Here is a 125,358-nt window from a genome sequence, read left to right as displayed (position 1 = left end):
ATACGTGTGCCACATTCATTTTGCTATAGTTGTGTTAAGTCAGTCACTCCGTAGTTTCTTGCGAATTAAATGTCAACATTCTAACCTGAAGCTAGATAATGGTAATGTGGTGTTGTCCTTCCAGTCAGAATGTGTTTACCCACGTGAGATGGCCCATTCTGCTAACTTATCCACTGTCAATTACAGAGGTATGTTACATTATATAATCCTATGTAGCACACTGATTTTCAAGAAATGTGTTTGAGTTTTTACGATTAGTTAGGTCAGTCACATATTTAATTGTAACTTGGTTGAGTATTTCATATGTATAATGTAATGTGAAAAATATGTAAAGAGGTAAGAGTCTATTGTGGTAAGATATTTTCTTTTGAATAGATTTATTTATTTATTCTATTACGTTTTAGCAGAGAGCAGCTCTTAGCAGCTCTTTCAGCTCAAATTGTTCTGCAATTTTAGATGACATTGCTCCTTTGAAAAATACTACTGTTTTCAATGCTATTTCCAATCCTTGGATGAATGATGACATTCGCAGTTTCAGACGGAAATGTCGAAGGATAGAGCATCTGAGGAAATCCACTAAGCTCCAGGTACACCACATATAAAGATCCATTAACCAAATTCAGCTCCATGGTTGAAGATGCTGGGGCCTCTTATTTTGCTGATTTTATTGTCTCTGACAATAAATAAATTTTTGCTATTATAAATAGGCTTGTTTTCTCTCATATATCTATTCCAGTTTTTTGAGTTAATAATTGCAATGGCTTTTTTTCATTTTCATTGTCATTGACAAAATCCTAGTGTTAGGGCAAGCATAACGCTCTCATCCCTCACTTTCCCAACTGTTTCTAAACAGTAGCCAATTTTAGTTCATTTTATGCCCATTTCCTTGAATGCACTAACTAAATTGGTGAGCAGCCTGAAGATTTTAAACAAGCTGTTGTTCAGCCTCTCCTTAAAAAGCCCAACTTAGACCCCTCTATTCCAAACTATTTTAGACCTATTTCAAAACTTTTATTTCAACAAATGTTGAAAAATTTGTATCAACTTAGCTGGTCCCTGTTTTAAACAGACATAATATTTTTTAATAAATGTCAATCTCGTTACCATTAGAAGCACTCTACTAAAACTGCTCTCCTTAGAGTATCAAATGACACCCTGATAGCTTCTGACAGTCGTATATTCTCAATCCTGGTCCTGCTGGATCATAGCGCAGCTTTTAAAACAATTGACCACAACACTTTATTAGAGAGGCTTTGCAGCAATGTAGGCATCTAAGGTAGTGCCCTTGACTGGTTCACTTGAATTGAATTAAATATCAATTGAATATCAATTCAATTCAGTTCAATTTAATTTAATTTTATATATATAGTACCATTTCACAACAAAGTAATCTCAATGAACTTTACAGAATAAAGTCAAGACTATAAAGATGCATAGAGAAAACCTAACAAATCCCCCTTGAACAAGCCCTATGTAACATTGGAGAGGAAAAACTCGCTTTAATGGAAGGAACCTCCACCAGAACCAGGCTCAGGGGGGGCAGCCATTTCTCTTGACTGGTTGGGGTAAGTGGAAAGTGAAGAGAGAAAAGAAAAATAGCAACTAGACAACAAACAAAACATCAGGCAGGTTGGTAGGACCAGTAGCTTCACACTGGAAAACACACAGCTCCAAAGCCAGGGACATATGCAGAAAGGGACATAGAGGGAGACAGAGAAGGAGAAGCACAACTAAGGGAGAGAAAGATACAAAGATAATATCATGCACGAGTGGCATATAAATGCGGGTGAGAGAAGAGGAGAGAGTGATGGGAAAACGAGAGGAGCTCAGTGCATCGGGGGGTGGGTACCCCAGTAGTCTAAGCCTGTAGCAGCATGACTATAACTAACTATAAACCTTATTAAAGAAGAAGGTTTTAAGCCTAGACTTAAAAGTAGAGAGAGTGTCTGCTTCCTGAATCTGAACTGGGAGCTGGTTCCACAGGGGAGGCACTTGATAGCTAAAGGCTCTGCGTCCCCTTCTACCTTTGGAAATTCTGGGAACCACAAGTAGGCCTGCATTCTGAGATCGAAGTGGTCTACTGTGATATGGTACTCTGATGTCTTTTATATAGGATGGAGCCTGAACATTAAGAGCTTTATAGATCTTAAATTCTATTCTAAATTTAATGGGAAGCCAGTGGAGAGAAGCTAGTGAAGGTGAAATATGATCTCTTGCTAATTCCAGTCAGCACTCTTGCTGCCGCATTTTGGATTAATTGCAGGTTCTTTACGAGTTACTTGGGGCATCCTAAAAGTAGGGAATTATAGTAGGCTAACCTAGACGTAACAAATGCATGGACTAGTTTTGGGCATCACTTTGAGAGAGGATGATCCAAATTTGGGGAATGTTCCGTATGTCAAAGAAGGCTGTTCTAGAGTTGTGCCCATAGAGGATTCATCATTAACATGAACAAATTGAAGTCTATCAGGTAGATAAGATTTAAACCAACCTAGTGCAGTTCCTTTAATGCCAATTTCATGTTACAGTCTCTGTAATACAATGTTGTGATCAATGGTATTGACTGGAGCACTAAGATCTAACACAACAAGTATAGAGACTAGCCCATTATCTGATGCCATGAGAAGATCGTTGGTGACTTTTACCAGTGCTGTTTCTGTACTATGATGAACTCTAAATCCTGACTGAAAGCCTTCATACAAATTATTCCTGTAAAGGTGGTCACATAATTGTTTTGCGATTACTTTTTCAATGATTTTAGAAATAAAGGGGAGATGAGATATTGGTCTGTAATTGGCGGTACATAGTTAGTGGTACATAGCCTGTTTCTAAAGATAGATTGACGATATCTAATACGACAATATCTATTAAGGGAAAAGCTTCCTTGAGTAGTTTAGTTGGAATAGGGTCTAGCAGACAGGTTGTTGGTTTACATGAGGTAATAATTTACGTTAGCTCAGCGAGATCTATGGGTAAAAAGCAGTCTAAGAGGGATAGGGGCCTTCTAGCAATGTTGTACATAAAGATCTATCTGAAATATTTGGGGGGGAAGATCTGGTGAATTGTTTCTCTAATAGCTATAATTTTATTCATAAAGAAAGTCATGATGTCATTGCTGCTTAGAGTTAAGGGAATACTAGGCTCAACAGAACCATGTGTCTTAGTCAGCCTGGCTACAGTGCTAAATGTTTTTCCAGGATAAATGATATTCTTCTAAATTTCTGGAACACCACTTCCTTTTTAACTTTCGTGCTGCCTGTTTTAAGTTGCGTGTTTGCTTACTATACCATGGAGATCGCCTCTTCTGGTTTACTGCCTTCTTTTTTAGAGGGGCTACACTGTCTATAAGGCGTCCTGCTGTATTGGATCTCTAAGCTCAAACGTACATCCCTGAGAAATCTTGGTGTTGTTTTTGATCAGGATATGAATCTGGATAATCATATCAATGCCTTGACCTATACATGTTTCTTTCACCTAAAAGCTATTGTACAGGCGCTGGTCACATCTCGTCTTGATTACTGCAACGCTTTGTTGATGGGGTTACCGATATCCACAATCAAACCCTTGCAGATGATCCAAAATGCGGCAGCTCGCCTAATTTTTTTCAAGATGGCGGCGCGGCAGTAGCTCGCAGCGGCCTCTCCGGATCCAACAAATGGTGTTTTTGCCGTATTTAGCCAGACCCTTTACAGTACATGGACACCACAGTCAGCTGTGTTCATGTTTACGACCGCCAGACATTGCTGCGGCACAGGGTTCATACATACAATAATCTGCACGAGGAAGTAATTGGTAACCTTCGCGACCTCGGCTTACTACGACCCCAGCGACAAATACCAGGCCCCCAGCCCTCGGTGTCACCTGACGCCGGTGGCCAGGTGAGGGGACGTCGGAAGCGCTGCTCGAGGAAGCGGAAGCGCGGCAAGCGGGCGGTTGTCCGTGCTAGGCTAAATGCTAACCCTAGCCGGCCGGCTCTACCGTCCATTCTCGTCTCCAACGTCTGCTCCCTGGACAATAAACTAGACTACATCCGACTCCAGCGGACCACGCGGCGAGAATTCAGAGACTGCTGCATCTTTGTTTTCACGGAGACGTGGCTCAGTGACAGAGTTCCGGAAGACGCCATCCAGCTAGACGGGCTAACCGCTGCTCTGTGCGGTAAGACTCGCGGTGGTGGCGTGTGTGTTTACATCAACACGGAATGGTGCAAGAACTCTGTGCTTGTCTCACGTTTCTGCTCATCGCTAGTGGAGTTTGTGACTGTTAGATGCAGACCGTTCTATTTACCACGGGAATTCACCACTGTTTTCATTGTCGGAGTGTACATTCCCCCCAGCGCTAATGCTAAGGAGGCACTGTGTGAACTCTACGGTGCTATTAGCGACCTGCAGAACGCCCACCCCGACGGACTGTTTATTATTGCCGGAGATTTCAACCATGCGAATCTCAGGACTGTGCTCCCTAAACTCCATCAGCATGTGGACTTTGCAACGAGAGGAGGGAACACGCTGGATCTTGTTTACACAAACATCCCCGGCGCGTATCGTGCGGAGCCCCGCCCCCATCTCGGCTACTCAGACCACATCTCGGTTATGCTAATTCCAGCATACAGACCGCTCGTCAGACGCTCTAAACCGGTTCTGAAACAGGTGAAAACCTGGCCAGCAGGAGCTACTTCTGCTCTTCAAGACTGTTTTGAGTGCACTGACTGGGAGATGTTTATGGAGGCCGCAACCAACGGCAATTCCATCAACTTGGAGGAATACACGTCAACAGTAACCAGCTACATCAGCAAGTGCGTTGACGATGTGACCATCTCCAAGACCATCACTACACGCTCCAACAGGAAGCTGTGGATAAATGCCAATGTGTGTGCGCTGCTGAAACAAAGAGACGCTGCCTTCAGAACAGGGGACAAGACGGCCTTGAGAACAGCAAGGGCCAAACTGTCCCGTGCCATTAGAGAGGCAAAGCGCGCACACTCAAAGAAAATCCACGACCACTTCGAAGACAGCGGAGACACCCGGCGCATGTGGCAGGGCATCCAGGCGATCACGAACTACAAGACAACTTCACCTGATTGTGACCGCGACGCCTCCCTCCCAGATGCGCTGAACCACTTCTACGCCCGGTTTGAGGCACAGAACAACGTGAAGGCGAGGAAGTCCACTCCACCTCCCAGTGACCAGGTGCTCTGTCTAACCACAGCTGAAGTGAGGAAAACTCTATGCAGAGTTAACTCACGGAAGTCTGCTGGACCAGACAACATTCCTGTCAGAGTGCTCAGGGAGTGCGCAGAACAGCTAGCGGATGTCTTCACAGACATCTTCAACATCTCCCTGAGCAGCAACGTTGTTCCTACGTGCCTCAAGGCAACGACCATCGTGCCTGTGCCTAAGAAGTCTACTGTCTCCTGCCTCAATGACTACCGTCCCGTCGCGCTCACACCCATCGTGATGAAGTGCTTCGAGAGGCTCGTCATGAGGCACATTAAGACCCAACTCCCAACCTCCCTGGACCCCATGCAGTTTGCGTATCGTCCAAATCGTTCCACGGACGATGCCATCTCCACGACCCTCCATCTGGCCCTCACCCACCTGGACAGTAAGGACTCATACGTACGAATGCTGTTCATTGACTTCAGCTCAGCATTCAACACAATCATCCCTCAGCACCTGACCGAGAAATTGAGCATACTGGGCCTGAACACCTCCCTCTGCAACTGGATTCTGGACTTCCTGACTTTGAGACCCCAGTCAGTCCGGATCGGGAACAACATCTCCAGCACCACCACACTGAGCACTGGAGCCCCTCAGGGCTGTGTGCTCAGCCCTCTGCTGTTCACTCTGCTGACGCACGACTGTGTAGCAATGCACAGCTCAAACCACATAGTCAAGTTTGCTGATGACACGACCGTGGTGGGTCTAATCAGCAAGAACGACGAGTCAGCCTACAGAGAGGAGGTGCAACGATTAACAGCCTGGTGTGGAGCAAACAACCTGTCTCTGAACGTTGACAAAACTAAAGAGATGGTTGTGGACTTCAGGAGAGCACAGGGTGACCATTCTCCATTGATCATCGATGGATCCTCAGTGGAGATAGTCAAGAGCACCAAATTCCTTGGTGTTCATCTGGCGGACAACCTCACCTGGTCAGTCAACACCAGCTCCATCACCAAGAAGGCCCAGCAGCGTCTCTACTTCCTGAGAAGGCTGAGGAAAGCCCATCTCCCTCCCCCCATCCTGACCATGTTCTACAGAGGGACCATTGAGAGCATCCTGAGCAGCTGCATCACTGCCTGGTTTGGGAACTGCACCGTCGCGGATCGCAAGACCCTACAGAGGATAGTGAGGACAGCTGAGAAGATCATCGGAGTCTCTCTGCCCTCTATCATGCACATTTACACCACACGCTGCATCCGCAAAGCCAACAGCATTGTGGACGACCCCACACACCCATCACACACACTCTTCACACTCCTGCCATCAGGAAAGAGGTTCCGAAGCATTCGGGCCACCACATCCAGACTATGCAACAGTTTTTTCCCACAAGCCATCAGGCTCCTCAACACACAGAACTGAAATAGAACTTAAACACACTGCAAACTGAACTCAGCACATTCTCATCACTCACTACTCATCTCATTCCACCACCACTTATTTATTATTTATTTACTTTTATCATTCTACATTTACTGCACTACACTGTTTACCTGCTGTTTTTTTTTTGCACATTCCAATGCAATTGCACTTTTTTTACATGCTGGACATTTAAATGCACTATACCGTTTACATGCTGCTCTTTTTTTTAACACCCCTAGCACACTTAACTGAACTGTACTGTACTGTAAAATAGTATACAGTAGGTTTACTGGTCGGCACTTTCTTGGGTCTTGTGTCCTGTCCTGTGTTACTTGTGTTGTCTGTCTACACTGTCCGTCTGTACTATTTTTTTGTCTGCACTGTTTGCACTTGGTTGCACTCGATGCACTTTATTATAGCTTGTGTTGTTTGTAGCACCTTGGTTCTTGGAGGAACGTTATCTCGTTTCTACTGTGTACTGTGTACCACTGTGTATAGTAGAAATGACAATAAAAGCCACTTGACTTGACTTGACTTGATTTTTAATCAGCCAAAAAAGACCCATGTCACACCACTTTTCAGATCTCTACACTGGCTTCCTGTTGCTGCTCGCATCAGGTTCAAAGGTCTGTCTCTTGCTTACAGGGTTGTTAACTCGACAGCTCCCGCTTACCTCAACTCACTCGTTCAAGTCTACAATCCTTCTCGCCTGCTGCGGTCTGCCAACGAACGACGTCTGGTGGTCCCAGCACCGCATAGAAGACACCAAGCAAAACTGTTCAGCGCAATGATCCCACGATGGTGGAACGAGCTACCAAACGCGGCACGCTCAGCTGATTCTCTCCCAATATTCAAAAAACTACTGAAAACTCTTCCGCATCTTCCTATGCACTTAAATCTTTAATATAAAAAAAAATACATAAATAAAAAAAAAAAACCTTTCTGCTCTCTTGCACTTGTATCTCGTGAACTGTGAACACTTTTCTGATAGGACTTTGCTTTGATGTTTTCTCCTTGACTTAGGTTTTTGCTTGCCTTGTACCTCACTTGTAAGTCGCTTTGGATAAAAGCGTCTGCTAAATGACTAAATGTAAATGTAAATGTAAATTGCCAAATTTAGACCCATTGTGTCACACTCTGAAATTGAAATGATTATTCATGCTTTAGTATCTTGATTAATTCTCTTTTCGCATGTTTTAGGAAAACATCAATAGAACGTCTCTAGCTGGTGCAGAATACTGCTGCCAGGCTGCTGATAAAACCACACAAGCATTGTCACAATACTCTCATTTTATCTTCCTTACATTGCCTCCCTGTTAGTTTTAGAAATAACTTTAAGGTTCTGGTTATTACATATAGAGCCCTTCACCGTCAGGCACCTGAGTACCTGTCTGACTTGCTTCATGTTCGTTGGAGAGCACTCAGGTCTCCTAACCAGATTCTGTTGGCTGTGCCTCGCACCAGGCATAAAAGTAAGGGTGGCTGGGCTTTTGCTACTGTGGCACCAAGATTGTGGAATGCTCTTCCACAAGAGTTAAGGACTGCTGCTTCAATGGATATTTTTAAAAAACTTCTCAAAACATACCTGTATAGACAGGCTTTTCCCAACTCTGACCATAAATTGAACAAGAATGCCTGAAGTGTAGATAATCGGTTACTTTGACTGATGTTGTACATTCGTCTTTGTCTGTTTTCAATATTTGATGTGTTCTATTTCCTATTATGTCCTATGGTTTTCTATTTTTATTGTTTTCATGTGAGGCACTTTGTGAGCTCTTTTCTGTAAAAGTATATACAAATAATTACCTATTTATTAACTTACCTATAAAAAAAGACATATAAACCAACCTTGTTACCACTTACCACTTTCACATTGGTATACCTTCTGCAATGCATGACCTCACTGTGTCAGTTTATGGTTACAAAGTAACCATCCCTGTACTAGTTGTACCAGGCCAAACTGTCCAGATGATCCTGGTCAGTACTGCAATTAAGTGGCTCAAAGAGAATGTCAATAACCACAAAATTCAATTTCCTTGGACCAGTGCTGGAACTGATGACGTACCGCAATTGATGTCTCTGCTCTCAGACTGAGAATGTAAATATGGAGCACTCCCATACAGACTTGGCACAACCAAGCCTAAGAGATGTGTGATTCTCCAGCCCATGTCTGAACATTCAATGTGGGCTAAACTACCAGCACCTGATATCTCCTTTGCTGTGAGAACTGTTGTCATTAAACCCACCAAGTCCAAGTCCAGAACTGCACAGATTATTGTGGGAAGGTGTCACCTTTTTATGATGAGATGTTTGGGTTCTGGTCAAGATAAATAAAACTGAAAAACTACTCACCCTAAAAAGAAACGCAAAGGTTGCTGATGTGTCATCCTGCCTTGATGTGCATGACTTGAACCTGAACCTGATTTCATCCAGTCAAGTACACAGTACACATAAAGTTAATCACAAACACTTAAGGCAGAATAGGAGATCTCACATATTCTGAGTGGTATGGGCCAGCAGAATTTAGACCTCTCTTCTGGTAGTTTCTCCTTGGAGTGAAAGAACAAGCTCTTACAAATCATCCAACAATTTGAGTCAGTTTTTTCAAGGCACAAAATAGACTCTGGTGAGGTGAAAGACTTTATTCACAGAATTCAGAGCCATTCAGACTCCCATACAGGCAGGTCCCACCATGACACATGCTTACCTCCACATCTGCAATGATTTAAGTTGGTCAAATGCAAGAACGGTGAAAAATACACATCTGTTATCAAATCAGAATGCCCTCACAGCATATTTTGGCAATGCGTTCTCTCACCTGAAAAGTGCAGGCTCCTTCGCAGATCTGTGAAGTTTCTAGTACACATCATGTGTGAGGATGGTGTTAAGACAGATCCTAGTAAAGTGCAAACTATAAATGACATGCAGGACGCTGACTTGATGGAATTCGACTGGAAGATTCCATGTGTTAAAAAAAAAATCAGATCCTTCTTGGGAATGGTTTCTGTGGACCCATTCCATTTCTGGTTAGCCATATGCTAAAAGGGCAATATTTCACTGTCTTGACAGATAATAATTCATTGACATACATTTTGAAAAAGACCAGGTTGGATGCATGTGAACAGAGATGGGTTTCCAAACTGGCAGTTTTTAGCTTTGACCTAAACTGACTCAAAAAATGTAGTTGCAGATGCGCTGAGTAGAGAACCGTTTGTCAATTCATCCATTGGATACTGTGCTTTATGTCAAGCATCACAGTAGGCCCACAAAATGTGAGTGAACTAATGAGTCTTGCGGTGTGATGAAACTCTTAAAACATTGGCCCAAGGTTACTATCAAAGATGGTATGCTATACAAGCTTAAAAGAGACAAACAAATGAACATGACAATTAAACAGGTTCCTGTTCCAGACTCTCTAAAGAAGCAACTCCTCCAAGGCATAAATGACTCAGCTGGTCATTAGGGACAAGCATGCTCTCTTTCCCTAGCCAGGTAGATTTTCTTTTAGGTTGAGGGGGAGACATTATCAACCATGTGAGGAATTGTTTCCGTTGTGTAGTTGGAAAGACTCCAGAGCCCAGTTATCGTGTTCCCCTTGAAAGCATAAGCACCTCTGAACCTATGGAGCTGATCTGCATTGATTTTTTGACTGCTGAACAAAGTAAGAAAGAACAAAGAAAAGGTGCATTGATGTTTTGATTGTCACAGACCACATTTCTAAGACTGGCTCATGCATTCTCTTGGAAGTGGTCAGCAAAGGAGGTTGCCCGTTGCCTCTGGAATTACTTATTCTCCATCTGTGGATTCCCTAAACATATCCATTCATATGTCTGGGTAGAGTTGAAGATGCTGTGATTTTAATTTAGAGTTACAATGACGTCCACCCTGAGCCTGGTTCTGCTGGAGGTTTCTTCCGTTAAAGGGAGTTTTTCCTCTCCACTGTTGCCTATGGCTTGCTCCAGGGGGGAATTGTTGGGTTCTCTTTATATATCTTTATAATCTTGACTTTATTCTGTAAAGTGCCCTGAGATGACTTTGTTGTGAATTGGCGCTATATAAATAAAGTTGAATTGAATTGAATTGAATAAGATTAGAAATGAGTATAATAGACAGACAGTACAGTTTTGAGACAAAGAACAATTACATTTAGTCATTTAGCAGACGCCTTTATCCAAAGTGACTTACAGTGAGAAAAGTGAGACTTGATAGTTTGGACATATGCAGAGGAGGGAGGGTTGTATCAGATAGGAGAAGGAGGAGGCTCACAGACAATTTGAAAGGACATGCAGAGAGTTGGCATGACAGAGGACAGAATGAGATGGTACAGATGATCCACTGTGTTGACCTCTTAAGAGCAACCATAAAAAAAGGAAAACCTGGATCTGATGCGCTTTTAATTTGTCTTTAGTGTCAATTTCCCTGTAGACAATCTCTGACAGAAAGTGATCCCAATTCATTCACTGCAGGTCCTTAACATTATAGACCTCGACCATCATCTTCACTATTTGAATCAAATATAAATCAAAGCACACTGTGTATATTTAATATTGACGTGAAACTATAGCATTTACTGTTTGTCCACTTATTTTACATCACCAAGGCTAAAGTATACAATTACGAATCTGTAAGTAACAATAAAACTGATCATGAACATATAGAACATTTCAGACATTTGGAGGATAATTATTTAAAACAAAATGTAATATTTATCAAAACCTAGAAGAATAGTAAATATTTGTATTAAGAACAAAAACTATTATCCCTGTCTTCAGGCAGCTGCTGGTTCCACTGATTCCACATCAGTCTCCGAACTCTGCCTTTGCCACCTGGACTTTCTGTTAGTGTGTGTTTGTTTGTGTCTACTACAGTCTATTAAAAAGAACAACAGTCACAAAACATACTGTTGAGATATTTTCATAAATTTTATATTTAAAAACAAAGCCCCAAACTTTTCAAAAAAAGAAAAACAAATTCTTTGTTTTCTCTTTATTTTATCATCACACAAACATTAAACTGTGCAAATGAATCTGATTTATTCCGTCAACCGCAGAAACTCTCAGGAAACACAGGAACTCCTGCAGCTCTACTAAACGCTGTTGGCCTTTATTCTGGACTCTAGTACTCTGTAATCACCATAATTCTGCATCAGGTCTGCTTACTTTAAACTAATTTCTGAATTTATGCCATAATTCTAATTCAGATCAGGTCCAGAGGTTAGAAGCTTGTAATAAAAGATCCATGTCTGGTATCACCTGGTTCTGGTCCTGGATTGTGAACTTGCCGACTAACTGACTCAGATGTCAGTGAAAGAATGAGTTTTCACTAATTATCAATTTTAAACAAACGTAATCAGTGTTGTGATAAATTGGTAAGTTAACAATCATTAAATAAAATTGAACTCATATGAGCAATGACCAGGCTAGAAACAAACTGGAAAATCTAACATTAGATATGTTGACTGTGTTCAACCTTCGCCTTCAATTATTGTTCTCCCTCTGGTCTGTAATGATCTGATGTGTTTTTTGGAGCTCCTGTGTGGCAGACCTGGGTTTCCAACCATGCCTTGGTAAACGGGTAATAAACAGCAACTAAAGCTTGATGCATGGCATCAATAACAAGCAGCAACAACGTCCTGGCTGCGATGGCCAAGTTGGCTCTCAGTGATGTCACCATGTGATGTCATGGCAACACTGATCCACATTCACACTCGCGCACACACACACACACAGTTTTGTAGCCCATCACAGAAGGAACCACATTGCAGTCACTGATTGACATTTTTTCTTCTGTGGTGCTGTTAGCACAAACTTTCCCATCAAACTTTGCTCCACAGGGCATGGACAGGTGAGCCGATCTCAGACCAGCAAGGTCAAAGGTGACACGATGTCATGGGTCAGGGAGGTCAGAGGTATCCACCGTAACCTGCAGATAAATCAATCAAAATGTCTAATGTATTAATCAACTATTCTTCAGACCTCTTAAACTAGACCAACCAATCTGCAACTACTTTTAGACCTCTACGTCTAGTAATCAGCCTTGTACAACTAGCTCCCAGACCTCTGTAACTATTCCCCACCTTGATGAAGATGGTGTCTTCTTTGATGTAATTGCCCGTCTCCAAGACACTCTGAGACACAAACAAGGGACAACCAGAGGCGATGTTCATCTCTGCTGAAGGACGTTTGAAGCTACTGCTGTTGGGATCAGGTTTAAAGGCGTCACCCAGGTGTTTCCTGGATGGACCCTGGTCCATCAGCATGAGGGTCACCTGACATAAAGATAATCACAAAAAACAGGCAGACATGCAGTCAGATAGAGTCTTTTGACAGTTAACCATTTCCTTCTTGTTTGCAAACAAATTTTGAGAATGTTAACAAAATGTTTGTAACCTAAAATTTGGGTTCCTTTGGGAACAAAAGCCAAACAGTTGAAAACTGTGACAGCATCAGAATTAAAAAAAAAAAAACTCTAGACCAAAAAAGTAAAATCACGCACACTCCAATCCAGAAGGAGACAATAACCCCCCCCAAAGCACCTGTGTGTGTTTCTCTCTCTCTCTCTCTCTCTCTCTCTCTCTCTCTCTCTCTCTCTATATATATATATATATATATATATATATGGCTAATTCTCGTGCATTTACAGATATGTGAATTAATGTACATGTCCATGTCAAATAAACTGATCAAATAAAATACAAATAAATATAACACGCCATCTACCATTGTAGTTCTGCATTATGTCCAGTGAGACACAACAGACCTGCATTAGAAATAAGTTGGTTCATTTCAGGGTGTTTACCAACATGAAAGGAACCAGTTCAGTCAAAAAGACCTAAAAGGACAGGTCTGTTGCAACAAGAAGATTCAGCAACACAGAATCCTTCAGTTCCAGTGATTAATCAGTCAGTGAAAAAGTCACCCAGTAATAGTAAACCACTCAGTGTACCTTCTGTTTAAAGGGCCAGGGCAGCAGGGCATCGTACTCGCCCTTCATCACCACAAAGAAGAGCGACAGGTGTGTCCCCTTGCCCATGCCGTCTCCGTTCAGGTAAACTCTGGCGCACATCTTATATCCAAAGTATCCGGTGTAAAACGGCTGTGAATACAGTGACAGTGTCTTTCCCGCCACTGCTTCCTGTTTCCGTCTCTTGTAGTCACGGATTTTCCAGATCAAAGTCCCATTGTAGCTTGCTGTCTCCAGCACTTGAAAACGCAGGTCCATGTCAGCTAGTCGTATCTCATGGACACTCAGCATGTCGTCGTGTCGACTCAACTGAGTCTCCAGGGATGCTACAGAGAGGTGGACATTTATTATTGATCCAGTGTGCATGTCCCCAGACCCCAGCAACCAGTCCCTTTACCTCCCCTACATTTCTGCAGCTAGTTCCTAGACCAATGTATGTGTTCTAACCCAGTGTGTGTGTTGTGGATCCAGTTCCGCTGCGTCCCCCTTGTTCCAGAGCATTCAGCCTCGTCCGTACACTCTCCAGCGTTCCTCTCAGGCTCTCCACCTCGTCTCTGAGCACCCGGAGAGAACGAAGCTCCAGCTCCACCTCCAACAGTTTCTCTGAGTGAGAGCTCATTAGTTTCTACAGAAAGACAGACATGAGTAGGCCCAAGTTTAAACAAGGAACCACTGAGTCTAGCACTGTGTGTCTTTAGGTTCAATGATGTCATTAATTTGAAACATCACACCTTAATTTTTTATTGCCACCACCCACATTTAAATATAAGACTTGCTGTGCACTACATATAGTGTAGAAATGGCTACTGCACAGAAACAAAACTTTACTTGTCTTCCATAGTACATGAAAGGCATACCACAAATGAACAGCCTTGCCTTGGTTGAATGAGGTACAAGTACCTGCATTGCAGCCAGTTTCTGCTCCATCTGTCGGTTCTTCTCTCTAAGTTCGTCATTCTGGTTCTCCAGTTCTGACAGACGACTGCTAAGAGCAGGAAGCACTTTGTACCTCTCCAACAGTTCAGCTTTTACATCCTCTACCTAAAGATCATCAGGTAAAAAATTAACTACGTAGCTTTAATGTGTTGCCATGCCTACCTCAGTCTGTTTTCTATGGTTACCTTGTTCTCTAATGAGGAGTTCCTAGTGGCCATCATTCTCAGGTGTTCAGCTGCGAAGGTGGACTCATGCTGCCTCATGTCCTGGTTTAAACCCTGAAACCCAAACCACCCCAATATTTACATTATGTACTATAACCATTAAATACACACAGTACTCACACAGAGGGAAACAGGTGAGGAGGAGTTACCTTAAAGGTGCAGCCATAACGGTGGAACTGGCAGCTCACCTGAGCTTTGGGACAGTCGTGTTGGTGACTGGACAACTAAAACACAAGAAACCCCTATCAGCACCAATAATCAAGACTGGAGGGAGAAAAACCAACCTGAACTAAATAAACTGGGTCAGTACCTCACTTCGGGGCAGAGAGGAGAAGGAGCAGTGGTTCGGACATGACACAGGGAACGTTGGACACACTGTCTCTTTGTGTTTCTGAAAATAGACCAGCGGTTTATTGGTCAGGAGATCAGCAACTAGTCCCAGACCTCAGCAACTAGTCCTCATATCTTTGCAACTAGACCCCTCACCTCTGCATATAGTCCTCAGACGTCTGCAACTAGTCCCCCCACCTCTGCAATTAGTCCCCAAACATCTGCAACTCGGTCCCCAACCTCTGAAACAACTCCCCGTATTTCTGCAACTAGACCCCAGAACTCAGCAATTAGTCCCCAGACATTTGCAACAAGTTTCTAGAACTTGCAACTAGTCTAGTGGAACTGTTGTGACCTGTAGGTTGGTCAGGAGTCATGTCAGCGGTGATGTCATATGTTACCTGCAGGTCAGTCAGGGGCATCTTTGTCATGCAGAACTCGCAGGTGGTTTCTCTGTGTTTACATTTCCAGCTCAGGTGGTCTGGAATCTCTTTCCTCATCATTCGCTCTTTGCATTTACCCAAAGGGCACGGAACCTCAAAGAACGGACACACATTCAGGTGATCCTGCAGATGGACAGGTGAGAGTCAAACAAACAGACCTTGGTATCATAATTTCTAGACATCGTCATGGACCCTAATCAATATTTCAGGATGATGGCTGAGTGGTTTGTGAAGCAATGTGGGCTTTAAATAGGACACCCTGCATCAGTGAGTAGGTTTCTGTGTTGCCACAGTAACAGTGTATAAAAGTGTTTCTCACAGGTATCTGATGCAGACTTATCTGCTCCTGACAGCCATTAGCCTCACTGCGACAATAAACCTTCAGAGCCATGATCTCCCGATGGCAACACACGTCTCTGAAGATCTGAAACAAACCAAAGGAAGTTCAATAACTAATAAAAAAAAAAAATCAACCAATAATGTGCAATAATTATCCTCTGTTCCATGATGTCACTTCCTTCCTACCTTGTCTTTAAACAGAGGCTCCATGTCAGCTGGACAGACAGGGTTTGGACGACTGCAGGAGGACAAAGGACAATAAGTTCATGAGTTACACACACACACACACACTCACACACAGAGAAACAAAATATCCTCAGAATTATTATAAAGTAGGTAGGGTTTTTCATGTCCACAGTGCTGTGAGTGTTACCATGAGTGTTAATATGTAGAATGTATTATTTAGAATGTAGTATTTTATTGTTTCTATTATTTTATGATAGTTTTTATCTTTCTAAAATTTCATGCATTTATGCTTCCTCTAATTGCTTGCTCAGGATATTCTGTTTATCTGTTGTAAAGCACTTTGGTGCTTGCAATTCCTGGTTGTTTTTAAAGCACTATATAAGTAGATTTATATAGAAATAAGATTTAATTGTTACAGGAGTTATTGTATTATTATCGAATATAACTTTAAATTTTAAAACAACAGCTTTTCTAGTGATATTTTCCTTTACATTGAACACTTGGCCCTAGTTAATGGTGAACAGTATCTAGTTTTAATAATGTAAGTTTGAATGAGATTTATTATCAAATAGCAGTACAACAAAGCAGTAAAATTTAGGTTCAGTTTTGTTTTGAGTTCACGTGTACTCATGTTCATGATCGTCCAGACCACGGTGACATTTGGCTTATGGATGACAAACTTTTGCAGTCAATTACTGCCTGAAGCCTGGAACCAATGGATATCATCAAATGCAGAGCAGCTGCTGCTGGTTTGTGGGTCTCAGTCTTGTCTTCGGTGAGTAAAAAGCTGCTATGTTGGGTTGACATCAGGTGACTGATTTAGACAGTATTGAATATATCATTTAATTTACTTTACAAAGTCTTTGGTAGCTTCAAATGTATGTTTACTCTAGGTCATTATTTTTCTGGAATTTTTCTTTATCCTGCTACTTTTATCAGCAATCAGGTCATCAATAAACACCATAACACTGCCTCCACCCCATTTGACAGATGCTTCTGATGCTGAGCTGTTCTTTTCCTTCTCCATATCTTTCTCTTCCCATCATTCTGGTACAAATCAATCTTGATTTCATTAGTCCAAAGAATCTTATTCCAGAATAAGACCGGCTTGCATAGGTGTTTCCTTACAAAATCTAGTCCGGCCTTTCTGTTCTTGAGTGTTACCAGTTGTTTGCACCCTGCTGTGAAGCCTCTGCATTTTATTCACAAAGCCGTCTCTTGACTGCAGATTTTGACAGTCTATGAGTCAAGACAAACCTTCCTCTTGATGAGGAAGGTTTGTCTTGACTTCATGGACAGAACAGCATTTTGCTGTTGCTGAGCTGCCAAGTTAATTTCTTCTTTTTAAGAATGTTTCAAACTGTTGTTTTGGCCATTTACAATGTTTTTTCAACCTGATGATGGCCTACTTCACTTACTTAGACACCTCTTTGGACCCTATGTCCAGAGTTACAGTCGACATCTACCAAATTCAAATGTTACTCTCATGTTTTAGTTCAATTAACAGTTTCGATTGCGATCTTTCCTATAATATGTCAGTGTTTTTAATTAAGTGCATCTTTTCCACTGTATATGTTTACCAGCATGTCGGTTAGAAGTCCCGTGTAGCACGGCAACTCAGGGGTAAAGTTCCAAAAACTAGCTAGAATCTGTAGAGCAAACTGAGTAGAGAAGCTTAGTTTTAGCAAAAAAAAATGTTTGAGTTGAAAAGTGATTACGATCCATTTTGTGAATAATAACAATGAACCATGTGAAATTTCAGCAGCAGCGATCTGTTTAGGGGAATCACTGACATTATGTTCAGTGTTTATTAAGTAACATAATATGACTTAGTGACATGACTTGGTGTCATATGCAGGTGTTTTTATTCTGCAGCAGAAGCAGTTTCAGTTCAGCTCAGTCCAATGGACCCGGGACTGAGCTATCTTAAGTCTCTTTCACATATTCACTTGAATCCTGAAATTCTCATGATTTTTTCCAAAGGGGGTGTCTGTGAGAATGTAAATATTTAATGCTCCTGAGATTATCTGGGCTTTATCCTGCGAGGTCTCAAAGTCCAGATAATGTGCATGATTCTATGCGTGCAGCACATTGTCCTATCCCAAATAGTGAGGAGAATATAAAGTGAGCAAATGAGTGTGTTTTAATCAGCCAACTGTCATAGCATCTTTCTCCCATGAGACACGTCTGACTTTTATGCACTGTGTGAAACGCAACTCCAGGCAATGTCCGAGGCTGATCTCTTTGGCACTGTCTGGAGTTCATATGTGAAACAGGCTTGACTGATGTGATGGCTGCCCGTAGGCAGAGATGGCAAAGACTGGTTCAGGGTGGGTGTCTGAACCAGATCCAGCAAGAAGCGAGATTCAGAAATGAGGGAGCAGCAGTAGTATTCAGAATCAGCTGCAGTTCTACTTGATTGTCTGTACCAGTGAGTCTCACCTGAGGATACTGTTGATGCAGCTCTGACAGAAGCGGTGTCCACACTCTGTTTGCCGCGGCTGGCACAGGACCAGACCACATTCCTCACACCGATATTTGTTCTCTGGAGGCTCTACAAAGTGATCCCGGAACCCTCCGTGGATAGGCAGGAAACCTGCAGGGACACCTGAGGCAGACACAAACCTGAGGTTAGTCACACAGTCAGTGACTGAACTTGACAATTCTTTCACTGTTTACTCTGATACTGGCCTCCATTGTTGAGATTACCTTGGGAGGTTGAGGGGTCACTTGGAGGCCAGGGATTGGCTGGGCGCTGAGGGGGCTGGGCAATTGGAGGGGCAACAGATAGGGGTGCCACCTGCTGGAGGGGAATCTGCACCTCCCTGCCGTCAGCACTCCTCCCCGCTGACATGACCTGAGGAAGAGGAGGAGAATTAATCTGTTAGAGGCATTTGACCAACTAACGAATTATTTAATGAACTTGAATTAACTAATGAGCTGGTGGATAATTTTTTAGAGGAAATAATTTTTTTGTGGCAGTTTTAACGTTTTCTTTTTTACTCTATGGGCATTATGCAACACAAATCCTATGTACGTGTGCATTTGTTTTGGTGCTGTACGAATATAACTTTGAACCTTTCTGAACCTCGTTTTGACCCTATTCTGCAAATGGTCTTTTTGTTAAACCACAAAAAGTAAATGATCCAATAAATGTTTTAAATGAAAACAACTCCTTATATGTAGGGGAAAAAGTTCACTTTGTGAACACTGAAAGTGTACTAAAAGGAGTTCAAATGGTCAGTTGCTTCTTTCTTAGCACTTTCAATAATGCTTCAGTGCTTTAACATCAGCAAATCCAGTTGAAAGCACAATGCTGAAAGTAGCTGAGACATTAGAAAAAGGCTTGGTTTTCAAGAACATTTGCATTTTTATTTGTTAGTTTTAAGGTAGATTTATCTTTCTGTGTTAAATCTACATGCTGTTGTGAGCATTTACACTCATCCTCCTATGTTTCTGTGTAACTGCTCTGCAATAACATGGCCAAAGTACTTGTGGTGGGGTTTCAATGCTACTGTGTTGAGTTATCTTTGTCACTCTGGTGAGTTTTTTGGGTGTACCACAAGCAATGGTGACTTAAACTGAGTAAATCACGTTCAATTTAGAGCAACAGATGTTGAATAGCAATTACCTATAATTAAAATACTGCAACACACCAAAACATGCAGTTACAATTCTGGAGAGGATACAGATTCAATGCAAAAGCATTAGCTGAAGGACTGAAAATAGACGAAGTTAAGGGATATATTCAACACACTTTCAATACTACTTACAGTTTAACTCTTTTCAGTACTGTAAGAGCACATATTACTTATAAAAAGATGGGAAAAAAACTAAGTTTGATAAGAAAGTTTGATATAAGAGTTGGATTCATGAATATTACAAAAGGTCATATAAAGTACTTAAAATTTGATTTAAAAAAAACTTTCACACTTCATTCTCTCTCATTTTATATATTAAAGTATGTTGTTAAAACTTTTAATATCGATGAGCTTCTCTTGATAAAATAAAAGTTAAATACAAATTAAAACAACAACAATGTTGAAGCTGTTTGATGGGTTTGATTCTCATTTAAATAAATTTAGAATAGAAAAACTAATTTAAAAGACATTTAAAGACCAAAGGAGCAGAATCTGTTCTAAAAAGAGGGACATTTATAAGTAATATGAAAATTAAAATTGACAAAGAGACTGACGTGTAAATATTATTACACTGAGATGTGACCATTGACTTTCACCAAGACCACACAATCAGCTGTTTTACAGAAACACATCACTTCCTGTCAGGACTCAGCTGTTGGGAAGTTTGGGGCTTTTCCACTGTAACAGGCACATAAAAGTATTTCAAAATAAAAGCCCTAAATGCTTCACTGAACATCCACAGCATGTTCAAAGGTTTTTTCCAGGTGTTCAACAGGGCCGAGCTCGACATGCTTCAGTTCTGTTGTCAAATAAACAATAAGTCATCTACTGTCATCTATAAATACTGCACCTTAACTGTCAGTGTAATTGAACACTGTTTGGAACCAGTGATATTTGCCAGAGCAGCAGGAACACCTTTATTCTGGTCGGTCTGGTCATTCAGGACAGACTCTGTGTGTGTGTGTGTGTGTGTGTGTGTGTGTGTGTGTGTGTGTGTGTGTGTGTGTGTGTGTGTGTGTGTGTGTGTGTGTGTGTGTGGAGGGGTGGGGGGGTACTAAATGAAACAGAAAGTGGACTCTCGGCTGCAGATGGGGTTTTCCTCATGCGCAGCAGCTGACCCTGTTTTATAAACTCTGGAAAGTTTCTGATACAAACTGTTGGGTCAAACCCGAACAGGCAAACAAATAAGCAAACAGAGTCCAGGTGTCAGATACCGGAAAGAACAGGTGAAGTTAGGAAACTCAAACAGGTACTGGGAGAGAGTCAGGACCATGAGGATCTGTCCTGGGCAAAGTGACAAGGAACAGCGGAAAAGGCCAGAAGTCAGATGTGCAGGTAGGTGGGGCAGGACATCAAAACAAACATGAGCGTTGGATACATTTAACATCACATCATCACAGTAACATCCTACAACAGTATTTTTACTCAAAGACATTTCAAGAATAAAACGTGATCATTGAGAAAACATCAAGAGAGCTGGAAATAAGGTGAGGATGCTACAAAAATCTCTTATCAAAGACAGTGTAAAGTGTCTGTCGTCACACATGCCTTCAAACAGAGAAATGATTTATACAGTATAAAAAAAAAGTTGTCAGTAAATTAAATCAATGTACAAATGAACAGGGAGTTCTCAATGCAGAAACACCAGGAGCTGGTGTTGCTCTGCTTCATATCATTGTTCTGTCAGCTATAGACACAAGCAGAGGTAGGCAGAGCAGATTTTACAGTGAGAAAACATTTGGAGCTCTGGTCATATAAGCGCTCAGTAAATTTGTAGTCCCAGTGGTGTATACCGGTGTGTACCAGCCCTATCTGAACACTGATTCACAGCATTATTCAGAGGTTTGTCACAGAATCAGGAGGATTCAGTTCGGTGATCATAAATCAGACCCACAACTCAATAGTTAATCAATAGTTGCAGCAGAAGAAAAAGTTCAGTAACATTTGGTCACGTGTTCAATACAATCAGTCAAACAGAGTAAAGAACTCCTGCACAGACTCACTGGCAGAGCTCTGACTTGACAAAGCTTGATCTCAGACTCAAACTGTGACATGCAACATCTGAAAATGACTAAAGGACAAACCCATGATTTTCTCCACTTTCATCCCACATTTAATAAATACTGATTCTGCAGTCAGACACTGAGCAAATAGGGTTCTAGTTTTGGTCTCTTTCTTTAGCAGAAAAAATTTAAACGTCTTTTAAAAGGACAGTAATGATTTAATTCAATCACCATCAATCTAGACCTGCATCAGTAATTTAGCTTATTGCTGGTCAAAGAACTATAAGCCAAATGTCAGCCTAATTTTCTTTAAAAACAGAGAAAAACTCCTCACTCAGTTCTTCATGTATTGATTTACTTATTTTGTGAAAAAGACTGGGCAGATCTATAACCTGAATCAGCAACTGCAGTTTCATTCTCAGTTTGAGTTTCTGCAGAGATACTGAGAAAATCACTCACACATTTCAGCCAACGATCCCTGCACACCAGTTAGACTGATCCACAGGAGCCATCAGCCAATCACACAACTAATCATTAAACCTTATCAGAAATTACATTTCATGTGTTTCTATCAAAATAAAACGTTGCTTTCAATCTAATAAATTTGCAGAATGCATCAATAATTATTACTAATTATTAATTATTATAATAATTACCGATACTAAACTGTATTTCTGAATTCTCAAAGAGCTTAACGAGATCAGACATGGTTCATAACACACCAGCTCAGACAGAAAAGCTTCCTCAGGCAAAATGACAAATTATCAATTTTTAAAGATGGTTGTTGACAAATTTTCTCTCCATCAACTCACTGATTGATCAGCTGATGGTCAATAAACATCTGAACTGTTCTGTATCATCCTCACTGATTGTCAGGTCAAGTTTAGCAATTAGTGATAATTCCATTATACATTTATTGTTTTGCCAAAATAAAAAAGACATGAGAAAACCATTAGCCCAAAAATGTTTTGTTTAGAAGAAAAAACACATTATTCATCTAATTGATCAGTAATCAATCTATTAATCTATACAACTCCTCATCACTGTCTGTCAGATAAAATCTGGTCTCGCCCTCGTCGACATATATAGCTTAGAGTGAAGTAAAAAACCTGCTGCTGGACTCTGGACTAGAGGTAGTCCCTCTGATCCATGTTTGTGCTCTTTATAAGAAATTATTTCTGATGGAAATGCTGGAAAAACTTTTCATTTTTCAGGACTTCTGCTATTACAACATCCCAGTTCAGTACAGGACTGATTTAAGGTGGAAGGCTGTTGTTTGATGTCAAGTCTTAAATTGGATCAGTACCACCTTAACTGCCCCCACCAGTAGGAATTAGGTTTTACTGGGACTTCAGAGGGGCTGTAGGGGAGGTACCAGATTTAAAATGTTTTGAAAAATTGTGTCTCTGTCACTACACTGGATGTAGAACAATGAAATAAGATTATTTTCATCCTTGATTTTACGTCTTCCAATTAATTTTTCAGTGAAGTGATTTATAGTTTATTTTTTAATCTTCAGTTAATGTAGGTTAATAAAAAGAATCAAGAAACAAATCACTTTAGGTTGAAACAGTAATCAAAATTATTATTTAAACCTAGTTTTTACTGTTTATTGATTTATTCGATATAACATCCGTAGAAATGAGAAAATTGCAACAATATTGATTCTGACTAAAAACATCGATAACATTAAGATGATTTTAAGAGATTAGTAACAGAAGAAAACGGTAATATCGTGGTTAAATTATCACAGACGATTTCGGTTTTAATTTGTATTTGGTTTGGTCCGAGTTTGATTGGTCGGGTCTGACTAGTTTCTTATTCTACGGTAATTTAACTGAACTAATTATTTTACCGTTAAATAACCAGTATTTTGCCGTGGTTCTGTCTGTCTAAGTCTCTCAGGTCGTTTTCTACTCGGAATCGATCTCCGGTGTAAACACTAATGCTAATGGACTGTTAGCATCGTTAGCTTCGACCTGGATTCTCGGGGACAAACCTGGTGCTAACACCGGCTAAACAACGGCTAACACCGGCTGCCACTGAGCTTCTGTCGAGGTTCTGCTGAGGTTATAACAAGTTCTACTAGGTCTCTTTCCTTTATGGGACTCACATGAATCTCCTCGGCAGGCCACAGCTCGGCTCAGCAGCTCGTCGGCTTGGCGGACTCTCTCCGGGATTCAAACCGTCAACCTGCTGCTGCCGCTACCTCCGAGCCTCCGGGATTCAGGCGGACTCCTCATGGTCCGAGTTTGGGTTCAAGGTTCTCCGCGTTATCCGTGGCCCGTGTCTGTGTAAGGGAGATAAGTCACTGGGATCCAGTTCAGAGATCCAGCGGGGAGAACGGGCTGATCACACTGGAAACCCCCTCCGCAGCTTCCGCCCAGGAAATCCCCCAGCTGCCCGGAGACAGAGCCAGTCCGCCGGGGGGCGCTGTTTTCTACAGACCGCTGCGAGGAATCGAATCTCCCGGCCTTTCTCTCACCGAAAACGGTATATGAAGTTTATTTTACTGATTCTTTTCTCTCTGATTGGTGTGTGCAGACTGTGTGTGTTATTTTCAGTTCAGTAAATATTTATTTGTTAAATAATCATCCACCGATGAGAAAAGGCTTTAAGGTGGACAGAAATAACTGGACATTGTGAAAAAAGCTCTAAAAACAAAAGCGGATCCGGAAAGAAAATTAAGATGCGTGATAATAGCTCACATTTGTTTTTGTTTTTTGTGTTCTGCTATAAAAATGTAACGTTTTCATTGTTCATATGAACAGCTACAGGCGGATCACACTTAACCCATTCCCTCTGAAAGGAGGACTAATGCTGTGATCGAACAATACTCCATTCGAAGAATAAGTCCTGCCTTTAAAATCTTACGTTTTACGTAAGGTTTTTCATAAGTGAAAAAGAAATGAGAATAACAGTAATTTAATTGATGAACTTTGGTTTTATTGTCGCTTGTCTAAAACATCTTAAAGTAGGGAGGGGGAAAAAAATCAGGATGAAATCAGGACAGTGCACCCCTACCTGAGTGACATCATCTTACATGGCGGCATCAGTTGAAACCCCCCATCCCCAAACACAACAAGAGAAAACCTGGCAAAATCAAATTAAAGCAGATTAAAGATAGAAAATATAAACATTGGTTTGGCAGGTGAGGCCTGATTCCTGATTGGTCCATAGATGTGAGGACCACAATGAGAGGTGCAGTTCATGATCCAAACCTCAAACCTGATCCAAAAAAACTCAAATATAAAGGAAAAAAAATAAAATGATGTAAAATCAGAGCGGCAGGACCAGAAACCAGGGGTGACGTGGTTAAATCGTCAAGGGGCAGCCTTAAAGAGTTTCAGGAGGCCAAAGACTTCAGGGGGTCCACCACAGAGGACAAGTCCTACAGGACAAAGTGGAAACAGTAGTGATTTAGTTGAGTCTCATGTGAGAAAACTAATATTAATAATTAATACTGGCAATAATACTAATAATTTCTCTAAGCACAAAGCTCAAAACCAGTTTTCAAAAAAGTTGGGACACTGTAAAACCTAAACAAAAACAATGCAGAGATTTGCAAATCATTTAATAACTATTTTTTAAATTGTACATTACAATAAACTTTAGAAGTAAAGATGAGCATCATCATCAAAAAGTGTGTTATGTTTGACACCCTGAGAATAATGTGTCTCAACATAAAACTATAAAAGACTTTGGGGATTTCATCTTCTACAGTACAGAATATCATTAAAACATTTAGAGATTACAGATAAATAAAAAACAGCAGAGAATGACATGACTCTGATGGAAACACTGCAGGGTTAGAGTTAGTCCAACCCCCACTGTGGGGGAAGTAATGAACACAGCAGGGGTGATTTAAACATCTGCAAAAGGCTCAATTAACGCTGAATGGTGTCTACAGGTTTTAGAGTAACAGACAATGTCTTTGCAGTGAATGTCTTGTTTATTTCAGCAACACAACGACTTAACAAATCAAAATTTTCTGCAGGTATTGGAAACTGCATGGGTCATAAGTAAAGGAATCCAGGTAATAAACTGATCTCTCTGCAGTCCAAATCTCTCCCACCCTGTCAAAAACCTGGGAACATTATGAGATTCTATATCAACTATTCTATATCAATGAGGAAAATTTACATTACAAAATAAAAGCAGCTATTCTCTTCACTTGTTTTGTCAAAAGGTTTTGCAACACAGTGGCAAAGATTCCTTCAGTCCCAACTTTTCTGGAAACATGGTTCTAGTTTTCTGTCTCAGTGTTTGTCAAGTAGCACTTTAAACACCCGAATAAGAAGTACAATCTGAGGATTCTAAGTATGCAGTGAAGTTCTGCTCACCTCCTTTGTCTCCTTGACAGTGACCTCCTCCTCCTCCTCAGCAGGAGACACCTCCATCTTCTCTTCTGCCTTGTCCTCCTCTCCTCCTCTATCTCCCCCCTCCATCCCATGCTCTGCCTCCCACTCCTGAAGAACTTCGTCTAGATTGAATCTGCGTCTATAATTCACCAGGAAGTTCTTCACCTGTACCACCGATTTGTTACCAATCACATCTGAAATCGCCTGGAAGTCCCGTCCATACTTCCTGATTGCTGCATGTGATTGGAGGAGAACAAAAGTCACTAATTATTCCATTCACCTGGTCACAGGTAGCTCAGGTGTGTGTCAGTCCACATGGACAAAGGTAGCTAACGTGTTACCTTGTACAGCCAACAGTTGCTCTTCTGTCGTCCAACGGGTGTTAAACTTCTGATTCACCTAAAACAAAAACACAGCAACAAGTTGCTGTTACTACGCAGAGCAAAATTTCCACTCAGTTGCTGTGTTGCCATGGTTACCTCAGGTTGCCTGAACTCATCGATTCCTGAGCTGACTTTCTCCTTCAGAGCCGAGTTTGTCTGTTTGATTGTCTGAATCTGGTTAGAGAAAGAGAGGTGAGAGAGGACAAAAGGGAAGAGAGAGACAGATGAGGGGACAGGTGGAGCACACAGGTAGACACACCTGTCTCTTGATGGAAACCAGCTGACTGTCCAGGTGTCTGATAAGTCCCTGAGCAGACGAAGATGACAGAGAGACGACGTCCTGCTGATTCAGAAACATTCCTCTAGGGGGACGTTTCTTCATTCGCTGGGACGCTTTACCTGTCTACCAGTACAGAGAGAGAGACGAGAGAGAGAGACAGGTTACTGCAGACAGACACAACTGCTGAGACACCACTTGTCTGCAACTACAGAAAGAGAGTAAGAGATTGCATGTGTTTAGATGTTTTTACCTTAAGTCCTGCTGCTGGTTTTACCTCTGATCGTTCAGATCCAGAACTCACCTGAAACCAGTAAATTGTAAAAAAAAAACATTCAACAAACCGTGAGCGAGCAGTCAGACAACAGTTGGTAAACAGTTTCACCTCCTTCTTGTTGTTTTGGTCGAACTCAGAGTCACTTGGTAAATTTCCATCATCAGCTTCATCCTCACTGAAACAGAAACACAGTTCGCCTGTAAGGTTCACACGCGTGATGTCATTTTACTTGTATTGCCTGTGCTGTTCCATGAATTGGTACCGTGTTATTTGCCCAATGCCTGTTGTGTGACCCATCATGTTATCTGACGTGTTGCCTGTACATGCTGCAGCTCACCTATCTCCTCGCTCCCTCTTGTGTTTGCGGGTCTGCCTGTCCATCAGACTGGTTTTACTGCGACTCTTTTTCCAGGAGTAATAGAACCGAACCAAACTGGCCATCGACTTATCAGGTAACTGCATAGAAACAGTCTACATTACACAGCAGAACAAACTCTGTACCCTTTTCACTCATGCAATTATACTTGTTAAACTGATGACAAACCATCTGCTGGATGCGGTGGAAGCTCTTCCCATGGAAACTAAAAGCCTGTTCAAACAGGACTTTGTCCTCCACTGTCCACTCATCAGGAAACGGAGTGAAGTTTGGCAGATCAGCCAGAGACTTCTCGATGTTATGTTTGTGCCAGAAGAGCATCCCCAGAGCCTGGAGCACAGGTATGCACCAGTTACCTCACGTATGCACAGGTAAACTAAGGTAAACTATATTTGACTGTGAACATTAAGTAGTTCACCTGCTCCATGTTATATCCATGTTTCTCTTTAGCAATTGTGACGTACTCATCCACTGCAACAGAATTTTTACATTTTTACAGAAGATTTACATTCACATTTTTACATCAGAAATGTCAGGTTTGTGTCTCTGACAGTTTATACAGTGCAAAACTAAAATCTGAGTTTCTTACATTGAGTCTGGTTCAGGCAGCTGCTGGGGATCCAAACCAACATCCCAAGGTTTTCTCTGACCTGAGCTGCCTTGGCCACTTCTGGTACCCCCCCCCCCACACACACACACACACACACACACACACACATTCAAAAACACAAACAAACACACAGTTAAATATCAGGAGTTCTGTTTAAGTCTTAACAGAATCTTGAATGCTCTTCCTAGTGTTTCTGTAACAGACCAGAACCTCAGTACTGGCCTAGTTTAAACTTCACGCATACATGTTGCATTAGACCCATTTCAGTCTGGAATAAATAACAGAGATAAGACCAGTTAAACTCGTTGTGGTGTCAAACTATTTCATAATTAGCAATATTTAAACAGAAATTAAAGAAGAATAGGATTAAGACCTGCCTACTTTATCAGAACCATAGTCAGTCATACAGAACTAGAACTTAAATAATTTACAAACTATGTCAATGCAATTATATAATTAGTCTCAGTTCGGTTTATTGTTCTGTTAGAACCACCAAAAGACATGGTCTTAAGGGCTGGAAGCAATTTGAGGAACTGGAAACAGGATCACGTAGTTTCGAGCTCCTGTTGTTCGAGGCTACCACTCCACTTCCAGGCTAACGATCAGTTTTAAGTCTCATACCTGGGTCATAATCTGGAACCACGGCCTGGTACTGCGGTCCAACCCGCATTCCTCCCCCACCTGCACACACAGTACACGGAAGTACTCAGTAGCAGTACTCAGGAGTAGTGAGGAGTTCTCAGAGTACTACAGCGACCGAGGCTACCCACCATGCTCTTCGTCGCTGCTGGAGCCTGAACTTCCTTCTTCCCAGCAGCTGTTGGTGCTGGTTCCATTGCCGGACAGGGTTTTCCCGCCGGGGTTCGGTGCCACTCCAGTGCCACTGCCGCCGCCGCCCGCTGGGGCTCTGCCTCTCCTCTTCCCCGGAGCCTCCGGGTTTCTCTCCAGCATCGCCGGCATGAGGAGCACGAAGGAAGACCAGGCTAGTTGCTAACTGCTAACTCCGGCTAAAGCTTAGCCTGGAAGTTTAGCTCCCCTGCTAACCGACCTGGCTAACTAGTCTCGGAGCTGCGCTATTACTCCGGTCCGAACTGCAGCAGAGGGTTCTATGTGAAACCAAGACTCCGCAGCGGAAATGTTCCGGGTGGTAAAGCTAACAGAAACTACACGGACTAATGCTATCAGTTAACGCGAGACTGAAGCTTCACACAATCAAAAAAGTTCCGGAACAAGCGGCCGGAACCAGAAGAAACCGGATCAAACCGGCCGAACACTGACAGACCGAACACTGTCACGAACACGAGCACCTGAATCGGTCGGCCAGACAGCGAACTGTGTATGTGCGAGAGAGACAGAGAGAGAGGCAAAGAGTCTGATCGATCCGAGCTGGATCCGGGTCTGAACTCTGCTGCCATCACAGGTCACCCGGAAAACTGCCGGGATCGCACAGCGGACTGGGTAGACTGGTTATGCGGTTTCTGGTCCTTCCGGGGCGATGATCAAATCTAATTTTATTTCTACAACCCAGTGTTTATTAAGCGTGGTTATAACTTTTCAGTCCATGAGCCTCAACATAATCAGGACCATTTTACATCATTGAGCAGTTTTGGGTCGGTCCTCTGATCCAACATGTTCATGTACATTTCATTCTGTCTGTGGAATGCAGCTGAAAATATATGGACATGATCAGTTCAGACACAGGAAGTGATCAATAATCAAACTTCAGTCCCAGTTACAATTAATCTGCAGAAATATTGACTTTTAATAAATCATCAATGATAACAGAACATGTGTGTAAGACACTGACACACCCTGACACAATTCAAACTTTTAAAACAGAATTAATGACATTAAACTGGAAAAGCGCTTTATGCTGAAATGGAAAATGTAGAAATATCTGTTGACCTACTTAACATTGTTCTTTGAGAGATCACAGCAGGATAATAATAATAATAATAATTAACATTAACAAGAGTGAGCCATGGATGACAAACTGTAAAATGCACGTCAAAATTGATAGATAATTGATACAGTTAAAAAATAAATCCATGAACGATCACCTTTAATTCAATTGACAGGGTAATAATGAGAGATATTATGTAATACATGATAGTAACCTGTTGTAACCAGTTTTAACTGGCATGGAAATTTAATGAATTAACTAATTAGTTAAAATTATTCTTATATAAAAACATAGTATTAGGAGGATAACAAGCTCTTGGATGAGGATCTAACACTATAATAGTTATCAGTATGTAAACACAAATAACATCAGACCTTCGAAAGAGTTCCACAGGGTTCAGTATTAAGAGCTAAGATGTTCATTTTATATATAAATGACATCTCTAAAGCATCCGCTGTATTGAAATTTGTCATATTTGCTGATGACATGAGTGTCTTTTTTTCAGGGAAAGATCTGAATAGAATAGAAGTAAAACAAAGTTTGTTGTTTGGCACATTTTAAAACGAACTTTATCACTGTAGGTAGAAAGAATGTACAGAAATCCTTTTTATGGGCATCATAATTATCAGACACATTATCTGTCATGTTTTTATTAAACACAACTGTTAAACATACACAGTGATGGTTTGAGTAACTGGCTGAACCAGCTTTGGTGGCAGTGATCTCAAACAAGTGCTTCCTGTTCCTCACAGAACTCCTTCAGCTCAGCCATAATCTTAAGACATCTGGTGTGAATGGCTCTGTTGAGCTCATTCCACTGCCTCTTTATTGAGTTCCAACTCATCCTCTCCAAAAGGTGGATTTTGTGTCTAACTTCTATGTTTAGTGTCATTATCCTGCTACATCATCCATTACCATCCTGCTTCTTCTGAGCTTCAGCTTGCAGACAGACACCCTGACATTATCCTGTAAGAGACCTTCAGAAACTAGGGAATTCATTTTCCGTTCACAAGGACAAGTTTTCCAGGTTCAGTACCAGCAAAGCCCCAAACCATGATGCTCCCTCCACCATACTCACAATTGGGATGATGTTTTTGTGGAGGTGCATGGTTCTCCACATGTATCCCCATGGACTGATGAATATCTAAATCTAAAAAATATTTCATTTAAATCAAGTCGGACGGCTTGGAAAAAGAAATTCAAGTTAATTTATAATATATCAACCCCAAAGTGCTTGTTAACACACTTAAAACGTTGTAAACCCTTTCAACCCTCAGGCCTGGGCCAAAGACCAAAATAACATCAGCCAAATACACAATCCTATTACAGAGACATGCAGTGGACAATGTGAACCCACATTTGACAGTTTTGTACTGCTCAGTGCTGAAACACAGTTTGAAAAGCAATGGCTTTCTCCTTGAGTCCTGCCATGCATAACATGACTGTTTTAGATATGGATGACTCATGGATGGTGGATGATGTTAACCTGCTCCTAAATAAAAAAAAAACACTGTGAGTGACCAAAACAACAGCTCAGCAACAGTAAAATGCAAGAGAAAGATATGGAGAAGGAAAAGAAGAGCTCATCTTCAGGGTTTATTGATGACCCGATTGGTGATAAAAGTAGCAGGATGAAGAAAATTCCAGATAAATTATGACCTACAGTAAAAGCTACCCAAGAGTTTGTGAAGTAAAATAAATTATATATTCATTACTGTCTAAATAAGTCACCTGATGTCACCCCAACATAGCAGCTTTTTACTCACCGGAGACAAGACTGAGGGCAGAAAGACCCACAAACCAGCAGCAGCTGCTCTGAATTTGATGATATCCATTGGATCCAGGCTTCAGGCAGACATTGACTGCAAAGAATTCATCCAGCTATTAAATAATTATGTTTGTAGTTTGTTCTATTATTTATGAGCCACCAACAGGGAGTCTTCAATCATCTGTAAGGCACGCTTCAGCTGTATGAAAGTATATAAATAAAGTTTGACGGACTGATTATTCTGTATGTTTAATGGGTGTGTAATGAAAACATGAAAGATTGCGACTGTAATTTATCATCTTAGAAATGTTGTGTTCGTTCCTCTATGCTTTATGATTCACTCATACATGACATTTGGTGTGGAAGTAAAGGCAAAAAACTGTTCAGATTAAGAGGAAAAATAATAATGGGGAACCTGCATAATTGAAAAACCAAATGAAACCAAAAGGAAAAATCTGTTTGTCTGTAGTGGGGGTGAAACTACAGCATAAAGTTAAAAATTTGATAAATGTATAAAACTTTATTTCAATTTAAAAGAATGCTTAAAAATAACAAATGGTTGCAAACTGGTTACCAAATGTTTTAGATGAGGTATTTTCTCTTGAGTTGAATGAGTAATGCGCTTGGCTTCAGTCAACACCTTTTCAAACAAACTGGATTCTGATAGTAATTTTTTTTTAAATAGTTTAATTTAGTTTTTCGAGTAATTGTTTGAAAAAAGAACAAGCTAAAATAAAATTAAATGATGAGAAGCAGTTTAACACCTGCAAAAGTGAAACAGGACAAAGATGCTGAAAAAGTTATTTTTTCTTTGTCTATAAAGTGACTGTCATAAAACAACTTAATTTAGTTTCTCCCACAGGAAAAACAAACAACTCGTGTTGTTGGCTCGATTCCCAGGCTGATTCGGATGCGCAGACACAAAGAAACGGGTGTAGTTACAGAGCGTGAGCAGCAGGTGGTGTCTCCATCACGTTTCCTCATGTTATCAGTTACTTGAAGTATCAAAGGTTAAAGTAGTTGACAGTAAATATGAATTGTATTGTTCCATTATATGAAATTATATTTTGTGTATATCAGATATTTGTTCTTGGGTCATGGTTCATGTAGTCACACAGTTTATTCACAGCTGTAACTGAGGATGAGTTTCAATAGAAAATCAGTTTAAACTGAAACCTTCACATTTTTTCTTTACAAATACAATTATTTAACAAGTTTAACACAACAAAAATTCTTCATTTGTTTCCATAAGAAATTGAATATAATTTATTTGGTTCAGTCATTACAGGTGTTTTTATCAATTGCTTCATCAATAAAACTTTATTTGCTGTAAAATTTCATTTTTAAATCTGAACATTTTATTGTTTATAATTAAAAACTTTTTTATCACAAGCTGCACCCTGAATGAAAAGTAACATCCCGTAGTGAAGTTTCCACCATGTGTTTTATCTCTACAACAAGGCATGAAATGCAGAACTTTAACTCATTTTCACTTACAAAAGAGATTGGTTTCTAAGTTCAGACAATGAAAACTAGAAATTTTAAGTAGATTTGCTTCAGAATATAAAAACTTGGATAATTGTGTTAATAAAATATCAGCTGATGTTTCTACTCCAGCGAAGGCAGAGCAGATTAAAGAACGCTATGTTCAATATGTCAGTGGTGTCTGACATTTAATCCAGCCCAGCCCAGCCCCCGCCACCCCCTTCCCCCGACCTCCAACCCAAAACAAACATCCACACATGGAGTTGAAGCAGCTGAGGAGTCAGATGTGGGGGTGGGTTAAGGGCAAGGGGACAGCGGCTATAAAAATGTGGAGGAGCAGATGACGAGGTTTGACTGGGAGTTTGTTGAACAAGGATCAGTTCTTTGTCTTAATTGATCTACTGATGCCGTGGCTGCTGTCCTCTAACCTGTCCCTCTCCTCCTCTACTCAGCGGGAGTGTGAACGGACGGTGTTCTCCTTCTACTGCGCGGTAAGGGAGCGGCTGCCGGTCTGGCTGCTGGAGGACATGCGCAGCATGGAGGTCTTCTGCTGGGAGGACAGAGGTCCACGACCCTTTTTGCCATCCGAGGCCCTGCTGTACGCACTCGTGCACGACCACCAGGACTATGCGCAGTACCTGCTGGACAGGTACTCAGCGAGTGCGCTCAGAGCGCAACGCTGCAGCTTCTGCTCCCGTCACAGCTGCGGAGCACCGCACCTGAACGTGGCTGTGCGCTACGACCGCGTATCGATCCTGGCCATGATGGTGGAGACTCTGAAGGACACACAAGGCGAGCGGCGGGAATACCTGGACAGCTGCAGTGGATGCTCGCATGTGGCTGATGCAGGGAAAACGGCAGTGCAGCTGGCGGTGGAGCTGTCGCGAACAGACTGTCTGCTGCTGCTGCTGGTTCACGGCGCCACGCCCACGGGCCTGGACGCAGCAATGGAGATTCTCGTCTCCTGCGAAGCGTCGCAGAGACGCCGCGCACAGCGTTGCCTGGACTTTCTCTTGCTGTTTTTACCCAAACCGCCGCCACTGCACCACTTGCGGGAGGAGCCGCAGCGCTGGCAAAGCCTGCTGGGAAATGAAGTCTTCAACTGGCTGTGCGGTCTAGCGCCGCCCCCTCTCCTGCTGCAGGCTCTCAGGTGTATGGCCCAGTCTGGACCGGATCAGATCGGCACCCTGCCTGACTTTCTGCAGCTGCACAGCTAGGAGTAACATCTGTCGCCACGGAAACATCTCAGGACAGCTTTGATTGGACATCTTGTTGATGTAAATAGTCGTGTAAATAAAGACTGATACTGCTGAGTCGGCAAGGGAAGGAACCTCAAATCTTATGTTTTATGTACTGATACTTTTATTCCAGTAAATAATTTGAGTACACTACTTCAAAGTTAGTTCTAAATGTCACAACAACACAATGTTAAAGGAGAAATTATTACAACCTGTTGATCCTAAAATTGAAAAATGAAACAGACCTGTTTCACTTAAAGATTTCAAATGTGAAAGGATGTGATTTAAACGGAAATATCTGATGAATGCAGAACAAGAGCTATTGAAAACTGCATCTATATTTAAAGCTTTGTTTCATTATATTTCGGAAACAATCCCTGAACTGTTTCTGAAATGTTTCTCTCATGTGGTTATGTTTTTTTGTTCAGATAGTGCTGAGACCTCGTAAAATCTTATGGTCATGGACACACACAAAAAAAAAACAAAAACAAACAAACACCTGAACGTCTTCATCTCACTCTTCTGCAAATTCTGTCCAAACTAGTGTCTCCTCTGGTAGAGCGGGTGGAAGGGATTGTCCCGCCAAACTCTGTTTTCCACAGGATATAAGCATGAAGTAGAAAACTAACAAGTGTGTTGTGGGGGGCATAAAGACAGAAAGACCTCTCATAGGCAGACCAGCTGCCTCTGACTGCTCAGGAGCAAAATGATTTTAAACCAGATTTTGTAGTAGAAGAAACCAGTCAGATACAAATTATATTAGAGTTATTAGAGTTTAATAATTATATGTCAATAATTTAACTGGGTTTACATGATTCAGACTTTTGTCTTTTTGTTGTGAAACACTTGAACTTATCCCTTTCGTATAATTTAATCAAAGCTTTAGATAATTAGTTTGCTGGACACCTGTAGGTGTGCAGATGTGGATATTTCCATTCATATCCAGGGTCACACCAAGCATGTAAGGGCACCCCATACTGTACCAAATAAACTGGACCACATGCTTCAGGGTTTGAACGACTTTATTAAGTTAATGGCATCACAACACATGAGGTTACACTGAATTTCTATTGTTAGCAGCATAACATCCAACCAACCAGCTAACAGCTGGATGACATCACCATAAAATGAACACTTTCATGGTGAAGCCGAGTCAAACCTGAACTGCACTGGAGGTCTACAATCCCTTCCAGATCCATCAAAATCCAGTTTTTGTCTTTAATCTTTAAACTTTTTTCTCCGACAAATAAACATTGAATTAATTAAATTACTACATTTACATTTTTTACAGGTTTTCCCAGTGGGCATGGCTCTTGCTTCTTGTCTTGGTGACTGAAAGAGACAGGTGGGGCAAGTACTTGGGGCAATATTGCTAAGAGAAGGAAAACCAGAGGATCAAAGGCAGCATGGAAACCAGTTTAATAACTGGTTCAAACCGGTTTCCATTTGACCGTCAGTTGCTTCTGACGGTTGATAAAAATTAAAAGTGAAGCTACAATAAAACAAATTAAAAGTGAACAAGAATAAAACACAAATAATGGTACCAGACTTAAACAACAACCAGCAAGAGCCAGTTTAAGCCAGATTAAACTGAACTAAACAGAGTTGAAAATTAAGGTGACTCAAAGGCAGTTTAAAGTAACCGGAGTATGGTGTACCTCAGCAATTAAATGTCTCTTTAGGATACTAGACTAGGACTAGTATAAAGTATACATTTCCCAGTTAGAACCAATCAAGGACCATCTTCGCTGCAATGTCTCTTTAATTTCCTCAGAACTAAAACTAAACTGGAACGTTTTATGACCAGTTTAAAATTAGTTGGGAGTGAAATGTCCCTTTAACATCCCTGATTATAGCAAACAAGAATGAACAAACCTAAAATAACTTCTAAAACCAGTTAGAACCAGCAGAACCAGTTTGAACCATTGTACAGTGTTGTAAATATTAGCAGATGTAGAGCCCCTATCCCCCACAAAAGGTTAAAGTGCTTCCTGTTAAATAAAAGAGAAATCCCTTTACTTAATTTCCCAGCAGCCACCTGGGCTCTTGTTTCAGAACCACCCTAAACCTTAAAAAAAACAAACAAAAAAAAACAAAACAACAATCACAGGATGTGACATCACAGCATCCTGCTAGGCAAGTCCAGATCAAATACACAACCTGTAGTAACATCAGTCATGTCACAGATCAGATGAGCTCCCATTCATCATCAACTTCATCTGCACTGGGAGCAAGACCTGAGGGAGTGGCCTTATTGGGAGTTTGGGGAAGGAGTTTGGTCAGCCGGTGAGATAATCCGCCCATCAGAGTCACTGCCCACAACTCGTCGTCCGGAGTCACTGAAGAAAGACAGTGACACACCTGAAACTCACCTGAGACAAACAACAGAGACAGCATGCCACTATGAACTGGGCTTACCAGTTAACCAGTTGGCATTCCCTGGGATCCTCTTCCAGTAATCTCCTGCAGGGTTCCGGTCTGAGACTCCGTAGCGTCGAGCCAGATCTCCGTTCGCACAGCGAACCCAAACAGTCCGACAACTAAGGACCAGCTGGCTTACAGCTAGACCTGAAACAGAACATCAACCAACAAAACCAGCGTAAGGACCAGGACAAGATCCATCTGAAACAGAAAAGTTAACAGGCAGACAGGTGTGTACCTGGCACCAGTTCCCAATCTGTCCCCACAGGCATCTCATCACTAAGTCCGGTTCTTACAAAGACGCTTCCTCTATTGTCCAGTGCCCAGAGGAGACGATCGTTGGGACTTGTCTGAATACTGACCAGCTGCACTCCTATTGGCTGCAGAGAGATTATGTCAATTACCTGGTCTGGTGAATACACAAACTTTGTACAGGTAGTTCTATGAAGAACCAGTATGTCATTTCCTTTTTTAAAACTCCATCTTGTGTTACTATGATTATTATGCATGTGTGATTTACAACTCCACAATGGTACTGTATTAAAAGTGGTCCAGCAGCAAATCAAACATTCACCATAGACGTTACCGTTGTTCTTATGTTGTTAAAGCAGAGCTGTAATCCAGGAACAGCAGCCATGCATATGTGTTGTGAGTGTCCAGGTGCTGTAGGATATATTGAAGTGCTAGTGCCACCGCACGCTTCACTGATCTATTAGAGCAGTAGGCAAAGTGGAAATGGTCCACTGTGTCAAGAACCATATAATATATGTTGTAGCACCAGCCTTTCCAAGCACTTCATGGCCGTTGATGTAAGTGCCACAGGTCTAAGTTATTCATTCTGTTTTTGATTGAGGAGAAAAAATAAATAAAAAATATCAGAGTGTTGGAAGACAGGGCAGACTATCTAGACAGGTTGAAAGTATTTGCAGAAGCTGTGTGTTGCAAGGATGGAGAGGACCTGTTGTGAAAGTACAGGTAACAGACCAGGGAAAGAAAACTGCTCAGGATTGAGAGAGAGACCTGAATTTGCATCAGAGTGGGAAAGATTGTGAGCTAAATGAAGAAGTGATCCAATAAATGCAGAGTAGTGACTAAGATGTTGTCTGTGGTGCAGTTATGGGTCAGAATGAAGTCTAGGAGGTTGCCTGCTTTCTATGTTGGGGAAGTCCAGGTGGATGTTTAGGTCTCCAAAGAAGAGGTTAGTGCCATCTTCAGGGAAATGGGAAAACATCATGGTCAAGCTCATTACAGAAGTTGCCCATCTGGCCTGGTGGTGAATCGATAACAGTCATGTGGACTGACTTATGCCATTATCAGGTTTAAAGTCTCTCAGAGTGTTCTCAAAAGACTAAGCAAAAGTGAGATTATGTTCAGAGTAATCTTTTCTGGCAGGCTTTGTTTCTTATTCCATTGATGTAACGATGAGTTAGCCGTGCACTTCTTTAACTCTGCTACATAGTATTTAAAGGACTGGTTTTTGTTTAATTAAAATGGAAATTTTTGTTACCAATGAAGGCTTAAAATGCTCTTTGAGAATAACTTATTTCCTCAAACATTTTGTCTTTTGGATTACTGGGCTGCCTTACAATGTCAAAAGTTCATTTGGACACTTAGCAATGGGGCTAGTTGCTTTTCTTCAGCTTTGTCGACAACTTCAAAGAACTGTTAGAGCCGTTCAATGTTCGCTCTTAAAGTCATCAATTTTTCCAAATAGGTCCATTGTACTCACTAGAACTGTAACCACAAAGCATCTTTGCCACCAGTTCTGTTGCATATTCATGGCCACCCAGGTGTGTTATGTCTTACTTTAATGTGCCCTTGTCAACCTGATTAATATGCATGGGTGACTTAACTCCAGAACAGTACTGTATTTACAGTGGTCCAACAGCCCAACCAACCATGTTTAATCATACAACAATTATGTGATAAATATACACCTGTACAGGGGGTTCTATGTGGATCCAGGCTGGCAGCATCATGCTAGGGTTTAGTGGTTGAGTCCCAACTCTGAAGTAAACAACTCCTCTACTGTCGACAGCCCAGACGTTCTGGCTCCCACAGCTGACACTGACCAGACGAACACTTCCTGCAACACACAGGTGATACTTTACATAAATACCAGCAGGGGAAGCTTAAACCTATTTAGGCAGATTTGAACAAAGTTAGTGAAACCTCAAACAAAGCTTGTCATCGACAAATATTTTTAAGGCTCCCTTTGAACTGCCCAAAGATCCCCTAAAACCATTTCAGGCCTAGTAAAAACATTTCATGGCCTAACAGAATGTCCTAGACCATGGGAACCCCCAAAAGGATCATTAAAGAACTTCACGGGAACTTAAACTCTGCTTAAAGACATAAAACCACTCCATCATTAACAGAATACTGACACAAATGTAATACTAACTCAATGAAAGACTTAAAGCTTCTCAAGTCATGCAACCCCACTTTAAGTTCTGAAGAAACCGCTTTTTGAACCATGGGAACCCCATTATACATCCTCTGAACTTCCTCAAGAAACCTCAAAGCACCTCACTAGTGTTTATTAAACAAATACTTAGTGGCCACTACTTTAGTTACTCCTGTACAATCTAATACAGCAACTCTGCCATGAATTCTACATTTAAAAAAGGTTATAATTTTCCAGTTTTTAACTTGAAACTTTTTGGAGGTCATGGTGGGGGGTGGAGTCATACTTATGAACTTAACACTAAACGTGTAGTACATTTACCACCTTGTGAACAGTGCTGCCAAACTTGAGCGTCAGATGTGAGCAGGAGAAGAAAGTTATTTCTCTCATCTTTGAATATAAACAGGTAAAAGATCTGACATTTGGACTGAGCCCTAAGAAACAGCATGTAGAGAAGTTTTTTTTTTTTTGTTGTTTTTTTAAACCGGCTGAAGGTTTTTACTAGAGTTGTGTAAAAAGACCAAAGATTAAGAATTACAGCCACTTCAGAATTACAGCCACTACGGGACTAAGGTCCCGTAGTCTTCAGTATCCCAACCCAATGCTTTACCCCAATGGGTTTATAGCCACCAGGCCCCAACCACATCAAGTACATATCTGTGCATACAAGGTCCAGCAGTTCACACTGCATGTCAGGACAAAAACCAAGACATGAAACATGTTTTGACTTTGTCATTATGGGTTGTGTGTGATTTTTAAAAGTGTGAAAAAGTGACAAGTATGAATACAGATGTAGAGTAAGTAGCCACTTTGACAGAGTTTGGGTCCATCAATTGATACAGGATAAATTGGTTGGAGACATGTGTTCTGTCCTCTATACCCTTTAGTTTTCTTTAAATGCAGACATCAGCATAGTGACATGAGGACAATGTATAAAGATAGCATATAGCAATCTAGATGAGTGCTAACGATTTATTTTATATTTGCACTTGTCTCATAAATGCAGTAATTACTTTCTGTAGGATTTATGTTTTGTTAATATGGTGTCTGAGTTTGAAAGGTGAAATGCGGGATTTAAGAATGTTACATATTATTTCAAAGTAATAAAGATATTTCTGATAAGCTCAACATTTACAGCTCATCAGGCTGAGAGTTTTGAACAAGGATCATGCAGCACATCACTGAGAGCTGTCTTCTTGCAGTGTGTAGTAATAAGTGGTCATGTGGTGTGTGCAGTGAGAAGGCTACGGCTACTAAAAACAGATCTGACCCTTCAGTCAGGATCCAGTGTGACGCACACAAACACTCAGTCTGCATGTCGACATTTGAGTTACACAACCTCCACCTGTCAGTGACAACCGCCCCCCCCAAACCCCCTTACACACAGACAGAATCAGACCAACAACTGTTATATAATAAATTACATTACAGGACAAATTCATGTGTTTTTGGTGTCAGTTTGTTAAAAACACCAATCTAACCTTCCAAAAAAAAAAAAACTAAACAAAACTAATTTGTGCTGTTGTTGTGCCGCTGAGACACTTGTAGATTACTGTCGTCATGTCTGACAGGTTCCAGGGTCTGCTGGCAGGGGTGGAACAGCAGCAACACTGTATAAAACTGCAGTTCTCAGCTCACTACACTGGCACCACGCACTTAAGAGAATCAACTTCAAAATAATATTTCCTGTCCATAAATCAATGAGATACACTCAGACCCTCTGTTCTGAGTACTGCAAACCTCTTAGGTCAGCTGATCCTAAACCCTGAGTTAAAGCTAAACACTGCAGCTGCTTTTAGTTTCTCTGTTTACACTGTCACTGTTATTGTACAGAGCTAAAGTTTTATTTACCTGCAAAAGGTGATTGTCTGCTAAACTGCATTTTTTATTACTCAGTTAGTTTTCATTAAATATTCTTAAATCTTTTATTCTTTTTCCTTCTGCCCTCCAAAGTCTCTTGGTATAGAATGTGCTCCATTTACACAGTGATTTAATCTAGCCTGTAATCAATATGTCTGGAACAAAAAAAAAATATATATATATATATATAACAGCAGCACAAACTAGTTAAATGTGCAGTGTGAAAGTCTTATTCATCTAGTGGTGAGATTAAACATTGCAATCCTACGAACTTTATAAACAATCATTAAATTCCCTCTAAAGCCAGCATTTGGTTTATCTTATGTGCTACAACAGAAATGTAGTGCACCAAGGACATTTCAAATACAATGCAGCCTGTGATTTACTTACACATAAAGGCTTATTTTATGCTGAAGAATTTAAAAACAATTTTTAGATTATTACACACCAATGAAAAAGTGATGAATTCTTTATTTAATGTCTGGTAAGATTCTGAAAATGCAATTAGTTTCAGTTTGAAAACAAAAATGAATATATTTACCTTGATGAAGCATTTACTGTAGCACCATTGATTAAGCCCTGTTTGTGGAACTTGTTCCTAATAAAATTACAATTAATGATTCTGGATATTAACAGCTTTAAGTCCTAGAAACATGTCAAGTGTCTGCAGCCATGTACACCGCTTTAAAACATTGTTTTATGTGTACCACAGCAGCTTCAGAGTTGTACACTGCTACTGTTTCAGATGCTTTAACCCAGACACAGGATCTGGTTCTTGTCAAAGAGGTTTAAATTGATGTGACATGTGCAGCCTGCAATTATGATGTATAAAACTGAACTTATAGCATGAAGACACAATGTGATATAATATTTGAAGAGAACAACCTAGTGTGTTTACACACACATACCAAGCTGGCTGAGATCCAGGAGAGCCCAGTGCAGACCTGTTGGACAGGATGGAGACAGTGTGCGAATGCTGATTCGACCATGAGTGTCCAAACCCCATAGAGCATCACAACAGGCAGACAGGTGAGTCAGCTCCACCTGAGTACAGAAACACAGGGAGACCATGAGGGCAAATACAGACCAGTAGAAAAGGACTCAGACAACAGATTGAGAGAGAAAAGTTATTTTTACCTCAGGTGGTAGAGGGACAGAAGAGGGACGGAGCTCTCCATCCTGATCCCAAACACAGAAAAGATCCTTCCTGCTCTGAGCCAACCACAGAAATGTACCTGAGACACACAGGTAGATTGGCTGAGTCCATGAGGACAAAACAAGTTTGGGAAAACAGCAACAAACTCTGGGTCTAGTGTCCACATGTCCATGTGTTTAGAATCCAGATGTGTTACCTTCTCTGTGGGGAACAGCTGAAGATGTGATGAAGGTCCACCTGGTACCCGAGACAGTTCCTCTTGGAACAACATTCTGCCAGAAAGTTCCTGAAAGTATTGAAAACCAATAGCAGCTGAAAAACCAAAAAGAAAAAAGGGCTGAGCTCTACTAGACTCTATAGGGCAATGCTGGACTCTACTGACCTACAAGGCTTCCACGGGCCAGGTGCAGCTGGTTTCGTCCAGAGGCGACCCAGACTCCACTGGCACTTGAGCTGACTAGACTTGGTTGGCACTGCGAGTACTGCGACAGGAAGGCCACCACCCGCTCCACTGGTGCCCTAGTTACTGTGGCAACACTCTGCGTGGCCTGTAGCAGCGTCTGGAACAGACTGCCCTGGTCGAAGACCACGTAGTCCGAAATACTGATCTGATAGAGACAGACAGTCATGCTATGGAGCAGAGGTCAGAGAGGATAATATTCATGGTCAGACTCTCCATACCTGCCACCAGTGGTCGTCGTCCCCTTGCGGTCGGGACGAACAAACACCGGTTCTGAACCAGAGGCTGCCGCTCGCGTCAAGGGCCCAGGCTGTGCCCCCATCTCCCAATCCAACACACATCAGCTCCAGACCCTGACCCTCACTAGGACAGAATATTTGTCATTCAGTGATCAATAAATCCTTGCAGCATTCCAGTAGCATAAGAGTAGTATAAAAGTATTAGTACCTGACAGTGTCGTACTTCCAGCCCTCACCCTCGCTGCAGTAGCTGTTCAGTCCTTCTCTGAAGAACAGAGCCTTGTGTTCGCTCAGAGCCCAGACTACACCTCCCCTCACACACACTTGGCTGAACACACATGGGGAATCTACCTTCACAGACCGAGCACAGGGACGCTCCATGCTTAGACCTAATGGACAGAGACTACTGTATGTTACCTGGATCCACTTTACCAATTCAGTCAGCATTAAGAGACCAGGACCACAGCTGACCCACTGGTGAATACAGTGCTTCACTTTCAGGTTCAACTATTTGCAGGTACTCAGTTACCTGTCTGGAGGTAGAGGTCACCATTGGTCCTGATGATCCAGGCAGAGTCGTCACTCAGAGCGATAAAGGCCGTTTGCTCCACAGCTTTATACCAGTGACGTTTCCCTTTAACTGACACTTTAGCACAAGCAAATGCTGTCATGGTCTTTTGTTCCACCTTCCACAGCAGATTACCTGGTGGAGTTAAAAGTTAGTAAGCAGCTAAATCTACATAAAACTGTATGCAACCTATCTCCTCATCAACAACGGTTTAACAGACTTAGAAGGGTATGTCATGTGATGCCACTAGCTCACCTGAAGGTGATACTGCCACCTGGTGGACATTGTCTTCAAAGCGCTGCCAGTTGAGTCCAGTTTCAGGCAGAGTGCTGCAGAAGAGTCCTCCTCTAAAGTCCAGACACCACACATGCCTGAAATACACAGGTCACCTGTCAGATATCTGATTCTCACCCAACCGCAGTCATGTCTAGGAACTAGTGAAAAGATGAGGGAAATATCTGCAAAGATCTGAAGAATAGTGGTAGAAATATGCAGCCTAGAGGACTAGTTGGAAACATCTGAAGACTAATCCAAGAAGTCTGGCTTATACCCACTTTTTAAAACTACATTTTACACTTTTAGGACCCTTTTTAAGACCTCAGCAAAAAGAACACCATCCCTAGAGCAAATAACAGCTGGAATAGTCAGTGTGGCTATTGTTCTGAGCTGAAGGCAAAACTCACATTAAATTTGCACAATGTTTAATTCAATTCCACATCTTGCTTAATGTAATTATGACTTGCATGAAACAAAAACCCTTTACACTTCTTAAACAAAACAGTAAATAATGTGGTAACTTTTACAATTGGCTTTATGAGGTTTGTAAATGATTTTGCAATATGCAATACCTTATTACTACAGATAAATACTAAATACTGCGACTAATAGTCTAAGACTGAACAGAAGTTCAAGTCAAGACCAAGACTCAAAAACATGTTCAACAATGAAAGTCCTGGTCCATGATTAAATCAAGAACACAGTACAAGCTAGACTGTAGTTAAATGATGTGATTGTTTGTTTTAACACAAAGTTATTTGGATCAGATTCTGTCTTGTTTCCTGTTAATGTACGTTATTAGTGTTGAGCATGCAGTAATGCCAACACTGCAAGTATGAATGTACTTAAGGAACAAAACCTCAAATTAACTGATCAACTAAACAAGCTACAGAGAGAAAAAAAATTATCCAGAGGAAGTTATATTTTGACTAGCTGAAAATAAAAATGTAGTGACAGCTTTGATGCTGCTGGACTAACACTCAGTGTACTGTCACTGCACATAATCTGCTGGGTGTTTAAATGATAATGAAAATGTTAAGGCTGCTGTGCTGAGACACACACGAAGGGTGAGAATATCGGGCACAACGTTAAACTGGTTTGCTTCCCATTTGTCTAATAGGAAATCTTGTGTCTCCATTGACAATTCTATGTCGTCCCCTCCCCCTCTGAGTATGGTTTTCCCCTTGGATTGATATTTGGCTCAATTCTTTTCTCAACTACACGCTTCCACTGGGCGATGTTCTATGCAGACAATATTTAATTTCACTGGTATGCCGATGATCCTCAGCTGTATCTCCCCATCACTCCTATTAACGATAGTAGGCTGAGTTCTCTACAAAATTGTATGTCCGATATTATAAACTGGATGTCCTGCACTTTTCTTAAATTCAAATCAGAAATTCTTATAAATCAACCTCAAAATATTTTGAGTGACATACTCCCATCCTTAGGGCCTTTATCAAAATTTTACTGATTACTTATAAAGCACTGCATGGTTTAGCGCCATCCTATATTTCTGATCTTTTAATTGCATATGTGAGATCACAAAACTTAAGATTAGACAGTGGATTGTTGTCTTTTCCAACTTCACGGTTAAAAACCATGGGGAATAGAGCATTTTCCATTATGGTTCCAAAACTGTGGAATTACCTGCCTGAGGAAATCAGGCTCTCTGACTCAGTGTCATCTTTTGAGTCTTGTCTGAAAATGCATTTATATGGAATTGCCTTTCCTGAGATATGAGATCCTTGTTTTAGTATATTCTATCACTTGATGTATTCTACCTTCTTTGTTTTCATATTTAACCTGTTTTTATTTATCTTTATTTTCCTTATTAATGTACAGCACTGTGTACTGTGTTTGATAAGTGCTTTATAAATAAAGCAATTATAAATAAATGCTAAGGACAAAAGTTAAGGAAAATTAGGTATACATTGGCAGATGGAGACAGTCTCTAAAGGTTGCGATGTTTCAACACAAAAGTATGACTGTACCAATATTGTGGTCTGTGCAGCTATGTGGATATCAGCAGCTGGTACTCTGCTCTGGTGGGAGTGCAACATGAGAAGCCCTGAGAACATTATTGATATGCATCTACTGAAGCACAATATTGGGAATAATGTCAATACATAAAGTCCAAACTCCATCTACAAAAACAAAAAACTCAGCACTTCTAAATCTGCACCAACCTTTCGTTTGTTTGAACATTTCAAGTTTCCAATTTGAGTCAACTCCAGCTGCAGTGGTCACCAGGTAAAAAAAAAAAAAAAGTTCACTCATCTCCTCCTCTGGTTCTGGGTTGGACATAACAGCTCTACACTAAAAGCTCTTAATGTTTTTCCATAAGTTATGTTTTTAGGTAATGTTACTGACACATTGCCTCTTTCTTGAGGATTCTGCTTGTCTTTATATTAATGTAATGCATCATTTATATTTGTTGACAGGTTCCTGAATCCTTCAGGGAAAACCAGGAGAGCAGAATAAAGAATGCATACCCAGGCCAAACATGCTGAAAACTAAATTTAAATATAACCAGTTTTGGTCAAAACTAAAAAACAGATTAAAATACATAATGTTAAATAATAGGTTGGTTGAGTCACCTGAATACAAACCCATCCCCTTTAAAGTAATACAGAGTTACCTGCAGACCCACCTGTCAGTCACCTGGAGACTCAGTATTCCACATCCTGGTCCTGAGTATCCCATCCAGCTTTCTGCCAACTAGAAAGAGACAAATCAAAATAATATTACACTCTTCTGCAGGACTACTCTGGTCACATGCATGTGCCTCATTTGGTCACCTGCTGCATCTCACCTGGTCAGGTTTGAGTTTGTCTCTGTCCTGAGAGTCCTGGTCCATCTGTCTGTCTGCCTTCTCCATCTGATTAGTTAGACCGGTGTGGACATCACTTCCGGTGGTAGCAGGAGGCAGAGTGTGACAGTAGATGTCTCCTTCTTCATCACTGGACAAACTTTTTCTGTCCAGACTAGACACAGTGGAGTAAAACATTTGGTCAATCAGACCTGAAGGGGGTGCCAGGTCATCCTCCTGTACAGAAACACATAAAATGTAATTACATTCATGACTGTTGCTATGGTAAGCTATAGAGATAATCTAGTAGCAAAAGTCTGGAGTCTGAGGACATCTTGCAGAGGTCTGGGGCTGTGCTACAGAGATCTAGATCTAACTGCAAAGGCCTGAGAACTAGCTGCAGTTCTAGCAACAAATTGCAGAGGCTCACTTTAAGGTGCCTAGTTCCATAATCACACTGTTGTCATGTTTTCAAACTAGGAACCTTGGTGTAAAACAGAGAGGGAGTTCAAGTTTAGCTTAGCAATATTGTTATTTTAAAGCCATATTCAAGAGAGCTTCAGGATGAAACAGAATTTCCTAGTTCCTGAGACAATTCATCCTATAGAGTGTCCAGAACCAAACACTATATAACAAACATGTCTAGACAGCTTGTAATGTAAAGTAGTGGGTTGTTGATAAAATGCAACTATAGTGTAGTGCAAGCAGTATGTATCAGGTTGTTAGTACTCACAGATTTTCCTGTTTTGTCTAGATGTGTTCATTATGTGTTTTAATAGTAGCAGATATATTTGTGTCAATTAACTGACTCCCCCCACTGGGAAGTTAACTGTCAGCTGGGAGCTGTTAACTTATCAAGGGGAAAGTTAACAGCTTTACCTGTTTGAATGTTTATCAAAACACATTTTGTTACCACCTGATAGTTACAGACAAAACCTGATGCTCATTAAGGAACACACCTCCTCCTCTGGTCTAACCAAAGGGGTCAGAAACTCATTCTCCTGCTCCACCAGTGGCTCCTGCTCCTGTCCACCATCATCCTCTGTGTTGTGCATGTAGGAGAAGGTGCACTCCAACAGCAGATCCACATCAGGAGTCAGAGGGACGACCTCCTCCCCTGGACAAGGAGCGGAGGCATTTCCTGCGCTCAACTGATTCTCCAGACCCTGAAGCAGCAGGGATACTGGGAGGAGGGAGCTGGGTCAAGAAAACAAGGATCAGACAGAGGGCTCAGCAGGAGACGTTGGGTAGAGACAGATGGAAAAAGCTGAAGTCCTTATACTAACCCAGACGGGTTGGAAGAGGACTCCATCACCTCATCCTTTACACCTTTTTCTGAACCTCCTCCAGCCCCCACTGAATCCTGGTCCTGGATCTGTTCTGGAGTGTCCTGATTCTGAAGATCCAGCCCAATGAGGGAGGCTTGGTCACTGAGAGGCGTTCCTTCACTTCCTCCATCACTGCAGCTGCCATCTTGGACTACAAACATAGAGTCTGAACAGCTGCTCTCTGAGAGACGGTTCCCACCACTGCTGTCTAAGGATGGACAGCAAGACATAAAACAGTTAGTTTAAAGAGCCCGTCTGTCTCTGGACTATCTCGCAGTCTGTCAGCTTACCATGCCGTCTCCTCTTCTTCTTCACCCTGATGGCTTTCACCACCAGCTCCTGCTGCATCTCCACCTGACCCATGGGAGCACTGTAGCGTCCGGGGGTTAGCTCACAGGATGTGGGGACTGTGGTGTTTCCACGGAGACTGTCCCAGGATGTGACAGAGCTGCTGCGACTACGAGAGCTGCTGGTGAACAAACTGGAGCGCTGGTCGAGCTGCTCCATCGCCTGCACAAACAAAGTGATATACAAGTAAACGTAATGTCAATCAGTTAACTTGCCTGTAAATCAACCAATTAAACCAGTTAGTTAATTTGGGGGCATGGTGGATTGTGGGTCTCAGTCACCTCCAGCTGATACTCCTCCTGCTCCTCTGCTTCCTCCACACCCTCTTCCTCTTCATTTTCATTTTTCCCCCCTTCCTGCTCTTTCCCCCCACCCTCAACGATGATGGCCATGGTCCTGATTGGCTGAGCAGTCTCCACAGATCCAGTTGGTGGGAGAATGGTCAATGTTAATGGTGATGTCAGACGGGCAGAGAGCTCTGACACTGGAGGACAGAATCAGGCATGTGAGGCTGTCAGGGTGGGGGGGTGAGCAGCACTTACACTAAAGTCAAACAGTTGGTGTTACAGTATTTATCTTTTATCAGGAAGGTTAAAGTTAGGGCAGCAGTAGTGATACCACAGTATTGATAGCAGAAGTAGGGGTAGTACTCACAGTTGGAGGCAATTCCCTCTGGGCTGTTGGAGATGCGGATGATGTCCCTGTCTCCTTTCAGGATGAAGATCTCGTTGTCACAACAAGACACAGACACAATGTCTCCGCTGCTCTCCAGTGCTCCAATAATGACCTAAGCCCATCACATACAAAACACCAAAACAGATTCTTTGCATGTCACTGATCACACGTTAACATCCACTCGTTATTGTTCACACACACATCGGTAGTCACATGTTAACATTTACATAAGTCAGTGGTCAGAGAGCATTGCTTGCACTGTTCCTAATAGGAAGCAGTACTAATACAAGATACTAAACTGCCCCTGGTAATAGTAGTTAGCATTTGTACATGCTGTACCCGTTAACAGGATGCTATACAGTAGGTAGTATAATGAGCAGTAGTACCTCATTGAGATAGTCAAGGACATAGATGCTGTACTCATTCCAGCTGAGGATCCAACTGTCTCTGAGAAAACAGCTGAGCACACCGAGCTGCCTGTCTGCAGGACGGTATGCTCCTACAGGACCAGGACGAGGAAACAGCTCAAACTGTGGGATCTGACAGACAGGTGGGGGGAGGGAGAGAGAGAAAAATTCCTTCAAGCCCTGACATATTAGCAATAGCAACTGTAGTAATACCATTGTCAATAGTAGAGAAAAAAACAGCAGTGAACATATGTGTGCCATGTGTTTCTGACACTTGTCTGTGCTGCTTTATGTATCGGTGTTCCCAGTGTACCTGTGTGCTGAACAGTGGTTTAAGCAGCCTGGTGTCTTCCACCTGTCCCCTGATGTCTGACCTCCAAAGCCTGAGTCCAGGTCGAGCAGCAAACACCTGAAGATCACTTTGCTTACATAGCGCAGGCAGGAAGCAAGCACCAAATCTGCCACTACTGCAAACAACAAATATCACTTGTATGGAGGCTGTTGTGCATTACAAAAGCCAGGAGCGGCCATGGATGCTGTATCTTTTCTTATACCATACTTGTGATGACAAGACAATTACCTTGTCATGGAACCTTTGGGAAATCTGCTGCCTCTAAAATGACAATTAAAAAAAAAAAAAAAAAATCTATGTATGCAGAAAAGGGTTCTGGGTACTGATGAATAAGAGACTTGAATTGAGCTGCACACAAACAGTCACATACTCACTTTTCTTGGAGGATGAAAAGTGGCAGGGTGTTGTTTTTGTGCACCAAGGCAGTTACACATCCTGACAGGATGACACTGGTGTGCTGACCATGGGCCATTTAACTAGGACGACGCAAACCAAAGCATCAAATTCTAAATGTCCAATAGAAACAGCTGTTCAGAACAAGACAGATAAAAGAGGACCTTAAAGTAGACCTGGCCTAGGGGAGTGTTTATCTAACCCTACAAGCTAACCATTATTCATAAAACATTTAGACAATCATGAAAAAACTCAAATAGTCTTTATTTGCTTTTGAAACAAAGTAAAATCAAATCCTGATCTACAGATCCTAAGACTGTCATTGAGGTTTCTACAAATTACCTCAAGAATGATTATCCTGAGATGGTGGCAAAAAAAATAAATAAAAATAACCGCATCTATGGCCGTTCTTGGCTTCCACAGTATTTCACATGTATGTTTCAATTTGTATGCGATACCTCTTTGTATATATAAGCAGACCATTTACCTTTTGCGGGGCCTGGTGCCCAGCTGCTGCACTTCATGTGTCTGTGTACAGTAGAGCAGAGATCTCTGCTGGGTGGAGACCAGCAGCACCTGGTGACTGTACTCCATCTGAACTACACCTGAGGACTCCTCAAACAGCAGCACAGGCTTACACACACCCTATCAAGGTAGACATATACAGGTAAATGCTCAGGTGGGCTCAGGCACAGGTAAACATAGACACAGCTAAAATAAGACTGACCTGGTCCAGGTCCAGAGCTGAGAAGACAACTCGTCCTTTATCATCTCCAGAGAAAAGCTTCATTCCATTGGTGCTAAATGCCAATGATGTCACTAAACCTTTGTGGAGGCCAACCACGTCAATGCGCCGCAGCTGCAGACAGTGAGAAAGACAGTTAATAGCTGCAGAGATCAAATAACAGACACTAGTTAGAGTTGGTGAACCTGCCTGTATCTACGGTACCCATCTGCACAGGCCTCAACCCATATGTACATAATAAAAGTTCTATGCTCCCTATGTAGATGTTCTCACCTGTTTGTTGCGGCCAGGAAGTGGAGAAACCAGCTGAAAGACAGCAACCCGACCTGAAGCTGTTCCCACGGCAACAAGGTCATCAAAACAGCTGAGCAACTTCACAGCTGTGATTGCATCACACTTTCCCTAAAATACACAAACACAGTTGAGCCTAGCATACCCTAGCAGCAATGACATCATGGGTTTCTAAATAAAATAACTATTACAGAAAGCAAAATCACCAGATCCTCCTCATATATATCATAGATAGATCCTCTTGTACCAAAGCGCTAGAATCAATTATACTCAATTCTAATAAGATTTTTTATTCCCTATGGATCTCAATTAGCTAACTTCAACTATTGTTCCATCTAAACCATCAGCGTGTCTTCTTAGACCCCATCCTCATTAGACGGCTCAAAGTCGACATAATGTTAGATCTAATCAATTTAACTAAAACCTGTGGTTCGCTACAATCAAACCATTACTTAAGACATTTTTTTGACCCATCTGATTTAGCCAATTATAGCCATGTGTCAGGATTAGTTTTAACGTGGACCCAAGAGCAACAAGGCGAGAGAGGTTAAGTGAAAAGATTGTGTTTTATTAAAGATTCTAACAAAAGGACAAGGGGGGGCGGGGAACAAAAATAAAACACACACACCACACACCAACCTAAACTGACTCCTATGAAGGAGGACGAACTGGTAAATCCCAGGGGGATGACTACAAAACTAGAAGACAAGGAATAAACTCTAGGAAACATTAGCAATTTACTAGAGAAAGAACTAGAGAAAGAACTCTAGAAATGAGAGAAAGAACTAACAATAATAAAAACCATTAAAAAAACACAGAAACCTAAGACATAAACCCAGGGGAGCAGATACAGTAATGAACTAAAACAATGATCCCAAGAAATAACCAAACACTGGAAAAACAGACATTCATGGAATCATAAACTAATCAAAGCACACTAGAAAAACAAGTCTTACACACACCTGACAAAATCCACAAACAGGGGAGGACTGAAAGAGTGAAAAACCAAAATCAAACCTCAGACCAAACAGAAAACAGTGTCCACAAAACAGGGTCAGGAGTCCAAAAATCAGGTAACTCGGAAGGCAATGTGTTGCACTGATGGCAGAGACAAACAAACAGATAATGATCCAACAACGAACCAAGGGGAGAGCTGGGTTTAAAAAGGCAGGGGAACAGGTGAAAGCAACTGTGAGTGGTGATGACTGGTGAAGCTGGAAACGTGAACTGGGGACAGGAAGTTGAGAAAAGGAGGTACAAAATAAAAGGAAGTTAAGTGATTGTCGGATCATGACACCAAGTAAATCTAATCTCTCCATTATGTATAAATTCACCAAACAGCTGTGACAAAAGAATTATGTGACCACCTGCACAGGAATTAGGTATTTGAAAATTTCATGTCAGGGTTTATTACACTATCATAAAAGAACAGCACTGTGGAAGTCACTTATGATCTTTAACCCTTAGGAGAAGGCCATAATTATGAAAACTGTTGATTTTAACATAATGTACCACACATTAAAAGAAGTTTACCATCAAACCAATCATGTGACTTGATCACACTGGCATGATCACGGACTCCTAAGGGCCAAGCTTCAGACAACACACTCATCTTTTTACTTATCCTGTTACTTTTTTTTAACTTTAACTAACTTTACTATAGGATATAAATAACTTTAACTGAATTTTGTGTCTTCAAATGCGAATCATTGAACAGGGTTTAACATTCACTCTGCCAAGTCAAAGACCATCAAATGTCTCCTGAAATTGAACTAGGCGTAGCCTCCCTCTCCTTCTCTCTGTGCCATAAGTCAGAAAGAGGGAGATGTAAAGCACACCAAAGCCAGTTCTTGGTCTTACTGGGCGGAGAACTGGGACAGAGCTGGTCCCTGCTAATTAACACATTCATATTATTGATGGACTGAGGACATTTTTTGTCCTCCTCTCTTTCTGAAGGAAGCAGTCACATACACTTGTGACCATCCACTGTGTTTACTTAGATTAAATCAGGTGCAAAGAACTAACTAAAGCTTCAAGAGAAGCACAGAGCTTCACACACACATTTCCTTCTTGTTAAGGGATTTATTTCTGTGGCTTTTTAATTCTGTGCATCCTCACCTTATGTCCAGCTCTCTGGACATTTTTATTACTGGTTGTATCAGTGTTTTATTCTTTAAATGACGTTAGTTTGACTGTTACCATCACTGTGTGATGGTCCAAAATGATGAGTTTGGAAAGAAAAAAGCTTTAGATCTTAAAACAGCTTCAACCCATCATTTATATCTGTAACCAATAATTAGTTAGATCGTTGTACTGGAGTGCTTTTTTTAGACCTTTACTCTTTATTTAGGACCTTGGCACAGCAGCACACAATCTTGTTTAATTGTACAACTTGATAGACCCACGTTTAAAATTTCTAACAAAATAATTTCTAACCGTATAAACAGAACATAGGGTGTTTTCAGTCGTGAACTAAAAGAAAGGAAACAAATAAAGAGACAATTGAAATAATATTATTGTTAATAATAGTTTGTTTTTGGGTTTTTTTTTGCTTCTGTAGCTCTTTTCTTTTCTGTCTTCACTTTCCACTCACCCAACTAGTCAAGGCAGATGGCCGCCCACACTGAGCCTGGTTCTGCTGGAGGTTTCCGTTAAAGGGAGTTTGAGTGTCTCAGGGACATATATTTCATCCACTCCTTCCAGCTTTCTTCAAACTTGAATTTCTGGAGCCTCATAAAAAACTGATTGTTTCCATAATGAAAATTTTGTAGATGATATCATACCAGTCTTCTATAGATGGTGTATCAGGTTTTAACCATTTCTTTGTAATTGCATTTCTGGCAGCTACACTCAATATTCCAAAAAGGTGATTTAGGAGTTATCGGTGCTGAATGTTGTAACCCAAAGAGAATTTTGTCCCAATTGCGATTGAACTGTACTCTGAATACATTGATTAGTTCTGATTGGGTCTAATCAAAAAGTGTTCACTTTTGGGCAAGCCCAGAACAGATGAAAGTGATTGGCTTCTTGGGAGCAACAGTTCCTCCAGCAGCTAGAAGAGCCTAAATGGCGGGATTTCTGAACATATGTGATGAAATATCAAATGAGTCTCTTCCATGCAAATGTTCTTCATGAGGTTGAGCTTAATTTCCTTGCATCTAGTTTGTTTGGGGTAAAGTCAGGGCTGTAGGGGGCCCCTCTTAGGATCTTTATCTGTGCAGACCAGCCATTCTTAGCAATGATACTTAACCATATTTAAGAGGTAAGTTGACCCATTTATTATCTCTTTCAATCAGATTTTTTATTTGTCTTTTGTCTCCTAATCATGCCAGATATAGTTTCTTCCATTTCCTTCCATCTTGTTGATAATTAGGGCTACACCAACAAATAAAGCTCCTCAATTGGGCTGATATGTAGTAGTCCTTTAGGCAGGCGAGTGAGAATTCCCTCTTGTCCTTTGTTAGCTAAAGAGATTAAAATCTTATCCTCAAATTCTTCCCTTACCATATGTACCTTAATATTAATTTATCCCATTTATTTAATTGTCTTGCTATCGTTTATTTTTTTTATCTGGAAGAATCTGGAACAAATATAGTATCCTAGGTAAGATATAAATTTTTACAGACTTAGTACTGGGATTAAATTCCATCTCTTTATGTCATTGTTTATTTTTTGGTTCAATAAACTTAAAATCAAGGTATATACATTTGTATGTAGGCCTTTTGTGCTATTACTCCTAGGTATAAAATGTGCCAAATCAAGAATGATCCACTGTGGTGACCCTGAACTCACGGGATAAGACGAAAGGCAAAAAAAAAAAAAAAAAAAAAGGTATTTCATATAATCCAAATCCCAGTTTGATTTGATATTTGTGGTTATGGTCTGGGTGGGTTTATAATTAAGTTTGAGGTTTGAAAACTCAGCCGATTAGGTTGTCATCTGTAAATAAGGAAAATGTTCCTGACCCAGCAGTTTTATAACTTTAATATATTTTTCCTGGGTGATGCCCTGGTTAAAGCTTCAATAAATATTGCAAATAACAATGGTTCAATGGTCAGGCTTGCCTAGTTCCTAGTACAAGTCGGATATGGAAACGTTTAATTTTTATTCTTGCCTTTGGGCTATTGTAGATCCTTGAATTGTTTTAATAAAGGTCTGTCCGAAATCCGAACTGGTGCCATACTTCATATAAAAACTCCCACTTAACTCAATCAAAGGCTTTTTCAGCATCAAGACTCAATAATTCTGTCTGAAGGATATTTTCTTTGTGTGTTTGATCGCATGCAACATTCAGCGAATATTGTCTTGTCCCTGTCTTTGCTTAATAAAGCCCTTCTGATCTAAACTTATTATTTGGGGGAGAACATCTTCCATCCTTTTTGCTAGGATATGGGTAAAAATCTTGGTTAAGTACATTTATTGGACGATAGCTTCCACAATTAAGTTTGTCTTTACCCTCTTTTGTTATTAGAGAAATCACTGCTTCTTTGCAAGAAGAGGGAGTTATGCCAGTTTCCAGAACATAATTATATTTCATTAATGGGATTAGTAGATTTTTCATTTCTTAATACCACTCTGAGGGAAAACCATCTGCCACAGAGGTCTTTTTGCGGTCTTTCCCGCCCTGAGTTAAAGAAACCCGCCCTCTATCAATGTCAAGTTTTGTGGTTCTCGCCTCGCCATCCCTTCCCGGCCTCTGGGAACCTGACATAGGCGTAAGACCAAACCACAGTCCAAACCTTAGTCCCTGAATCCACCACAGGATCCTGTTCTCCATGTCTCCTCTGCTGTTGCAGCCCTGGGTCCTTTATCCGTTCTGGTGCCAACGTCTGTTCCTGTGTCTGCACACCGTTTGGCAGCACAACAGGGGGCTGCCAAGAAGTGTGGTCATACCCTTCGGTCGACCAATTCCCTCTTGCCTAGTGAACAGGTATCAGCCTCTGAACTGAGCAAACAACTCCCTGTAGTCATAGATTTGCTCACTTACCTCTGGGACTCCTGTATGCGGTCTACAGTATCTGAGACACACTTGGCCAAGGCCAGGCAGGTAAAGCAAGTGGTCTGCTCACGACCCTGATTGTGTAGCCTGCCTAGTGCCCCAAAGTTGTTGGAGACGCTGGCTACTATAGAGGTGAGGGGAGACAGAGTCACTCCTGCCCTGGCTCAGCCGCACCTTCCCCTGCTCCCGGGCCGATCGCCACCAGCAGTTTGGAGGAGTTCGCCCAGGCGACCTCTGTTCTGCTTCCTGTGTGGTCAACTGTTGTGTTTCCTGTGTGGTCCAACGCCGTCAGGAGTTCAGAGGGTTCGCCCAGGTCGGCGCCGCTGGCTGTTCGGAGGGGCTCGCCCAGGTCGACACGGCTTGCACCTCTGTCCCGGCTCCTGTGTGGGTCAACACCGCCACCGGTTCAGAGTGGTTCGCCCAGGTCGACGGCGCAACCTCGGTCCAGCTTCCTGTGAGGGTGCTCTGGCTCCCCCAGTTCCTGTTCCTGTCCGTTCCTGTTGAATGTACTGTTTGCCTATGGGATCTTGGACCTAGACCCCTGCGGGTCCTCTGCTTTGGACTTGCCCAGAAATCCAAACCAATATTTAAAGTAATAGAATTGTCCGTGTCAAGCAATGCCCCTACCTTAACATGCATGGCATCACATAAACATAACTCCATATCTATTCACCAAACCTCTTTCTCAGTTTCTCTCGAAAGGACCAAGCAGTGGACTCCACTGGCGTAGATCTGCCATCTGCATCTGTAACCTTGCATTTCTTACAGGGAAATGTATTTTTAACTGCTGTCGCCAAAGCTTGTCTAATCTTATTGCTGATATCCTACTGGTGATGACCAAGAACATCCTGCCTTTTCCCAATTCAGCAATCCATTCAGTCAATCAAAGATGTTTTTTTTTTCTTGGTAAATGGTAAATGGCCACTTATATAGCGGTTTTATCCAAAGCGCGCTACAATGTTGATTTCCATTCACACAGACACTCACACACAGATGGCGGTGGCTGCCATGCAAGGTGCTCACCCATGTGGACAACTGCCTTACCAACTAAGCTACAGCCGCCACATTTCTTGCAAGGAGATCTGCATTCACATTTAGCATCACTTTCATGGGTTCCAATGGCACATTCAATCAATGGATATGAAGCATTGCAAGGGTGACAACATAAAAATGTTACATGATGAATGGCTCTTACATTCCATATTGATTGTCCCTGTGCACAAATATCCTGCAGAGATTGCTTCAGGAATGCTTCACATGATGCTTCAGGAATGCCATTTTTCTCATTGTGCTCTCCTTTCCAATTAAAAAAACCTTCCTACTCAAATTAAAAAAACTCCTTTCAATCCACCATATCCACTGCAGTGGCCAAATTCGTTCCTTTTGGATGTAAATGATATTTTGTCTTGTTGATTTCTTTAACTTGTCTCTTCCTTGGATTATGCTGAATGTCTCAAAAAAACAAATCATACACGTAAAATGCAAATTATCTGAAAGACAGCCCAGCAGCATTGTCTCTCTTCAACTCCACACTCTACATCTGTCTCTCATTTTATAATGCAGTTTCTTTATGATGATCACCATATTGACAGGCATGTTCACTCCATTCATATACTCATCCCCATCTATGATATTACAACATCCTCCTAAGTTTAAGTTTGAAGTGTTTTCACATCATCTGCTTTGATCATAGGCCACTGAAAAACACTTTCCATGTAGATCTCAAAAATATTCCTCCAACAGAGCCTTCACTCCACCATAACCTATTTCAACAGACATCTGTTGACAACTCCTCAAAAGCTGCATTGTCTGTCCTCTAACGTTTACAGGAAATGCTGGCAGTCATTCAGATAATCAGAGCTCTGTTCTATATGTTTAAATGCTTTCATAAATGCATGGTATCTTAGGGGATCTTTATCAAAAACTTTTATCTCTTTCCTTGGCAAAGATGTCAAATTCTGCTGCTTGATAAACAGTGCAGTAATTTAATTTTTTTGGCTCCCTAATGGACAAAAGATAACTGAAATTCGATAATTCAGTTGCTAATGGCAACACATACTGGACATTGATGCTGCAATTTCCATTTCCAGCTTGAGTTGTTCTCTCCGTTTGCTTATTTGCTCCTCTTATTCCACCAAAGCATTTTTTTTTTTCCATTTCCATGTCTCGCAATAGAAACCGTTTTCACATCAGCTTTTATTCAAACATGTTGAGATTTTCCTTCATTCCTTTTGCCGTTGACATCTAAAATGCTGTCATCAAGTTTCATTTTATCTTTTTTTTCTCAATAGTATGAAAGAGATTAATTCATTTCCCCCATTGTCTTTTCCAAAAGGTTATAATTTCAGTTCTTTTGATTTCCTTGTTTCAGACAGCTACTCTTTAACACAAACAATAAAGCCTTGATTATCATATTAATACTTTGAACTTGTGAAATTAGTTTTTTGCTCTTCAGAGAGTAGTAAATGTGTTAAGTCATGATAAGATTACTTTTTTAACTATTTGCATTAATGCATCTAAATGTATTTGAGACATTTTCATAGTTTTGCATTAAATCTTTTAACTCCAACATTAGTTTTACTTTCTTCACATTGATTTTATGTTCCTTGTGAAGCCTCATAATTTCAGAATCCATTTCCCATAAGCGTATCCAAAAGCCATTTTCCATAAGCGTAAACTTTTTTTACGCTTTTTAAAGTTTCTTTTTTCACACTACTTCTGACTGAACTTGTTTTTGATCTGCTCATTGAGTCATAGTGCAATTTCACTAAAATTCACTGCATTATTGATGATGAGCAATCACTGCTTTTTTAATGCGGTTTCATCTGTTGATTTACTAACTCAATCAGTTGTGATTTTTAATCAATGTGCTTAGTTTTCTGTTGAATGCAGCAGCAGCTGTCCCAGTGAATTCACTGATGCTGAACGACGGATATAGGAAGTAACTGTCATGCAATGCATTCACTTTCCAATAAACACTTGAATTCAGTGTATGAAAAACAGTAAATAAAAAAATAAATAAATAAATTAAAAAATGTGTTGTGTCCTATTCACTCCCTCTTTGTTACTCACATACTGACACGGGTGAATCCACTAAAAATTAAATTTCCCAGCACGCCACGCCACGCCACACACACACACCTAACAGTAAACCTAATCAAACTTGTCACATACTTTGCAGGTCTACTTGTTTCTGGAAATACTAAACTGGAATGCAAGACAGAGTATTTAACTATCAAGGTCCCATGCTGTAGGAGGGGTTGATATGAAAGAATGTTCATATGATAAACTTACATTGTTTACATTTACATTGTTATTTTCATATCTGGATAATAGCTTTTCGAAATTTTCTTTCCAGTAAATTCTTAAAGTAAAGTACTTATTCATATTTGATTATTTTTTTCCTCAGTCATATTTTAAATCAGCCATGTCACAAATTGTACAGCATACTTGCAGCTCTCATCTTAAGGTTATTTCTGTTACTGTTAAACATGATTCTTGCGTAAGTGGTTAATAGAGTGATTTACTCTCACGTGGGCACCGGAAAAACATTCCACTACTTTTTTAACTCCAAGGGAAGAGAACCAATTACACAATAATAAAATACTTCTGATTCTGACAATCTGGTAGAAATTAATTTATCTATTTTATTTATTTTAAGATCCAATCCTCAGTAAAGTGCATACCGTACAACAGAATCAAAAAACATCTATAATGGTTAATTATGTTGAATTAAATTTAAGGTGAGCTGATAGATTCACAACATGAACTCACGCATTACGTAGCACATAATGAGCACATAAAAAGTAGCCAATAATTTGATCGTAAAAGTTGCCACTAGCTGCCAATAGCTTCTCATCAGCTGTAGCTTTATTTCTAGCTAACGGTAACTAGTAATTGTTTTCCTAAGATGTTTAATGCTGCTTCATTTGTTTGACACAATTAATAAATAAAAGTAAATGAAATCTCCTAAAACACAAACAGTATGCGATCATTCTTTGCATATATTAGTTTATGCCACACCTGCTGCTACACATCCATGGCACTGCCTCCTCCTGTTCTGACATACTTTGTTCTGTGTCACCTCCATTCTCATCCTTCTGCACTTTGTGTAATAAAGCCTTGTGCTGCCGATAGACAGATGTTTTTCTGCTGTCATAGACTGGGCTTAAAAGGTTCAATTTCCTTACAGTTAGATGTGGATCAGGTCACTCTGAACCAGCTCTTAATTATGCTGATATAGGCTTAGACCACTGGGGAAGTGTTTTCCTGACTTTGTGAAGTGCCATGAGATGCCATGATTTTTGTAGTGCACTAGAATTGTATGAATTGAATTGAATGCTTACAACTGTCTTCACTTAGTTGTGCTACAGATCTGACAGTTCTCACACAATATAAAGGTGTGTCTAATTAAAGAGAGAATCAGGACACCAGTTAACTGCAGAACATCCTCTCCTGTAGGAATAGGTCTATTGTAAAACACAGGGACATCAAGAAGCTTGTTACGTTTCAATATTTAACTTTTTCGTATGTGACAGCCATGCAGACACAGGACTCTCCCTGACTCTGTCCTCTGAGTCTCATCATGTGGACTGGGAAGAATCAAAGAATGGAATCAGGTCCTAGCTGGACTGAGGATGACAGAAAATGAACTCTGACCTCCAGACTGTACTTGTTCATGTGTGCGAGGCGGCGACAGTAGAGGTAGAGCATGCCTATACTGCTGCCCACTGCCAGGAAGTCACTGCTGCAGTCCAAAGCTGTCAGGTAGACCACAACAGATCTGAACCCCCGCTGGATCTGCAGAGACACAGGAGTCTTCATCATTAATAACATCTCTACCATCATCATAAATGATGAACCAGAGACAGATTGACAGAAAACTAAAAAGATTTTCTAATTTTTTACAATATTTTTTAATACAGTAAAAATATAAAACAGATTCATTAGTGTTTCGTAACCATTAAACCATCCAGTTAGATAAATATTACAGATGAGCTGAAGGTTTGATCAGATTCATTGTGGTTTAACACTGAGATGATTCCACTGGTTTTATCAGTGACATGGAACTAAAATGAAAACTAAAAACTAACTTTGTTGCCATCATTATTCTGACAATGGAAATCAGGAGGTGAATAAAATCAGCAGGAGATGTGGGTGTCACACTGTTAAGTACTGAGAAAAAAACCTAAAAGATAAAGAAACTAATAAACTTCATTTTAAAATGACAACAAAAAATATTTCATGTGCAGAAATTGTTTAATGTTTCACCTGCCCAGGTGTTTAGATTCTGTGTCACAGACTTAAAACCTGAAATTGTAAAAAATTCAGTGTTTTTTGTTGTTGTTTTGTAAAACACTTGGTTTCTGTGTAGTAATGAACCTGTGGCTCCACTTACTGGACACCTGCTCTACCTGAGCTCCCTCCATGTCACCTGTGTGTGTGTGTACTCGGACATGTTTTCAGAATCCCTTCAATCACAAATGTAACACAATGCACAGTGCCTGCTGTCCATCATTTCACTACCTGGATGTGGGTTTTTTTGCCTGGTTTAGAACAGTCCGTACCTTGGGTGGGATGGCGTTTAGCAGGTAGTAGAGTGGGCAGAACTCTCTCAGGACAGACGTTGGGTTCGGCTGCGTCGCCATGATTCTTCAGAACTGGTCCTGAAAAGTCAGTTTAAAATCTCTAATGGTAACTAGTAAAAAGGAAAGTTTGTGCTATGTTTCTATAGATGAGCCTAAACTGCACTAAAACTTTTCCTAAGATGTTATTGAGATGTTATAAGATGTAACATTTTATATGTTAAATATCTCGCCAACATACAAAATAAGGCGAGAAAACCTGCATTTATGGAATCACGTCTTGAAATCGCAACTATAAAACATTCCGGTTTTCTTTCAGCTGGACCAAACTCCATTACAAAACACACACATTTCAGTGCTTGTCGGGTAACATTCATTAAGTTCTGGTCAAAGTAAGCACTATGAGTCGTTGGCATTCGCCTGTTGTGGGACCATGAAGCTGTTTACCACAGTGACAGTTCGCATAATTTACTTGTTGGGGAGGGCGGTAACCAACAACCTGAACATGCCTTGAAAGCTAATGTTTAACATGATTTAAACAGCGTTTGGTAGATCAGACCAGACGCAAATCGAATTAAACACTAGGCCGAGGTGTTAGATATCTTATGTTTTATAGTGAATGCAGAACAAATGCACTGAAATAGCGATAAGATGAATTATGTTTGGTGTTAGGTACGCCGTGAGTATTGCGCTTCCTGATCAGCTGATCCAACGCTGCACCAAAAACCAAATATTTTACAGTTCCTCTGAAAACATACATCACAATATAAAGAGACACATTAGGGGTAGTTTGCATTCTGTGAGGAGACCCTACTGACCATTTACATAGTATGAGTAAGGCTGTGGGATTTATTAGCAGTATTCTCCCCTTGTAAGTCACGGAGGGCGGTGACGGAGAAACGTAAACAGCTTTTGTTTAACACAGTTTAAATGTCTCTAGTACTGAATTAATGAGAATATTATGACGAAGTGTAAGTTAACGTAAATAATGCCTTGCAGAAAATAACGGAAACCTTAAATGGCCAATTTGTTAAACAGAGTTTAGTTTGATGCTGCATGCCAGGTTAGCATTACCTTAGCAGACTCCTGTGAAAGATGGGATTCGACGGGAAACATCCAGCAGTAACGTTTGTCACCAACAACTAAACATCGTGTTGCTGATCAAGTTAGCTTCTCCAGGCTAACGTTAGCATCGCACGAACCCAGCGTTTGCGGTGTTAGAAGATGGGCTAACGTTAGCAGCAGGAGGAAGATCGTGAGTGACTTACTGATAGTTTAGAAGTGAGGGTTCCCGCTCAGATGTTGTCACAGATGTTTTATTCACTGCTGAATGTTGCTGAGTTGAGGTGACATCGCCCTGACACAATTCATCCTGATGCCGAAAGCCTGTCAACAAACTGCGCCACCCGCAGCTGACACTGAGAACTACACCAGTGCGCGTGATGTATTTAATCTTTCTCTTCCATGTGAAACACTAACACACACACCTCCCTGCTGCTCTCACTGTCTGTTATCTGTTGGTTAATTATCTTCATCTATAGCCAGAAGATCAATTTAAAAAAATAAATGTCTAAAATAAGGACAGGAAGCGGAAACGGCGAATGCTGGTTGGAAAACCTGGAAACTAAATGATTTGAATGTCTTAACTTACTAAATGGCTACTAATTGATCTAAACTCTCGTTACTGCAAATACGTTTACGGTAAACAGTAAATGTAAAGTTATCATAATAAATAACCAAATTTTTAATAAATACTCACTTTTGTAAACAATGATATTGTGTGATACAAAAATAAACTGGAATTTACAATTTTGTTATACTACTTTCCTCTTTAAAGTTGAAACAAGATTTATTGCATACATATATTTATTAATAACAGCTTGATAAAAGTTTTACATTAGTGAAACAACATTTTGTTACGTTAACACAAAACACATTTTATTTTAAAGTATGTTTTATCTAAATTTGTCTTGTTAAAATATCAGCACAAAAATTTCTTTAGGTAAGATGTTTAATTCCAAATTAGAAATACATATTTATAAATTAATATTTTATATCAGGTCCTATAATCCGGTCCGGTAGTGAATCCAGTCCGGAAAGCTTATGCTCCCGCTCCCGCTGAGAGCTAAGCTAGGCTAACGTTAGTTCAAATCTTCCCCCGCTAACCGTCTACTGTTCCCGCTATCATCGTTCCCGTTAATGTCGTCCTTCGTCCCCGCGCATCATTTAATACACTAGCACACACAATTTTTATAAAACAGTATTAATTTAGTAATACCGATCGAAGCACCGGTTGATCTGTTCTACGAACTGGTCCTAGTCTGAGCTAAGCTAACATTTCCCCTCACAGCCAAAATGGCGGACAACGAGGATGACAGCAGTTCTACCAGAACAATAACGCTCACGGAGCTGCCGGGCGCTGCGGTTGAGCTTCCCGTAACCCGCTGTACGCAACCCGGGAACAGTTCAGCAACAGCGTCCGCCGCTGAGGTCACCCAGCACGGGAAGAGTGTGTCGGCAGCGGTCGCTAAACAGAACAGTCAGCCCATGGAGAGCTCACAGACATTCCCCGTTCCTGAGAGCAGTCAGTCTAGCGAGAGTTTACCGGCAGGATCTGAAGCTCAGCTTACGGACTTCTTACAGAGCGGCCCGGCAAAACAGAGCATTCTGGTGGGAACTGAGTTCACCGGTCTCGGTCCGGACTTGGTCAACACCACCATTATCTACGTGCAGCCGGACGGAACCCTGGTGGAGGGATCCGGGCTTACGGCCGAGGAGCAGCAGGCTCTGCTGGACCAGCTCACCAAGCAGCAGATCGTCCAGGTTTCCGACACCGAGGCCGCGCAGCTGCTCCAGCAGAGCCAGCTAGTCAAAACCATCCCGGTCCACAACACAGCCCTGGACCCCAACCAGCTACAGCAGGTCATCAACCAGGTCACCAAGTCCCAGCAACAGGTACAGGTCCCCCAGCAGCAAGTCCATGTTCAGGTCACTCAGCAGACCCCAAAGCTGATCCAGGTTCCTCAGCAGGGTCTAAAGCAGCAGATCCAGGTCCAGCAGGGTCTGAAGCAGCAGAAACAAGTCCAGGTCCCTCAGAACCTAAAGCCCACAACCCAGAACAATGCGTCCCAGCAACTAAAGAGCGTTGCCCAGCAGGTTGCCATGCAGACCAGTAGCTCAGTCCAGAAGGTGGGTAAGACCTGGAAGCTGCCTCAGTTTGGTTCGACTGGACCAGTGGCTTTCACCTGGTCCAAATTAAACCGGACTGAGTAGAAAAGAGTCAAAGTAATGTAATGTACTGTACTGTAATTATTAATGCACTAATATGTTCATCACTTAAGTGTTGGCGCTGGTAATGGTCAAGCTGATTTTAATGACCCTATACAAAGTTTTAATTTGAGCTGCTAAATAAAGTTTTTTTCTTTAGGTTTTCAAAATAAATCTAATTTAAAAAAGATTAAACTAACTAATTATAACAAAGTTTGGTCATGTAATTATTGCTTTCTAATCCTAGACAAACTTTAAATGAGGGCCGGGGATCGAACCACTGACCTTGTGATCCCGCCCCTGTTTTAGTAGTTATGGTTTTAGTGTTTCTTTAATATCCTAATGTGATGTGTGAACAGTTTAATCGCTGAGATTTTACCTGTTTTGTATCCTTTCAGTCAGAGCCCGTCAGGATTCAAATCCAGGTTCCTCCAAAACAGGAAGTAAAGCCTGGCGTTGCGCCACCACAAAAGAGCATAGCTGTCAGTCATCCGCAGCTTAAGCTATCAGCCAATGGGAGCATGAGTAGTGCCCAAATCATCCACATCCAGCCTGTGGTTGGTCAACAGGGTCAGCAGTTCTTCCTGCAGCAAAGTCCAGGTGATCCTGCCATCCAGCTACTGTTACCAAGTCCTACTCCTGTCGTTGTTCCTTTGGTCCACAAGCACCCAGGTCAGGCATCATCACCAGGCACCACCTCTGGTCAGGGACACAAACCTGTAGCTTCCCCGATGAGGGTCCAAACTCCCTCCATTGTCAAGACCACACCCACCACCACAACTAAAACTGTTAGTGTCCCGCTAATTAAAACACAGGCTAATGGCACACCAAGTGCTGTGGGGAACAGTCCTGTTAAACCATCTGCAGTCATCGCAAAAGTACCGGTACAGAGCACCACATCTGCCCCATGTTCCATGGTGACCACACCCCCTGTGGCCCTGCCCCCAGCACTGAAGGACAGAGATCGAGAAAGAGAGGAGAAGAAGAAAGTGAAGAGGAAGGAGAAAAAAGCGGTAAAGGTCCAGACCCGATCTGGGCGGGTCTCAAGACCCCCAAAGTACAAAGCCAAAGACTACAAGTTCATAAAGACAGAGGACCTAGCCGATAGCCACCAGTCGGACTCTGATGACTACTCAGACATGAGTGTGGAGGATGAGGAAGGGGAGGGAGGGAGGAAGGATGCTTCCGGCATCTCGCCCTCTCTCACCTACAGCCATAAGTCCCGGTCCCATCGTTGCCAGACCTGCGATAAGGCCTACATAGGTCCTGGAGGCCTAAATCGCCACTACAAACTGAACCCGACTCATGGAGACCCAGACCCTTGCAGCGGCCAGCCCAGCAACACACCACGCCCACTTAGAGACACCAGTCAATCAGAGGAGACAACAGCAGGAGGTGTCAGACAGGGGGAGGAGGGGAAGGAGGAGGAGGAGGAGGAGGAGGAGAAGAAGAATGATGAAAAACCTGCAGCCCCTGCACCAAACAAAGTAGGAGATCAGGGGGTTACTGACTGGTTAATTACTAGTTAATGTTTGATTACTAGTTGATATGTTTGAGATTTAGTGGGTGCTTTATTTTGATTGGTTTAGGTAATTCCTCAGTTAGTTACTGATTAACAGACTGGTTAAAGTAAGTAAGTAAATGCAGCCTTCTTAATTGGTGCTTAAGTAGTTACCTTCTGACTGGTTAGTCACAGTCTGGTTTACTTTCTGTTTTCAGTTGGAGGGGGGACCAGCAGCAGCTGTAGGACTCAGGGGCCTCTATCGTCGGGGCCCTGGCCGGCCCCGAGGGCGAGGCCGGGGCCGTGGGCGGGGTCGACCACTATCACTGCCTCCTAAGGTGAGTCTGCCACAGACTTGTTAAATTGGTTTAAATGTACAACTCTACAGTCAAGTATGATAGACCTTAATCTGAATGGTCTAATTTCTCAGGTGACCGTGGGTCTTGTCAGCAGGCGAGGGCGTCGGGGTCGACCCCCCAAAGTTAGTGTTACCACGGTAATAGCAGAGCAGCAGATGGAGAGGAGGCAAGACCGACTGCAGGAAGTAAGACAAAGTGGAAACGTGAAACACATTAAAACGTTTAATGTGGTTTTACATTTGCATACCTGATATTCTGTTCCCATGATGACCCTGTTTTGTTTCCAGCTGGTGGAGCAGTGTGAGGATGAGGAGCTGATGGATATTGTCCTTCCACGTTTGACCAAAGTCTTGAGTCTGTGGGACCTACTGCTGGCTAAGGTACAGTCGAGTGGGAAAAGAACCCACTTTCCCCACACCGAATGTGTCACACCATCTAGGTGGTATTCTTCTTCTTTCTATTACTGAAAACCCAACCTCTCTCCTCTCATGTTTCAGGTGGAGCGCAGAGCTCCAGCTCAGACTCGGTTTCCAGATATTTACCGTGAATTTGAGTCTTTGCAGGCTCAGGTGAGGCAGGCAGCTCAGGACTACATTGTCAGTCCGCAGGGGACAGCCACACCGCTTGAGGTCAGGAACATAGAGGTGAGAGGTTCTGATAAGTCCCATTATTGTCTGCAGGGTTCTGCTTTGCAGTTAAGAACGGTCCTGGTTTTATATACAGTCCTGGCCAAAAATATTGGCACCCTTGCAATTCTGTCAGAAAATGCAACCCTTCTCTCTGAAAATTCTTCCAATCGCAAATGTTGTGATATTCACATGTTTATTGTTTTTGTTTGCACTGGAAAAACAACGATAAAACAGAAGAAAAGTCAAACTTGATTTAAAAATTCATACAAAACTCAAAAATGGACTGGACAAACTTATTGGCACCTTGTCAAAATTGTAAGAAATAATGGCTTTTTAAGCATGCGATGCTCCTGTAATTTGTATTTAGACACACAACTGTGGCAAGTAGGAATATAATAATCACAGTTAACCAGTTGCAACCAGTTAAAATTGAGAAAAGTTGACTCAATTTCTTGTGTGTCACACTGAGCATTGAAAAAAGAAGGTGAAGTAGGTGTAAAGAGGTGCCTGTGGATTTGAGAAAAAATTGTAGAAAAACATGGACAATCTAAAGGCTACAACATCATCTCCAGAGATCTTAATGTTCCTGTGTCCACTGTGTGCAATATCATTGAGGTTTACAGCCCGTGGCACTGTAACTAACCTCCCTGGACATGGACGGAAGAGCAAAATTTATGACAAATTACAATGAAGAATTGTTCAAATGGTGGATAAAGAACCACAGTTCTTCTGGGAGAACAAACTGGACAGACAAGACAAAAGTAGAGCTTTTTGGTAAAGGACATCATGGCACTGTGTACAGAAAAAGCAATGAGGCCTTTAAAGAAAAGAACACAGTTCCTACAGTCAGACATGGTGGAGGTTCAAAGATGTTTTGGGGTTGCTTTGCTGCTTCTGGCACTGGACACCTTGACTATGTGAACGGTATCATGAAATCTGATGATTAAAGAATCCCAAAGAATTTTGGGACTCAGTGTAGTGGCTAATGTCAAAAAGCTGCATCTCCACCAGAGGTCAAGGGTCTTCCACCAGGACAATGACCCAAAACATACTTCAAAAAGCACTCCGAAGTGGTTACAAACAAAGCGATAAGGAGTTCTGAAATGGCCAGCAATGACGCCAGATCTGAATCCCATCGAACACCTGTGGAGAGTTCTCAAAACAACAGTTGGGAGAAGGCATCCTTCAAATCTGAATGACTTGGAGCAGTGTGCAAAAGAAGAGTGGTTCAAATTACAGTAGAGAGGTGTAAGAAACTCAATCATGGTTACAGGAGCGGGTTAATTTCAGTTATTTTTAAGGGGGTGCTACCAAATATGAAGTTAAGGGTGCCAATCATTTTAACTGTAACAGATTTGACTTTTCTTCTGTTTTTTGTGTTGTTCCAGTGCCAACAAAAACAATATGCACGTGAATACCAAAATATTTGCAATTGGAACAATTTTCTGAGAGAAGGGTTTCATTTTCTGACAGAATTGCAATGGTGCCAAAATTTTTGGCCATGACTGTAGGTCTCTGGACTGAACATTGCTGTGTTTTAGGTTGCCAGGTCTCTGGGAATCCTGGATGAAGTGAACAAGATGAAAGTGGTCCCCGGAGCATCTCCCAGCTCTAGTCAGACCAATAAGAACATCCGATACATGGAAGTAAGCACGCTGTGAGGTCAGGGTCCAGTCTGATCTGGATCCAGGTTGGATCTGGTTCTAGTGTGTTCACCTGCTGTCCCTAGAATATGTAGTTAATGTGTCTATCCCTAAGAGTGTCAGGTGTCAAGAGTAGACCTGATGCTGGTCCAGGTTGAATCTGATTTATTCAAAACTCTGTATCCCAGAATTCCAAGATGCTGCCACCATCCAAGAGATTCAAGATGGAAAACAGTGTTCCAGTTCAGCAGAATGGCATTGAGTCCAAAACAGGTACAAGTACTGCATCAGTACTACATTAGCTATACAGACTACTGCATCAGTTCTACACATTACTGCATCCTTACTACATTTGTACAACATATTATTGTATCAGTACTATAGGTACTTTCAGAGAAAAAAATACTAGGGACTACCACCTGGGGAGCTTCAACCCAGAACTACCCTTCTTCAGGGTTTCTTTTTTATTTTATTTTTTTACCACTGGCAGTACAGATCTTAACAGCCTACTGGTGAAAACAACAATTGTTCAAAATTACAAAAGATATAACTGTCCACATATTAATCCATATGGGGATTTTCTATCATAATAAAAAGCTTAAAGCATGCTGCATTGGCTCAATGTTTGACCAATCAGTTTAACATTGTTTCTATTCAGCTGAGGACATACCTACTCTACAGTACGAGCTAAAACGGTTCCTCAAAACTGTTCCAGGAACCTTTTATAGTTTGTAGTTCCTGCAGTCCACACACAAAAAAAGGAGGGAATTTCGGTTATAGTTCTAAAAGGTATGAAAATGTTTCTCTGGTCTAAGAGAACCATACATCAGTACTACACATACTACTGTTGTCTCCCAGGTGGGACTACGCTGACCCCCTATGTGTGCTCATCTCTGAAGTCATGCTCTGTGTCAGTGTCTCCTCTGGTTATTCCAGCTGGATCAAGCGTGCTGAACACCACAGCTGTCTCCGCCTCCAGGTGAGCTCACTCTGCCCCTGATGTTGAACGGTGCATAGAGAGCAGATTTTCCTCTGTGTATCAGTGTCAAACCTGGACAAGGACTAAACCTTTTTCTGTGCTCCCACCAGCCCCTCTGCCTCCGCTCCCACCAACCAGGCTCCACTCCCTGATATACCTATGGAGGTAACCCCAGGTGAGGACAAGGTGGAGACTCTGCCAGGAGGTCAGCACAAGGTCTTCAGCACCAGCAACATTGCGGTGAAGGAATCTGAGAAAGCTCTGGGTCTTGATCCTACCACTGAATTTAAGATACCCAGCACAGACCAAACACCTGGGTCCACCTCAACTCCGACATCCAGTTCGTCCAGTTCAATCCCGACATCTGCTTCAGTTAAGGCACCTGAGTACAGTACAGTCCAGTCTGTGGTGTCCTCTGGGCTTCAGCAAAAGGGAATGTCTCAGTCTGAGTACACCACAGATGCATGTGAGGCCAAGGAGCTGCAGGAGGGACAAGAGATCTACATCCAAACTGAGGGGTTGACAGTCCAACTGGCAGAGCCCGGATCAGACCGGATTGTCATTGTCAATGGGCCAGATGGGACCACAATGCACATCCAGACACCAGAAGGGGTCCCTTTGGAGGCAGTCCAAGCCCTGCTGGGAATCGAGTCTTCAGATGGAGCTAAAGTTCCTCAGTAAACCTGCATCTGGACTCTACACTGATCTCTTTAGAACTGAACCTGACCTGAACTACATCACACAGAGTGTGTTTTTTTTTTTTTTTTTTTAGGTGGTCCCAGGTGCTGTGGACAGACTCTACAGCAGCAGACCAACACCTGGTCCCCAGAACACCTCGACCCATAAGTTAAAAAAAAAATTGGTCTACAAGCACGTTTGTGGGAATCAGACTACTGTCAAACTGTAAAACATAACTATGGCCTTTAGGGGGTGCCAACAGTTTTGGAGACTGGTTTCAAGTGTTGGATCATGCTCCATTAACTTCAGACCTGGTATTAGATTTAGCTCCTCATGAACTGATGATTACTTTTTCTGAGGTTTCAGTTTATTTTATTTAGTGGAACTTATAAAAAATTTACATCCTGAGGAACAAAAAAATTCAAAATAAACATATAATATCCTGATCGGCAGCAAACTGATCCAAATCAGTAAATCCAGATCAGTAAATTCTGGAATTAGTTTAACAGCTGAAACTTTTAAAGACAAGAAGACGATATTATCAGTTTGTGATCGGGATACATTGTCCTCTCTGGGCTTTTGTACTCAGCTCATTGTTTGTTGGTTCATTCAGCTCTCACCTGTGATGATATCATCAGCAGGTACCTGCAGGTTTTTAAAGAATCTGGACTTGTCAATGTGTGAAGTTGTTTTGTTTTTTCCCTTCCCGTGTTTCCATCTTTGTGGTTTAAAGTAGAAATGGATCAGTTGCTGTCTATATGTAGATAAATATGAAAGTTTAAACAAATTGCACTATTTTATTACTTTTTATAAAAGTTCACAGTGAACCGTTTTCCAAACGTAAACCTATTGTTTGGAGGTGAGAGACGGACTTTAGGAGGAGAACAGATTTAATAGATTTGTCATGTTGATCATTGTTTCATGTTCCTCCAATAAACAGAAAATGTTTTCACATGGAGTAGAGTGAAAAATGTTGTTGTTGTTGATATAATCTCAGAAACTTTATTCTGTAGTTTCTAGTTTAAATGTTCAGAGACAGGAAATAAAGGTGGGTGTGAGCAAGGTATAGACAAATGAATGCTTGACCATTTCCATCAGTTCATCAGCAGCAGAAACTTTCATGAGACTAAAGCTCAGATGTGGTTTAACTGGTTCCCAATCTTCACAAAACTCCGGTCATTTCCTAGCAGAATCTGTTAAAGCTACAATCAATATTCAGCTGCAGATTATCTCCATTCATTTGTCAAACCCCATAAAGAGAGTAGATTTTACATGAAGGGAATTAACTGGAGAAAAAACAATAAAAAGGTACTGTAGTACCACAGACTCTTACAGTGAGTAGAAACTGTCATCTTCATCTTCCAGCTGAACAATGCAGAAAAATGGTCAACTTGTATTTAGCAAGAATATTGTAAAGACTGTGCAAATGGCGTTCCAGTCCAGATGTGTCACCTTTTATTTAACCAGATAAAATTTGCAAAGGTTAAAACACAGTTACACAGTAACAAAACTCAACAACAGTCTTAAGAGGAAGAAAGTTAGAGAAGAAGCTACTAAACTGACAGAGAGTCACTGACACTGTAGTTTGTGATGCCTCTGACTACACACTCCAGGATGCATGTGAGCTCACCTTAGTTTACCTGTTTCTTTTCCTACCACTCATCAACATCCAGTCTACGCTAAGCTAGGTAACACCCTGAGATTGGTCACATGCCTCTGGAAGACAGGCGATATCAAAGTGGGCGGTGCCCAGTCTCCAGCAGAAGAGCCTCAAGAGTCAGTCTGGCCTGTGGGGGGATGAAGGGCTGGTGCAGCCAGCATGACAGGTAGACCATGCAGAGGTCAGAATTTGCTGTGTGAGCCAGTTCCTGCAAAATGGTCTGCTTCAGCTTCAGCTCCTGACTGAAGGCATCTAACAGGAAACTGGATGTTACCACTGAAATGTCAGAAACGTTGCACATTAGACAATAGCAGTGAATCAGTAGGTAAGTCTCAGGTGTTTTCCAGGCAATCTCACCAAACTGTTTGGTGTTCCAGGTGTGAAACAGAGGTAACTTTCTTCCTTCAGGACCAAACTGAAATTCCTCCAAATCCTGAATACCTTGCTGTGATGTCACCAGACGCTCCATCTTTGTCACCACAGCAACCTGACAGGAAGAGGAAGTTTTAACTTTCCAGACATTGAAACTGCTGAGAATCGGTTTAGTTTAACAACTTTTATACTGGTTTAGAATCAGCCATGAGGACAAATTAAAGTACAGGTCTGCATGGACCCACTTGGTTCTGAGGGACCTAGACCTGTGATGCGAGTGTGGTGAATTTTGATGAGGCGATGTTTTTAAGGATAATAAAAACCATACATATGATGTGTTGATGTTTCAAACCATTTGTGTATGATCATATGATTCATCCAGGTCCAGATGGTTAATACGTGGTAATATATGTAAGAATGACTGATAAATGACAGTTAACACGCGTTAAAAAAATTATTATTATATGTTTGAACTGAGTATACACATTGCTTGTGAATCACTGGGCCACACAGACTGGGTAACCGATCACATCAAGACAGGGAAGGCTTGGTGCACGTTTTTTTTTTTTTTTTTTATTAAAATGTACCAAAAGAGGAAAGTTTTCTTAGAAAAAGTGACCTTGACAAGACAGACAATTTAATGTTTTTGTCTTGGATAAAGTTCGGTTCCATCCAAAGGACTCACTCCCCAGCTGGGTGGAACGTTTCAGATGGAAGGATGGAACCTCTGATTGACAGATGAGGCTATGATGAGACGCACTGACAACAATAAAGTGAATTATGTATGTATAAATAAGATATATAGAATAAATACATATGTTGAAGTCTTATGAAAGGATTTTCAAATAATGGTAATAGACGACTGAATAAATTATAGAAATTTAAGATCAAATATTTAAAAAAAATGTGGGTCAGATCTTATTCTCCAAATAGGGATTAACCCAGAAAAGATGTATAAAAGGTTTTGAACTGCGTGATATCAGTCAAACCGAGTCCAGAACTATCCTCAGCTTTACTGTCTGTATTGTTGATTTATCAGCACAATAAATCTTTGAAATGTCTTTGAAGAAGCTTTTATCTGACAGGAAGTAGCAATAAACTATTGAGCCGATCCACGACATGAGTCAGTCTGGTATAACTGGGTTCAGTTTTCCTGCTCCAGGTCTCGGGAAAGTGTGTCTGTCTAACCCTCTAACAGACCCAAGGTCCAACATTCCAACTGAAACCTGCGACTTCAGTGTCTTTAAACTAAACAGATTATTTCAGAGAGAAGACGAAAAATGTCATAATGTTTATAAAGAAAACAAACAGAAATATACAAAGAAAAAAAAAACCTGAAACATCACCATTTTATTCACAGTCTCCTGAAGTTTGCAACATGTGTCCTGCAGCTCTGCACCTGTTGTAGGTGATGAAGGTGATGTGGACGATGAAGCTGAATCAGATTTGTCCAGCAGATGCTTATCGCTCTGAGACCTGATGGACAAAAAAATTAGGGAAATCAGTTTACAGTGGTTCAATAACGATGATCAGTAAAGATTTTATTGACGATTTCAAGCTGATGTAATCCACAGACAGGAAGTCAATAATTTAAACTGTGATAGTGAACTGTTTCTTTGAGTTATTCTGAATACTTGAGTTAAATTTAAATAACTAGCCTAATCCAATCTCACCGTCTGATGTTGACAATGTTCGTTGCAACACTGAATCCGTCCTCGTTAAGTTTTTCCCACCTCAGCATCAAGTTGTGCCAGTTGGCTGCATTGTCTTTGATCTTTCGGCCACTTCCTGTCACAGCTGAGCACTTCCTGTTTGCTGAGGACACTGGGATGTCACTGGGAACGCCTGAGAACAGAGTTTACCTGGGTTTATTAGAGCTTTTTAGAGTGAGAAAAGGGCTGTGAGTCTTTCATGTCACTCTGCGGCTTTTGTGCACATTTACGCACAGCCAGGGACGATTCAATTACTGGCAAGTCATGTGGAAATGGTGTAAAACTGTTGTAATAAACGTTTGTGCATCAAAGACTGGCTAGTGAAGACATTTGTGTGTTGTTTATGTCCACCCTACGATGTAAACAATGTAAACACAGACTTTGTGCTCATTCTACTGAAACTTCAGTCGCTGTGACCTAAGGCTACTAATTTTATTTTGGGTGACTTTAACCACTGCTCCTCAGACAATGCACTCAAGAGCTATTATCAATATCTGTCTTGTCCCACTACAAAGAGCAAGACACTAGAACGTTGCTATGGTCCAGTATAAAAATATGAAAAAGAGTATATAAACCTAAAAAACATATGTGTGTCCTCAAATAGAGACAAACTCTCTCGTCCTGTATTTGAGTACTGAGTTAGCTCGATAAAAAGTCAAACACACAAACCCAGATTATAACTGTTTGTTTCCTGTTCGTCGATCACATGGAGGGCACGTCTCACCAATAATTACACTATCGATTAGTGAACATATACTCACCTTCCATCTGATCAGTACTTGAGTAAGTCACTCCTGCAGATCACGTTGACCACATTACGCTTCCTTATTGTCCTTTCCTTCTGTGGTGTTTTTCCGCAGCTGATTTCTTCTTCGGTTCTTATTTGACCGACGTCATTTACTGACAGTAACTTAAAGATGTTTTATTATGAAGATGTCTCGCGCTGTCTGCAGTTAAGAGAGCAAAAACAAATCACAGTGAAACTTCTGTGCTCTTTCTGTGCTGCAGTTACATCTGTTTATTAAATTAATCATAAAAATAGAGTTTATTTAAAATTAAAAATTAAATTCTGTATTTGTTAGTTTTCCAGTTTTTAATCAACAAGTTTCTCGAGTGATGCCTCGTATCAAACGAGTGATGCCTCGTATCAAATATCAAGAGTACTATCTTTGTGGAGTTAAAGAGATACAAACATTCAGGAACTACAATTTTTTCTCGTTCTAGTTTTCTCTGAGTTCAGTTTTTATTAACATCATGTTTTCTCTCTGATGATAAGCAAACTTCTCGACTGAAATCTTGATCAAGTGACGAGAGTAAGTTCTGGGAAAAAACTGAGATCAGAGTGAGACCTCCTGCTTACGCTCAGTCTGCTCAGTGACGCAGCAAGGAAAAAAGTAGAAGAACAGTCACTCTGATCATTAGATTGCAGTTCAATGATCAATGCCAACAACCGATCAGCTATTGAGTGTAAGGACGTCCGAACTGCAACTTTCTGTTCAACAGAGACAGGTGATCAGATATCAGCAATAAACAATAATCACTCAGTGTGTGAGTGTTGACGGTGCATTGTCGGCCTGTTGTCAAACCTGTTTATAGCCTCTTGTGAACCTGTTATATACCTATCGTCAGCCTTTTGAAAGTCTGCTGTAAACCTGTTCTTAACATCTTATTGACTTTTGGATCTGTTGTTGACTTGTTCATAGCCTGTTGTGGACCTTTTGTATACCTATCTACAGCTTGTTGTAAACCTGTTGACAACCTGTTGTTGACTTGTTCATAGCCTGTTGTGGACCTGTTGTATACCTATAGACAGTCATTTGAAAGCCTGTTGTAAACCTGTTGTCGGCAGCGGGGGCCATCATGACTTCAGCACCACATCTTCCTGCCGAGCTGTGGCTGCAGGTGTTCAGTTTCCTGTCCTGGAGAGACAAACTGAGTGTACGCTGCACCTGTTTACACTTTAGGCACCTAGTCGATAAGTCTCGCCCCCTATGGAAGGGTTTCTGTGTTATCCTGCAACAGTTTTCTCGGTACAACCGCCCATTCTGGAACAGCCTGGCTCAAAGACACGTGGGCAGAGTGCTGATACGTTCAGGAAAGAGAAAGTACCTGACACAGTTGTCCTCATGGCTTCCTGCTCTTGATGCCCTGCGATTAGACGACTGGAGAGAAGGGGATGTCAACGAGCTGAAACGTTTTCACCGGCTGCAGTTCCTTTCCCTCACTTCCAGTTCCACTCCACTAAAGAACCTGGACTTCCTGTTTCCTCTGAGACATCATCTGACGCACCTCAGTCTCTGTAATGTACAGCTCACCTGTCCAGCCTCTCACCTGTTAGCCGCCATCAGTCAGCTTACTCATCTCACATCCCTGCTAGTGCACCACAATGGCAGCCTAAGAGTCCCAACGCTCAGCCGTGTCCTTACTCATCTGACTGAGCTCAAACACCTGTCCTGGACCATGATCACCTACAAGATACTGTCACATGACTTCTTTAGCCCAGTCCACCTCTCAGGTAAGAAAAAGTAAAGAAGAAGAAAAAGTTTTAACAAAACAACACAAATTTGTATTTGCATGATCTTTTGTTGGATTATTTAATCAAAATATTGTGAAAGGATTAAAAAAAATGAAAAGCAATTCACTTTGAGCTTCTTTGAGCACAAGAGGTTGGTCAGATCAAAATTGCATGTTAAACTTTACTTTCAGCAATAACTGCCTGACAATTCTGTGGCCTCCACTGATCAGTTTTTCCAGAAATTCAAGTACATTTGCTCTGAATCTTGATCATGAATTTTCCTCCCAGCTGTTAAAACAACTCATTTTTTATTTGGCTTTTTTTATTTGGCTTCTCCTACATAGTCTAGTGTATATTAGAAGTAAAAATGTCAAAACAAAAACAACTTTTTCAAGGAAGTTATCAGTCTATTCCAAGGGTCACCAACATTGTGCCTGTGGGCACCGGGTAGCCTGCAAGGACCACACGAGTAGCCCACGGGCCTATTCTAACCACTTACCTAGAGCTGCATCTAATTTTGTTGTTGCTATTTTTTTTAAATCATATTTGATAGTTATTGTGAGAAATCATTAACATGATCCGTGTTTTCACATAGATGAATATTATTAATGTAATTGATTATTAATAATAACATATAATTAAAGGTAAATTATGCTAATTTGTTATTTCAAAAGTGTGTATCGAACTGGTAGCACTTCACATTAATCGGTACCCAAGAAGTAGCTCTCAGTTTCAAAAAGGTTTGTGACCCCTGGTCTAAACTATAGTCTGCAGAGACATGCTGAAATTGATCCAGTCAGGACAGAAGAAACAGTTGAAGGCCCAAGTACACATCTGTCCAAGAAGAAAAGTACCTAAGAGCGTCCTCCTTGAGAAACAAATGCCGCACTGCTCCTACATTGGCTACATACTTGAATAAAATGAGAGAAACAATGGACAGACACCGAGTAGAAGACTCAGGTCAGTTGGTCTTACGGGCAGATTTATTAAGAAGAAAACCCCTACTAAGGTTGGTAAATCAGAAGAAAGGGTTACTTTGGGCCAAGATGCACAAACAGTGGACTTTAGATGGTTGGAATAAAGTCTTGTGCACTGGTGAGTCAAAGTTTTAGGTGTTTGGATCCAAGTGAATAATGTGTCTCAGACAACACCATCAGTAAAGCATTGAGGTGGAAACCTGATGATCTGGGGATGTTTTGGCAATGGGAGAGTGGGTGTTCTGCATCATGTGTAATGTCTCCTGAATCAGCATGGATACCACTCCATACTGAAGACACATGTCATTCTCTCTAGTCCGTGACTGATTGGAGATAATTTCTATATCCAGTAAGACAGTGACCATAGCAATCTTCCAGGTTGTGTAAGAATTATCTAGAGAAGAAAGTATCTGCTGGAATCCTCTTGGTGATGGTTTGGTAAGCTCATTCGCTGAATCTGAACCACCATCAACTTGGTCTGGGAGAAGCAGGACCAAACAGTTTGGGAACACTGTCCAACGAGTAACCCAGAGCTTTGGTAAATTCTGCAGAAGCGCTGGGAGGAAATCATACCTGAATATCTACAAAACTGATCAGTAAAATGCCTCAGATTTGTGTGTTTCCAAACATTTTTTCCATTGAAGGTAAGAAGACAGAAACTTGGTTGTGAAACGTATTAAATGTATTTACATTTTTTTTACAAATGATTTAATATGCATCTTCAAACATGCATCACAGGTGTATTTATTTGTGTTACAGGTATAATTACGTATAATTATGTGTATTTACAAGTGTATTAACAAGTATATTCACAGGTGTATACACATATGTGTTGTGTCTCTCATCCAGGAAAGGGTGGGGCCCTGTGCCTGTCTGACCTGCAGTTGTTAAACTATGATGCCATGGTAACACGGGAAGTTCTTCAGCCTTTGTCCTGCCTCCGCAGCTTGTCAGTCTACCACCTGTACTCTGTACCAGGGCCCACCTGTCACATGCAAACATGGCTGACATCACTGCCACAGCTCAGCAGCCTCACTGTTTATGGTCAGTGTAAATGTTTAACAAGATTCTACTGACGCTATTTCACCTCCTCTGTGACTCTACCATGAGAACTCTAATGTAGAAACTAAGTCATGATTTTAAAGGCACAGTGCAGTTTTTTATTCTCTGATGTTGTTTAAACTGTATCGTCAGACAAAAAAACAAACACATTTTCTCAGTTTTTCTTTAAATAGTTCCACTTTAACCTATTACCTGTGAGTCACTTACAGTGATGTCATGACCTCACTCTAACAGGAGGCCATCCTCTGGCAGCATATGCGGACTTCCTGCCGTCCTCCCTCCTCAGCTTGACTCTGTGTGTGGACCTGGAACCTGAAGATCTGCAGGTAGTCTCAGTCAGAACTCCTCACCTGGAACACCTACACCTGGAGCCCTGGAGCTCCTCCTCCAACCTAGTGAGGCTTCTTCCACAGCTGTTCCCTTGCCTGAGGTCGCTCCGGATTAGGTGAGTCCAGGTTCCACTGAAATCTGCTAAGATTCTTGAGGTTGCTTTACTCATTATTTACTGACACCAGGTTAGGTCACCTAGTGTCTTTTATTCAGGAGAACTGACTTGTTGGGTTCCTTGGTAACCTGAGGTTTTTAATAACCTCGTCTTGTTTTTGTTTCAGGCATCACCATGTCTCAGACGGTGACTTTCTCCAGCTGCACCAGCTGCAGCAGCTGAATACACTGGAGGTTTTAGACTCATTCCACAGACCCGACCCAACAGACCCAAATTGGGTCGTCAATAAGCCAAGTCCCCGTCTGCTGCAGCTGATCTTAGACCTGCAGAAACTGACCAACCACAGAATCCATGTCATTACCAGCTTAAACAGAGACCTGCTCACCTGCCACTGTGTCTGACCAGTCAGAGAGGCTGGGAGTACACCTGCTCTGAACTTAAAATTGCGTTGTTTTGAAGTGATTTGACTAAATGTGCCATATGGGGCTATTATAGTAACTTATTTGTATAAGTGTTGAGTTGTGTACCTGTGTCTTAATGCATCTGTCCTGGGATGGGTGTCTGTCTATACATAGTGGAACAAGCTACCAAACTGCAGAATCAGCAGTCTCGCTTCCCTCATTCAAAAAGCATCCTTTCAAATTCATATCCATTTAAACTTTTCCAATTTTACACCTCATGAAAATCAAACTTATTCTCATGGCATTGTTTAAATTTCTTCTGTGACTTCTCTTTGCTCACTTGGTACCTCACAATGCCTAAAGACTATATGTAAAATGTAATTTCAGTTGCTAGGATCCAGTCTAGAGAGGTTTGCACTCAGGCCAAAAATTTGTCAGTCAACCATCCACTAATTTTATATAATGAAGGTATTTAACATTTACACATTTATTTCTACATCCTTGACAGTGATAAAGTGAAGCGCCCAAAGAGTTGTTTCACACACAAGGCGAAATAAGTCCATCTCCCCCTCTGCGCATCCTTTGTCCACATCAGTCTCCGAACAAGCATGTGCAGAAAATAGGATTTAGTCCTCGAGTCTTCTTAAAAACCCTAAAACCTTGTCTGTACAAATGGAAACAAATTTCAGTTTAGTTTAAAACAAACTAAATTTAATCTGCTACACTAGGTCTTGTTTGTGATTTTTCATTAAATGAATATGAACTCATGCCATTTACCAAATAAATGTTTGTAAAGATTAAAAATACAGAAAACAGAATTTTATTTTGAAATTACAAACCGGCTTCCTGTTCAGTTATATACACAAAACGTTTTTGTATAAAAAAAACAAACGTCCTCTTTCTGCATTCATGCAGTCCATATAAACTTTCAGAATGCTTTGCATCCAGGTTTTCAGAAAGGTGTGACAGTGGGCGGAGTCCAACATTGTCCTGTTCACTCATTGATATATCACTCGGACATATCACCCTCTTTTTGTTTCTTCTTCTTTTTCTTCTTCTTGGCACTTTCCCCAACCTGAAGGTGACACATGATCAGCAAGATGTTAATTCTATAAACTTCCATAAACTACTGCAATTAAATTTACTTTTTTCAGTTTAACTTCAGAAACACATGAAACCACTTGTCATCTACTGTAACAAATTCTTTCGACCTAAATAAAAATGTGCTCTACAAGTGAAGAGTAAGGCAAATTGGTTAACTTATTTTTCATAAATATTCAAGTGTAAAAAGGTGAACTGATAAAATATAATCATCATATATCATCTCCTAATGAACGTTTAACTAAAACCACAACAGAGGTGAAACACAGCAGGTCCTATCCACAACTTTCCAGATGGAAAAGCAAAAAAGCTGAACTAATGTACTGAGTACTCAGTACTCTGCAGTGGAAAAGCACCATAAGGATCCAAAATTCTATTTTTGGATTTGGTCCTTTTTAGGGGTGGGGTGACACATTACCGCAATCAATTACGGCAATTTACTTGACTTGTAAGTTGGGCTAGAAATGAACAGTACACAAAGATTGGGTATCTGAGAAAATTAAGAAATTACCTCACTGCACAGATTTATTGTTAAAGGTTAACTAAAGGATACAAATATAAATATTTGTGTTCTGAAATCACCAGATTTAAGACACTTAAGAAAAAAAAAAAACTTCTTTATGAGTCTAAGCAAAGATGAAGCTCAGCCAAGTGTCCCTGTCTGCAGCAGAGGGAGCAGACAGCTCAGGTAAAGTCCAAGTTACTTTTTAATTCAACCGGACAACATTAGTGCTTTTTTGGGTAAAGGTTTAAAAAAGCTCTGCTAATTAACAATACTCATTAAATAATCAGAAACATGCAGAAAACCGATACCTTTCAGCTCTCATATACAAGAAGCTTTATGGTTAATTGCTTACTGCTACAGACAAATTAGTCCACATCCACCTAAAGCAGATAGTTAGAAAAAAGCTGTTTGTGCTGAACTTAATGAACTAACTGTTTAACCTAATGTGCCACAGGTTCTGGTTGACACAGAAATAGTCCCAAACCAGGAAGGACCCTGTGGCAGTGAGCAGACAGTCCCCATCAGCAGCAGACAGACGAGGACAGAGATCAGTGACTTCATGTTGATTCTTCTATTTTGTTACAGTATAGAAACTAAACTGAACTGTTTACTGAGGACATGGAGATGTAGCACATCCCTTTAACTTGAATGGAACAAGCTATAATTATTTTAATTATATTATGGAGAGACTTTATATTAGCCTGTAAAATACATATTACCAGTCCTTTTAGTCCTTTTACTGACCTCAGTCTGAGACTCTGCCTCCTCAGTCCCTGCCTCTGCTTCATCCAGTTTAGCTCTTTTCTCTTTTTTCTTTTTCTTTTTCTCTTTCTTTGCATCCTCTGGCAGTGGTGTGGACTTTGTCACTGTGCCTTCACCTTCGCTGTCTGTTGCCTCCCTCTTCCTCTGCAGAGGGACAGGTCAAAGGTCAGAGATCTCAGTCAAAAGAAAAACTGGTTTTAAATCTAAAGTCCACAATGTCTTTAACACTTAGCAGGTCTCAGTTTAATAAAAGGTTTGTTTACCTTTGTTGACATGTCACATGACTCTGTTGCCTTGGAAACACTGTTAAACAAGAAATTTTCAGTGAATAAGCTTGTTAACATTAGGACTGAGCCTGAGCAGCTACTGGGATTGTCATTGTGATTGTAGTATACTACATTACTGTCCTCAGGTAAGCTGCAGCTCAGCAAAGTGCAGAGTGAAGAAGCTCAAACCTGAAAGTTGCTGTAGCAGACTGACTCCCTCAGAGAGCACATCAGTTCAGTAAGGGATAACTGTCTGCATGTGTCCCCCCAGCCCTCCCCAGGTGAGCTATACCTGTAGTCAATGTACTGGTTCTTCCAGTCCTGCGGTGTGCTGCCATTGGGTTTCCCATGTTTGTCCAGAAGTCCCTTCTTAATCATTTCTTTCTTTTGACTTGCCTGAAGAAAACAAAACTTGTTAAGCTTGAGCTACATTTGTTCAGTAAGTTCAGCAAAAGAGAGAGAGAGAGAGAGAGAGAGAGAGAGAGAGAGAGAGAGAGAGAGAGAGAGAGAGAGAGAGAGAGAGAGAGAGAGAGAGAGAGAGAGAGAGAGAGAGAGAGAGAGAGAGAGAGAGAGAGAGAGAGAGAGAGAGAGAGAGAGAGAGAGAGAGAGAGAGAGAGAATGCTGGGTGAAGCCATCAGACAAGGGTGATAGATAGGAGGTCATCATGGCTCTAGAGCTACTGTGGCTACTCAATATCATCATGTGGCTTCAACTGTACCCTGAAGTCTCCTGAAGGGTGATTAAGTAGGTAAGGCAGATAAAGTTCAGATGTACCTTTGGTCCCAGGCCCCACTTCCGAGGGTAAGTGTCTCTTTCCATGATCACACGCTTTATCTTTGCAACTACGCCATGATCACAGGTGGAGATGACTGCGGTTGTCATCAGAGCAACAGCTAGAAACAGTATAGAGCAAACAGTGTCACTTTACCTGGTCTCAAAACATACATTCCAACAATTAACCTATGACTTATTTACCTTCAAATTTACTTCCTGTGCACAACTTCACATTTCATCACTTATCTTTACTAATTAACTTCAGATCCATCTTGTGTGAAGCCATCAGAAAAGGGTGATAGATAGAAGGTCACCATGGCCTGAGAGCTACTGCAGCTACTCCATTTCATCATGTGGCTTCACCTGTGGTCACACGCAGCCTGTATCTCACCTGTACAGATGGCCTCCCCCTTTGTTGTTATGACCACAATGTCCTGGTTCACCTCGATGCCATCCTCGTACCTGAGTACACCGGGCAGCATAATCTTGGCGCCATAACAAATTGCATTCACCTAGAGACAGACAGCTGTGGTAAACAGACCGACTGGTAACAGGTGTGGCGGTGAGTACGAAGCTGAGAAAGACTTACGGCACTGTCCTTCATCACCAGGCGTTTGTGCGACACCAGCAGCTTCTCCAGAGGGAAGATGACTCTCCTCAGGTATGACTCATCTTTGTTGTGGTCAAACTGCCACTGAGCATCCAGGACGTCGTGCATAGTCATCATGTTGTCCTAAAGCAGTCGCATAAAAACCTTGATTTCATGAGGTCACAGCAACAGCAGTGATGTCATTGTGATGTAAGCAGGAGTGAGGACTCAGATGTACAGGTGATGTAATCTGTGTCTCTGCTGCAGGTTTCTGTTTCAAAGTCTAATTATCAGACCTGCACTGAGCAGCAGGACTGAACTCAACACTTTGAATCTCTGAATATATTAACAGGAATTATTGTAGTTGCTGCTGAGGAGATTGTGGATTTCACTGCTTCTGAAACTTCACTGCACTACTTGTAACCGCTCCTTCTGACTTGATTGTCTTTCAAGGTGTAGCAAGATTCTCTTAGATGTGAAGCTATTTTCATTTAACTAGAACCGTTTTAAGACAACAGAAGTAAGGCACAGTTGTTTCTGAATCTGGTGCAGAGTTTATTTTAAGCACATAAATGACCCAACTGAACATAAAAACCTGGCTAAACAGAGCTGGTGCTGACCTTCTCTCCCAGAACTCCAGATCGAACTCTTCTCAGCTCCTGCATCTGACCCCCTACACCAAGCAGCAGACCCAGGTGGACACACAGAGTCCGGATGTACGTTCCTGCTTCACAACTCACCCAGAAAATACCTGCAACACAGGCACACGTGACATCACTGACATGGCAGTGGTGATCTGATCTCAAGATTAACACTCAACATTGATAATGCGTCTACCACATATGCATCAAATAACACATATTGATCAAGTTCTCACCCAGCCTCCTCTCAGGGTCATACTCGATCAGTTTGCTCTCGTAGATCGTTCGGACTCTCAGCTGACGTTTCACGGCAGCAATCAGCGGCGGTCGCTGGAACAAAGCTCCGGTCAGAGTTTCCAATGCCTGCAGATAGAAACACGGTTGCCAAGGGTGATATGACAAGAACAACCTAGTCTTTGAATGATCAAAATTTTCATATCTTAAATAAAAACCAAAACCCACAACTTTAGATTATCAGAAAGTACAGACCCAGGGGGTATTTGTAGTTTGTAAGTCCCTGACAACAATTTAGAGATTAAACATATTACAAGTTAAAAAAAATAAACAAAAAGCTGTATAATATAAGTTTCAATCATCCTGCTCATCCCAGCTCAGTGTTCAGTAAGGTTTAACTAATCAATAAATATATCATTTACTGATCAGTAGCAGGAACTTACCCGAGCCAGAGCATGTTCGCTCTCTATTGCATTGTGCAGCCGAACGATTCCCACATACTCTTTACCTGCAACGCACACAGAGAGTAGTGAGGGGGGCTGCTTGTTTTACTGTGCTGTTGAGCATTTCAACTGGGGGGAGACGGACACTAGCAATTAAATCACAGAACAGTTTTCTTACCAGCACTCTGTTGAGATTTCACCAATCGTGTGGCTCTGTCAACACAGACGATCAAACAGCCAGTGACCTTCGGGTCAAGCGTCCCGCTGTGACCGGTCTTCTCTACCCGCAGGATTCTACGGATCCATGCCACCACCTCGTGAGACGATGGGTTTGCAGGTTTGTCCAGATTAATGAAGCCGGACCTGGAAGAAGACAGGTGGTGCACCTTAGCTTAGCATTAATGTGGTGCCTGAGCTGGCCTCAATTTTAACATTGTCGATTAGCATTAACCTATGTGCTACTTTAAATTTTACAGGATGATAGTTTAGCACATAATAAATGTCTTCATGAGATACAAGTGCAAATTAAGACTGAATTTTCGTTTGAAATAGAATCAGTGCACAGGAAGTTGTGAAGGAGTTCCAAAACTTCCAAATATTGGCATTGAGGTTGCTGAACATGCAGAATTTGGCAGCTGGTTCCACCATTGGGGGACCAAAGAACTGAAGACCTTTGCGTGGGATCTTTTGCTGTGTGGTGAACGAAACAGGACAGGAAAAGCTCTCATCTGAACAGAAGGCCATGTGGGCAGAACAAGAGCTGAGCCCTGTGGAGTAGCGATGTAGACAATGTGAGCGGTTTAAACATGCCCCTGCCAAGATACCATAGAGGTATGTCCAGATAAGTAAGACCTGAGCCAAGCCAGAGATGTTCCAGATGCCCAAGGACACAGACAGGCCAAGTGGGAATACGAGAAGCCTGACCCGCAGCTTTTTCTAAGACCATTCAGAGTGACCACTTTTAAAGTCAGACTGGTTGACATTTGGGATGTTGTTCAAACTTAAAGTTCATTCAAGGGTCTTTGCCAGAAATGTAAGTCAGGTCTGGCAGGCATTAGTGTGGATGCAATTTGACTTGGAGGGTATGAGATCTCGAGACCAGGAGGATTTGAGAAGAGGAAGGTGTATTTTCTTCCATCAGACTAAAAGACAAGGAGACTAAAGTGCAGATGAAATTAGCATAGTGTAGCCATATGAAGGTGAGAACTGGGAGTCAATGACTCCCTTCTGATTAGACAAATGGAAGTGAAGTTAAGTCATCGGCAGAGAGGGATGTGAGGAGGAGGGGGTAGAGGAGTGATTTGAAAATGGAGAACAGTTTCCTTGTAATATTCAGTTTTTGCCTTGGTGGCGCTGTGAGAAAAAGTTGCATAGGGCTCTGATATTCGGCCTGAGTAGAGGGAGTCTCGATGTTGTCCAAGGTATTGCCAGGTTAGCCTAGCATTAGTGTGTTACCTGACATAGTCCTGGATGTTCCTCTTCAGAGGGTTGCTGCCGCTCGGTAGAGGAGTGTAATGAGATGTCCGAATGTTCAGTTTATCAAAATTCTGCAGAAAACAAAACAAAGGTGTGCTTTCATTTTGAAAGTCTGTGTGTCTGCAGTTTCACTCAAATTCTTTGTTCATTAAATTATATTAATTATAGCAAAAATATTTTAAACTTGATTTATTCAGGACAGTTTCACCCTTTTTACGGAAACACTGACCACATTCACACCTGAAATCTGAGCTTCCTTAACAATTTTGGTAGCATTTTACCACAATTTGTAGTAGGAAATGTCCAAAACAATAAAGCCATCTTCAAACTATTTTTGTCCATCCCTAGCTTGGGCTTTGGAACCACGTTCTAAGTATTAAGATAGCAACGTCCAAAGACTCAAAATAAGTTAATGGTGACCTGATATTCTTTTTAAATCCGGGTTTGCTGTCATACATAGACCACCCAATCATGTACAGCACTGTGTTTTCTGGTTGAACATCCAAAACCATAGAAAATTAAACTTTAGACATTTTAAGAGTCTACATTCAAGAAATCTCATAATACCATGAATACTTTCAAAATAAGAGTTTTTACAAACTGCTATTCTTGTGTATGCGTTAGCTTAACATTACTGTGTTTTCTGCTTTAGCAGATTTTTCACACCAACCCCATTCACGTCTCTGAATCATGTGATCAGAACAGGACATCGTCTCTGCAGTCAGGTCAAGTCTGGCTCCACATGTGGCCCTTGGTGGTGGACCAGCAGAACGCCAGAACACCATTGGTACCACAATAGAGAGGCCCCACACCCAGAACAGGCATGGGGCAGAGACAAGATGGCTGCTGCTCAGCGAATGGATAAACTGATTCATCATGTCACATGGTTGAGACTCAGGGCCAAATAATCAGAATTAGTTTTTTTTGATCAGTCAGCTAAAACAAGGAATTTACTTCTGTCTATTGGTAGTTTTTAATGACACATTCAAAAACTTAATACAGACAATATAACAATTAAAGACAGACTGTAGGAGTAACAGCTACAGACAACATGGGTATGTGTGTTAGTGGATCTTGGTGGAGTCATAGTATGTCCAGCTAGGTAATTGTACTTGTTATCAGCTCTCAATTAACTGATTTTAACAGATTTCCATTTATTAACTAGTTTTATAATCGCTAAATTGTTTATTCAACAGCAGCAACGATTTTACCTTCAGATAGTTTGACTTTAATATTATGCAACAGGTTAATTTTGGCGTTACCTTTAATAACAAAGGCCACTGTGATGTGTCCAAAGAAGCAACTTTAACCTCCGGTTGGATGAAGAAATCTCCACTCTGCTGGATTTCCTGTTAAACAAAAAACAGTTTTTATTATACGTGTGTATAGATAGGGAAACTCAGACCAACCGGTTCTCAGTATATTACTTATGTTTTAACACTTAATAAAACCACAACTGATCCTTTAACTCACCCCGACTTCTTCACTGACTTTCTTCACTTTTTTCTTCTTCTTCGCTGAAGCTGCTGAAACAAACAGAAGCTGTTAACACGATATTGATTCATTATGTCCTAATTCAGCTGCTGTTCGCACTGACAGTTGAAGTTTCTTCATTTCTAGTTCTCTGGTCTCCAGTAATAAATATTTTTTGCGGGTTAATTGAGAAAAGCTGCAGCCCCACGTGGCCGCTGCGACAACACGTGGTTGTTAGCATTAAATGGCTAACAGAGCTAACAGCCTGAATTGAGCCAATAAATTCAAATAAACAGCGGCTGCAAGTAACCGATCAAACACACACCACTTATGTGATGGATATCAATCACGAGCAGATTGAAATGCTCAACGGCAGAAAGTAAACTCTGCTGTAAACAGTTTAACACCAGCTTTAACATTCACGCCCTAACGTTGCATCCAAAGGAACCTTTGGCTTAGAAAACTAGTTCCTGTGCTGCAGCGGAATCAAACTAAGGCCGAACCAACAAATGCACAGCGATTAAATAAACCTTCAAAAACAGTCTCACGTCGAGCTCTGTAACTGATCTGAACCGTCCAACGTCTTCAAATGCCCGTTTTTCTCTGTGGGGATTGTCGTGACCCGCAGATAAACGGTGCGTGTGCAGAAAGAAGGAGAAACGCGTTCAGTTTGTGCGTTTTGAGCACAAGTTTCAACTAAAACACTCAGATCCGTTAAAGCTTAGAAGAGAAATGTTGCAGTGAAACGCGGCGCACACTCACCTTCTCCGTCCGCCATCTTGGTCTGAGAAATGGAGCGCAGAAACCGGGACCTCCTTCTTCCTCCCGCTACATCTTCTTCTGTGGTGGAGAAGAGCTGAAGCTGCTGCCCTCTGCAGCTGGTTTCCTGTCGCTCCCTTCTACTGTTCTAACAACACAGCTATCCCAGCTGTCGTAGGGCAAAAGGCGGGGGACACCCTGGACAGGTCTTCAGTCTGTCTCAGAGCCATGACTTTACTTAAGTACTGTATTTATGAGGTATTTGTATTTTACTGCAACCCTAACCCCCATGACAAACACATTATTGCATCAGTAATTATTACTAATGTTAATGAGAAATTAAAGAGTACATTAACTTCAGGTATTTCCCCACTGGGGCAATGATACTGCAGTAGAATGTCTCAGGACTAATACACATTTGATGATGCACAAAGTGAAATGTGACTCTGACTGAGAGTCTTCATCAGCAGCAGGTAAAGGCTATGGAGGATCAGAGAATCAGGTCGACTCAATGATGAGATGGATCCTAAATCCTCTCGTTCATCAAGGGAAAAGCTTTAATCAGTACTAATCTGATGGGTCACTCTGATGATCACTTTCTTCATGGGTTCAGTTACTCAGAAAAACTCCAGCAAGAAATGTGAAAGTCAGTGTGAAGTCTGTAAACGGACATGTTTTCTTCGGTATCCACAGCATCGCCTCACAGGTTTGTCACATGTTGTGTCTCAGTGTCCATGTTTGTCCAGAACCAAGGGATACTCACCAGTTTTCACAATCACTTCTTGAGATTCTGGTTTTAATGTAAGAAATGAGACCTGGAGAAAGAGAGAGGGAGTGGCAGGGTGGGGAGGGGTCCCTCTTTTCATCCAGTCTTCCTTAGTTTCTTTTTCCTAAAAGTCATAAATACAGAATAAAAACCAGTTGGAAGTTTACGATGAAGCTGCAATGACAGATGTGATGATCTGTTGTTGTGTTAATAAGACAGGGGTCTGTCTCTGTCCCTGAGGACAACAAACAATTAAAAGGGATATAAATTCCATAAAGTTTGATCCAAATATTCAGATTTTACTCCTCAGTTAAAAACTGAAAAAAAATGGTGCCTTTTTTTTTAAATTCTGAAACAGATAAAGGCAGTCTAACATCACACTGATGATCCCACATCCATGGCTCTAATCTTGCACATTGTTAAAAATCTCTATTCGGCTGTAATCTGAAGACAACAGTAACAAATACCTGAACTAACGTGTTTTACTAAAGTATCACCTGTTCAAGCCAAATACACAGTAAGAGATTAGAGTAATAGATTACTTCGTAGATGCAGCACTGATGATTCCTCAATTCTGTCTGAAGGTTTAGGGTTGGATCCTGGTTCCAGGTCTCGGACGGATCTACGTGAAACGTGAAACACAGTGACCATTACCTATCCCACACAAACCCGTAACTATACATGGACAAAAGTATGTGGACAACTGTATGTATCAGGCATCAGATTATAAGAGCTCCTGGCAACAAGTGTCCACATACTTTTGGTCATATTATAAATAAACTAATTAGTGGATTCTGTTTTAGCCCAATTTCTCTTTAAGACCAGAATGTTTGTGGCCAAAAATATACAGACAACTATATGTTGCAGCCATAGGACTAATATTAATTTGACTCTAAGGACTGTCCACATACTTTTGGCCACAAAGTTACAACAACATGGAGCACTAAACTAATAAACTAATAAATTATAAAACCAGTAAAACATATTAACATAAACATAAAACAGTGTTTAAATATTGAGCTTTTTATTGTCAGAACAAGCTGCTCTGTCACTGAGTTCTAGCAAGATTTAAACTAATTAAACTAATTAAAGTACAAACACAGACTAAAGTATGTCTTTGTATGAAAACACTAACATTTACATACCACTGCAGCATTTTGGATTATTATTTATCATTAAATGTTCTAAATAATATTTTTTAAATAACACACATTTAAATTTTGAAAAGCCTCAGAGTTTTCCTTTGGTACATGCAGATTTAAGTTAACCATTTGTTACACAGGTTAGTGTCAAACCCCTGAAAAGTCATCATAACAACATTTATCAGGCAGTGGACAAAATTATCAGTATAACACAGTAGATGACAGAATTCTGCTTTTTCCAGTGTGCTGTGTGAGATGAACATTGTGGCTGTTACAAAGGATTGTTACTGAAGCTAAATGACTGTGTGTGAATAAATCTGGATTCAGATGCGTGAGTGTAATAAGTCCTGTAAATGTGGAAACTCAAACAGAATCTTTAAAGTACACAAATACACTAAATTACAGTTTAAAAACTTTGAACACATATAAAAGCACTTAAAAAATATTTCCATAATTCAGTTTTCAAAAATTAATGTTGCTTTAAACCTAAAACAAATTCTGACAATCAGGTGAAAGAATTCCACCTGTCTCCAGGTAAGTTTCATTTCAGTTAGAAACAGATTTAACTTAGGTACACACACAAGTATTTTAAAAATTAAAAAAATAAAGTTGGAGACAGTTTGGAGACAATAATTTCATTTAATTTTTATGTTGACAAGTCTTCAACCAGTCACAGCTCTGCTTCCTCATGTTGCTGTCTTCTCATTGGCTGTGGCGAAGGATTCTCTGCTGTCTTTATTCCTCATCGCCATCTTCTCTGCCTTTTTCATGACTCGTTTCTTCGACCTCCTCATCAGGCAGCACTTCACAGCCACCGCCACAACCACCATCAGCAGCACCAGCACTGCCACAGCAACCAGCACTGGAATTAGGATGACTGGCAGCAAGCTGCTGTTCTCAGCTGTCACAGATTCAACACACACCTCAGAATCCTCCTCATGGAGTGTGCCATTCTCGTCAGAACAGACGCACCTGTAAGAGTCCTCCATGTTTAGACAGGTGTGTGTGCAGGGGGCCCTGCTGCACTTTTTGATGTCCACACAGTGTCCATGAGCATTTTTCTGCAAGCCGGCCTCACATGGTTGGCAGATGGTGGTGAAGTTGGCGGGAGAGTTGTCTGGCAGACGCCACACGGCAGGGTAACCCCAACAGTGCAGCTCCAGCTGGTAAGTGGACCAACACTCCACCTGGATCTTGCTGTTGTTGTTGGGATCCAGACTGAGGAAGCGAGACCCAGGGATGACTGGGTTTTGACATGACTCCAAGCCCGGCATTAGTACAGAACTGGGACCAGGCTGAGGTCTCACCAGTTCAGGTCCAGTTGTAGATTTCAGGTCAGTGTCTGGTTGTGGCTGTGTAGGAAGCTTATGCTCAGTTGCAAGTGGTTCTAGTTTTTGTGTCGCAGGTTTAGTTGGTTGTGGTTTAATAGGCTTATTTCCACGTGCTGTAGATTCTGGTTTAGTTGTAGAAGATTTATTAATGGTTCCTTTGTTCTCAGATGTCTGTCCCGTTTGTTTGCAGATGAATTGGTAACTTTCCTTACAGCTAATAGAAATCAGACCCCAGTTGGTCACTGTTGACCCCCTGAGTTTCCCTGTTAGTGCTGCACAGCGAACTGAGGTGCAGGTGGGCAGTGGTTCTTTTGTCCATCGGATCTCGGGTGATTTCTCGCTGTTGTCCCCTATCCACTTAAATCCTCTCAGTCGGTGGTTGTAATCGACACACTGTTTGGCTTTCTTGAGGCCAACCCAGAAGGTGAAGTTATTGCCAGGTGTCACCGAAACAGAGACAAGGTTTAGGACTTTACTGAGCTCATCCTTAGTGGCAAGGGAGGTGAGGACGCCGGGAGAACAGTTTCTCACGGCCTGGTCGAAGCTGACCTGAGCGTACTCCGTGGAGTAATGTGGTAGTGAGGTTGAATCAGCTGCAAGGTCCCTGGACAGGACAATGATCCAAAGGTAAAACCAACCTGAACAGCGTCCAGAACCCATCTCCTCTGACTCTGTCTGATGAAGACAAGTTCAATATGTTCAAATGTTATTTTCTAAAGAAGTATTTAGTCTTAAGTGTATATTGTTTCCTATCATTATATGCAGATGATACTAAACTGTACATTTCTTTTTACTAAAAAACTGAGAAATAAATAAATCAGTTATAGAGTGTTTGTATACTGGGTATAATAGATAAATGAGGTGGAGTTGTAGTGTTACCACAATACAGAAACTACTGAAAAGCTAACAGCAAACAATAAAAGTGTTTAAAATGATAAAATCAACAATGCAAGAATATGCAATGCAAAAGTTGGAAATGTCCATTCTTTCCCTATCTTTCCAGTCACTACCTCCTTGGTGTTTGAAAAATAAGGCTGGGTGAAGAGTGTAAACGTCAAACATTGGTTGTTGAAAGTCTCTGATTGAATCTTTATCCCATCATTTTTCCCTCATCTGTGTTAGCATCTAATCTCCAGGCCTGATGGCCTAACTGGCTATGGCAGGGTCACCTAGTTAGGCAGATCCTGGATATCTCCTGTTGGTCTCTCATCTTCTGGTTGTGGCAAAAATCTTGATGCACACTGACATGCAGTCAAAGCATGAATGTCTAACTAGCAAAAACCTGGAAAGCCCTGGTACTGTTTTATACTTTACACTTTGACACACACACACAGACACAGTATTACAGATGGCATGATCAGCTCGTGGCATAGGGCTGATACCTAGGTATCTATAACTTTATCCAATCCTAACTACATTAGTTCATGTCTCCCCATACACTGTTCATTCAGCACAGATTTGTTAATTACTATGATCCCATTATTCTATTTTTGTTCGGGTTGTTCCCTTTTTCTGTAGCTGTCTGTGCATGGCATCCTTGTTACTTCCTCATTACAGCATTACACACATAGCAAAGCATTAAATAATTCAACATTTTCCTGTTACAGAAAATAACTACCTTAACATACTATAGTAACATCTGACAGACAGTGAGGGACCATCTTAAAGACAGAGTACCCTGTAAGGACATAGTAAACTGTAAGGACAAAGTACAGAATAAAGACAGAGTGGACTGTAAAGACAGAGTACAGTATAAGGACAGAGTACACTGTAAGGACAGAGTACCCAGTAAGGACAGAGTACAGTATAAGGACAGAGTACAATATAAGGACAGAGTACAGTATAAGGACAGAGTACACTGTAAGGACAGAGTACCCAGTAAGGACAGAGTACAGTATAAGGACAGAGTACAATATAAGGACAGAGTACAGTATAAGGACAGAGTACCCTGTAAGGACAGAGTACACTGTAAAGACAGAGTACACTGAAAACAGAGTACACTGTAAAGACAGAGTAAAGTATAAGAACAGAGTACACTGTAAGGACAGAGTACAGTATAGGGACAGAGTACATTGTAAAGACAGAGTACAGTACAAGGACAGAGTACAGTATAAGGACAAGAAAAGTTTCAGACACATGGAGGAGAGGAAAAAGTACATGGGCCGATGAATTTATTATTGAATTCTAGCATTCAAAGTATGAACATGTTTTCTTACCATCACACTGATTCAACTCGCCTTTATCTTCAAAACCAATCCAGTTCCTTTAGTTAGTTCTCTGTTTCTTCAGTTTTTCCTTGTGTATATACCCTTTTCTCCCTCACTGTCCCCCTGTGTTTTCCCAGATTCTGCTGGTCTTCCTGCACAGTAGCTCTGGTGACCTTACCCCCTCCCAGCCCCCCCCAGCCCCACCCCCCCCCTTCAAAGGACAGGAAGCATGCATAGTCTTGATACGGGGAACTTGTTTCCTTCAGAGAAAAACTGCTGTAGAACCTAAGACTCTGAAACCACAGAGTTAAAGTTTGAGCCAAAGCTGATTATAAAATTTACTAGAAAAGTAAGAAGGAAACAAAGTTAATTCAATTTTCAATTCAATTCAACTTTATTTATATAGCACCAATTCACAACAAAGTCATCTCAGGGCACTTTACAGAATAAAGTCAAGATTATAAAGATATATAAAGAGAACCCAACAATTCCCCCTGGAGCAAGCCATAGGCAACAGTGGAGAGGAAAAACTCCCTTTAACGGAAGAAACCTCCAGCAGAACCAGGCTCAGGGTGGACGGCCATCTGCCTCGACCGGTTGGGGTGAGTGGAAAGGGGAGAGAGAAAAGAACAGAGCAACAAAAGCAACAACAAAACATCTGGCAGATTGGTAGGATCAGTAGCTTCACGCTGGAAGACACACAGCTTCAAAGCCGGGGGACACCTGCAGAAAGGGACAGAGAGAGGGGGACAGAGGAGGACAAAGACAACTACGCGAGAGAACACACAGAGTTAATGACATACAGTGGTGACAATTGCTGGATGAGAGGAGAGATGGTCAAGAGGAGGAAAGGAGCTCAGTGCATTGGGGCGTGGGTCCCCCAGCAGTCTAAGCCTATGGCAGCATAACTATAACTAACTATATGCTTTATTAAAAAGGAAGGTTTTAAGCCTAGGCTTAAAAGTAGAGAGAGTGTCTGCTTCCCGAATCTGAACTGGGAGCTGGTTCCACAGGAGAGGAGCTTGATAGCTAAAGGCTCTACCTCCCATTCTACTTTTGGAAATTCTGGGAACCACAAGTAGGCCTGCATTCTGAGAGCGAAGTGGTCTACTGGGATGATATGGTGCTATGAGGTCTTCTAAATATGATGGAGCCTGACCATTCAGAGCTTTATATGTAAGAAGCAGGGTTTTAAATTCTATTCTACATTTAATGGGAAGCCAATGGAGAGAAGCTAGTGAAGGTGAAATATGATCTCTCTTGCTAGTTCCAGTCAGCACTCTTGCTGCAGCATTTTGGATTAATTGCAGGCTCTTTAGGGAGTTACTGGGGCATCCTGAAAGTAGGGAATTACAGTAGTCCAACCTAGAGGTAACAAATGCATGGACCAGTTTTTCGGCATCACTTTGAGACAGGATGCTCCTAATTTTGGCAATGTTCCGTAGGTGGAAGAAGGCTGTTCTAGAGATTTGTTTTATATGTGAGTTAAAGGATAGATCCTGATCAAAAATAACTCCAAGGTTCCTTGCAGTAGTACTGGAGGCCAGACTTATGCCATCTAGTGTGACAATATGGTTGGACATCATATCTCTGAGATTTTTGGGCCCAAATACTATGACTTCAGTTTTGTCTGAGTTTAAAAGTAAAAAATTGTGGGACATCCAGGCCTTGATGTCTTTTAGGCATGCTTGAAGCTTTATTAACTGATTATTTTCATCTGGTTCCATAGATAAATATAGATGGGTATCATCAGCATAACATTGGAAATTTATGGAGTGTTTTCTAATAATGTTGCCTAAAGGAGACATATATAAAGTAAAAAGTATTGGTCCTAACACAGAGCCTTGTGGAACTCCATAGCTAACCTTTGTGTGCATGGAGGATTCATCATTAACATGAACAAATTGAAATCTATCAGATAGATAAGATTTAAACCAACCTAGTGCAGTTCCTGTAATTCCATTTTCATGTTCCAGTCTCTGTAATAAAATGTTATGATCAATGGTATCAAATGCAGCACTAAGATCTAACAGAACAAGTATAGAGATGAGTCCAGTATCTGAGGCCATGAGAAGATCGTTGGTGACTTTTACCAGTGCTGTTTCTGTACTATGATGAACTCTAAATCCTGACTGAAAGTTTTCATACAAATTATTCCTATGAAGGTGGTCACATAATTGTTTTGCGACTACTTTTTCAATTATTTTAGAAATAAATGGGAGATTAGATATTGGTCTGTAATTGGCTAAAACACCTGGGTCAAGACAGGGTTTTTTAAGTAATGGTTTAATTACAGCTACCTTATAGGCCTGTGGTACATAGCCTGTTTCTAAAGATAGATTTATGATATCTAATATGAATGTATCTATTAAGGGTAAAGCTTCCTTGAGCAGCTTAGTTGGAATAGGGTCTAGCAGACAGGTTGTTGGTTTAGATGAGGTAATAATTGAAGTTAGCTCAGAGAGATCTATGGGTAAAAAGCAGTCTAACAGGGAGTGGGGCCTTATCGACGACTCTAGCACTGTTGAACATGAAGATCTATCTGTAATTTTTGGGGGGAGGATCTGGTGAATTCGTTCTCTAATAGCTACAATTTTATTCATAAAGAAGCTCATGAAGTCATTGCTGCTCAAAGTTAAGGGAATAGTAGGCTCAACAGAACTATGGCTCTTAGTCAGCCTGGCTACAGTGCTGAACAGAAACCGGGGGTTTTCTTATTTTCTTCTATTAATGATGAATAATATGCTGTTCTGGCATCACTGAGAGCTTTTTTGTACATTTTTAAACTATTTTTCCAGGCTAAATGAGATTCTTCTAACTTTCTGGAACCCCACTTCCTTTCTAACTTTCGTGTTTCCTGTTTTAAGTTGCGTGTTTGTGAACTATACCATGGAGATCGCCTCTGCTGGTTTACTGCCTTCTTTTTTAGAGGGGCAACACTATCGAGTATTGTACGTAGTGAGGCGGCAGAATTGTCAACAAGATAATCTACTTGTGCAGGAGTAACATTAAGGAGACTACTTTCCATTGTATTAACATATGGTGAAGCAAATGATGAAGAAATAATTTCTTTAAATTTGTTGACAGCTTTTTCACTTAAGCATCTGCTATAGTGGAATTTTTCCCTAACTGCTATATAGTCCGTTATTGTAAATTCAAATGTTATTAAAAAATGGTCAGACAGAAGAGAGTCGTGAGGAAATATGGTTAAATTATCCGCTTCAATTCCATACGTAAGGACAAGGTCTAACGTGTGACTAAAACAGTGAGTGGGTTTATTTACATTTTGGGAAAAACCAATTGAATCTAATAATGAATTAAACGTAGTGCTCAGGCAGTTACTGTCAGCATCTACATGGATGTTAAAGTCACCCACTATAATGACTTTATCTGTACTAAGCACTAAATCAGATAGAAAATCAGAAAATTCAATCAAAAACTCTGAATAAGGGACTGGAGGACGGTACACGATAACAAATAATAGTGGTTTTTGAGTTTTCCAGTTTGGGTGTGAAAGGCTAAGAGTAAGACTCTCAAATGAGTTATAACTATGTTTAGGTCTAGGAATTATTGATAAGCTACAATGGAAGATTGCTGCAACTCCTCCACCTCGGCCTGTGCTTCTAGGAACATGATAATTAATATGACTTGGGGGGGTTGACTCATTTAAACTGACATATTCTTCCTGCTGCAACCAAGTTTCAGTGAGACAGAATAAATCGAATTGATGATCACTTATTAAGTCATTTACTAACAGAGATTTAGAAGAGAGAGATCTGATATTTAATAATCCACATTTAATAGTTTTGGGGTTTTGTTCTGTAAGAGGAGTAGTCTTAACTTTTATTAGGTTATTATGATTAACTCCTCTTGTTGTCATATTTACTTTATGTAATTTAGGTCGGGGAACAGACACAGTCTCTATAGGTATGTTGGAGTTGTGGGGGGGTGACGGTTAACAGTTCTAATGACTGAGGACACTACAAGCGAACAAAGAAACCACAAGTTAAATGAGGAGATGGATAATGTGATACAAATATACAGAAAACACATTTGAAAAAAGACAGAAAAAATATAAATATCTGAAAGGAGTTTGTTCCGATATACTAAATCAAGTTTAAAGATTTTCACTTCCTCCAGTTTCAGGTCAAATGATGAGGTTCTACTGGTTTCTCATAACTGCTCGAGAACTCCTTCCTGTTTCTTTAGGAATGTCTGAAGATGTCCTACTACTACTAAAGAATGTTCCAGGGGTTCTTGAGAATGTTCACAAAAGTGTCTTCAGTGTTAGAAATGTCCCCATAGTGATAGAATCTAAAAGTCATTCTCAAAGTCATCACTTTATTGTTTCATTGTTAAAACTGTGGAAATTGACCAACAGGATGAGAGTTGTCATAGCAACCCAGATGTTTCCTGTGGGAAGTGAGAGAAGAATGGCAGGAAGTTTGAGGTCTTGAAGGGTGTTGGCTTGACAAATGGCCCACTGTTGTCATGGTCATGCTTTAATGGGGAACCTCTCTGTGTTATTGTCCTTCACATTTATTTAAGAGATTTAAATTTGAGAGGCTCTTATTTTGGAAGTATTTGCAACCACCTGCTGGGTGGTGATTGGTCAGTTTTAAGAGCTCAGAATGACAAGTAATATGACACATTCTTAATAAAGTTTAAAAGTTAATTTCACACTAAATTGTGTGATGCACAGACGTAGACACAGATCACTACAGTTTTTACCCTTTGAAATAACTCACCTTAATCATCACTGGTGCAGAAAGCGGGCTTTATGAATGAGTAGTCAATAGGTTTAAAGTAGCATAGATACACCTCCACCTGTTGCTGGAGAATCAGCGTCCAGACTTAAATCTGCACAGTGAAGACAAAGGGACCCTCCAATATACTCTGGGAAAGATAATTGAAAAGCAGATGTAATTTTCAAGTCACTAAATATGTCAGAGTACAGTTAAATCCATCACTAGAAAATGGAAAGAACATGCCTCAGAAATCTGCCTGGAGCAGGTTGTCTGAGCAACCATACAAAAAGACTAGTTAGGGAGATCACCAAGACCCTTTGAGTCCTCTGAAGGACTCGAGTACAGGAGGCCAGCTTTTGATCAGACAGATGTTCAGGTCTCACAACAGCATTCAGTTTCCATGGTGACTGGGTGTCTGTATTTACTCATCTGTTTAGCAACAGTCAGGGAAGAGATAGACAGAGAGAGTGATAGAGAAGGGACATCTGAGTAATGACAGACGTGGACCGAAGTGTGGGACTTTAATGCCGAACAAAAACAGAAGAAACACAGAAGTTCTCCACAGCAGAATTTTATTAGAAACAAGATAAAAGATTCTGCAGGACTTTTAGTGTTGGGGATCTGAGCTTTGTGCCTGATCATCACATAACACATAACAGTTTCTAATTTCTCACTTTTCATGTTGCTTGTTTTTGCTTCATCGGAATCATCAAACTTTTACTGTCCTTGCATTGAGTAAACAGAAACATGACTTGTCTGATTAAAGTCTGACACCTGTTGGAGAGAAACAGAAAGACACCTAATCTGTTTTATATCTTCAAAGACCAAAACATTGTCACAGCGTTTACACTTTATTTTCCTGCAAACAATTACGTAGTTTGGTTCACACCCAAACAACACTGTTACTGCTGAAGGCCTCCACTTCTGTGCTGTTTCACATTAAAAGCTTCACATAAATAAATCACAAGGAAGTTTTTATTGTGAAGTTACAGAAGGAATATTAGATGTTTTATAACTTTTTTTCTCACAGGATGAGTTGCAGCAGGACTAAATAATTCAATGCTAACACTGTGAAGCCTAACACAGGTGGATCAGAACAGACAAACTGTGATTGTTCACATTTTATTTGAAATCTCTTAATGGACCTGAAATGGCTGAAAGAAAAAAAAATCAAACGTAAGAAACAGCAGAGCAGCTACTGTCAGATTAAAGCTACCTGCAGGTTCTAAACTACCTGCTGCTGATTGGCTGGAACTGACAGGTGATTGCAGGATGTGATGGCTTGTTACTTAGTTTGGTTGACTGTTGTCATGGAAACACAGGCAGGACGTGCAAAATAAAATAGTAAACATAACAGACAGGTGAGGACAGGTGAGGACAGGTCAGGCAGCGCTAGAGACCGCGAGTTTCTTCAGGTGATCCATAAACACCTGTAGACTGACATCATCCGTTAGGATGGGAGCTCCAGACTCCTGCAGATGAAACAAGTCATTAACCCCTGAGTCATATCTACAGGTTTCTGTTTAAACATGAGGGTCTTACCTGTCCCCAGGTGTACATGTTGTTGTGAGTCTGGGAGGGGTTCACTTTGGAAAGCAGGAACCGAGCCTGGAAACATTATCAACAATTAAACCTGATCTCTGAGTATTTTATATCTTTCTACTTTGGACAGGTGGGTTTTAACAGTGTGTCAGTGCCCCCACCTGGCTGCCTCCGTGCTCCGTGTCGATGTATCTTGGCATGGGAAAGCGAGTGTGCAGCAGCTCCTGAGCATCATCCACTGGCGCCTGCAGCAGGTGTCTGAAGTTTTCGTACTCTGACATTTCTTGATAGCCGGCCTTCCTCCACTGAGCTACGGTCTGATGGGGATTTGTTATTGAAACTGTATTTAGATCTGTAAAGATCTGTAAAATGTAGCTCAAAGGAAAAAAATAACACACCCTGAAAAGTGACTCTGAAAGTGTGTGTGTGTACGCACATACATACACATATACATACCTCTCCGTGGTAGATGAGAATCTGGAAGAAAGTGTCCATCAGCAGGATCCGGTCTGGCAGAATGCTGCTGCTGTCCAACAGGACCGGCTGAAACACACAATTCCTAATCATTACCAGATTAATAAGTCCAACTGTCTGTTTCTACAATAAATTTTCCCTTCACTACTGCACCCCTGGACCGAACCTTATGAACAGGCACGTAGAATTACCTCAGGGGGGCCGTTGAAAGAATAAGCATAGAGCACCGGCTGGATCATGATCAGAGCCTGGGTCAGGTCCTGTCTGTTGAATTGGTGTCTGTAATATGAGCTCTCATCTGGACTGTTGTTGAACACCTGCAGGAAGGGGGAACGCCGCAGGTGGAACATGAACTGAAACACAGAGACAGGTAATCTGTCAGTCACAGGTGAGTAGAGACAGGAAGCTGAAGTAGGTAACAGGTCGGGTAAGTGTAAAGCTCACACTTTAAACAATGCCCTAACTTTACTGGAAATGTGGTTTATACAGAAGTCCAGTACTGAGTCAATCTTAGTCTGGATGTGGTTAAATGACTAAAACCTGTTATAAGCAGCTGGGTGATTAACAAAGGCTGGAGCCTCTTTGTGACATTAGCAGATGAGCAGCAGGTGGAAGATTAAAGTCAGAAAATTATGGGATGTGGATCACCTGAGGGTAGAGGGAGAAGGTCTCGGAGAACCTGAAGGAGTTTGGGTCATCCTTGTGATAATCTCCAAACTTCTGACACTGAAAAAAACAGAATTAGACTGAAACTATTGTCCTGATTCTGATCTGTCTTTAACCTTTGTCTTCTTACCAGCCTGATGAGCTGCCTATCCAACCACCGCAGGACGTCTGGTCCCTCCTCCGTCTCCGCTCTGTACACCGCCAACCTCGCCATCAAGATAGCTGCCGCCTCCTGGTCGAAGGATGCTGCAATATTCTGGATCTGAGTCTGAGCGTCTGCCCAGCTGCAAGGGGACACAAAACAGTGTATGTCTGTTGAAGCTGCAGCAAATTGTAAAAGAAGAACTTTGTAACATCACATTTTAATCTTCCCAGTCCATCAGCTGCACAGACCTGAAGCAGAACTTTTTTTGAAACAGTCCTCTTACCAACATTCAAACCAACACCACTAGACTGGGTGACAGGTGTCCTTCCAAAGATGCTCAGTGAAGAAAATTTTATTTTGAAAAGGCCTTAATCTCCATAAATTTGCAACTGACTCTTGTTTACCTCAGACCAATGTACAAGAGCATTGGAGGAAACAATTAGGATGTCTCCACTGAGTGATTTGAATGAGGAAACCTGTCCCCCAGTGCAGCAGTGCATCTCTGATGGGTTTTCATCAGTTTCTGGACAACAGAGGTCCACAGAACAGATGAACAAACTAATCCAGGTCGCAGACTGAAAGACTAAACAGAAGGACAGACGATTCAGTGCTGGTTTTTGTGTCTGCATGGAGATTGTTGAAGATACAATGAATTTGGAATGTGACCAAAGTTCTCCTTTATCCTAAGGACAGTGTAGGTCCGAGTTGACTCTCTTACTTTCTGGCTGTGGTGGTAACCCGGATGCGTCTCTGTCCTGATGAGTGCTGGTATTGGGTCACAAACTGGATGGCTCCACGGCCGCCCTGAGGGATCGGAGCGTTGTGCTGCAGCACAAACAGCAGCAAGTCAGATAATCATCAACCAGCAGCTTATAAAAGATGAGACTACTTACACTAATATAAACAATGATAAACTGTCCCATGTAGCATAGTAACGTCAACTTAATCTAAGTCGTCTGAGCTGTCCCAGGTTTACCAAAACCATGTTGCTTCCTGAACATTTTCATAACCAAACAGTTTTTAAGCAGAGGGGATGCAGAGAACAAACCACCAACCTGTCTGTGCTTCTGAACTTTAAACTTAAGTGAAGGGAGAAGCCGAAATCAACTGAACACCACCTTCGCTTGGTGTTGGAGGGAGGAAACGAGACTAAGCATCAGCCCTTCATTTCAACACGTCTCAGGAACTGAACTGACACAACAGTGTATTTATATCACCCTGTCAAGTATCTGTTTCAGCCAAGTTTATTTTCATGTTGCTTTCATGTTGCTTTCATGTTTCATGTTGCTTTACCACAGCAGGAAAAAAGACACACAAACACAATGAAGCTTTAGTCCATAACCACCGAACACTTTGTTCATGTTGTTTTTATTAAAAACTACTCACACTCAATATTCACACTGTAGCTTCTATACTGTAGCAGTGAAACAGACTCGTACTGAGCAACAAGTCTGATGTGGCACAGCAGGAAGCTTGTGAGTCAGGATGGTTTGTTCGGAGTCCACCACAGCACACTCATTCTGATCACATGAAGCCCAACTGAACCCTGAAGCAGAAATACAAACAGAACCTGTGCTCTGATTGGCTGCTCCATAGTTGAAGCCAAACTGAGCTTCTCAGTGGTCTGAGGCTGCTGCTGATTAGACAGCTGTACACCTGTTATTACCTGAGTCAGGCTGTGTGACAGCTGTACACACACACACACACACACAAACAGGATATTGGCTGTTTAGTGGTGTTGACTTTACAGCCAGCAGATAATGTGTCTTCTCATCATCATCGCCTCAGCAGGTGAGCAACAGGTGCACCACAGCAACGCTGCCTCTGGAGACACGCCTACTGCAGTTCGCCCTCACAGTCAGAGCCAAACACTGTCAGATCAGATCTAAACTCTGATGATTAAACATCGGTCAGTTAGCAACATCTGGATATTGATGGCCAAGACGGGAGCACTTGACTAGGACCGAACAGCTGCAGGCACAGTAGTCATTATCCATCAATAACCAAATGATTTTGTTCCTGTTTATTGTTTCACCTCATCTGAAGGATGTGAAGACTAATTATTTCTTCCTGGTTCACTGGTCCAGATCAGGAGATTATCTAGTGTTCAGAAACTGATTCAAACCCTGGTTAGGTCCTGGAAACCAGCTCACTCTGCAAGTTTGACTCTGCCCGACACCATCTCACCGCTTTGATCATCTCTGTGGTGACTGAGGTCCAATTGAGCAGGTCCTACAGAATTTTTAGTTTGTTTATATCACAGAGGTCTGCTCAGGTCTGGACTTGAGGACGGTCTAGTTTCTGAAGAAACACTGCCCTGGAGCCATAACAAAATGTGAAGCTACAATGTGACATCCTGACAGAGAAACACGAAGGTGGAATTTCTTTCTGGTCAGAGTTTTGAGGGAAGTACATCTGTGATTGTGTTAAACAAGATGTTGGTTTCTTTGAGGACTCTGTACACTCCCCTGATGGTTCTGACAAGTTTGGCCTCAATCTGTGGGAACCTCCTGCTGCTGCTGGTGCTCCTTCTCAACAAGGAGCTCCGGTCCGACACTCTGGGCCTCACCCTGAGCTTCAGCCTGAGTGACCTGGCTCTCGGACTCTGCATCACGTCTGTTGGAGCCCACAACAGCCTCTCCTGGTCCGAGGGCTACACAAGCGAGAGCGCCTTCTGTCAGGGTAGCGGATTCATCTTCCTCCTCCTGCAGACCTCCTCCATCCAGTCCCTCACATGGGCCACCGTTGATAGGTTCACAGAGATCTGTTTTGCCCTCAGCTACAGCAGCATCTGGACGGCCAGCCGGTGTCGGGCCCTACTGATCCTGATCTGGGTGTTTTGCCTGTTCAATGCCACCCTGCCCCTGCTGGGGTTTGGCAGCTATGTCTACAGCAAGTCACGATTTCTCTGCTGCCTGGGCTTTACACTTGAGAACAGGTACTTTGTAATGCAGTGGACGCTGCTGGGCATCATTGTGCCAGTACTCACAATGTGCTCTCTCAATGGGTACATCGTGTATGTGGCCAGAAAACAGACCCTGAGAGGAACCTTCATGTGCAACGACCTGCACTGCTACTATGTTCCTGCCAACATATACCTAAGGAGTTCGATTGTGATGGTCTCAACCTCAGGTGAGTTCATGCTCCACCCTCACTGGTTTGTAACATAGTCCACTTGCCCTGTTCCTCTTCTCTCTCTAAAACTATCAGTTCTAGAAAAAACAACATTTTCAGATCCTGTGTTTGTTGGGTTCAGGGTGATTTTGCAGTGAAAGCAGTTAAAAAGCTCACAGGACAGCTTAGTCAGACTGACTCCAACTCTACCTTCATGATTCACAGTCATCACCATCATTACAGTAAAGGTTAAAGGTCACACCAGCAGAAAGAAATGGGAGAAACCGGAGAGTCATTCTGAGAACTCTCTACAAATCCTAAATCTTTGTCACCAGTCCTCTTCTACCTACAATCTGCTGGTGATATGGTCCTCTGGTTTATGTCTGCTTTTAGTGTGTTTGCTGGTCTGCTGGCTGCCCTACATCTCAGTTTGTCTGTATGAGACATTCATCGTTGAGCAGAGTCCTGCTGTGAGCTCTGCCCTCTCCACCTGGCTGGCTCTGACTAGCGCCGCACTTAACCCCTGGATCACCTGCTTGACACAGACGTAAGTTAGACTCATAGGAGCTTTGTGTGCAGTGGTTCTTTTATGAACCTAGAATATTGAATTTTATATGTTGTAAAGATGCTTTGTTGATGTCTTTTTGCTTGTGCATCTCCAGCAGGTACAGGGTGGCGGCACGTCACAGTGTCTGCAGATTTGTTCAAAGGTGGTCAGGGACACCTCAGGAGCCCCACCCACAGAGCTCCACTCTATGCCTGGAATCGACAAATCGTGTCAGCACAATGTCTGGAAACTCCCTGGACACTTCCACACCACTATGATCCACCATTATCTTCGTTATGACAGAAACACTTGCAGCAGGCATCAGGCTGACCTGTGACAGTCACACTGCATTCTGGGACATACAGCTCTTCTACATTCACAGCTAAGATTCCAGTTAATTGGACAACTGCAGCTTCGGAAGTTTACTTTTGGCTTAATTGGAGAGCAGTGACAGCAGTGACTGGAGGCTCTGTCTGATAACTTGCACTTGCATCTCACGAAATGTAAACTTTTCTGATAGGACTTTGCTTTGATGTTTTTCTCCTTGAATTAAGATTTTTGCTGCCTTGTACCTCACATGTAAGTTGCTTTGAATAAAAGCGTCTGCTAAATGACTACATGTAAATGTAAATAACTTTTGTGTCTTTGTCAAACAGCCGCTGACACAGCCTCCTATATTTCGTTTTTTAGAAATAGTGTTTTAGCCTCAGTACAGAAAGAGCTGAGGTGTTTAAAAATGTGATCTGGATCATCTTAAAACGTGCAGGAGGTTGCCCTAGGTCTTACCAGAAGAAACTTATAAAGTTTCCCATCCAGTGTAGAAATTGATCTGTTCCCTGACCCATATACACAAGGTTGAATGAATGAAGGTTCACACAGTAACAGGCTTTGTGACTTTTCTTAGTTCAAACTTCTAGATACAGATCATCTGACTTTAGGAAACAGAACGCTCTGATTGTTAATGTAAATAAACTATTAAGTAATAATAACAACAAGTGAATTAATGCACATCTGTTATTTTTATCTATGTCATTTACTATCGTCTTTTTTCCCTCAGTTATGTTTGTGTTCACCTGTACCTGCATGTACTGCCTGGCCGATAGTGATGATTATACTGCAATAAAATGCGCTTTTATCTAAACTGTTCCAGAGTTTGGATGGAGCTTTTATTTTGTTGACCTCAGAAAGCACTGCTGTTGGATCATCTGCATAAATAATAAATGTCTAAGGACTGAGGTTTATCTGTGATCAGTTTTTACGAGTTGCAAAGATGTAATAAATCAACCACAGTGTAAAGATCAGAGGTTAGGTGTTTGTACCTGGTTGACAACTTCGAAGTACAAGGCTAGCGTAGTACATGGATCCAAACCACAAATCTTCCACTGACACGTTCCTCCAGTCCCAATCTCCTGTGAAACCACAATGGTAATCTGTTACTGTACACTTGTCCTGAAGGTGGCTCAGCTGAAACACAAGGTCGAAGGTCACTGGTATGTGCTAGTTACATACATTTTCAGACACACACGGTCCTTTAGCATTCAGAGACACACAGGGGCCGATGGCTCCTGATACTTTGATCTCTCTGGACGTCTGAAACAGAAAGAGCAGCAATTTTCACCTGGGATATGGGTGAGGCACGGTGGCTTGCCCTCCCAGTACAGGTGAGCCGTTTCTTATTCATACCTTGACCTCCAGCGTGGCAGCAAAAGCCATCTTGAAGGAACCCTGGACATCTTTAGTGAAAACTCTTTGGAAGGTTTGTTTAAACAGGGATGTGTTGAAGGAGTCAGCCATAACCATGTAGCCTCTGTAAAGACACACACACACGTAGTGTTTTCTTCTCTGGAGTGGTTGGGGTATGCGAGTGGTACCATACTCCTCTGTATTTATTCAGTTATTTGTACAAACACAGACATGCTGTACCTTGTCTCCTTTTCCTGCTGTTCTGTGTTTTACACAGCAGGATACACAACAGGAATAAACTGCAGTGCACTAGATTAGAATCACATAAAAAAAAAAAAAAATTAAAAACACTGAATGGCAGGAAAAGAAGACAGATCAGCTCAGTGCAAACAGAAAAAGTCACTTAACATCTGATTGCTGTTTGCTTATCCCTGTGAACAGCTGCCTCAGCTTTTAATTGGTTTCAGTCACACTGTCGTTTTTGTTCAGAGTTTGCATTGTGAGACAAAATTGTGCTTTACGCTTTAACTAACACTCAAACTATTGATTAATATTTTTCATGGACCCTTAAAGATCAAATAAACTACTGCACGTGTGTGTATGTACCCAGTGTAGTTTGCACAGCATTTCATCTCCAGCATGCCGGTCTGATCGAGAGCACAGGCATAAATGTCGATGATGTGGCCATTAGTGGAGGCTCTGTTGGCCAGAGACTCGTAATGCTGCAACAAAGAAACACAGACTGAGAGCAGACCACGACCTCTGAACGAGGCAGAAAAAAAGAATGAGAGAGAGTCTGATCTGATGTAATCAAAATAAGCATAAGAGGAAATACGGTTTTATAATGTTTATTGGACTGAACAAGGATTAAAGCAGCCCAGTGAGATAATACAAGACAAATTGATGATGGTGTAAAGCTAAAGCCAAAAATAATAAAACAGGTGAGACTTTTTTGTGCAGTTTAACTGACTCTGCAGCCTCAGACCTTCACTACGCCTCTGAACACTACCACTACCATTTACCAACACTAAACCAGCTCTCACCTTGGTGGCTTTCTTCATGAACTTGGCATTGTCCTTCTCAATATCGTGCCAGGACCTGATGGGGGTCTTCAGTTCATCCCCCACCACCATGCCGGGGCCCTGTGTTGCGGGCCCGCTAATGAATGTCATGATACGAGCTCCTGTGTTGGGGAAGGTGCACTGTGGGTAAAAACCACTGATTAGACTCTGTGACCTCAGGGTGATGCTGAAACCTCTGCCCCCCACAATCTCTGACTCCCCCACCTCCAGCAGGCCTACAGCGATGGACATGGCGACGCCCAGTGAGCGCAGCGGCCTCTTCCCCTGAGTGACAGGCCAGGGGTCCCGCTGCAGCTCCCCCAGCAGGTCAGTCAGGTTCATGTCAATCTTCTGCACTGGCTGCAAAAACCTGAGGAAGGATTCACACTAACACTGTTATCTACAGCAGGTCTACAGCAGATTTGACAGAACGTTAATTTTTAATGTAACCATCACTCTCTTGCACTGATGCTATGCACACTGTGTGTGTGTGTGTGTGTGTGTGTGTGTGTGTGTGTGTGTGTGTGTGTGTGTCTACCTGTTGGAGACAGGCTGCTGGGCAGTCTGGGGTCCTCGTCCCTGAGTGGCTGAAGGTTTAGTCAGACCGAGCATTTCCTGCAGAGTCAGTTCACTGTTACAGACTAAAAACAGGTCCAGGTGCGTTTACATAAACTACACTGTCCAATGTGAAATACGGTTTAACTTGGTTTTCAATACTTTTTGGATCAGGCCAGTGATATTGGAACAGAGTTAATCCCTGACCAAGCTCTGCTTATTATGAGTTGCTATGATGTGACAGTGCAGAAAATGAAGCAGAACCACCTACAGACAGCTGGTGTTATCGCTGTGCACAGAACTCGAGTTAGATCCATATTTGGATTTTTTTCTGGACTTACTCAAAGACAAAGAAACCAGCTGGATGTAGGGACACTGTCTGGTCTGAAATTTTCAGTTCCTGGCATGCTTTTCTGATCATGAACTTGCTAATTTTTTCTACCTGCAGCTGCTTTGCGTTCAGGTCCTTGGTCCCCCTGAAGACATAGCTCTTAGAGATCCCCTCACAGCCGAGCTCGTGGACCTGAACCATGCGTCCAAAGGTGATGAGTCCAACCAGCGCAGTAGGAGGCAGCAGAGACAGAGACATCTGCAGAGATTCCTTCAGGGCCTGCAGGTCTTCATCCTCCATGCAGGTGTCAACCACATATAGGAAGACCAGCGGCATCTGAGGACCCCTCTGAAAACATAGACCAAGTTACAGGCCGTGTCTGTTTATGACTGTACCTGTCTGACTTTATTTTCGGCCTTCACTCTCACCTGGACCACATACTCAATGGTGGAGAACTGAGGGAGTAGCTCAGCCGGTTGGTTCACCTCGGAGATGCCAGCGTAGGATGGAGGAAACTAAAAAAGAACACACACAGTTAATGCTCTGGAACTATGTAAGATTGCTTTGATGTCTGATTGAAGCACACTCTGCAGAGTTACAGGGTATTAATCCTACAAACTGACACGAAAAGGAAATCTTCGGGAAACACTGTCATCAAGCCTAAACTTGTCTGTTTACCTGGTTCCTCTGGTAGCAGAAGTTACAGGCCCACAGTTTGGCTCTGTAGTCCACCTGGCTGGAACACAGACAGACAGGTGTTACACAGGTGTGTATGAAACAGGTATTTGTCAGACAGGTGTATTTAAGACAGGAAGATATGTACCAAAGTGGGTTAAGCACAGCACGGCAGGTGGCGCGGCTGCATAGAACTGGTTCGTATTGGATTGGGGGCAGGTCCGGTCTCTCCTTCAGGGGGGTGAACAGTGCCGCCACAGGCACTACCATCCGTGTTGCCTCCAACCGGCTGGATGGCCACACATTCCAGCTGAACCGCACGCCGTCACGCTCCTCGTTCTGAGTGATGTACTCTGGGAAGGTCGCCATGGCAACGCAGAGACACAGGAGAGGACTGACAGTCTGTCAGGAAAAAACTGGGTGGGGATAATTATATTAGTTTTGAACAGAAACTAAGTGGAATTAAAAACGGCACTATTGTGAAACATCCAGAGATTAACCATGAATTAAACTCAGGATCTAAAACATTCAGGTCTTCCTCTAGACTCCCGCCTTTCAGCTCCAACTTCAGCATCCTTCTACCAATATATTCACAATCTCTCCTCTGAACATGTCCACACCACGTCAATCTGGCCTCTCTGACTTTATCTCTTCACTTTTAAATACCGTTGTATAAACGTGTCAACTCCACTACTGCCCCGCCCCCCGAGAAACCACCAACCAAACTACGTTCTATTTTCTGCGTGTTTTAAAGAAACAAAATCACGTGTGAAAATTGAGCTTTCAGGTAACTGTTAGCTAAACACGTCCTCCCAATATTTACTTCACAGAACAGAAACACTAAAGTACAAATACTTAATTACGGTACGGTGGTAAAAGTTACTTCATCTGCTGATCGTTAATCTTTAACTTTTAAAGTCCAGCTCAGATTAAAGATGCAGAGACACTAAACAGGATTACGGCAGGCGGTGCCTTCATGACGACTTTCGGCATGACTCTCACCTGAATCTGATGGCTTTGATCTAAATAAGAAATAAACCAAAACGTTTTATCCGCAGTTTGAGCTTAGTTAGCCTCGGAGCTAACGGCTAACTGCAGCTTCACTAACACCACGCAGGTGACAGGTAGTTAGAGGGAAAAACAGGTGAGTGGACAGAGTCCAGCTTAAGTTGCAGTCCCGTCAGTTTCAGGTGAATTTGTGAATGAAGGTAAAAAGCTGACGACAGCCAACTTACCGCCGCTCCGCCACTGCTGCTCCTCTCTACTGACAACGAAGCAAAACAATATGGCGGCTGCCCGGCGCCACGTCAAGACACAGATGGGACGAATTTACGGAGGTCTCACTGTGTGCGATATTTAGGGACCACATTCCTTATCCTCGAGAACGTGGCGGAGGTGAAAGAGTGGAAAGTTACTGTTACAGGTAGAATCAATAGCATTTCCCCTGCCCACGGAGAAAAAAGTCAATGTAATGGGCCCCAAATTTTCAGAAAATTGCAAAATCACCAAAGAGAAATATGATAAGCTGGTTTAACGTGTGTCTTGTAATCTTTTTATGGGTATAACTAAGATTATTGTAATTATAGAAAAGGGGGTAACATTTATCAACGTAGAAAAAAAAATTAACATCACAAGATAAATGGGATGGTTGCATAAGAGATTCTTATTACATTTGAAAATAAAATATTAAAAACAAAATCTGAAAAAAAAACTGTTAAACTAACTTTTCCTCAAAGCATCGTTTACATTTTTAATATAATTGTCTAAATTTTGTCCATTGAGGCTACACTTACACCAGGTTTACGTCTGCACAAGAGGCCACATTCCAACTCAGTCAGTCACAATAACAATTTACGATCTTTGGCCCTGCCACGCTGCAGATACAAAAATAGATTTTGATGTATTACATTGGCTGCATATGAAATTTATGAAAAAGGTAAAGAGTCCTTCATCTCAAACAATTGAAACAAAAGGTAACAACAGTGGTGGGTGTACCACAACAAAAAATATCAGCGTCTCAATAACTTTCATGTGTCAATTACAGCTTGACAACGTCTAATGATGTTCACAAGTCACCTTTTTGTTCTCTGAGGCATAGCATTCCACTTTTCTTGAAGGGCTGCCCTCAGGTCATTGAGGTTCTGGGGTGCAGGGTTATGACCCTCTACACAATGACTCAGGTGATTGCATAGGTTTTCTATAGGATTCTGGTCTGGAAAAAGTACAGGCCACTTTCCCAGCCGCCAGCTGTTCCCTGATGATACAACCCTGGGGCATGCTGGGGCATTGTCACGTGTGAAGATAAAATCAGGCCTGTGTTGCTCATGCAGAGGCACGACGACTGGATAAACAATGTTAATGAGGTAGTATTGGCTTATCACCATACCATTCACATGGTTTAGGGTAGTTCTATATTGAGTAGAAACACCTGCCCAGACTGTAACACCACCATGTCCAAAGGCTCATCTGGTGCACCTGGCTTAACAGTGGCTGATGCACAGCATTGGTCATTTCTGCTCATCTAGTGCAAATGCTCCCGGGCCATGCAAGACGACACCTGTGCATGGTGATGTGGCCAGGTACCTTGCAGGTCGTCTAGCATGCAGGCCATGCTGATGTAAGCGGGTTTCGAATGGTCTAATGTGACACTCGGCTGCCTCTCACCTCCCTTAAAAATGCCTGGAATTGATCATTCCATTCATCATCCAGGTCCACGGGGCACAACAGTAACATTACAGTGGCAACAATCCACGGTATGGGAAGCAAATAATCTGCACGCATGCACCCACGCCTGAGGCAATTTTGTCAGGTTAACATCTGAGTTTCCAACACTGCACTCCTTGATAACAATACACATATAATTACCCACAAATGTACAAACAGGCAAAATGAAAGCAACACACAGCATTTAGACTGTAAACCTGTGACAGACCGGTGATCAGTCCAGGATCCACCTCGCTCCTGCCCCAGTGTCTGCTGCTGTGCATTTCTTGCTACATTTTTTCGTTGTGCTATTAATTTCCAACTGTATGAAAAAAACTCAACTTTTTCCTATTTGACTAAAAAGTCAGAATTTGAATTTACCTAGATAAAAACTAATTCTTTGGTGTCAGAAAATACCGTAAATTTTGCATTTTTAAGAAAAGAATCAGTTAGATGCATTCTAAAGCAGAATGTAAATGTAATGAAAGTAAAACTGTCAGATGTAGTATTTTGATGTACTATTATTTTAAAACTTCTTAGTCTTATACTTACATTAGTATCTTACATATTATTGAAGTATGTTATAATTCTGACAGTACAAATAATACTGCATATAGCATCATCTCAGGTCTCTGAAATAATGGAAGAAAGAGACACAGCAGGTTTAAAATGGTGTAATACAAATGTTTATTATGACAAAAATACTGTCACTAACTAATGTCATCTTCATCACCTTGTCGACTCTGGTCTGTTTGAATCTATACACAAACATCTTAAATTTAAATTAACCCCCCAAAACCATCTTCTTCCCTTAATAAGAGCAGTCCAACATTTTTAAGCTTCACACAAAACCTGCAGCTTCTGAAAATGTTGAACTGCTCCTTTGATTTATATTCCTACAAGCAGAAGTCTTTGTGAAAAGCAGCAAAGATTCAAACATCCTTGTTTTATTTTGTATCCAAGCCCTCCCCCTCCATCTGTACCTGTCTTGAGGTGGGACTTTGAGGGTTTTAAAAAAAATATTTTAAGGCAGCTGATTGATCACATGTTGTTGAATCCCATCATGCCTTTCATGTTTCCAGCAGCTCCCTGCTGAAACTGACGCATCATGGACTGAAGGCCGGCCATTCCACCTTTAAAAAAATAAAAGTTTGTTTTTAATCAAGAATTTACAGCTTGTCAACAACTTTTTTTAATCACGATCAGCTGTTGTCAGGTCAAAGTGTTTCTAAGTGCTGGAACTTTTCAGTCTCAGATGATGTCAGTGACAAAATGTGATTTCTCCTCCACCTTGGACTGATTTTAACTGTGTAGTAACAAGAATCTGTTTTCAACCTCTTTTTTATGTAGGTGCAGGGTGAGAGCACACAGGGAAACACAGCTGACACAAAGTGCCAACTGTCTGAGTTTTAAAACAATCTGTAATGGGGTGGTTTATTTAGACTTTGTGTTCATTTTATTTTCAGACAGTTTGATGAAAAACCAAGTGGCATCGCTCTGTTAATGATCTCTCCCTCATTCATGCTTTCATTTAGCTGTTTGCCCCATTTACAGACCTCTGTCAAGCACACGTGCAGCTGGGGAAAGCATATAAAAACCTGGTTAACATCTACATGACAGAGACCTCGGTGTAGAGAAATCTACCTGGGGAAAGAGGATTTCATTAAATACAAACCCTGATTCATGACAGTTAAGAATTCCGCTTTCCTCAGAAAACCAACTGTATTTAAATCTACTGTGTGGGATTGCATGTACTAACAAAACAGGTGCGTGTGTGAGGGTGTGTATTAGTGTGAGCAGGTCTTACCCATATGGTGCAGAACTCGGGGATCCATCATTTTGGCCATTTGCTGGTTGAGTTTGGCCATCTGAGATGGGTTCACGTTTTTGGACATGTCTCCTCCTGAAACAGACCAACACATCAGTTACCTCATACACAATTGTCAACCTCATAGGTTGTCCCGCCTACCAAAGACAATGTCCTGCTGGTTTACCTTTAAACAGGCCCTTGATCCCACCCATCTTCTTCACCATCTGAGCAAACTTTGTGTACTGTGTTAGCAGCTCCTGGACATCCCTGGTGGCAACCCCAGAACCTCGAGCCACTCTCTGGATCCTGTTGGGCTGTTTACTGAACAGCTTGGCCCCATCTTTACTATCCAGTTCTGCACAGACACAGACCTATAAAAACGGGAGCTCTGGTCTTCTCCACAGAGGCCACACATCTGCATATTGATCTGCACTAAACATTCAAGTGTTAACAGCTGGTGGGACCTGTTAAATGTTGTGCTTACTAGAATACTTAGTTAAGGATTCAGGATTTGAAGAGGTAAAGTGTCTGTTGTTTGCAGTGTAAATCTGTGCAGACCGATTTTCACTCATGTTCGTGGTAATTATACAGTTCCAGAGCGACATTTTGGCTCTTTCACTGCTGAATGCTCCACTATCTTCACCAGCTGCTCTCTGACTGTAAGCAGACACTGATTTTTATCATGAAACTAAATTTTCCATCTGGTCTCTAGTCTTCTCTAAACGACAGTTTGAGCCTCAAACTTGTTAAACCTGACTCCACTAACATTAAAAACAGGTACAAAAATATCTTTTTTGGTAAATCAGACTGTGGCGCTGCTTACACTGCAGACAGATGACATGAGAGAATCCAGATTAATAAGGGCGCATGTTCATCTTAAATTATTAGACCTCGCAGCTTAAACTACAAGTTAACATAAAACAGATCCGACTAAAAGATGCACCGATTTATTCATTTGTAACTGACCATAATTACGGTCATTTAGTCATGACTTAAATAAAGTAAATGTGTAACTAAGTTAATGTAATCAGCAGCTCCTCCAGTCATAAAGATAAACTGATATTACAACAGCATCAGTGTTTGTGCCATAGTACTGTGGAGTTTGGTCCTTTATCATGTACAGACATACAGCTTCAGGCTAACACCATCTTTACACAAACAGCAGCTCATGAATGTGTGTTACCCTGGTCGTTCATGCTGTCCATGATGGTCATCAATTTCTTTAGTCGGGCCATTGATTCCTGTTCGTTTCCTTTACTCATGAAGTCTGTGCCGAAGCCCGGAATCATCCCCTGAACACCAAAAGAAATATAGTTAAAGACTTTTCAGATACAGCTAATCTCCAGGTTCCGCATTTTTACAGGTTGTGTCAAAATCAGATGTGACCTGAGTCCACATCGTGTTACGAGTCTAGAGCCTCTAAGTCATGTGACTGAGCGTACGGCACGTATTCACATACTTACCATGATCTGTCCGAAGGGTCCCATCTTCATGATGTTCTGAAACTGCTCGTACATGTCTCTGAGGGTGAACTGACCTGCAGTTCAGAGATCAAAGGTAAGTCAGCCCACCCATAATGCACGTCATTTGAAGAGGGGTGTCTGATCAGGTTCTTACCATGTTTGAGTTTGTCTATTAGCTCTTCATTGTCATCCAGCTTGAGCTCATTCACTCTGTCAATTAGTCCTTCGATGTCTCCCATCCCTGATAGAAAAAACACAATCAGCTGTGATTTAAAGAGAAACTAATGTCCAAATTATTTTATTTATACTCAGCATCTCATTCAACCTGGGGAGATTTGACTGTTTAGACCTAAAATAACCAGATGACTTAAAGCAGGGGTCTCCAACCTTTTTTCCCCTAGAGCTACTTTTACTTACTTTTTAAAATAAAAATGGCTGAGAACTACTCATGTTTTGTAACATGTATTCTCATGGCTGTTTTCTTGAACCTACATAAAATGTTGGGTGTCTACAACTCACATTTTGCATTAAAACATCACCATAAATATTTTATATGTATTTTGCATTCATTGTGCTTGTATGCATTTCTTTCTATTGTAGTCTCTCACTGGTACGGGTACCGTATGCAGTTGAAGGGTGAACATCTCTTGCTCTGACTGCAGCTGGGAGGGGCTACTGTGTGAGGACCGGGCCGCATGTGAGTGCTTTGGCACGTGGGAGGGCTTAAAGCAGTTCCCACTGCTTGTTGAGAAGAGTGAGAATGATACGTGCTTTCACGTCAGTCTCCAAAAGTCTCCAATAGCACCAGAAAAAGCTGCTAGATTTGTTGATAGTCACTTTTTTGAAAAAAAGAGTCTGAAAACTCGCTTAATGTAGCGACAAAGTCGGCCAGTTGGGAAAACTGATCACCACTGGCTCATCAAGGTTGACAGCAGCACACTTCGACTGACAACTAATTGTCAAATAATTATTTTGCATGAAAAGGAGGCGGGATACTTTGACGAATTTGATTGGATATAGATGTAAGTTGATTTGCCGAGTGACCACTCAAATTTGACTAATCAAGTTTTCAGATTTATGTAGGATTCATTAACCCTTTTGCGAGCTACCTGGTTGTGAGCGATGTGTTAAAGACCCCGGACTTAAAGAAACATTTACAGTTTTTTTAAAATATACCTTCAGATAAAAAAGTTTTTTTTTTTAATTCAGCGGATTAGTAGCAAGTAGAAGTTTTCAGTAATGATGGAGTCTGAAAGCATTTTATCAAATCTGAACCCGTCTCTGAATCCCTTACGGAGTTTGATGAATTAAGTTTTCACATTGTTAATGTCATAAGTCATCATCAGTGATTCTGTAGAGTTACAGAGAAAAGCAAATGGGGAAAAAAGGAGGGAAGACATTTTGGCTGCAGATCCTAATGAATGCAGAGTATTGTTTTCACTTGTAGGCACATCCAAAATGAAACGGCTGTCTAACCGTGCCTATGTAATAACACCTTAGGATTTTTTGTTTTTATGATTGTGATCAGAAAGTGATGCTCTCTCTGTAAATCTGTTACCAAGCAGTTTGCTGATGAATGGCTGAGTTTTAAAAGGCTCAAAGTCGTCGATGTGTTCTCCTGTTCCGATAAAGATGATGGGACTCCTAGTGGCTGCCACACTGGTAGAACAGAAGAAGAGGAGTGTTAAAATCAGCAGTGAGAGGGAAGCTGAGACATCAGGCGCAGGCGATGGTCTTACGCGCTCAGAGCTCCTCCTCCTTTAGCGTGTCCATCCAGCTTGGTAACAATTACTGATGCCACATCAACTTTGTCTTTGAAGGCTTTAGCCTGAGCCTCACATGCCTGGCCGATTGACGCATCCATCACATACACAATGTTGTCCGGTTGCTATGGGAACATCAGGAGGAAAATCCATCAGCAGAGAAATACCTGGAGGGGAACACCTGGAAAAGATAAGGTGACATATACAGATTCCTACCACAGCATTGGAGACTTGCAGCATTTCCTCAAACAGTGAGTCTTCCTGCTTGTGTCGTCCACTTGTGTCCACAATTATGATTTCAAAGTTCTCAGTTTTGAACTTTTCGACACCCTCAGAAGCGATCACCACCGGGTCCATCTCTGTGTAACTGAATACAACACATGAGGTCAACAGTAAGCAGGAATTCCCTGAAAAGAACATCACCAGGGGGCAATGTCTCATTACCTCCTTAGCAGAGACTCACCTGCCATAGAAAGGGATTCTGGCTTTGGTGGCATTTTGTTTCAGCTGATCAAAGGCACCTGAGAACAAAAGGGTCACATTGAGTGCGTTTAAGTCTACGTAAAGTCCCTTGTAGTCAAGTGATAGCAACTTTTTATTTATTTATTTTTAATATGCAGGTCTCCGATGTGCTGTAAACAAAACACTGTTTCACACAATTTCAAAAGTTTTTATGATGTGCCTCCTGCACATGTTGATCTCACACTGAGATCGCACAGATTTTCTCCCGTGAGAAGGCTTCTTGCTCAGATGATTTTCCGCTGTGTTTAACATGTGAAATACAACTCTGGACAATGCCTGAGGCTGATTTCTCCTGACATTGTGCAAAGGTAATATGTGAAACAGACTTTAGTTGGGATTCAGTGTCTTGCTCAGGTAAATTTGGACATGTGACAGGAGAAGCCCTAGGTTGAACCAACAATCCTAGGGTTGATGGAAAACTGTTCTGCTTCCCGATCTAGCCCAGCCATGTGAGAAGTGTGGTCTCAGTTGAGTGTGTGAAAGTGTAGTTACCAGCTCTGAAGGTGTCAGCACAGATCAGACAGGTCTTCCAGCCTTTCCTCTGGTAATAATAAGCGAGCTAAAGGAAACACAGCAGTTCAAGGACAGGTGGGAGTGCTGTGTATCAAAACACAAAACTTCTTGCAGGTGAAAAGGTACGGTTAACACTCAAGTGTGTGACGTTACCTTGGAGCAGGTTGTGGTTTTCCCGCTGCCCTGCAGACCAACAAACATGATGACATTGTTCTTTCCTTTAGTGGGGGTCCAGGCCTTCACACCGGGGTCCACCAGCTACAAATACACAACAAGGTATTTAAAATACACACAGATCTGGGGGGGTAGGTGGTGGATGAGAAACTAAAAGCAGTCCATACCATAAGTATTCTAAAACTGAGATTAAAACCTGATACCACAATCCATGTTTTGTAAACACTGAAGACACACCCATGATATTCTGGTCTAAATAAGCAGTGTGGGAATGCAGTGGAGCACAGGGTTGGTCACTATGTCACAGACAAAACACTCTGCGACCATGTTCTTGTCTTTGTTACAAAATGTGGAGACCTGACTGTTTTAAGACAGACCTGAAAACCTGTGAAAATTCTACTTTAAACATGTTTTGATATTGTTCCAAATAGTCCTGAAAAACTATACATTTAATCCACTGATTGTTCCAGCACTGACCTTAACAAGTTCCTTGAAGACAGCGTGTTGGATCATCCTCCTTTTGTTCAGACCTGAGGCCATCTCCTCCAGGTCTATGGCAGACCTGCAGGGACAAGAAATTTTCACTCAGTGCTGCTGTACTGGCCCACAACTCAGTAGGCTCTTTTGGATTAAACTGTACTAAGGAGCTTTCCTCAGAACTATTTTCCTTCTTCCTCTTTCTCTATTTGCATTTGCACAGTCAGTAGGAACTCTAAAGTGACAGCGACAGCTAATATGCATTAATGTAAAGCTATACTGATTTGTGATGAATCTTTCATGTTCAATAAAATGCTAAAATGTTTCCAATTTGTTATGTTAATTTTGTTATTCCATATTCCTTTTTAACATTTTTAAATAACTTAAACTAAACATGAGTCAGCAATAAACTGGTGAAATAAGGCCTCTCCAGAAGTTGGACACCAATTCCTCAGTCGGGTGGAGGTCTAAAGAGCTGTTGAGATCACCGCTGCCAGACTCACTTGACATTCTCTCTGAGTTGTTTGACCAGTTTGATATTGACATCAGCCTCCAGCAGAGCGGCACAAACTTCCTTTAACATGGCATTTAGCACCTGGAACACAGATGAGATCATAGTCTGAACTGGATTTATGTTAGATTGCTCCTTTATAGCTGAGCTCAGCTCCTTACCACAAAGTTTTGGTAAGGATACAAAAGGCAGATTAATGGAGTATTTTAATCCTCTGGGAAGTATTTTATAGCTCAGATTGGCAGTACATTTTTACTTTATGTCTCCAGGTAGTAAGATTAAAAAAAATCAAAGCCTAAGCAGCTGGGGTTATTTCTTGAATAATGCTATATCCATGAATGAATTGCCTGAAAGAAACTATTCCATAAAAGGGAATGTACACAAAACATTTATAAATAAAGGATTTAAATGAGAAACAACTACTACATGGTTTTCTGCCTGATTAATTTGACAGTATTTTATGACAGCTGGATTTACACAGTGTATAAACCACTTCCAAACAAGATGGGAAGATGTGAAAACGAGAATAAAAACAGAATGTAATGATTTACAAATCTCATTAAACCATATTTTATTCACAATAGAACATAAACAACATATCAGATGTTGAAACAGAGATTTTACCATTTCATGTAAAATATTAGCTCATTTTGAATTTGATGGCAGCAACACATCTCAGAAAAGTTGGAACAGGGGCAACAAAAGGCTGGAAAAGTAATTGTTGCAAGTCAAAAACAAATGGAGGAGCATTAGACAACTGATTTGGTCAATTGGCAACAGGTCAGTAACATGACAGGGTATAAAAGGAGCATTTCATAGAGGCAGAGAGATGGGCAATGTAAAGATGGGCAGAGGTTCACAATCTGACAAACTGCATCAAACAATTGTGGAACAATTTCATTAAAATGTTCCTTAACGTAAAATTGCAAAGACTTTGAAGATCCCACCATCTACAGTATAAATCATCATCAAAAGATTCAGAGAATCAGGAGGAATTTCTGTGCGCAAGGGACAAGGCCAAAGGTCAAAACTGGATGCAGCGATCTCATGCAACACTGCATTAAAAAAACAAAACAAACAGGCATGATTATCTATTGGACATCACTGCATGGGCTCAGGAACACTTCCAGAAATTACTGTCTTTGAACATGGTTCACTGTTCAATCCACAAATGTAAGTACAAACTGTCTTATGCAAAGAAGAACCCATACGTGAACATCATCCAGAAAGCCACCATATTCTCTCATTTAAAATGGTCTGAGGCAAATGGCAAAATGTTCTGCGGTCATTAGGGGGTGCATTTGGGCCTATGGCTTGGGCAGCTTACACATTAGGAAAGGAACTATCAATGCTAAAAAGTACATAGAGAGCAACATATGGCTCCATCCAGACAATGTTTCTTTCAGAGAAAGCTCATCTATTTCAGCAAGACTATGCTAAACCACATACTGCATCCATAACAGCATGGCTTCACAGGAGAAGAGTCTGGTTGCTGAACTGGCCTGACTGCAGTCCAGACCTTTCACCAACAGAAAACATTTTGCACATCATAAAATGGAAAATCCAGCAAAAAAAGGCCCAGGACTGTTGAGCAGCTAGAATCCTGCACACAAGAATAGGACAACATTCCTCTTCTAACTCCAGCAACTGGTCTCCTCGATTCCCAAACATTTACAGACAGTTGTTAAAAGAAGAGTGGATGCTACACAATGGTAAACATCCCCCTCTTCCAACTTTTGTGAGATATGTTGCTGATATCAAACTCAAAATGAGCCACTGGCAGTTTTCTCTGTGTTTGTTCTGGGGTGTTTGTTGGTGTCCTGAAATGTATGAATAAGTGTACTGATGATGTCATTGATGACATCTGATATGTTGTTCTATTGCGAATAAAATATGGTTTGATGAGATTTGCAAATTCTGCATTGTTTTTAAATTACATTTACACAACCTGGCAAGTTTTTTGGAATTGGGGTTAGGTTTGATCAGTGTCACCCTCTTTGATACTTTAAGTGTTACTCATCTTGAATTTAGTAGCTTAGATAGTTGCTAACACATAAACAGCAAATACCACTAGTGTTATGTTTGCCTTTTAACGGTGTCACATCAGACAACTGGTGTCCACGAACTCAATCTCCTTTTTCCTTTTCCACCTGGCTGTCACATAAGGGTGCTGTGCAAATTGTGTAGGTGTGCACACATTTCTCCACTGCTCTGCCACTATGATACAACTTAGGTCTCAGGACTGAGCTCCTCTTAAGATTCTTGGACCAGGTTCAAATCTTTATTATCTGTCAAAGGACGCTGTAAATTTTTCTTTGACGTGGCTCATAAATGCCCACTGACAGCAAAAACATACATGCATCTTAAAATCTGTTGTGAGCAAAGACTCGTCTCTAGATGTTCTAAAAAGAGGAGATAAATGTGGAAAATGGTCATAAATGTGTCAAATAAAACCTGCCTCTATCTACCTTCACAGAACAGTTTACATTTATGTTGCTACTGTTCCTAGTAAACTGCTTAAATTGTTTTGATAGTCAGGGTCTGAACAATAGCAGACTCTGTGTTACCTCTTCATTAATGATGGTGGCATTGCTGAGGGACCTCAGCGCCGAGGTGATCTTCCTCCCCAGGTCAGCTAACACCATGATTGCAGTTCAATCTGATCCTGAAACCACAGAAAGCTTTAGTCAGTGGACTGTACAGGTGTACCTAATAAAGTGACCACTCAGTGCTGCAATTTTCCCCCAGTGACAGATTCAAAGTAACATGTTTCACCAGATTAATCCTGATAGATCTGAGGTCTGTTGAAAGACCTCTGTTTAAGGTTCGAATAAAGTTCTCTCTACCTGTATCAGGTGTGTTTGTATGGACAGTGCCGTGGAAAGAGTCAGCAGGTCAGCTGACAGGTAAAGGTGGGGGCTACACACACCTGCAGAGACAAGAGGGTGAGAAATGAAGAGGGATATGTGTGCAGACATGAAGAGACAGTTTGCAGTATGATCCACTGAGTGACCTGAGCAGCATCTTCAGCTAACTTCCATCACCACTGCCAGTAAACTTCATCATCTTTAACCTGATTCACCTGAATAGACTGGTACATAAAGATGTCACTAATGTTTTTCCTATTTTATACAGCAAACAGTAAACTGAAAAAGGAGGGAAACAATAACTACATTAGTTGCGGTTTCTCTTGTAATTAGCCTAAATTTTAGTTCTGTTTTGCATTTTTAGAACAATAATTCTGGAACTGTTCATAATATAATTAAATCTGTTCAAACAATGATCAGATTTAATTATATTTCATCTTTATGGGAAGAAAGATAGCTGAGAAAAATAAAATTGATTGTCTGGTTTAACACTCTGGATTGTGTCAGTTTCAATACACGTTGGATGACAAATACTGACAATTTACAGACTAGACAATAAACTGAGGAAATCCTCTGCATATTAACCACGAGTAATAACAATGAGCTGCAACTCTGGATGAATGAGTTGCTGTTTACATTTGCTTTATACTTGAAAGACTAAATACGTGTATGTTCAATAGGTTTACGTTGTGTTTTTAAGGATGAAAATTCCCGGATTTTTAAACTCACAAGACAATATTATACACCTTTATCATTCTGATTGTAATTATAACCTAATTTAATCAATTGTTACATTTTTTCGACAATAACATTTTTACCCAGTTTATCAGCTGATGTGGGTCAGATCTTAAGCAGCTGTTTACGCAGCTATCATTAGCTTAGCCGTTAGCCGTTATCACAAAATAGTGGTTAGCCATTAGCAACGTTACTTGTGTTTACGCCGAAATTGTCAGCCTTTTAAAAAGACGGAATTATGTCCGTGACCATAGCGGGAACATTAACGATTTATTTCACAAATAATTCAATATAAACGATGTTTTCTTACCACCTCTGCGTGACTTTAATCAAACAGCAGCAAAAACTCAGAGGAACGTCATCAAATCCTGACGGAACCGGAAATACGCTCTTCTTCTGTGTTAATTATCACATTGAAGCACCTGTCTGCCTCCTGCTGGACGAAAGATAACCAGCTGCGAAAGTTACTAAGTACAATTAGGTACCAAGTACCTACTTCCCATTTTCTGCCACTTTACCCCTGGACTTCACATTTAGGGGAAAATGTGAAACTGCTTGCAGAATTTTTACTTGTAACACATTATTTATACACTCTGATATTAGTACTTTTATCAGGTAAATGATCTGAGGTGCTGGGGTATCCCTTCAGAGCTTATTCACCAAAAGCATTTTAATGTCAGTATATTTGAAAAAGTAGTGTTCAGTACTTTAGGTTAATTTCACGTTGTCTTCATTTGCCTTCAAACTGTCTGAATCATTTAAATTATTTATTTGTTCAGTGTCTCAAAATATGAATAGGTAAATTTTATTTATTTATTTATTTATTTTTACAATTGATAATGTTTGAGTTTAGTAGTTTAAACTGCATGTTTGAACCATTTGTTTCTAAAAATGAACTCAGTTTGCATGAAAAAAATCAGAAGGGTCAGGGTTAACGCTCTCTTTAAATCGGCGAAGACACTTGATCTACGATTGAAGACTGAAGGCATTTGTGTGGAGACATTTTCTCAGTGTGCTACATGTTTATTATGACTAAATGTTTTTAACCTTTGTCATCCAGGCTACAATGAACCAAAGTGAACATAAGTGACTGCTGAGCTGAGTTACTGTGGAGTTGAAATGTTAATCAAATGTTCCTGTAAACTCAAGTCTTAGCAGCAGCTTGTCAGAAATCTGAGTTTATTGAGAAATAAAGAAATAAAATGGGTTGTAAAGTTGTGTGAGCAGGTTTCAGGTAAGAGGAGTAGAAAGGGTTTTTGTCCAACAAAACAATGTCCAGGATGGTATTGGTCAAGGGTCAGAGGTCATCATGCTGAGCTGTCACTTTGCAGGCTGCTGCTGCCCACCTCCCTCCACTGAAGAACCTGACTGGACAAAGTCTGTAACTCCACCACTTGAGCCAGCAGCTTAATGAGAGAGGTGTCCTAATACATACAGACAGACAGACATACAGTGTCAAATCCATTCTGAGCAACTGTGAAACCATAACAACGTTTGGGTCTTGGTCCACAAGAAAGAAAATAACCCCACTAAGGTGTATTATAAAAGATGTAATTTGACTGACCAAATGAGTGAGGTGGTCTCTGGTTCTGGTCCAGCTATGGACTGACTTCAGCTTCTCTTCAAGATTCTCAATGAAGTCTAGCAGCAGCTTCACTGAGTCCACCACAGACCTAAAACAGAGCACAGGTCAGCACAGGCAGACCTGATATGACCATGATAATTTTCAGCCTTACTGGATAAGCTCTAGCTTCTAGACCCTGTCTGTTCTGGGTATGACCCTGAGGAGGGCCACTGGTCATTTATTCCAATACTTCATAAGGTCTAAATACTGCACTGTGTGCGTTTGTGAGTGTGAGAGAGATCAGGATTAATGAGGTAAAAGTTCTGAAGCAATCAGAAGCAGCTCAGCCTCTCAGCCACATGATCATCTTCTAGTGCGTGAAGGTCAAGGTGGTGGTTCC

General features: G+C 41.4%; 13 protein-coding genes and 3 non-coding genes across 32 annotated transcripts in view; 4 read left to right on the top strand and 12 right to left on the bottom strand.

The window, feature by feature from the left end:
- Window positions 1–10,726: 10,726 nt before the first annotated feature.
- On the bottom strand, window positions 10,727–24,106 carry traf3 (TNF receptor-associated factor 3). The gene is made up of 14 exons (XM_067478762.1): window positions 23,760–24,106; window positions 18,712–18,859; window positions 18,445–18,610; window positions 16,003–16,054; window positions 15,797–15,901; window positions 15,436–15,600; window positions 15,015–15,095; window positions 14,854–14,928; window positions 14,666–14,758; window positions 14,445–14,585; window positions 13,992–14,169; window positions 13,527–13,870; window positions 12,658–12,849; window positions 10,727–12,503 (listed from the first exon to the last, which is right to left on the bottom strand). Exons 2-14 carry the CDS (start codon window positions 18,854–18,856, stop codon window positions 12,468–12,470), a joined length of 1,773 nt encoding a protein of 590 aa, XP_067334863.1. The 5' UTR covers window positions 18,857–18,859; window positions 23,760–24,106; the 3' UTR covers window positions 10,727–12,467.
- Window positions 24,107–24,570: 464 nt separating this feature from the next.
- On the bottom strand, window positions 24,571–29,357 carry rcor1 (REST corepressor 1). Of its 2 annotated transcripts, XM_067478765.1 has the most exons (13): window positions 28,701–29,355; window positions 28,552–28,611; window positions 27,910–27,990; window positions 27,739–27,791; window positions 27,489–27,650; window positions 27,282–27,400; window positions 27,053–27,119; window positions 26,921–26,971; window positions 26,650–26,793; window positions 26,487–26,564; window positions 26,349–26,406; window positions 25,990–26,240; window positions 24,571–25,037 (listed from the first exon to the last, which is right to left on the bottom strand). In XM_067478765.1, the coding sequence occupies exons 1-13, from the start codon at window positions 28,888–28,890 to the stop codon at window positions 24,993–24,995; spliced, it is 1,359 nt and encodes a 452-aa protein (XP_067334866.1). In that variant the 5' UTR covers window positions 28,891–29,355; the 3' UTR covers window positions 24,571–24,992. The 2 variants fall into 2 exon arrangements, with proteins under 2 accessions (XP_067334866.1, XP_067334868.1); XM_067478767.1 differs by lacking the exons at window positions 26,650–26,793; window positions 26,921–26,971 and having other exon boundaries at window positions 28,701–29,357.
- A 3,995-nt stretch (window positions 29,358–33,352) lies between these two features.
- ankrd9 (ankyrin repeat domain 9) lies at window positions 33,353–35,332 on the top strand. The gene has a single exon (XM_067478771.1). It carries the CDS (start codon window positions 33,491–33,493, stop codon window positions 34,301–34,303), a length of 813 nt encoding a protein of 270 aa, XP_067334872.1. The 5' UTR covers window positions 33,353–33,490; the 3' UTR covers window positions 34,304–35,332.
- A 967-nt stretch (window positions 35,333–36,299) lies between these two features.
- Window positions 36,300–63,206, bottom strand: tecpr2 (tectonin beta-propeller repeat containing 2). 10 transcript variants are annotated; one of them, XM_067478749.1, is made up of 27 exons: window positions 62,915–63,191; window positions 61,629–61,727; window positions 60,721–60,861; window positions 51,045–51,173; window positions 50,754–50,885; window positions 50,514–50,671; window positions 49,595–49,748; window positions 49,261–49,413; window positions 48,854–48,986; window positions 48,481–48,683; window positions 48,142–48,361; window positions 47,810–48,059; window positions 47,483–47,720; window positions 46,527–46,760; window positions 46,365–46,432; window positions 43,691–43,806; window positions 43,397–43,570; window positions 43,076–43,256; window positions 42,850–42,991; window positions 42,551–42,776; window positions 42,365–42,454; window positions 42,150–42,247; window positions 41,921–42,056; window positions 38,683–38,831; window positions 36,984–37,125; window positions 36,743–36,892; window positions 36,300–36,663 (listed from the first exon to the last, which is right to left on the bottom strand). In XM_067478749.1, the coding sequence occupies exons 2-27, from the start codon at window positions 61,707–61,709 to the stop codon at window positions 36,512–36,514; spliced, it is 4,050 nt and encodes a 1,349-aa protein (XP_067334850.1). In that variant the 5' UTR covers window positions 61,710–61,727; window positions 62,915–63,191; the 3' UTR covers window positions 36,300–36,511. The 10 variants fall into 10 exon arrangements, 8 of the variants coding, with proteins under 8 accessions (XP_067334850.1, XP_067334851.1, XP_067334852.1 ...); XM_067478750.1 differs by lacking the exon at window positions 62,915–63,191 and adding an exon at window positions 62,721–62,899; XM_067478751.1 differs by lacking the exon at window positions 61,629–61,727 and having other exon boundaries at window positions 62,915–63,194.
- A 546-nt stretch (window positions 63,207–63,752) lies between these two features.
- znf839 (zinc finger protein 839) lies at window positions 63,753–71,654 on the top strand. 3 transcript variants are annotated; one of them, XM_067478760.1, is made up of 10 exons: window positions 63,753–64,601; window positions 65,312–66,400; window positions 66,633–66,752; window positions 66,845–66,958; window positions 67,061–67,153; window positions 67,271–67,417; window positions 68,944–69,048; window positions 69,234–69,318; window positions 69,904–70,024; window positions 70,135–71,654. In XM_067478760.1, exons 1-10 carry the CDS (start codon window positions 64,002–64,004, stop codon window positions 70,703–70,705), a joined length of 3,045 nt encoding a protein of 1,014 aa, XP_067334861.1. In that variant the 5' UTR covers window positions 63,753–64,001; the 3' UTR covers window positions 70,706–71,654. The 3 variants fall into 3 exon arrangements, with proteins under 3 accessions (XP_067334861.1, XP_067334860.1, XP_067334859.1); XM_067478759.1 differs by having other exon boundaries at window positions 63,753–64,835; window positions 69,982–70,024; XM_067478758.1 differs by having other exon boundaries at window positions 63,753–64,835.
- A 486-nt stretch (window positions 71,655–72,140) lies between these two features.
- Window positions 72,141–76,681, bottom strand: cinp (cyclin dependent kinase 2 interacting protein). 3 transcript variants are annotated; one of them, XM_067478773.1, is made up of 6 exons: window positions 76,556–76,681; window positions 75,208–75,393; window positions 74,408–74,579; window positions 74,081–74,210; window positions 72,720–72,849; window positions 72,141–72,638 (listed from the first exon to the last, which is right to left on the bottom strand). In XM_067478773.1, the coding sequence occupies exons 2-6, from the start codon at window positions 75,212–75,214 to the stop codon at window positions 72,436–72,438; spliced, it is 642 nt and encodes a 213-aa protein (XP_067334874.1). In that variant the 5' UTR covers window positions 75,215–75,393; window positions 76,556–76,681; the 3' UTR covers window positions 72,141–72,435. The 3 variants fall into 3 exon arrangements, with proteins under 3 accessions (XP_067334874.1, XP_067334875.1, XP_067334873.1); XM_067478774.1 differs by lacking the exon at window positions 76,556–76,681 and adding an exon at window positions 76,283–76,401; XM_067478772.1 differs by lacking the exon at window positions 76,556–76,681 and adding an exon at window positions 76,250–76,390.
- im:7136021 (uncharacterized) lies at window positions 76,307–80,512 on the top strand. Its single transcript, XM_067478770.1, has 4 exons — window positions 76,307–76,961; window positions 78,788–78,982; window positions 79,235–79,445; window positions 79,612–80,512. Exons 1-4 carry the CDS (start codon window positions 76,307–76,309, stop codon window positions 79,844–79,846), a joined length of 1,296 nt encoding a protein of 431 aa, XP_067334871.1. The 3' UTR covers window positions 79,847–80,512.
- Window positions 80,513–80,650: 138 nt separating this feature from the next.
- Window positions 80,651–88,971, bottom strand: dkc1 (dyskeratosis congenita 1, dyskerin). 2 transcript variants are annotated; one of them, XM_067478764.1, is made up of 15 exons: window positions 88,873–88,971; window positions 88,111–88,160; window positions 87,900–87,986; window positions 86,617–86,708; window positions 85,340–85,524; window positions 85,162–85,226; window positions 84,721–84,847; window positions 84,464–84,594; window positions 83,844–83,987; window positions 83,646–83,766; window positions 83,255–83,373; window positions 82,773–82,876; window positions 82,478–82,517; window positions 82,197–82,358; window positions 80,651–80,921 (listed from the first exon to the last, which is right to left on the bottom strand). In XM_067478764.1, exons 1-15 carry the CDS (start codon window positions 88,886–88,888, stop codon window positions 80,856–80,858), a joined length of 1,509 nt encoding a protein of 502 aa, XP_067334865.1. In that variant the 5' UTR covers window positions 88,889–88,971; the 3' UTR covers window positions 80,651–80,855. The 2 variants fall into 2 exon arrangements, with proteins under 2 accessions (XP_067334865.1, XP_067334864.1); XM_067478763.1 differs by having other exon boundaries at window positions 88,111–88,163; window positions 88,873–88,966.
- LOC137102001 (small nucleolar RNA SNORD83) lies at window positions 83,110–83,187 on the bottom strand. The gene has a single exon (XR_010911158.1). It is a non-coding gene; the product is annotated as a small nucleolar RNA SNORD83 (small nucleolar RNA).
- Window positions 83,535–83,612, bottom strand: LOC137102002 (small nucleolar RNA SNORD83). The gene has a single exon (XR_010911159.1). It is a non-coding gene; the product is annotated as a small nucleolar RNA SNORD83 (small nucleolar RNA).
- Window positions 84,050–84,177, bottom strand: LOC137102008 (small nucleolar RNA SNORA36 family). Its single transcript, XR_010911165.1, has one exon. It is a non-coding gene; the product is annotated as a small nucleolar RNA SNORA36 family (small nucleolar RNA).
- Window positions 88,972–90,642: 1,671 nt separating the features above from the next.
- clec14a (C-type lectin domain containing 14A) lies at window positions 90,643–94,482 on the bottom strand. Of its 2 annotated transcripts, none has more exons than XM_067478768.1 (2): window positions 94,325–94,482; window positions 90,643–92,783 (listed from the first exon to the last, which is right to left on the bottom strand). In XM_067478768.1, exons 1-2 carry the CDS (start codon window positions 94,325–94,327, stop codon window positions 91,464–91,466), a joined length of 1,323 nt encoding a protein of 440 aa, XP_067334869.1. In that variant the 5' UTR covers window positions 94,328–94,482; the 3' UTR covers window positions 90,643–91,463. The 2 variants fall into 2 exon arrangements, with proteins under 2 accessions (XP_067334869.1, XP_067334870.1); XM_067478769.1 differs by having other exon boundaries at window positions 90,643–92,779; window positions 94,325–94,464.
- Window positions 94,483–99,618: 5,136 nt separating this feature from the next.
- sec23a (Sec23 homolog A, coat complex II component) lies at window positions 99,619–111,203 on the bottom strand. Its single transcript, XM_067479590.1, has 20 exons — window positions 111,092–111,203; window positions 110,005–110,272; window positions 109,860–109,917; window positions 109,610–109,696; window positions 109,293–109,529; window positions 108,834–108,910; window positions 108,521–108,665; window positions 108,278–108,436; window positions 107,841–107,956; window positions 107,235–107,358; window positions 107,061–107,141; window positions 106,871–106,960; window positions 102,609–102,715; window positions 101,876–102,029; window positions 101,728–101,805; window positions 101,271–101,432; window positions 101,062–101,148; window positions 100,767–100,922; window positions 100,606–100,671; window positions 99,619–100,535 (listed from the first exon to the last, which is right to left on the bottom strand). Exons 2-20 carry the CDS (start codon window positions 110,223–110,225, stop codon window positions 100,446–100,448), a joined length of 2,295 nt encoding a protein of 764 aa, XP_067335691.1. The 5' UTR covers window positions 110,226–110,272; window positions 111,092–111,203; the 3' UTR covers window positions 99,619–100,445.
- Window positions 103,639–106,518, top strand: LOC137101320 (adenosine receptor A3). The gene is made up of 3 exons (XM_067479592.1): window positions 103,639–105,022; window positions 105,398–105,551; window positions 105,667–106,518. The coding sequence occupies exons 1-3, from the start codon at window positions 104,326–104,328 to the stop codon at window positions 105,827–105,829; spliced, it is 1,014 nt and encodes a 337-aa protein (XP_067335693.1). The 5' UTR covers window positions 103,639–104,325; the 3' UTR covers window positions 105,830–106,518.
- A 2,019-nt stretch (window positions 111,204–113,222) lies between the features above and the next one.
- Window positions 113,223–123,842, bottom strand: srp54 (signal recognition particle 54). Its single transcript, XM_067479591.1, has 17 exons — window positions 123,705–123,842; window positions 122,639–122,721; window positions 122,360–122,457; window positions 119,785–119,876; window positions 119,282–119,366; window positions 118,784–118,888; window positions 118,610–118,676; window positions 118,059–118,116; window positions 117,812–117,962; window positions 117,572–117,720; window positions 117,391–117,491; window positions 115,987–116,073; window positions 115,833–115,906; window positions 115,553–115,661; window positions 114,554–114,724; window positions 114,367–114,462; window positions 113,223–113,692 (listed from the first exon to the last, which is right to left on the bottom strand). Exons 3-17 carry the CDS (start codon window positions 122,435–122,437, stop codon window positions 113,601–113,603), a joined length of 1,515 nt encoding a protein of 504 aa, XP_067335692.1. The 5' UTR covers window positions 122,438–122,457; window positions 122,639–122,721; window positions 123,705–123,842; the 3' UTR covers window positions 113,223–113,600.
- Window positions 123,843–124,556: 714 nt separating this feature from the next.
- The window catches only part of haus2 (HAUS augmin like complex subunit 2), a 2,412-nt gene continuing 1,610 nt past the window's right edge, over window positions 124,557–125,358 (bottom strand). Inside the window, exons 6-7 of the mRNA XM_067479595.1 lie at window positions 124,959–125,067; window positions 124,557–124,818 (exon numbers count right to left, since the gene is read on the bottom strand). Of these exons, the coding sequence (XP_067335696.1) occupies window positions 124,702–124,818; window positions 124,959–125,067 (226 nt within the window). The 3' untranslated portion in view covers window positions 124,557–124,701. The remainder of the gene's footprint in view (window positions 124,819–124,958; window positions 125,068–125,358) is intronic.

Source organism: Channa argus, chromosome 16 (genome assembly GCF_033026475.1).
Source record: "Channa argus isolate prfri chromosome 16, Channa argus male v1.0, whole genome shotgun sequence".
NCBI lineage: Eukaryota > Metazoa > Chordata > Actinopteri > Anabantiformes > Channidae > Channa > Channa argus.
This window is presented reverse-complemented; position numbering and strand designations above follow the sequence as displayed.

Excerpts from the sequence above, each read along its gene's own strand:
- ankrd9 (XM_067478771.1), top strand. The coding sequence starts at position 33,491 with ATGCCGTGGCTGCTGTCCTCTAACCTGTCCCTCTCCTCCTCTACTCAG.
- sec23a (XM_067479590.1), bottom strand. The coding sequence starts at position 110,225 with ATGGCGACCTTCCCAGAGTACATCACTCAGAACGAGGAGCGTGACGGC. Across the intron at positions 107,142-107,234 it reads CTGCCACGCTGGAGGTCAAG|ACGTCCAGAGAGATCAAAGT; the intron begins GTATGAATAAGA and ends TTTCTGTTTCAG. Across the intron at positions 101,433-101,727 it reads CCTTCTCCCTCTACCCTCAG|TTCATGTTCCACCTGCGGCG; the intron begins GTGATCCACATC and ends TCTGTGTTTCAG.
- rcor1 (XM_067478765.1), bottom strand. The coding sequence starts at position 28,890 with ATGCCGGCGATGCTGGAGAGAAACCCGGAGGCTCCGGGGAAGAGGAGA. Across the intron at positions 28,612-28,700 it reads CAGCAGCGACGAAGAGCATG|GTGGGGGAGGAATGCGGGTT; the intron begins GTGGGTAGCCTC and ends CTGTGTGTGCAG. Across the intron at positions 26,972-27,052 it reads ACCAAAACAACAAGAAGGAG|GTGAGTTCTGGATCTGAACG; the intron begins GTGAAACTGTTT and ends TACTGGTTTCAG.
- LOC137101320 (XM_067479592.1), top strand. The coding sequence starts at position 104,326 with ATGTTGGTTTCTTTGAGGACTCTGTACACTCCCCTGATGGTTCTGACA. Across the intron at positions 105,023-105,397 it reads TGTGATGGTCTCAACCTCAG|TGTGTTTGCTGGTCTGCTGG; the intron begins GTGAGTTCATGC and ends GTCTGCTTTTAG. Across the intron at positions 105,552-105,666 it reads ATCACCTGCTTGACACAGAC|CAGGTACAGGGTGGCGGCAC; the intron begins GTAAGTTAGACT and ends GTGCATCTCCAG.
- traf3 (XM_067478762.1), bottom strand. The coding sequence starts at position 18,856 with ATGTCAGCGGGGAGGAGTGCTGACGGCAGGGAGGTGCAGATTCCCCTC. Across the intron at positions 14,929-15,014 it reads CCTCTCTGCCCCGAAGTGAG|TTGTCCAGTCACCAACACGA; the intron begins GTACTGACCCAG and ends CTTGTGTTTTAG. Across the intron at positions 12,504-12,657 it reads AAGACACCATCTTCATCAAG|GTTACGGTGGATACCTCTGA; the intron begins GTGGGGAATAGT and ends ATTTATCTGCAG.
- tecpr2 (XM_067478749.1), bottom strand. The coding sequence starts at position 61,709 with ATGGCGACGCAGCCGAACCCAACGTCTGTCCTGAGAGAGTTCTGCCCA. Across the intron at positions 50,672-50,753 it reads CAGCTCTGGACCTGGACCAG|GGTGTGTGTAAGCCTGTGCT; the intron begins GTCAGTCTTATT and ends CTACCTTGATAG. Across the intron at positions 43,257-43,396 it reads TGACCTCTACCTCCAGACAG|GTCTAAGCATGGAGCGTCCC; the intron begins GTAACTGAGTAC and ends TCTGTCCATTAG.
- dkc1 (XM_067478763.1), bottom strand. Across the intron at positions 84,848-85,161 it reads GCGAACATGCTCTGGCTCGG|GCATTGGAAACTCTGACCGG; the intron begins GTAAGTTCCTGC and ends TTCTATCTGCAG. Across the intron at positions 84,595-84,720 it reads TGACCCTGAGAGGAGGCTGG|GTATTTTCTGGGTGAGTTGT; the intron begins GTGAGAACTTGA and ends CCTGTGTTGCAG.
- srp54 (XM_067479591.1), bottom strand. The coding sequence starts at position 122,437 with ATGGTGTTAGCTGACCTGGGGAGGAAGATCACCTCGGCGCTGAGGTCC. Across the intron at positions 117,492-117,571 it reads GGAGGAGGAGCTCTGAGCGC|TGTGGCAGCCACTAGGAGTC; the intron begins GTAAGACCATCG and ends CTGTTCTACCAG. Across the intron at positions 113,693-114,366 it reads CCGAGTTCTGCACCATATGG|GTGGAATGGCCGGCCTTCAG; the intron begins GTAAGACCTGCT and ends ATTTTTTTAAAG.
- im:7136021 (XM_067478770.1), top strand. The coding sequence starts at position 76,307 with ATGACTTCAGCACCACATCTTCCTGCCGAGCTGTGGCTGCAGGTGTTC. Across the intron at positions 76,962-78,787 it reads TAGCCCAGTCCACCTCTCAG|GAAAGGGTGGGGCCCTGTGC; the intron begins GTAAGAAAAAGT and ends TCTCTCATCCAG. Across the intron at positions 78,983-79,234 it reads CAGCAGCCTCACTGTTTATG|GAGGCCATCCTCTGGCAGCA; the intron begins GTCAGTGTAAAT and ends TCACTCTAACAG.
- cinp (XM_067478773.1), bottom strand. Across the intron at positions 74,211-74,407 it reads AACATTGTCAACATCAGACG|GTCTCAGAGCGATAAGCATC; the intron begins GTGAGATTGGAT and ends TTTGTCCATCAG. Across the intron at positions 72,639-72,719 it reads CTGGAACACCAAACAGTTTG|TGGTAACATCCAGTTTCCTG; the intron begins GTGAGATTGCCT and ends CTGACATTTCAG.
- znf839 (XM_067478758.1), top strand. The coding sequence starts at position 64,002 with ATGGCGGACAACGAGGATGACAGCAGTTCTACCAGAACAATAACGCTC. Across the intron at positions 67,418-68,943 it reads TTGAGGTCAGGAACATAGAG|GTTGCCAGGTCTCTGGGAAT; the intron begins GTGAGAGGTTCT and ends GCTGTGTTTTAG. Across the intron at positions 69,319-69,903 it reads TGGCATTGAGTCCAAAACAG|GTGGGACTACGCTGACCCCC; the intron begins GTACAAGTACTG and ends GTTGTCTCCCAG.